This window comes from Chelonia mydas, chromosome 9 (genome assembly GCF_015237465.2).
Source record: "Chelonia mydas isolate rCheMyd1 chromosome 9, rCheMyd1.pri.v2, whole genome shotgun sequence".
NCBI classification, from domain to species: domain Eukaryota; kingdom Metazoa; phylum Chordata; order Testudines; family Cheloniidae; genus Chelonia; species Chelonia mydas.
In genome coordinates, this window is record NC_057855.1 from 98102611 (window position 1) to 98245912 (window position 143302).

At 45.6% G+C, this 143302-nt stretch overlaps 3 protein-coding genes and 3 long non-coding RNA genes across 7 annotated transcripts; 2 read left to right on the forward strand and 4 right to left on the reverse strand.

The window, feature by feature from the left end:
- Positions 1-2670: 2670 nt before the first annotated feature.
- On the reverse strand, positions 2671-8284 carry LOC122461821. Its single transcript, XR_006284019.1, has 2 exons — positions 8151-8284; positions 2671-3327 (listed from the first exon to the last, which is right to left on the reverse strand). It is a non-coding gene; the product is annotated as an uncharacterized LOC122461821 (long non-coding RNA).
- RAP2C (RAP2C, member of RAS oncogene family) lies at positions 7748-20688 on the forward strand. Its single transcript, XM_037908663.2, has 3 exons — positions 7748-8343; positions 10710-11030; positions 18249-20688. Exons 1-2 carry the CDS (start codon positions 8071-8073, stop codon positions 10986-10988), a joined length of 552 nt encoding a protein of 183 aa, XP_037764591.1. The 5' UTR covers positions 7748-8070; the 3' UTR covers positions 10989-11030; positions 18249-20688.
- LOC119567046 lies at positions 18446-32030 on the reverse strand. Its single transcript, XR_006284020.1, has 2 exons — positions 30303-32030; positions 18446-24847 (listed from the first exon to the last, which is right to left on the reverse strand). It is a non-coding gene; the product is annotated as an uncharacterized LOC119567046 (long non-coding RNA).
- On the forward strand, positions 24328-69510 carry FRMD7 (FERM domain containing 7). 2 transcript variants are annotated; one of them, XM_027818527.3, is made up of 14 exons: positions 24328-24552; positions 25890-26043; positions 38180-38427; positions 50742-50846; positions 53719-53761; positions 56882-56960; positions 59562-59659; positions 61135-61249; positions 61434-61581; positions 63244-63339; positions 64429-64592; positions 65260-65328; positions 65413-65488; positions 66595-69510. In XM_027818527.3, the coding sequence occupies exons 1-14, from the start codon at positions 24439-24441 to the stop codon at positions 67648-67650; spliced, it is 2565 nt and encodes an 854-aa protein (XP_027674328.2). In that variant the 5' UTR covers positions 24328-24438; the 3' UTR covers positions 67651-69510. The 2 variants fall into 2 exon arrangements, with proteins under 2 accessions (XP_027674328.2, XP_037764589.1); XM_037908661.2 differs by having other exon boundaries at positions 65260-65488.
- An 8237-nt stretch (positions 69511-77747) lies between these two features.
- Positions 77748-132706, reverse strand: STK26 (serine/threonine kinase 26). Its single transcript, XM_037908662.2, has 12 exons — positions 132481-132706; positions 132283-132394; positions 98016-98246; positions 89657-89713; positions 87740-87848; positions 87478-87635; positions 86219-86404; positions 82942-83090; positions 82100-82193; positions 81558-81620; positions 81334-81470; positions 77748-79672 (listed from the first exon to the last, which is right to left on the reverse strand). Exons 2-12 carry the CDS (start codon positions 132322-132324, stop codon positions 79648-79650), a joined length of 1251 nt encoding a protein of 416 aa, XP_037764590.1. The 5' UTR covers positions 132325-132394; positions 132481-132706; the 3' UTR covers positions 77748-79647.
- On the reverse strand, positions 129812-132180 carry LOC122461822. Its single transcript, XR_006284021.1, has 2 exons — positions 131017-132180; positions 129812-130915 (listed from the first exon to the last, which is right to left on the reverse strand). It is a non-coding gene; the product is annotated as an uncharacterized LOC122461822 (long non-coding RNA).
- Positions 132707-143302: the final 10596 nt, after the last annotated feature.

Genomic DNA, 143302 nt, shown 5'->3' on the forward strand with positions numbered 1-143302 from the left:
ACCACTGCCCTAGAGCTTCCAATCTAACAGATATGGCCCAAGTAGATTTAGCAAACAGCTGGAAGGAATGGAGGAGAGAGCAGAGAAACCGTTCTAAGACCACATGTTCACACAGGTCAGCTACATGCACTGCTAGATGGTTTTGAGTGGGTAAATTAAGATAAACCAGGATGTCCCTACTGGACATCTGCCCAACCATTATCATTCAGCAGGTTGCCGTACACATGGTGGTAGAAGTGGGTCTGTTTTATGTCTTATGCAGTGCTTAATTTGTAATGAAAGAGGTGCCAGGGCTTAAGCAATCTTTTTACGTTCACAACTGATGCAGCAGGCCCAGAGGTGCCGGGGCTCTGAACTGCCAAGCCTAGAGGTGCTGGGGCTCTGCACTGGCATGAAATAAGCCCTGGGCTTGTAGCATGTCGAGTGAAAATGAATCAGACCAATCAGCCAGCCAATGATTACAGGGTGGGCAGGCTAAGAGCAGCAGCAGGTAAAAGCGGGGCAGGAGAGTTCATATAATGAGCCAGGGTACGCTGGTTAGGAACAGGCTCACCCAGCCCCACTGCCCTAGGGAAGCTCCAGGAGCTCTTGTTATTACACCATCCTTTGGAGCATGCAATACGCTTTCTAGTACCCACCTGAGCAAGCCATCTCTGCAGGCTGGGGTGGAGGGGGAAGAGCACAGCTGTGCCACCCCTCTTTGGGGTACCTGGCACCCCAGTGGGGCTGTCCATTGCAGAGTGTAGGGACTGTAAATGTGCCAGGTCCCTGCTCAGGGGATGCATCTTCCTTGTGCCCTCTGCATTCCCTGAAAACCCCTCTGAGAGCCAAGCACCAGCTGGAGCAATGTCTTAGCTTAAGCTCATATGAACCTACCTTACTGCTGTCAGCATGGATGGCCGAGAGCAAATGAGTCCATCCACAGCACAGAGCAGCACTGGAGGGAATCAAGATGTTAACGTAGGAGGTTTGTTTTGTCTAAGGAATCAAAAATGTGCAGAATGCGGGAATAGGCTGCAGGCCAGCAAGCCAAGGAGCTGGGCCCAAAGCTCTGGAGTTATTCCAAACTCTCTCAGCTGGGGCTTGGGGGTGACACAGCTGCGGAAGTGAAAAGTGCCCTTTGACTTGTGATCTGCTGTGTGTGGCATTTACACAATTCCTGGAAGGGGACATAAAGGTTTTATCAGCGTTCGCGTGGGGCAACTTGCATAGCTCACTCATCTTTGCTAGTCATTAGTAATGTAGCCATTCCAAACCCCGGCTGGTAAGACTTTAATACACGCCATCATGTATTCCATAGGGACAGCATATTCAAAGTGATTCACAAGATTTGTAAAGCACAGCTGGAGGAAATGAACAATATGCATCGGAGACACGATTTGGAGGCAGACACAGCGTCATTCAGAAGTCAGTTGTAAAATGGTCTAAGTGGCACCTTGGGAAGTAGATCTGAGGGAGTCGACGCTGATGTAATTTACACACCAAGTACCTAGAGATGTAAAAGGTTAACTGATAAGCATTAGGCTTACCGTTAACTGACCTTAACCGTTAACCCCAGCGGCTCCGTGCCGGCCGGAGGGACCCTAGTCAGAGCCACGCCAGGCCAGCCGGAGCAGTCCTGGCCACATCAAGCCGGCCAGACAGAGGGACACCGGCCAGGCTGGTGGGACCCCAGCCCTGGTCATGCCAGAGCGACCCCAGCCCCGGCTGCCCCGCACCAGCTGCCCAGAGGGACGCCAGCCTCAGCCACCCTGCACCGGCCAGAGGGACCCCAGCGCTAGCCCCTGCCACACCAGGCCAGCCAGTGTGTCCTCAGTTAATGGTTAACCAGTTAAACAATATAATTGCAATAGTTTAACCAGTTAACTTTTTAAACCGATATTTACATCTCTACAAGTACCTCGAGGAAGGTGTCTGAGTGGCTGGAGCCCTGATCCTGCACTGCGAGCCATGCAGCATGCTCAGTCCAGGCTCTGGGCTGACTTTGTAAAGCCAGACTTACTTTTACTTCAGGCTTGATTTATTTTTTCCCTTTTGTTTTATCTTTGACACCCACCCATCAGCATGCTTTTTGCCCCAGTTTCTCTCCCTTACCAGCCCCTGCATCCATCAGAAACCCCGTAACGGAGCAGCAGTACCACAAAGACGTGTACATAATGAGCCTAAGTGACCGTGTAATCTTCTTATTGTAACCCTTGTCCTCCCTTTCACCTTTTCTCCTCCCTTTGTTGTGTTACTCTTATACGTTGCATCATGACTAAAATTACCCTGGAAGCTCCTCCATATGGGATTGTGCCTTTGATTTGCTATGTCAAAGTGCGTAAGACACTTTAGGTATTTTGTAAATTATCATTTATAATAAGGCTGAAGCAGGAAGTGGCCTGTTTTAACTAACACCTTCTTATATCTCCTAGCTGGCTACTTTTCCAGCTATTCAGTTTGTACGCACTCCAGCGATACACTCAGTGGAACAAATTCAGGGGTAGTATGTAAGTGGGTCTCAGATACCTGTAAGTAATAAATGGGGGTGACTCTACCTTGGTATAATTTACATGCTGAGCAGGACAGCAGATTGGTTCCACCAACTAGAAGTCCCCACTGAGTTTGGCCCATATAATGTCCTTATTTCCTTAGTGTAAGGAATAAAATGTACAGGTAAAATACAACTACTTACGCACTGTGACCATGGAGCATGGCCATCACCAGGACAGTTTAATTGCTGTTTTTTAATTGACAGGAGAACACTCTCCTGTTCTGCATAGGAACTGACCAAGAACAAGCCCCATTGTGTTAGGTGCTGTACAAACATAGAGTAATAGACAGTCTCTGCCCCAGAGAGCTCACAGTCAAATAGACAAGACAGACAAAGGGTAGAGGAAAGAGAGAGAACCTGCATGTTCCATAGGGTCGAAGGCTCACTCTTTAGCTATTGTCAAGCAGAGCTTTCTAGTGTCCAGAAACAAACAAAATCGTGTGTTGATGTAGTAAAAGGATTCTTCTCTGAATGCTAGAAACCTTTAGCCCAAGACAACATTTGAATGTGTGAAAAAGGGACAGAGTTTTGGTTAAACGTGGAAGTGGCAGTTATTTGTGATTTTCCAGTCAATTCCTCGGTGGGATGGAAGAGTACAATCGTACTTTCATAACAACATGTATAGGAGAAGTGCTTTGTCTGGGAAATCCCACTGATTGCCAAACAATGGCTAATACTGTAATTTGCAGTCTTGTGGAAGGTCATTTCTGCAGATTTTCAGCCTTCAGTTGCTTTTTTTTAAATCCTTTACTGACACCTAGCGTCTCTTGAGTTTATGTCTTCCAGGACAGCTCCTGTAAATCAGGAGAGAAAGAAAGGTAACAAAACTCAAGTCATCAAACAAATAATTTCCTAGAGCCATACAACACCAGTTTATTTTTAATGCTATTTTGAATCAATTCTGTCAGACTTTTCATACAGCAACAATAATAAAAGCAAAAAAGCTAAAGGGTCAAGTCTCAGCACTATGCTGAGAACCTATTCACCCTGCTAACTCGACTGTCAGCAAACACGTTCTAATCAATGCAAACTCAATATGTGGATTGTCGTGTAATGAATAGTGCCCTGACTGCATATGGCCTGTGCAGACAGGACAAAACCATTTTCCACCATGCTATCATCCCGAACTAGTTACCAAGGATTGCTTCCCTTCAGCCTTAGCGGTTTTCATAATGCGCTGAGTTAATGGCTCCTGACCTGAGGTCAAAGCCAATGCAGGTGTAGATTCATAGATCTGCCTACCTTAATGGGGGTATTAATGGTGCAGCTGGTTAACATAAATATAGGGTGTAAAAGTTTCCTAGTCCTGCTGCATAAAAATTGTTGTGAAAACCTGTGAGCGCGAGAGGGTGCAGCCATCTAGAAACGATCAGGTTTCCACAGAGATACAGGTATATAATCTTTCATATGCCAAAGAACGTTATACCTTCAGAGAAGGCCTGATCCAATTTCCACTGACGTCAATAGGAGTCTTTCCACTGGTTTTATCTGGGAGTTGAATTAGAACCAGAGAGCATCTAATCTCATCTCCTCAAGAAGTATTTGGAATTCCAGATTTTACCTGGCATCTTGTATAAATCCTGTAAACCACAGGAACGTCAGTTTTACAGTCCTATTCTAAAATGATAGCTTGTCTCTGCCGGCTCCTGAGTTCACTCTGATTTAGTATGTTAAACCAAAAGGTAACAAGGTTATAAACAGGAAAAAAGCAGTGCCTCATTTCTCATCCATACCTCTGTGGTAAATTTTGCCTGCGTGAGGACTGCAGCATAGAGCTGGTGAAAAAGTTTCTAGTGAAAATTTCTTTTAATTGGAAATCAGTGTTTCATTGAAAATGAAATTTTTCACAGAAAAACTTTCCAGTTGGAAACCAGTAAGAATGTGGAAGGAAAATTATTTTTTCACATCTTTTTACTATTTAAACAGTAAAAAGTGTAACTGAGTTAATAACACATTTTACTCTTTTAAAGAATAAAAAGGTTTGAAGAGTGTTTTTTCTCCACTTTCTTCCACTTTTTTACTTTGCTCCTTTTTTCAGTTAAAAATGGGGAAAGGACAAAAGGAGGAGGGGAAACATAATTAAGCAATAAGAAAATTTTCAGTTAAAAAAAGACCAAATAAAATGGCATTTGAGATTGAAACTAAATTAAAATTTTCATTTTATATAGAAAATGTCTGAGGGAAGTCAAACGATTTTTACCAAAATCTTTCAACTGGGTTTCTTTTACAGCAGAAAATTCGACAGGGGAAAAAAAAAATCTAGTTTTTCTGACCATGTCGCTGCAGCCCCTGGTCATTTGTTGTGTTCTGCAGAGGTGTGAAGGGTGTTGGCGAGTGGCGCAGCGCTGTGACATTGTACGCGCTCTGGTGTTTAGTCCGTGCTTGCCAACAACATGTGGCCCCTTGAAGGGATAGGAAGGTGTGTTCAGCCAGGGTCTATGGCAACCCCAGTAATGCTGGAGACTGTCAGGGGAGCTTTGCCAGTAACAAGTACTGAATGTGACTTCTGTTTGTGTTCTGCTTTTGCCCAAAGTCTGAGGAAAAATTGGGACGGGCCCAGTCCTATGTACAGCATAAGGGAGAAGGAGCCAGGAAGGATAAGCACTAGGAGGAGGGAGGCGTATATAATGCTGAGTGGAAGGGGTGAGGCAGGACATGAGGGCTCAGCCCTTCCCAGGCTTTGGCATTGTGCCCACAGTTTGCCAGGTAATCACACCTTCACTGAATGAGCGGATGGGAGGGTTTGGGCCCCACCCCTCTCCTGGCTGGGGGAGTTGTCTGTGTCACACTGTTTGGGGTCCCCATATGGGGTGGAGGGAGGTGTCAATGTTGCACCGTTGGGAGTTCCCCTCTGCAGGGGGAGGGAGGCGTTGGTAAAATTGCCAACCTCAAGCACTCAAAAATAGAGCTGGTGTGAAAATGAAACCTGAAATGTCTTGCGAAAGTGAGTCCAGCTCAACAAACTTTTGTTGAATCAGAGGCAGGTTTCCAACAGTTCTGTTCCCCTGGCAGGTTGCTGGGGACTCTGGCTTTCCAGGGTCCACAACTCCAAGTCAGCCAGGCCATGTGGACTGCCCCACAGACAGTGAGCCTGAGTTTGCAGGATCTGCAGCTCCAGGGCAGCACTGCCATGCCAAGGCTTCCAGCCAGTTTCCAGACTCCCTGCCATGCAGCCAGGCGCTGGAAAGCCCTGGGGGACCCGCTGGCTCTAGTCAGTGCTCAGCTCCCCCATCCACAGCTGGAAGCCCAGACAACGCCAGCTTCGCCCAGGGCTCTCAAATCTAGGCTCCCAGCTCTACAGCAGGGAGCCTTGAGAACCCTGATTTGAGCTGGGGCTCTCAGAGCTTCCAGACGGTCTGCTGCAAAGCTGGAAGGTTGGAGGTCCTGGGACTGGTTCTGCAGCTTCAGGGCAGTCCCACCACGACTCCTGCCAGCTCTCCAGACTCCTGGGCTGACCCGTGCCCAAGCAGGCAGCCCTGGGGGCCAGCTGGCCCAGGAATCTGGAAACCCTAGGATCCTCGGCCCCAGGGCTACTCCTGATCTACAGACCCTGGGAGTTCCAGGAGCAGACTGAATGGGATAGTTTTGTGGTTTCATGGCTACTCATGAAACTGACAATAACGCCAACTTCAGTCGGGGCGGTGAGTCCTGGGGAGTATATTCCGTTGTGGAACACCAACTTGGTACTTGCAAGATGAATTGTTTTCAGGATGCACCAACTTGGTACTTGCAAGATCAATTGTTTTCAGGATTTCTGCTTTGCAAGAAATGTTGCAATATGCATCTGAAGAAGCCGGTTTTTACCCACGAAAGCTTAAGCCCGAATAAATCTGCTCGTCCTTACGATGCCACCGGCCTCCTTGTTGTTTTTGTGGATACAGCCCAACACGGCTACCCCCTGATCCTTGTTGCAAAATCAGAATTTCTCATGCACTGGGAAATCTGAGTTTCGTCCAACAAGCCTGAGTCTCTCCTCCCTCCCCCCCGCAGTTTGGTTTAAATGGGATTTTAAAAGAAGAAATACAGCGCAGCCGCTTTTGATCTGACGTTTGGAGCTGGAGCGTTTCAGGCGCCGGCGGGCCCGCTCCCGAGACCCGGTTTGGAGGCAGGCCGGAGCCGCAGCCCGGGCTCGAGGGAAGCAGGAGCTACCCGCAGGCTGGGCTCGCTGCTCTCGCCGCCAGACACAGCGGCGGGGCCGGCCCGGGAGGAGGCCGCGGACACGGCTGGAGCCCCCGGGAGGGGAGCAGCGAGGACTAAACCGCACCCCGGGCGCTTCGCCCTGCTCCAGGCGCGTTTCCTAAGTGCCGGCAACGGAGCCCGGCTGCAGGCGCCGGCCGAGCCCCGGGTCCCGCCCAGCCTGGGGCAGCGGCCGGCGCCGGGCTCGCGAGGTCTCGTGTGGGGGCGGGGCGGTGTCACCGCGTTCAGGGTCCCCCCTCGGGCGGGGTGGGGGCGGGGCGGTGTCACCGCGTTCAAGGTCCCCCCCTCGGGCGGGGTGGGGGCGGGGCGGTGTCACCGCGTTCAGGGTCCCCCCCTCGGGCGGGGTGGGGGCGGGGCGGTGTCACCGCGTTCAGGGTCCCCCCTCGGGCGGGGTGGGGGCGGGGCGGTGTCACCGCGTTCAGGGTCCCCCCCTCGGGCGGGGTGGGGGCGGGGCGGTGTCACCGCGTTCAGGGTCCCCCCGCGGGCGGGGTGGGGGCGGGGCGGTGTCACCACATTCAAGGTCCCCCCCTCGGGCGGGGTGGGGGCGGGGCGGTGTCGCCGCGTTGAGGGTCCCCCCTCGGGCGGGGCGGTGTCGCCGCGTTCAGGGTCCCCCCTCGGGGGGGGTGGGGGCGGGGCGGTGTCACCGCGTTCAAGGTCCCCCCCTCGGGCGGGGTGGGGGCGGGGCGGTGTCGCCGCGTTCAGGGTCCCCCCTCGGGCGGGGTGGGGGCGGGGCGGTGTCGCGGCGTTCAGGGTCTCCCCTCGGGCGGGGTGGGGGCGGGGCGGTGTCGCCGCGTTCAGGGTCCCCCCCTCGGGCGGGGTGGGGGCGGGGCGGTGTCGCCGCGTTCAGGGTCACCCCTCGGGCGGGGTGGGGGCGGGGCGGTGTCACCGCGTTCAAGGTCCCCCCCTCGGGCGGGGTGGGGGCGGGGCGGTGTCGCCGCGTTCAGGGTCCCCCCCTCGGGCGGGGCGGGGGCGGGGCGGTGTCGCCGCGTTCAGGGTCCCCCCCCCCGGCCGGGTCTCTCAGCCCGGAACCGCGGCGCCGGGGCTCCCCTGTGCGGAAGTGCGCGGGGGCGGCCCTCGCTCGCGCAGCCCGCCGGTGCCGCGCTGAAACCCTTCCGGGCGGCCCCAGGCCGGGCCGTGGAGCGAGGCCGGGGGGCGCGGGCCGGGCCAGCCGCCAACGACTTTCTCCCCCCCTCGCCCCCCAGCGCCCCGCGCCGGGCCTAGCCGCGGCCTGAGGCCTCCGGGCCGGGGTAGCAGCCGCAGCCGCGGGGCGATGCGCTCCCCGGCCGCCCAGTGACCGCCCGCCCCGCCCCGCCCGCCGGGGCGCCCGGCCCGCCGGCCCCATGAGGGAGTACAAGGTGGTGGTGCTGGGCAGCGGCGGCGTGGGCAAGTCCGCCCTGACCGTGCAGTTCGTCACGGGCACCTTCATCGAGAAGTACGACCCCACCATCGAGGACTTCTACCGCAAGGAGATCGAGGTGGACTCGTCCCCCTCCGTGCTGGAGATCCTGGACACCGCCGGCACCGAGCAGTTCGCCTCCATGCGGGACCTCTACATCAAGAACGGCCAGGGCTTCATCCTGGTCTACAGCCTGGTCAACCAGCAGAGCTTCCAGGTAACCGGCCCCGGCCCCGGCCCCCGCCTCGGCCCTCGCTCGGGACTCGAGTCCAGCGCCGCCCCCGGCGGGGAAGCGGCCAGACCGGCTCAGGCCGAAGGTCCCCCGAGCCCAGCGTCCTGCCCGCCCGCCGGGGCCGGTGCCAGGGGCCCCAGACGGCGTGAACAGAACAAGGGGTCCGTCCCCTGTCGCCCATCCCCCGCCTTGGATTATTCCTGTCAAAAGCAGGTTAAGGGGGTGGGTGGGGGGGGGTGTTACCTTTCTGCTGTCGGTATAAACGAGGAAAACTACCGAGCACTAGCAGGAAGCTACCATACTCGGGTTGCAAAACTATTCCCCTTGGACTCTGGTAAATAAAGCACTTGTCTTCAGTCATCTTTAAAAATAAATGTCTGGAAATCCCGAATTTGGGGTTAGATTTGACCTGTTGCGTGCTTTTAAACACTGCTCTTTGAAAAGCAATATTTTGCCAGTTACTCTCGTAAGGGCGGGTGGGTGGCCTGTTTTCTGAACTGAACTTGCTACCTTATAACTTGTGAATCTTGCTAATAAACCCTGATACTTTTTTTCTCTCTATATAACAAGCTGCCATGGAGTGTAAGCTTGATGCTCGCACTGCGTGGGTGGTGTGTTCATGAGAACGACAGGTCACATGTGAAAATGAAATTCAACCCACAAACTTGCATTGCAAAAACTGACAAGAAGCAAAAAAAGTCCCTCAACCTGTAACTGGCCTAAACTGCCTCTGGTAATAAGCAGCTTGTATCTGTGGGAAATGACTGGACTTGGCAACAGGGATTTGGAACTTGCTTGTTGGCTTGAATTAGGTTGCTTGTGCTGGGTGTAGTCCAGCTGCTTGGCAAAACCTTTTACACCCCCACTAAGGCAGAATGTTTCTGTTGAAGGCTGAACATTATCTTAGATGAGGGTACCTACCTAGATAAATTGTATCCAAGTTAGAGATTTTTTTCCCTTGCAAAGGAACTACAATCCTCATGCTGGGGTGTTTCTCTCCTGCCTATGATCAGCTCTCATCTAGGAATTGGGAGGTTTTCCCTCAAGAATTGAGGCATGTAGTTAAGAAAAAAAAATCTAAGAGTGGATTAATATATTCCACTTCAGTTGCTTGGTTTTCATTCTTCTTTAGCACATTTAATCAGAACAGTGTGGATGTAAATCTCTCTGTGAAGTTTCATTACCAGTGGCAGCTTCAAGCACTTAATTGTGTCTCTCATAGAACCCTGCAAGAAATTGTAAACCTTTATTTATTGTAACAAATTAAAATCTTAAATCTGAGGTGGTGGAGGAAGTGGATCTAAACTTTCAAGAGTATGGTAAATAAATGTCTCTTCCTTTTTCACTTTTGGAAAGATTATAGGATTATTGGGTTTCACAGAATATTAAAACATGTCTTTATTGTATCTAAATTTGTCATTTAGGCATAACCAAGTGTGTTCACAGTGAACACTTTTAAGCATGCTGCTAGTATGCGGGAGAAGACAGTGAGTTAAAAATTTAATTAACTTTCATAGGCAGTAGGCTGGCCACAAGTTTCCCATCTGTGTAAGTGATCGCTTAACGTAGATGCGTAATGTAGACTTCAGTTTCGGTCATGAGTTTAAAGGCGAACTTCTCTTTTTGTAGAAAATCCTGCTGAGGACCAGAAAATTAGTTCAGTTCCAAACTTTAAGTTAATTTATACAAAATCTGCCTTTATTTTAACTAGAGCTGGGCAAGAAAAATGGTCACCCAGCCTATGAAAATGTTTGAGATTTCAGTTTTTCCGGTTCTTCGTCAGAATGTAACTGACACCTTTTGAAACTTTGCACAGAAAATTACCCCTATCCTAGGGAGTTCACCTGGGATGGTGATTGCCATAACCACCAGGCTATTCTCAGTGTGGCTGGAAATTCCTTCCTAGACCTAAGAAACCTTCCCAACAAGTTCTGGTTTTGACAAATCAGCATTTTCCAATGGAAAACTGTTTTGTCAATTCCTGACCAGCTCCAATCCTAACCAAAAGGTTTTCTGGGAAATGAGAGGTAATTTTACATTGCAGCAGTGCATTTTCTAAACACACAGGAAGTGCCATGTGCCCTGAAGAATGTGCATTACAGATGGAGGATAAATTTCTGAATTTTAGACACACCCTAGTCTAAATCCAAGGTATCCATTTAGGAATTTTTCATAAGCTGTTATGTTTGTTTTCAGTTAGACATAAGATCTGTGGGCTTGTTAAAACACTTGTTTTTACAGTGAGCTATTTCCTAGAACCAGTGTTAACTTTTACAGCAATCATTTGTGATTACTATTTTAAAATATGATTAGTACTAAAAGTGTATTAACCAGTTGGATTGTTTAATCAGGACATCAAGCCAATGAGAGACCAGATTGTCCGAGTGAAGAGATATGAAAAAGTTCCTCTAATCCTAGTGGGGAATAAAGTGGATCTGGAATCTGAGAGGGAGGTCTTATCTGCAGAAGGCAGAGCTTTGGCTCAGGAGTGGGGCTGTCCATTCATGGAAACGTCGGCCAAGAGTAAAACCATGGTGGATGAACTGTTTGCCGAGATCGTCAGGCAAATGAACTATGCGTCCCTGCCTGAAAAACAAGATCAGTGTTGTACAACTTGCATCGTCCAGTGAGAAAAAATAAAGAAAAACCTCAATCATGGCCATACAGAGCAGGTGGGTTGAACGCTCATATTTAATTGAGGTGGTTAACTGTTGTGTTTAAATGAGCAGATTAAGCTGTCACAAGCACTTTAAAATTAGTTGGTCTAACCTTGAAATGTCTTGCAGCCTCTACTGAGAGAAAGTGTGTGGCCCCAACAGCACATGAGTACTTAATGTATTAGAAATAGGCACCTTTATGTGAAATAACCTCTATATGTTACATCAGTATGCTTAACCAGGGGTTACTGCCTCTATCTGAAATATCCTGTGTATTAATACTAGTTAGGCACTTACAACATAAAAGGAGGCCTGAATTCCTGTGCACCAATTCACTGGATGAGGACTAGCAATACTGTATTGGTGACATCTTTATCTCTAGTGACCTATGGTGATAGTTGCAGTGCGATTCTGACTTCATTAGGTGCAAATGACCTCTCAAAAGTCACCTGCAAATATAATTATCCAAATGAATTGCCGCTAGTCAAATAGACTTTAACTATGTGCTGAGTCCCCCACTAACCAGACTTACGGGGCACTCAGTATATGAACTCTCACTCTCTTAACAAAGCTCCCACAATGTCCATCCCAGCTGCCCAACTCAGCTTTCCACTTTAATGGTATGTCTGTCACAGCTGCCAAGTCTTCCTGCTTAAGCATTGGCTTATGGGAGTGCTCGTAATTTCCATTTTATTGCTGACTTCTGTAAGCTGGCTTCACTGGTGATGGTTGCTGAGATGTCCTGTGAAAGTAGCCTCTGGCTGTCAATGTACGTTTCAGGACCTGAAAAAGAAATGGTGAGGTTAATTTAGTCTGGTCAGAGAAAACATTCAGAATTCATTAATTTGGTCAACTCCATGTACAGGCCACTCCAGCACACCTCTCTTTGTACAAATATTCTTTTCTAATAAAGAACGGGGAGATATAATAATGTTGGTTTCCAAATAAATGGCTCTGAAGTCAGGTGGTTGTAATGATTTGTAATTTTTATTTTCAAAAACAGTTGAATTGTAGTTGAAAGTAATGACAGTATTTTAAATTTAAGAATATATGTGGGAGTCTTGCATTCCAGCTGAACAAAACTGAAAAGATGGAATTGTGTGGAGGGGTTTCTCATTTGGGTTTCTCCTTGCTGGCTGGCTGCCTGCCACCTCAGAAGTGGCTGCATTTCAGCAGTCAGAACATCACACTTGATTTGTCGTCACTGGGATTGTGCATTCTTCAGTCTGTCAGTGCACTTCCTCAGAGCCCCAGGAGATTCCAGTCTGCAGGGCTGCCTATTTCAAATGGAGGCAGAGTTCTGTCCTCTTTCAGAGCTCTGCTTGTCTGTGGAAGCAGAAGTGCTTGAAACTCCTCCCTCCCCCCAGTGACTCTGTGCACAGGTGTGGTTGGAAGAGTGCAGTGAGTTCAATAGGGCCTTTACCTTTCCGCTTCTCCCCACCCCCTTCCTTCCATTTCCCCCTCTGCAGGGGTAAAAGCTCTCTTGCAAGACTATGGTTGGCCTTCAGTGACCACAGCTCACAGTCTCCCTCTCTAGCACTGCTGCCTGTATATACAGAGGCAGGTAACAGTATTATAAGGAGTACCTCTGCTTTCCTCATGGCAGCTGTAACTCGGCAACCTTGGAGGAAAGGGGTGAGGACATAATCCCTGTGAAAGTTGTCTTAGCCAAACACTCTCTTTTGTAGGAGAATGACAGGTGGGGAAGAATAGGATAATATTGTACTTGAAGTTGTGGGTTGTCTGACCACCTCCACATCAAGAGTATGGGCACAGGGAACTCTCCATTAATATCCGTTACATATATAAAGCACGTTGTGAGTGTGAAATGTCATGTCTGTCTTAAATACCTATATGGCCCCCACTACTTAGTATCACGATCTTTAATGTACTTCTATCCTCACAGCACTCCTGTGAGGTGGGGAAGCTTCACTGGCCCCGTTTCACAGATGAGCAACTGAGGCACAGAGAGACTTACTTGCTCACAGTTACATGGGAAGTGTGGTGGAGCAGAAAATTGAACCCAGGGGCCAGGTTAGTACCCTGAGCACTGGGCTGATAGAGCAGAACTGCTCTGAATAGAGAAACTACAGATTGCTGCCTTTGATTTTGACTCAAAATGCTGCTGGGTTAGTCTCACTTTGAGTAAAACAAAGCCAGATGGTTCAGCTAGTCTTGTGACTACTTCCCATGTGAGTTCCAGGCAATTAACTCTCAGATATAGTGGCCAGTATGACGTTATTGGCTTTACCTTGCATGTTGAAGCTACATGCATTTCTGACTTGCCACACCAGAACATGCCAATGGCCCATCTAGGCCAGCACAGATGCTTTAGGGGATTGTTCATGAAACTTCATAGTGGATGCTTAGAGAATCTTCCTGATCTCATCAATCAGTTGTTGGCTTGTGTCCTAAAACATCAGGATCTCTTGTTTAAAAAAAACCCACAAAACTATAGCTAATGAGAACATCCACAGTCTTTAGTATATAAATGTCTTCCTTTGAATCCTACTAAGTTCTTGGCCTTGATACCTAGAGGCAATGAATTCTGCTGGCTAATCTTGCTCCATTTCATATCTCTAAACATTCCGATGAAGTGAGCTGTAGCTCACGAAAGCTTATGCTCAAATAAATTTGTTAGTCTCTAAGGTGCCACAAGTCCTCCTTTTCTTTTTGCGAATACAGACTAACACGGCTGCTACTCTGAAACCCAATGTTCAGTCTCTCTCCTCATATGGAAGCCTTTCTGTGCCTCTTAATTCTTTGTATCCTCCATTTCCAGATCCCTTCTAAATTCTGGCATCTCTCTCTCCTGAGGTAGGGCGACCAGATCTAAACACCATATTGAAGGTGAATCTGTACCATTGACTTAAATAATGCCATTATAATATTTTCTATTGCAGGAGTTCCCATGCTTTTTTCAGTCTGAACCACCTCTCCTCTTGATTTTGCCTCAGTTTGCAATTACAACATTTCTCAAGAAGCTATTGGTATTCGTTGTAAGGGGGCAGGTGATAATTGTCCCACACAGCAATCTCTCCAGCTCTGGGAAAGCAAAGTTCTCTTCTTTCCCTATTCTCCCATTGTCTCTTTAATATCCATAGACTCTTCATGTCCCAGCCAATCCTCCCTTTGCTCTGGGGCCTTCTTCCCCCTCACCTCCCATCTCCATTCACGGGCTCTTCTTAGGCTCTGTGATCTCACCTGTTGCTCAAGCTCTTCCCTCCTTTCTGCATCCCTGGCTCCCACCACCTGGCCCTTGTCTCCTGGTTCCTGTGGTCCAGTATCTCCTTGGCCTAATGACAAGCTTGGATACCAAATTTCCATCCAGTATATTGTAATGGAGGATTGCAGCTCACAGCTTCCTCTGTCAGTTGTCTCTCATCCTAGGGATAATTGCTTTTGGATCTTAGGTGGGCAGAAGCAGGTGGTAGCTACTCTTATAAAACTGCAACCTTTAGTGGCAGCTTCTTTCTTCTGGCACAGGGGTGTGGATCACAGCTTGGGAACCACTGTTTTACTCTATTCTGTGTCCCAGCATCTTTTCTTTTTTTGTTGCTCTTTACTGCACACTGAGATGGTCAGTGACACCCACCTCTCTTTCCAGAACAACTAGTCAGTGTAGAATCCAGCAGTATGTATGATTCGTTCAGATGATTCCTTCCAGTATGCACTACCTTACATTAGTCGACACTGAATCTCATCTCTCCTGCTGTCTGCTCACCTATTCAGGCTTTTCTGGTGAGCGCATCACCATGGACCTCGCTGTGTTAGTTCCCTCTGAAGTTGAAAGTCTTTAGTCTTGACTAAACTAAAATGTCACTTGCAAATTGTTGTTCCTCTCCCTCTTCCTGGTGTGGATTCTCTGGGTACCCCTCTGTCGGTCTTTTATCATGATGAAAATTGATCACTTATCCATATTACTTGTTTTCTGCCTTAGTCAGTTTCTAATAAGCCATGACAGAATTTACTTCGCTCTGTGACTTCTTGGTTTTCTTAGTACCCTCTAGTGAGAAACGTTGTCTAAGTCCAAATTATGTGCTGTTCTTCAAACGTCAGCAAAGTAATAGATAATTCTAGTAAAAAGGAAAGCCAGGACTTTCCTTCACAGAAGCCATTCTGATTTGTCCTTTCAGATCATGTTCTTCCCAGATACTTTCTTGAATTATTGTTTCAACCAATGCCTATGGCACTGAAGGTGACATTTATTGGTCTCCAGTTTCCTAATATTCCATTGCACCCAGCCTTAGGAAGAAGTGGTCCTGTGTTTGCTATCTTTTGCACCCCTCCCTCTAATTTAGCAGCAGATTTTAATGAAATTCCTTTATGCGTTTTTTAGATGAATATCTAGTTTTGATGTGTTGCCACTTAATTTATCAGCTTGTAGCTCTTGCTCTTTTGATTCCTCAGTCTGACGGTCCATCTTTTCTCTGAAACGTCCTCCAAATATGTAACAAATTTATTCAACTACCAAAGTTACAGAATGTTATCTGCATAAACCTGCGTATATTCTGAATTTGCACAGTACTTTATGGTGAGTGATCTCAGCAGTATTCTTGATCAGTCATTTGCCCCTCCTCACGCCTGGATAACGTGACGCTAATAGGAGCTATGTGCGTACCTAGGTGTGAGGGGGAAAACATCTCATTGGAGTTTAAATTTGCAAGTTTACGCTTTTGTTCTACTCTAGAAAAGTAGCCCTCTGGCCTATGCAGCTTTGTAAAACTGTGAGACTCACCCAGTCTGCCTTTCCCATGCAGATCTTAGAAAATATTAACGGTTATACTTGCTCATTAAATTCCTGTCCAAGTCCCTGACTGGCATTTTATAAATACTGTCTCAGGGCTGCTTATTCACTCTGGAGCCCTGTCTGCGCTAGAGCCACTTTCTAAAAATGTGCCACTCGGGCCATCACCGGTTCACCAGCGTCAGGAGCCCTGTTGTAAACGGCGTGTTACTGGCATTCTTAATGTGTCCTGTACTCCTGCTCAGAGCAGGTCTAACAGACCCCCTACTAGCAGTCAGCTGGCTGCTGTCAGCCCTTTTATAAGTAGGGTTCTCAGCATTGCTAAAAGTGGTAGAGCAGCACCATTGTTAGCAACAGTAGGGAAACATCTTGAAAACTTCTCTAATGAAGATGGGGTCTGGGTGTACAGCACTTGTCTGATAAATCAAGCTTTCACTTTTTTTAGTCTCTGGGGCCAAAAGAGCTCTGTTCTGAATGTTGGTCGCTTATGTTTTCTCGCAACCTGAGCTGTGAAAGCTTTGAGCAGAGCTCCTAGTTGTCCAGTATCACTTACCCATTATAGAACTCAATCTGATGTGATCTCTGATGTGTTTTCTTTTTTTACAACTGTCAATTGAATTGATAAAGAGGAAACTTGAAAGGTCATGACACCCTATAGAGAAACATAATTCAAAACAGGAAACATTTTTCCATGTTGAAAATTTCCGGAAAACTTCAAATAGTGTTTTCCTGTTGTGTTTATATGATAAATTATGCTCCTACATGTTTCCTGGATCCTTTCAAAGGAAGGCTCAGTCTCTGTAACTGACTGTATTTTAAAGACTTTTTTTTGATACACAAAAATAGAATTCTTGAATCGTAGGACTGGAAGGGACTTCGAGAGGTCATCTAGTCCTGTCCCCTGCACTCACAGCAGGACTAAGTATTGTCTAGACCATCCCTGACAGGTGTTTGTCTAAACTACAAGTCATCAAGGGTGCAAAGACATAGCAGTTAGGTGTTGGGTATTATGGAATTGGTAGCTGCATCTCTTGCATTGACAGAATTATTAAACTTGTTTGTACACGTGACTCAGAATAGCTACACATGCAATCCTGCCTACCAAGAAACAGCCTAATCTTTGATGGTTTAAGAGGTTTTTTTTAGTATTGATCAGAGAGTCCTATTATTGAAAATCAGATTGGTTCAACTTCCTGATTTATGGAAAATCTAACATCACCATCCATGTTATGATACTGTAAGGCCCTTTCTACTGGGGAAATGAACAAGCTAGTGTTTTCTGTCTGGCAGTGTGTACTCCTGGGGGAATTCTGCGCCAAAAAATTAAAAATTCTGTGCACAGTATTTCAAAATTCTGCATATTCTATTTTGTCAAAATAACACAATGTAATCACGTCAGTTTCAATTGTTTTAGTAATTTATTTCAAAATAGCTGTCAGCAAGTGTATCTCTAAAAATACAGACCAAAAAAAATTATGGAATTTTTTTTTTTGACAAATAGATTCTTTACTAGGCATATTAATACAGAACTTTGAGTAATTCATTTAAACTACTATACAGAAACATATTTCCCGCACCCCTCAGAAGCAGTGCAAAGGCTTGCGGGGAGTCAGGAGTAACAGAGGAGCTGAGGGAGAGGGAAGGAGCCTTGGAGTGATCCTGGAGGATTGTTGGGTGTGGGTGGGAGAAGTATGGAACAGTTTCTTTTTCGGGGGAGGAGGGATTGTTAGGAAGGTGGGGAGCCTCTCCCATTTAGTCAGGCACCTGTGACCCTGGAGCCCCCCTCCCATTCAGCCCTTGGCTCAATGCTGTCACCCCAGTAGCTCCTGAGCCCATGCCCCACTCTGTCCTCCCACCACTACCTCTTCTGAACCCTGGTCTGTGACCACCACCACCCCCCAGCAGCCCCGTGTGCCCCACTCTGCCTCCCAACCTGGCTTCACATGCCGGCTGCTGTGATGAACACAGTTGGCTGGGCAAAAGGTGATACTGTAACGCTTCCTGGGCAAAATGTGTTTTCTACGGGGGCGAAAAAATTCTGCGCCGGACATGAATTTTGCGTGTGTGCCATGGCACAGAATTTCCCCAGGAGTAAGTGTTTACCTAGAACACAACTACTTCATATTTTCTTGGCATGTTTTGGGCTGAATCCAGTGTATGTCACCAATATAGAGAATAATTCAAATTCTTCAGTTATTCCTTTACCGCTTCATAAGGTGCTACAGAAGTGCACAGTATAGAAACCTAGGTAACGCCTGCTAGCCTGCCTTCCATTATCAACAGCGCTCATTTGAAAAAAAAAACAAAAAACCAGGAACTTTTTTCACCAAAGCTTCTGTGGAAAAATTGGTCCTTTTGGTCAAAATATTACAAAATTTCCACCAGCTTTTCATTAACATGTTTACTAAAGCTAACTTGATTTAAACGTGTAAATCTGAATATGGCCTTTATTCACTCTTTTTTTTTTTTTTTGGTCTAAATTGCAGATAAAACTCAGAGGAAACTTGCACAGATGCTGCTTTGGAGAACTCTTTCAGCCCAGGTTGCAGAGCTGAGCCTTGGTAAACCTGTCTCTATTACAGCACGTTGCCATACATCTAAGTGCATAAGGTCAGTGGCCTTCAAGATCCACAGACCTTAAACAGGAATGCTTAGCATGTTTACCATAAGTTAAAATCTGTTCTTTATCTTCCTTTTCTAGCTTTCTAAGTTCATATTAATGGCTAATATGCAAGAATTCATTTTTAATATTTTAATTGATTTCTTTAATCAATTTCTGAACTTGTATTTATTAAATACTTAAACTCAGTATTACCTACTCAATGCCTTTTTAAAAAGAGTTAATGGAGAATAAATTGAGCCTTAAACAAGTGGTTACTTCTGTATATTACCTCGCATCAGTGCTTAATTCTATTTGCAAAGTTTTCTCCTACAATGTAGTTGGTCAATACTTTGAGACTTTTATGTTTACGTGTGACAGTGTCATGAAAAGATACTGAAGACACCTCTTATGCTGTATGGATGTAATATCCCTTTTCTCAGTCATATGGAGTTTGTGATCGTGTATTTGTAATAGGGATTATTTGAAATGGGCTATCAAGCATCCAGCTAATGTGTTCTTACTTCACAATACTGTGGGTTTTCAGACTTTTTATTAATGGTAATTGCAGTGTTGAAATGAAGTAGTATGTTTTTCCATTCTGTTAAGTTTCTAAATTTGCTAGTTTCTGATCTGCTTCAGTATGCTTTTGAAAAGGGATAACGTATCCTCCAGACTGGGTTGTATGCCTACCCAGAATTAGCTCAAGTTTACCCAGCACATTAAGTGACATCTAGTGGACCTCTGCACTTGTAAATCTAATGCAAATAAAATGATCTTACATTTTATAATTCCTAATTGTCTTTCTGAATAATATTTTAAAGCAATATTTGTTAACGTTTTTCTTGCACTGTCACAAATAGCTTTTTAGTTGTTTTTTTTTCCCCCCGTAAACAAGTTAGCGTTAGAGACAAAGTTGGTGTAACAAGGGGAAAAGCACCAGGTGTCAGTGATACTAACTGCAAGCGTGCTTCAAACAGCCATTGCCTTCCATGTTGTTTACCTGATCAACATTTTGTCTGAATACTTGAAAATTTTAACAATAACACAGGTATTAAAGCAGAATGAAAATGTATAAAGAGCAGATGAAATCTTTGTTCAGTTTTATTAACAATTATTGCATACATGAGAGCTTTTTCTAGTGGTGGTTTAAAATGTGTAATTTGTTTTGCAGAAGTTTAATAACTGCAGCTCACCTACTGCACCAAAGTTCTAGGTTTTTAGGAGCCCAGCTTTAGTCATTTGAACACGCTTCTGATAAATATAACTATACATTTTCCCTGTAATAGCTAAATAACTTTGACAAGGAAAGCTCCAGTAAAAGCAGTGATGGATATGCGAGGTGAAGCGATTTAAAATTCACTAAATGATGATGGCATTCAAACAAAACTGCAAATGAAGTCACCAGTATAGTGTCTCCACTTTCATGCAGTTTATTGGGTTAATAGAACACAGGATCTTAAGATTTACAGTATTTAGCAGAAATTAAGATTTTATTGACTATGTTCTTAGTGTTGAATTTTAATTTCGATGAGAATAAATTCTCTAAGGTTTCTGCTTGGATATCAGAACACCTAACTTTGCTGTGTGGTTACTTAAAACACTTTTCCCTGTTTGTACAAACTTTTATAAACAGGCCGAGGCTAATATTTAGGTTTGCACTTTAATACCAGAATTAAACCAAACCCTGTATTCAAAGTAGATTTAAGTGGTGATTGTTGGTCTTTTAGTAGATATACCAAGTAATAGGAAATAAACATAAATAGTTACGATCTTAGTTTTCCATTGTCTAAGGGGAGAAAAGTTGGGTTGATATCAGTTGGTGGTTCTTTCCTATGGGTAGTTTATCAAACAAAAGTATTCATTTCATTGACCTCAGCAAAAAAAACTTGACTTGAACTAGCTTAGAGTGATAAGGATGAGAAAATGAGATAAAGATGGTTTCTTCAGCACACTTTGAAAAAAGGGACCAAAAGTTATTTTAGGCTTCCTCAATAGATTGCATGTGAAGTTGCTTATTAGAATAAGAAGCTAATAATAAATGCAATATATGTATTGTCTCTACTATGGCATCTGTTTAGGAGTTGTTCAAATCACTGCAGTAGGGCTCTACAAAGAAAATGTAACCTAACATCATATATCTAATGTACTGTATCTTTATCAGTGATAGGTGAAATCTGGAATAACAAGTGCAAAAATTGAACAATTACCTATACTGCTTTGTAAAAAGTTTTTCCGATAGATTTCATTCTTGTCATTTTGTAAGACAACCCTACGGTCCACCTGTTTGTAACTTTTTTAATAAAATAGATATCTGTATTACCAAACTGGGCTCACTGTTTGATTTTACAACTGGCTGTTCTGCAGGGCTGGATTAATGCAGAAGTGTTATTCTCATACTTGGGGTTCAAATTCTGTTCTTTTAGTGGTTTTAAAGTGTACTAATGATAGAGACTGCTCCAGCACCTTTGAATAGTCTGTCTATATTACTGACTGATGGGGTGGCCTAAGGCAAGTGGCTTTGTCTTCCTATCTGCAAAATGTGGGTACATTGGCACCTTACAGGGGCCCAAGTAGATTGCTTGTCTGTAAGTGACTGAAGATGTAAAGCACTATGTATTCCTAGCGAGGAAGACTATTTTGGCTGACATAGAACTGGGTGGCAGGAACTGTGGACTCTATTCCCTGTCTTTCACTGACTTACTATGATGGGGGGGGGGAAATATCACTTAAAGGGCCCCTGAAGGGCAGAAATCCTGAAAATGGGTATTACGCCATCCTCCCTCGCCCTTGGAAGAGATGGTGTGAGATTAAATGAATTGAAAGCAATTCAAGCTTCTCTGATTTAAAGCATTAAATTAAAGCAAACTTCTGGCGATGTACCATGTGTAGACCTTAAGCAGACCTCCCTTAGATAAGGAGCCTTACACAGTGTTAATCTTTCCTGATGCTTTGTTTAGTGGACCTGACCAGGTGTATGTCTTATCAGACTAAATCTAACTTGCTTTTTATGGCTCACACACCCTGTGGGCTGTGTAAATATCTCAATGACTGCAAGCGGATTTGTCAAGGTTTTCAATCCATAGGGCCAATGGATGGCCACTGCTGTAGCTGCTGATGGTTACAAACTCTGTAGTAGCATCACCTTAGCCATAGCATTACTGGATCTCGTCCTCAGGAGCCGAGGGCGTCTTTACAATGTAGCCTCTCCACTCAGAAGCTTGGGTGATTCTCAAGAGAAGGTGGAAGAAGCCCAGCCTCCCCCATTTCACCCCAAAATACTGAGCACGCATCCCTGGTGAATAGAAGTCTTCTGGCTACTGAGCATCGTAGGGCAACTGTTTGCAAGTAGCTAAAAGTTTTGTGATGGCATTGCCTCTGATAACGTTACATCTGTCGCTTTAAATCCAACACAGCTTTTCATCTGAATACATTAAAGCTTTAGGAACCCACAAACGCTTAGCATAGTGGTGGCTTCAACCTCAGTGACTTCTGTAGGCCATTCAAAATCACCTGGGATCCTGACCCTTATCTGCCCTAGGTAATATTGTCCAGTCACACTGTACTGCTAGAATTTTGTGTGGATAAGACTACAGTACTGTCTACCCTACATCTCCGGCTGCTCCCTGTTAGCGTCCCCTCCCCTCTCACTGCCCATTCCCTAGGGGGGAGCTGTAGTGAGAGAAATGGAGAGAATTCACTTGAACCGTTCAGAACAATAAAGTCCCTTTATTGCATGGAGACCTGGCATAAACTGCACTGGAGAGAGAGCAAGTAGAACCACTGGTACATTTATTTACAGTGGTGCTCTCAGATGTTTATCGGTGACTAGCTTTTAGAATTAAATTCACCTCCCCAGAGGTGCACATCTTGGCTAATCCAGGCACACATTGCGTACCTCAGCAGTACCTTCGTGGACAAGGGGAACAAAAATGGGCTATTCTGAAATGTAACAAATCAGTGTGTCTTATGCTACAGCTGCATTTGTTACAGGGAAGAAGTATGTCACTCTGTAGGCAGTGATGTTTCTAGTTTCTTGTAACACTTTCTGCAGTCTCTTCTGACTAACAAACAAGCAGCTTTTTTACTCTTGGTGGCTGCTTCCTGTCTTGTCTTATCAGATCGAAACTCAGCGTGAGTAAACTGGTGGATGACACCAAACAGGAGGGGTAGCAAATGGATTGAACCAAAGGGGCGAGGAGAGATGGGAGTAGGCAGGGCTGCAGGCCATCAGGGGAAGCTAGGTATTAGTAAGTATAAAGGCCAACACGCACCAAGGGTATTCACTCCAATCTGACTCTGACTCTTCCTTGGGTGCTGCCATGAATAGCCCCCTCCCTTCACATCGATGCACAAAACTGTCTCACTGGCATTTGGTGGGGCTTTAAACCCAGGCTAGCTTGCCGGCTAGGGGTATAGGCCAGAGCTGGTAACCCACTCAGCTTGCAGCGAGGATGCAGGCTGAGCGCTGAGAGTCCTCCCATGCCTTCCCACAATTCTACTCTGTGCACAGGAGGGCAGACAAGTTCTCTCACAATTCACTGGGAAAGCACCAGAGTGGCTCAGTTTACAGCAGTACAAAGAACCACAGGATATGTTCCCAGACGTCCTAGCGATGCGTGAGTGAGTGAGTGCAGCTCCCGCGAGCTGAGGGCACAGGAAGTTGGGCAGGGCTTTTCAGTGTGGCTGCGAACACCACAGTGACATAGCTCAGAAGGAAGTTGACAAGAGATCGTAAATGGGTGATGTGTAACTCACCAGCGACAGCTGTGTTTAAAGCAAGTGTGCTGTTACCTCTTCCCTACTAGTTTTTAAGGTAGCTAAACTTTAAAGCCCTAACTAAACAAAGTAGTGTACAGGGTCTCTCATACAGATTGGATAAAGTGATAGCTGTGGTTTAAAACCTTGAGGGCTCTTATTGATTTATTCATGGTCACATTACCACTGCTCAAAAGCCAAAATTGCCATTGTAGACTTTCTATTCAGCACTAGCAGAAGAGTGGCTCACACAAGCTTAACGGCAGGAGTCTCCTGTAGGAGGAGACTTGACTATTGCTGTCCCAAAGCCCCGATTGTGGAATTCACTCCCAGTGCTGAAGCAGAGCCTGACTGAAGTGAGGGGAGCTCTGTAGACAGATAGCTCCCCACGCAGGATTGGGCCTTTGTGGCGATCCCGAATGCAGCACCCCTCGGCAAATACAGAAGTAACTATTAAAAACCGCCCCTGAAGGAATATAACAGTTACATGAGACGTGGAGAGCGGTGTGCTGAGTGTGAAGGAATCGGGTATAGATGTGCACCTTGGAAAACTATTTGTTGGTTATACGAGGGGAATCTTTATGGCTTCCTTTGCTACTTTGATAAATACTGAAGGACTGGGACTTATTTCTGGTAAGGGAAGATTTAATGTCAGAAGACAAATGTATCCAATGTAAAGGGGAGTTGGGAGAGAATTGATAGGTCAGCAAGGACTATCTGTGCTGAGTTTTGGGGGATTACTGAAACAGGGCTTGTCAGAAGCGGTTTTTTTCATGTGTCTGTTATTGTGGAATTGTTGCTGATTCACGTCTTGGCTGCATCCCTTGTTCCTGTAGCTTTATATTTGCATTTGAGAGCCAAGTAGGCAATAAAGCAAGAAGTGGACTGCTGGGGCTGTTCTAGGAAGGAGAGCTAGCCCTTTATACTAACTGAGAGGAAACTCATTAGCAGCATCTTAAAAGGGTTGTGATCAGAAAAAAGCGTGTATTAAAAAAAATGGCACCTTACAGACAGGAGCCTGCTGTAGTGACAAAAGGGTGGGTGTCTCGTTCTTCACACCACACATATAATGTAAAGAAACTACCTGGACACAGCCAGGTTCATATAAATGCGTATACCAAGCACAGCCAAACAAGCCAGGCCTAGCTACATACACATTGCTGCTCTGGCTGATTTCTGGCAGCCTCTAACACAGAGAGTAAGTAGAATGAGTGCCCCTAGAGGGCTCACAATAGGCCTTCCTATCCTATTCCTATACACTGCACAAAAGTAAGTTCATACTGATTTATTTTTGAATTCCAGTTAGCACTGCCCTGCCCATGGAGCTGGGGGAGAGTTCCGACCCGCTCAGGATTGCCTACCAACTTCCATCTCAGAGGCAACATTCGGCCTGCAGTTCCAGCTTCAGCTCCATTGATGGCAGCACTGAGCTGGTAAAATCTTTACCGGAGGGGGGGGTTGAGGATGCAGTTGCCAGAACGCCTCCATCCTGAGTTTCTTATGCTAGGTGGTGGCTAAGAGGAAGGGGAGGGAAAAAAGGGTCTGTTTACATGAAAATGGAGTCAATTTGGCATGAAGCCAAGGAGAGAGCGCTTTCACCCCCTATGGTGTTCTCCTTCAGCGTTCCCTTTCAGAGCAGGACTTCACTTCAAATTCCGTCATGAAGACGAGAGCTAGCGATGGCACTGGGGTAACGGCGGAGAAGAAATGATAGCGTCTGACGATGTGCTGCAGAAACACAAAGCAATATTAATTTTCAGACTGTTGTTGCTATTTATTGTCGCCTCTTGGGGGCGGGGCAGAATCTAAGTTAATTAAAATACTTGTTAAGAGCAGTGACATCGAAAATGGCACATACATTTTTCTATATCTCCCGTCAGCGTAGTATCGAAGGACAAGAAGAGCTGCTTCATCCAAGAGCCCGAATTAAATTTTGGAGTGTATCCTCTCAAACCTCCCAATTATTCATGTCTTACTGCCCCCTCTGCCTGAAGAGGGGGAAAGTTCAGTGCTCCCTCTTTAAGCATGTGAGACTTTGATTACCTTGTACGAGGAGCAGTCTGAGGACTGCACTGGGTTTCCTACCCCACAGAGAGACCAGTTTTCCTATGGAACAGGATGTCGATCCGGGGTCTCTTTGCTCCAGCCCTTCACCCCAGAAGGAATGACTTTGCCCTGGCCTTAGGTTTCCTTTGAGCTCTACACTGGGACTTGACAGAGTGACGGATGGCCTGAAATATGACAGACTTTTTCTCTTTAGCAAAACACTGCGGCCAGAGGGGTCTGATCCGCCATATCACAGGTATACAAAGCAGCAGGATTTCCTTGCCTCGCTGCCACTGGGGCTCACTCAACCAGAGCTGTTCATCCTGAGCCAAGGGGGAAGCCACATCTGTCATGAAAATGTGCAAGGCAGCTCCTTAGGAAACCATCCTTTCCTTTGGGGTTCCCTCCATTCACCAAGCACGACAGACTCGATGTGGTGGCTTCCTCAGAATCAGCCTTTGGCCTTAGGATCCATAATGCGGATGTTCAGAAAAGGTTTTCCTATCACTTCCTTAATCCCCTTTCATTAAATGATCACTGCTGATTATAGTCCAGGCATCTCTGTTGCTGGCAGTGCATGGCTAGAAAAGGAGATATTGTTTTACCTGTAAATGGGATTTCTGAGATGCTGATAAAGAACGGTGGGCACCATCCCTGGTGTGCTTTGAAATCTGTATATGTTTCTAACAAGTGTCTGGCTTGTTTTTGCCTTGGGACAAAATAGTGGATGTTTCCATGCCTGATTCACAGTGGACCCTGGAGAGGAAATCAGTCCTACATCTTCGAGAAGTCAGTCTTCCTGCCAATTCCCATCAGGCTGGAAAGCCTTCGTGTCCATATCGTCTCTGAGCCGCATTGTGGAGTTATCCAGATTACAGGTAGGTTCACAACGTGTCCGCTTTTATTTCTAGTTTAGGGAGATGTGAGTTCAGGACTGTTACCAGGAACCGTAAATACTCAAAACAAAACAAAGGGCGCTCTTACAAGAAACGTATTACTTGAGTTGCAGAACAGACTGGTTGCAACCACACCTCCATGGCTCAAAGTGGCTGGGTGCCAGGAGAAACCCACATGTTTGGGGGCATCAAAGCTCCTTTGACCGGACATGGATGAGGAGCTATTTTCTTGTTTTGCTCAATATCTCAACTGGTCTGTTTGAGTGAAATATACACTAGCTTCAGTTCTTCCCTTTTCGCAGTTTTCCTTTGGTAGGTGCAGCACTACCAGGCACTCCATTGGTGGGAAATCACTTTGGATAATAGCAGGAGCCCATGCTATTATTTGGGACCTTGAAAGCAATTCCTATGACCTTCCTGTTTGTTCACAGCAAATGGCCTTTATTCTGTGCTCAGTTATATGGCGAATATTAATCCTGGCCTCTCTTCGTCAATGTGCCCAATCAGTTTCTGGTAAGTAGATAAAAGCAGACAATACTCAATGCATGCGAGATTGTATTATAACCGCACCTTGCAGTGTTCAGACCTACAAACTAAATCAGCCCCTCACTGATTGTTGAGCACAACTTCCACAAGATGGCGCCATTTTAAAGCAAAAGTCTCATTTCCTCCTAGTGGTTTTGCTGGATGTGTTTTCTCGGAATGTTTCTTGTGTTCTGTACCCGACCATCAGCGTTTTGGGCAGCAAAATTGCTTTACACTGGAAAAGCAAAAGCCTAATTCTAAGGCAGTTTAGAATAATTTTATGTTTTAGGATTGAGGTTGCATAGCGTGCTCTTCGGTATCCTATCCAGACCAGATCCACTGTGTGCCATTTATAATAGGAATTATCTCCATCCTCTTCAAAAAGGTTTGATCTTCTGGCTATCAGCTCCTTAAGAGCCATGTACTGTCCTCTCTGTGTCAGCAATTCCAGCTGCTATCACTAGGCATCGTGTGCAGGAGTCAAGGACGGTACGTGGCCCCAAAGGATTCCCTGACTTGTTACAACAGCCAAATTGTCATGAAAATTAAGCAGCCAACGCACAGAATCCACTTCCCCCATCAGGATGGTGAGAATGAGATTTTACTTGGGTCTCAGAAACAAGTGACCCTGCTGAATTGAATTTCACACGCTGTATTAGAGTCAAATGAGCGAGTGGAAAGGTCCATTCTGAATTGACTTGTCATTCGTCTCGTGCTTAAAACAAAGAAACACCTATTTTGCACAGTGCCATGGTCTGAAACTTAAATGGTGGCAGGCTTCTCTTCACGATATCAGATAGCTTATATATCTGTGTATGCGACTCCCAGTCAGGCTCACTCTGCCGGTTTTGTCTGGGAACCAATAGACGGGATCAGGCCCAGTGAAGTCAGTGGGGCTTGCGCAGAATTTGTTCCCGTGCTTACCTCGCACTGTAGATTGCTGCCTGCTGGTGCCTATGATCATTATCAAGCTGTAGCATCATAGCCATACATCAGCAGCAATGGCACCCCACTGCCAGATTGTCAGGCAGTTTTCATCCTGCTTTTTTTGATTTAACAACCAACATTTTAAAAAAATGTTTAAATGGGACTTTCTGCCAGCTTCCAGACAAACGCTAGCCCTCGTGTATCAAACAATCCCCTTAAACCTGCATTGATTTATGCAAGCGTGGCAATAAAGTAAGTTTCATGTGATGAAATAAATAAGTTACGGTGACCTCAGGCTGACCAGGTATGATTTCAAACAGGAAAGTTGGTGGCCGGATCAGACACCGAGGCCCAGATCTTCAAAGGCATTCAGGGGCCCAATTCCCATTGAAATACCTTTGAGGATGTGGGCCCGCATGTGTGACCTTCTCAGGTAGGAATGGCGCAGGCTTGGCACGGAAATACTCAGAGATAATCTCATCTAATCCCCAAACTAAGTACAGATTGGATGCACCTGAAAGTAATGCAGAGGAGAATGAATGGGAAACAAGGCCCTGACAGCACAGAGCCAAAACAATAACTAATTTCAGTGTCCCCAACAGGATAGCATGAATAATGTTGTTGTTAAGCTATGGCACAGGTATGTAGTGTAGCTTAGTTAATGTTTGTGAAGCCTGTGGAGAGCCTCGGATGCAAAATGTTGTAGAAGTGCGTAGCATTATTGATGATTATATTAAGTGAGCAGGTTCTGAGACAGGATTCTTTAAGGAATAACACCTGGTCAGTCCATAGCAACTGGAGAAAATATTACCAAATAAAGTACAACACCACCAGGTAATATTAATTGATGGAAGCATGAAAACAGGGTGGATTGGTTTAAATAAGCAAATTAAATAATGATTTAAATCACCAAGTGGAAAACCTCAATTGAAATAATTCATTTTAATTGGGGCTGTCGATTAATCGCAGTTAACTCATGTAATTAACTCAAAAAATTAGTCACGATTAAAAAAATGAATCCCATGATTAATCGCAGTTTTAATCGCAGTAGAATACCAATTGAAATTTATTAAATATTTTTGGATATTTTTCTACATTTTCAAATATATTGATTTCTATTACAACATAGAATACACAGTGTACAGTGCTCACTTTATATTATTATTTTTATTGCAAATATTTGCACTGTAAAAATTATAAAACAGTATTTTTCAGTTCACCTCATACAAGTACTGTAGTGCAATCTATTTATCGTGAAAATGCAACTTACAAATGTAAATTTTTTTTTACCCGCATTCTGCCATATATTTCATGTTATAGCAGTCTCGGGTGATTGACCCAGCCCATGTTGTTTGTTTTAAGACCATTTTTACTGCAGACTTGACAAAATGCAAATAAGGTACCAGTGTGAGATTTCTAAAGAAAGCTACAGCACTCGACCCAAGGTTTAAAAATCTGAAGTGCCTTCCAAAATCTGAGAGGGACGGGGTGTGGAGCATGCTTCTAGATGTCTTAAAAGAGCAACACTCCGATGCGGAAACTATAGACTCCGAACCACCAAAAAAGAATATCAGCCTTCTACTGGTGGTACCTGACTCAGATGATGAAAATGAACATGTCGATCTACACTGCTTTGGATCGTTATTGAGCAGAACCCGTCATCAGCATGGATGCATGTCCTCTGGAATGGTGGTTGAAGCATGAAGGGACATATGAATCTTTAGCACATCTGGCACATAAATATCTTGCAACGCCGGCTACAACAGTGCCATACAAATGCCTGTTCTCACTTTTCGGTGACACTGTAAACAAGAAGCAGGCAGCATTATCTCCTGCAAATGTAAACAAACTTGTTTGTCTGAGCGATTGGCTGAACAAGACGTAGGACTGAGTGGACTTGTAGGTTCTAAAGTTTTACATTGTTTTATTTTTGAATGCAGTTATTTTTGTACTTAATTCTATATTTGTAAATTCAACTTTCATGATAAAGAGCTTGCACTACAGTACTTGTATCAGGTGAATTGAAAAATACGATTTCTTTTCTTTTTTACTGTGCAAATATTTGTAATCAAAAATAAATATAAAGTGAGCTCTTTACACTTTGTATTCTGTGTTGTAATTGAAATCAATATATATTAAAATGTAGAAAACATCCAAAAATATTTAAATAAATGGCATTCTGTTATTGTTTAACAGCATGATTAATTGCGATTAATTTTTTTAATCGCTCGATAGCCCTAATTTTAATCAACTTTTCTATTTGTACTTCAGGTGTTTTCTTTAAAAAAGGTACATGCTCCTTGGCTGATATAAGCATGAAAATGTTGATTTGGAATGAAATAGAGCTTTTACACTACATTGGATACATGTTTTTGCTACCTAGGAAGGTTCACTGTAACTCTATATATTTCTTTAAGAAAATATATAACTTTATATATTCAGATCCTTATTAATTGTACATTTTAGGATGTTAGAAAATAGTGAATGATATATTGCTTATTTACTAGATAATTAACTTTTTGCTCATGATTTGTGTCAAGTTGCATTGGGATGGTAACTGGAATTTAACTGAGCACAAAACAGCAGATACAATTTATTTTTATTAAACAAAACAACCCTAACTGTTTTGGATACTTAAACTTCTCCTATCGTAACATTTCACATTTATAGCTAAACAGTTTAGTAAACAGAGGGATTTGCTGTAGTCCGTGAATTAAACTGAGTATTTCAGGTCAGCCTAGGAAAATTTTCAAATATGTCTAATTGTGAAATCTTAAATTCCTACTCACCTAAGTCTCTTGAAAAATGAAACAACAGTCTCCTCAGTTACTTAAGCTGCCCTTCAAACTTTTAAAAGTAGGAGATCTCGTCCCCTCTCTCCTCATTTTTATTCACAGACTGGAAGAGAGAGACAAGTTTTCCTCTTTTTCAACTCCCAATCGATCTCTCAACTTTGAATGAATTAGCCCAAATGAAGTAAATATTCCTTCTGTGCCTGCAGAACAGGCTCCTGCTGTCCAAAGCTGGGTTAGCACTTCAAGGGCCTGTGGTGCCGGGTGCTTAGCTAGCGACTTCCCCCAGGTTCAGTGGTGTGACTTGCTTTAAAACAGCGTCAGCAAACATGGACTGCTCCAAAGGCACCTCCCGCCCTGAAAGGCGTTATGGTTGGCACGAGTGGCTGGTGATTATTAGATGCCCAGGTCATAGCAGCATCTTCTCCAGCAGCTAGGCATCTACCCTGGTACTTTGCTTGATCCAGCCGCCTCTTTCCTGCCTGCCAGTTAACTGTGGTGTTGGGTACTTCTGGTGTCAAGGCCCCTTGAAGTTCTTTCCAAATGTCAGCAGCATCAGCAACACAGCAGCAATCTCCCCGCAGTTTGTCCAGGGCTCTGGAAGCAGGTTTCGGTGTATTCAGCGTGTCTGCCACATGGCTCTCGCCTCCAGTGTTGGCTTCTTTGGCTGTGGTAGTTCCATCTATTTGGTCCCAATTTTCGTCACAATGGGCCAGTTCTGAACTCACAGCTCAGAACAGTCGACCACTGCATTCAATTGTACATCCTGGGGTAGAATTAGTCTGTCTCCGCCTCCTCTCTTCGGCGAGGCTGAAGCAGTGGTTCTCCTGTAAGGATTTTGCAATTTCAGCACATAGTTTTTTATTCCTGGAGTTGTACTTGAGTCTTCGGCTAAAAGATGCATCAAATGAGCACTAGACCCATATGTTACAAGTTTTATGTTCCTTTCATTGTCATCTGGTAGATTTCATCTCATCTTTGCTACATTTGCGGCATTGTCTGTGACAAAATGACACATCTGACACTTGAATTTTTGCTCACAGTTTGCTACAGCTTTTGCTGCTACTTTTAAGAACTCTGCTGTATGGGCATTTCCTGGTGTATCAGTTGTTTCTGTATGACAAAACCCCCACCTTCTGTTGTCACACCAGCACTTATTGCTGGGTCATTGTGTACATTGCTCCACCCTTTAAGACTCAGACTAACGAATTTCCCAGCAATGTTTTTTGCACACTGCTCATTTTCCTTCTTATACCCTGCATCCATCAACTTTGCACTGCCGGGTGGACAGTAGCCTGGTCATAATGATTGAACTTGTCAATGAAATGTTGTTCTGAACAAGGTGAAAGGGAGAATTTGTTGCATACATGAACTGAAGAGCCTTTTCATCGATGGAATCTGCCTGGGATGGAACTCGACCTGGAATCTGCCTGGTTACAAACTCAGCCATGGTTTGATTGGATGATGATGAAAGTTTTATTTATTTATTCCTTTTTTTTGGATACAGGTAATTTACTGTCTGACATGTTTAGTGGCAGCACTGCTGATTGTTGCAGGTGATGAACATTCACAACCTCTTATGTCTAAACTGGGCACTGAAACAGAATCGTAAAAATAAGTCACTCTCACTCCCTGAGCATTACTCTGCGCTGCTTTAAAAAATGGGATTGTAAATGGAAGATTCCTCCCACTGCAGCTGTTTGTACCACTGTTTCAATGATGTAATTTATTCTAAACCCAGTTCTACAGGGAAAATAATTAACAAATCATAACGATGATCAAAATCTATTTAAACCCTTATTTCTAGCAATATACTAAAGAGCTTGAAAAATAAATTTTTAAATGTTAAAATTCGTAAATGCCTGATACAATTTTACTTTTAAACAGGATGTCTTCACCTAGGATGTTCGATTGTATTGAGCAATAAAAAATAATTCCAGAAGTAACAGTAAATATTCCCACAAAACTAATCAACAAACTAACATACCAGTAATATTTTGAACACTAACATTTTGAAATTCATAAGTAATCCACCAAAAACAAAAATTCTGACCATAATCTAAGTTATCACCTACTAGCATAGTAAGGACATGGTAGGCAGTCCATAAGATTAGTGCAAAAATAAGTTTACTAACCAGTTGATCCAGGTTGTTCAGACATGTTCACGTCATCATCTTCGAAGTCATTGCCATCTGAGGAGCATTTTCCATAATGCTGTTTCATTCTGACAACCAGGCCTTACACCTCCTAGTCGCACCGTTTACATTTGGCACCTATTCCTTTTTCACCCAGAAGTACAGGAATTTCTTGAAAATATTTCCAGAGAGGGTCTCTTTATGACCTGCAGACACGGCAGGTTTTTTCTCCAGTTGCCAGGTGTTGAAATCAACACTAGAAGCTGCACAGAGCTCAGGTAGAGAGAAGCTATAAAACAGGTGTATGAGACCACCCAGGTGGGCTCATGGGATGATCCTAATGAGAGACATGCTGGTGTCTTCTTGCGCCTAGTAGCACGTTCCCTGGGTTCCCCACAGGATCAAGCCCTTAATATGGTACATGATCTGTAGAGCCATATTTATAAAGGTTGACCTCCAAAGTTAGATGTGTTCCCCCTGATTCTTTCTCTATATGTAAAAGCAGCCTTTAACTCAGGTTTTGACAGAGGCTCATGGGTACAGCATACTTTTTTAAAAAAAAATTTGTAAGAGATTATAAGAAATTTAGGTCTTGGTGTATTTTGTATTAAATTCAGATATTTAAACAGTTTTATTTTTAAAAAGACAAACTTACTACAATTTAAAGAACAATTAAAAAAAAACCCTTTTTTCCCCAAAAAACAAAAAACATCGATTTTTGTCCACCTTGCATGAAAAATATGTTTGCCATCTGTACCCAAAGAAGCAGGTGCTGTCTCATTGAAAACAATACACGGCACTTCTGTACAGCCCTCTTCAGACAGAGATCTGAAAGTGCATTGTAAAGAAGGTGGGTAAGACTTTACAGGTGGAGAAACTGAGGCACAGAGAAGTTAAGTGACTTGCCCAAGCTCAAACAGTGAGTTAGAGGCAGACCCAGGAACACAACCATTGTCTCTGGTCCATTCCCCTGCCCGTGTGTCCTCTACAGTCAGGGATCCGTTGTAGAGCAGGGGCAGGGCGAGTGGCTAAAATCACTGGAGAACTTTTTCAGGAAGGAAACAGCGCATGGCTGGAAGGATGTGTCTTTGGCAGAGGTAGAGCAGTGTATAAATCAGACCCATAGATAATCTCATGAGTCTGCTGCCAAACAGACTGGGCTTTGCATCCAGCTGAACCTGGGAGCCTCCTCCCAACAACAAGCAAAACCCGCCCTTTGCTTCCAGTTTCAATTGTAGGGTTCTGGCCTTCAGGTCTCGGATGGAAAATGAAACTGAAAGTTCTGTGCTGCTTCCCCCCTGCAAAATGAGTTTTAAAATAGTTACAAAACATCTAACCCAGCTACACAGTAAACAGGCATACAAAGGGCAGACGTCCAGGCAGCGGTTAGTGACCGAGCTGGCATGAGGAGCAGGGGTGCGCGCTATTTACACTACCACCAAGAAGCGCCAGCAAAGTGCTTTTGTGCTGAACTTTGGCACTTGGATGTGCTGCGAAGGAGCTGAGGAGAACGGGATTATAACATTGCCTGGTCAAGCTCCCTTTTCCGGGACGACTCCTTTCGGATCTGGGAATGAGTGGGTCAGGAGATGGGTAGTTTTGCCAACCCAAAAGAAAGGCCCATTGATTGGCGTGTAGCGGAAACGGCTCTGGGGGAGGACAGCTGAACTGAGGAGTTCGTTTGCCAGCTATCTGGCAGGCGGATGTTCAGGAGACTCTCCAGTCACGTAACGTGGGTGACTCAGCTATTCGTCAGAGGCACTGGATGCCGGCCAGATGTCCTGTGCTGCTCCTGTCACTGCTTCTGGGAGGATATTGGGGGAAGAAAGAACTGTGCGAGTCCAAACCCCAAACGGAAATCCCCTTTGGAAATAACATGGGGGCAGAGCCAGAAGCGCCCCATGCTGCTGCTGCAGTGGAATTAGCAGCGGGGTGCAGGGGCACCAGGAGTGGGGACCCAGGCCTGCCTGCTGAGCTGGAAATTTGACCTGGCTGCTCCTCCATCATGGTGGAGGGGCAGCCGGGACAAATTTGAGTGGTACTGCGACCCGTGCGCCGACTTGGCCCCCTTCTTTGCAGCCCCAGCCCCTGGCAAGAAGCAGAGCAGGGCGCACTGGGAACCCCAGCCTTCGGGAGGGTGGGAGGACTGGATCTGGTTCTTGGTGCTTCCTGGGAAAGTGGGAGACAGGAGGAGGATGGGGTAATCTCCTCGCCCTGCGCCCAGATTCCCCCTGTTGCCAGCATCGCACTGTGTCGCTTATGGCTGCCATTGGTTTAATGGCTGCGCAGGGGACTCTGCTTCCCTTGCTGCTGAGGAGCCCAGCCCTCACTCGCCCACACTCCAGCCGTTACTCAGGCCCTCGACCCTGCGGCTTCCGGTGAGTAACCAGCAGACAGGGCTGGCCTACCCATGGTGAGTCAGGGGCAAGGTCAGACTCCAGGATTCCTGACTCTTCGCTCCAGCCGGCAGAAGAGAACTGAAAAGCAATTCACACTGAAAGCCAAGAGAGAGGTGGGACTGAAATCGGATTCTCCTCCACCTCCTCTGTGAGTGGTCCAAGCAAGGGGACTTCTCTGCGGTCACCCCCTTCTCCTCAGTGGCCAGCACTCAGCCTGTCTTAGGGCCCTCAGTAACTTCCATTCCCAGGCCAGACCTGGCTCTCTGGTGCTCCCGCTACAACCTGCTGCCACCCCGCTGGCCCCCTCCCCACCAGCGTCCCTGCTCCACCTGGGCTTTCGTTAGAAGTTCATCGGACTCTGAATCGTTCCCGGTCTGCCAGCATCAGCTTCAGCCTGCTCCGTCTTTCCACGCGCACTGCAAGCCCGAGGCAATGACAAGCTGACCTGGCTGCCACAGCTCCTGTGGATGTCTGCCCGGCTATAACCACAACAGGTCAGACTCCAGGGGGCCTGGCAGGGTCGGCTGCACCAACAGGAGCGTGTTTATGGCGGACACAGGCGCGCACACTGTTCTGACATCGCATGGCTGCCCCCCGCCCCGTTGTTCTCAGCACTGGAGGGCTGCTCCCGCCTGTGCGTATCAATACTTAATGGTTCGTGTGTTTAAAAATGCAGCTGCCCCACGGAGGAAAGCTGCAGTCCGAGTGGGCTAAGCCAAGTCTAACGACTTCTACACCTCACCCTCCGCTAGCGACCCGAACGTCCTGAATCATGAGCCAAGGCAACCGCCTTCATTTTGGCCATGGCAGCACATTTGTTCTACGTCAGTGGAGTTTTGCCTTGAACGTATTTGTACGTAAATCCCAGTGCAGACCACACCAGAGCGTGCAGCAGATCCTTCTTCCTTGTCTTGGCCAACAGATGAGTTTTGCTGTCTGGCTGGGAAGGGGAGTCATTCAGAAATCGGATTGCCTTGTACCTGCTCACACTCTGCTCCATTCAGCGGCTGGTTGAACTATGAGGTTTCTATCCCTCTTCATCTGACACTTTAACCCCTCACTCCCTGAGCTTATCTACCTGTCTCCTCTCACATAACTGACTGTCTGGAGTCATATAGTGGCCCAGATCCTGAAGTCAGCGGGAGCTGAGAGTACTTGGCACCATGCAGGGTCCCAAGAAGTGGGTTCTGTTCCCAGCTCCACCATGCCAGTCAGCATTCCTTTGGTAAGAATCAAAGGGCCCATGAGGCTGTACTGCTTTGGGTCAGGACTGGGGGCATTGCTGTGGGAGTGAGAAGCAGCTATGAAATATATAATGTACAATGTGTTAGTACAATCCCACTGTTAGTAGCTATGCAGCATCCTGACGAGTTTCCCTGAACTTAGCGCCTTCCTGCTATGGTGCAAGGAGAGATACAGCAGAACATTGTTAGCAGTGTTACAGAAATGTGACATGAAACCAGACAAAATCGTCTTCCATTGTGAACAGTGGGTTTTAAAGAGTAGCTTGTAAGGACTGGACACAGCAAGTTACCTTGTTACAACCTGAATAAAGCTAGTTAATTGTTATGAACCACTCGGCTGAATCCTAGAATACCCGATTCAGGACTCATCACATGGAACAGTACCAATGGCCCTGATACCTGGCAGTGGCTTATGCTGGATTCTACAGAGGAAGGTGAAAAACCCAGAAAGCATCTTGGTAGGGTTGTTATGATGAACTACTGTTGTTGTTATTTCCAGAGCAATGTATGGGTAGGAGGCACTTTGCAACGGGATCAAGAATAATACCAAGAATGTAACACCCAGTGCTTACCGATAGTCTCTTTCCCTTCGTCGGCGACACTTGCTTTATCTATTTATTTGTATGACAGTAGCTCTGTGATGTCCCAGCTGAGCCTGGGCGCTCCCTGCGCTGGATGATGCACACACATCATGAGAGAGAGGTCCGGCATTCAGAAGAGCTTTCAGACTAAATGGACAATAGGGGGGAGAGGACACAGGTCCAAAGAGGTGAAATGACTTGCCCAAGGTTACCTAGCAGGTCAGTGGCAGAGCCAGGTCTCCTCAGTCCCAGTCCAATGCTCTCTCCTCCCGTCATGCCTAGGAGTCCCTCCCATTGCTGACAGGACCATGAGGGTTTTCCCATGGTAACTCTCAGGGCCTCACGGCACGTATGCTGCATTTGGTGCTAGCAAGGTGACTGGAGGGAATGGTTTCCTTTGGGTGCCATCCCTCTCCCGTTTGGCTGATGCTCATTCCTCCACAAGTGGCAAGACAGTGAATTAGTCTAGCTGCCTTCACAACTGACCCCACACTCACGCCATCAGTGATTCAGCAAGGTGCAGTATGGGGAATATTAGTCATGGGACTTGTCCCAAATGGCCATGAAAGCCAGGACCCCCTGTAATCATGCCCATACCTCTCGGATCATGACGACTTACTTGTTCAGTAGCATCATCTAGTGGGATTGCGCCACTGTTGCTTTAAAGCCAAAGAAAGCTTATGGGTTGTAAAGATTTTTCTTCCTGCTGCAAGCAAGGGCAATGTTGCTCCCTGGTGCTTACAGCTATAAATGGGAAAAATGCCCTGGAGTGAGGGGACACGCTGGCAAGTGTCTGGGGGAGTCAGCTCTGAGGCCTGAAATGTTAATATTAACCGTTTCACAGCTGATCATTGTAGCCGAAGCAGCTGGCTGCTATTTGTGGGGGGGCGGCTCCTGAATCCTGGAGCCAGGTTATCTCACAGAACTGTGATCCTCAACTAATCTTTAAGCAAATATGGTGGAAGGCGCGAGTTAGAAACAAAACCCCAGAACAAGGATGTTTCATGGTTTTTTAATTCCACTGTGAGCATTTCTCAAGGCTCCAGTGAGAGATATTCTTCTGTCTGGCAGCTTCATACAAATCTGTTCAGAAGATATTGTCTTATCCCTCTGCTTTGTTCACAGAAACAGCAAGAATGAGTCTGATTCCATACAGGCTACAGGGCTAGTTTTTTAGGCTGGTATTTAAAAATTTAAGAATTGGGTTCGAATGAAGAATGAAGTCATTACCACCAACAACTAATATGAGCAGTATAGATCTTCTTCTGACTTTACTACATGAAATTTGGATGATTTTAGCCATTGCATTTCTCAAACAATTAATGAAAAATCTCTGCTTTTGCCAGACCCATTCTTGGTTGCATCAGTTTAAATTCTGAGTGGCTCCATTGAAACCGGTCCCTTGGATGTTTTCAATAATAATATAACGTTAATTTACAAAAAGTAATTACAGGTTGCTATTTAGAAGAGGCGGCTGTCAGGATCTCTGCTTACTGCATTTGTATTTCTTCCTAGGCATTACATTCCTTTGCTTCCAGACCTCCCTCCAAAGAGAAGTCTGCATCTGTGTAACAGTGGCTGCAGCCTTCTCCATCCAGCTGAGAGTGAAATTGTGTGTGAAAGAGGAGTCAGGGTACCCTGTCTGGCACACAGCGCAGATTACCAAGACTCCTGCACTGGCTGGCAGCTCAGCTGCGTGCTCAAGGATGCTGCATCTGAAAGTCCAGTTCTTGGATGACTCCCAGAAGATCTTTGTAGTAGATGTAAGTGGCTGTCATATTATTGTTTTGTTCTAACTACTGAAGTCATTGCTGCACCAAAGGATTGCATAACCCTCAGATGGTCTGTGATAGCTTCTGGTTTTCAGCTTTGGAAAAAGGAGCGTGTAGCCTTGTCCTCCTCGTATGTTTCAGCGCTAACGCGCGCAAGCTGCCCACTGTCATTTGCATCCCATTTTTAAAAAGTGGGGGAGATGGGTTGGACTCATCCGGTGTCATCAGTTTGAAATCAGCCGGGATGGGGTGTATTTTTGACAGTCTGTCTTCGTTTGTCTGGATGCCAACATTAAGCCTCAACCAGGAAGAAAAGTCTGGGTCCAGGACAAACATAACATATTTTACCAAATTGCCCCTGGGGGGAAAGCTCTGTATGCTTGTCTTCATGGAGACAAGGCTGATGAGAAAAAAGAATGGAGATCAGAAGCAAAGAAAATCATTGACTCTTATTTACTGTATAACAGTACCTGGAAAAAACTAGAGTTATTAACTATTCACAATTAATAAATATTAACCTTGAATATTAACCTGTTAAATCTGCACTACAATATTAGCCTTTAATTTCTACATCGTTACAGCTTTGTATGTAGCTAAATGCAAAGTGATATTACTGTTTACATCTCTTTTTAGGAGTGATTGAGAATATACTGTAGATTAACATGCTAAGGTCACATTCAAATAACATTTAACCAGATCTATTTCAGTACATAGTTCTCTCTCTCCAGGGACCATGTTATTTTATATAAAGTTATTCAAATGATAATGCATTTCCTAGGAAATATTTTATAACATAGCCTGTAGGTTAGTTTCTTTGCAATTGCATTTCTGAATACAGTAATTCCGGACTCTGAATAAGTAGGAAGATTTTTTTTTTTTTAACTTTTATTGAGTTACATGAATGGAGCAGAGGTATGGAGTCAGCTTGCAAATGAGGTGTTTCTAAACCTGCTGAGTTTTACCCTGACGAGATCGGTGTGTGTAGGGTGAGGGTTCAGTGAATGCTGCTAATACCATAGTGCTGCAGTTTGTCCATCTCTGTGTTCTTCTTTGCACAAGACATTTATGGCACGATCGCCTGGCATGACACGTTATTGCAGCAGATAGCCTCCATTAGAGCAACTGCTAGTCATTTCCTGTTTTTTTCCTACATGGAGCTGTATTGGAAACCCCTTTTAGGCATTTGCTGCATTTGCTGCTCTGTGGTTACGATAAATGAGGAGCTGAATTAGTGACTTCTCCAGAATAAAAAGACCGCTCTAGGCTAAGCTTTGAACAGATATTTCAAGCAACTCAAACGTGACTCTTCCTTAACCCTTACTGACTTTGGAAAGCTTTCTCAAATGTAGAGTGCTTTAGTGTAATAGGAGGAAGAAATACAAAAGAGACCAAATGCAAGGGCCTGTTTTCCCACTGTCTGGTACCTTGGGTAATCATTTGCACCTGTCCCACATGGACATAAATACCACTGGTGGGACTGGACAGGTCGGATCTGACGTTCCATACACCCACTTTGCAGCAGAGTAAATAGCTACACAAGGGTGCCAGCTGGTGGAGAATTGTCTCTCTTTTTGGAAAATTGAGACCTTAAACAGCTAGGGGCAAATGTTTCTGCTGCTAGCAAACCCCTCCGCCCCCGCGCAGCTAGCATTTACTTCAAGCTCAGGAGAAACTTTCAAAATGCTGCGTTGTCTCATTTCAGAGGAGCACATGCAACAGAATCAGGGTTAGCAGCCAGGTTTGACACCCAGGTTTGTCCTTTATCAGAGGTGAAGGAAGCAGTGTCTGAATCTGCAAACCAGGGGATACCACGTTTTACCTCCTACCAGCATTCTTGTAGGGCTCGTTGGTTTCCTTCTAGCAGCAAAATCCCCTGGGGGTGAAGAGATCCTGTGGATGTGGAGTGGCTCCTCCCTCCCCCCCCGCCCCAAACCCAGAAGCAGCAAGGCGGGCGGCGGGGGGGGGGGGGGGGGGGGGTTTCTGTGACACTCCCATCCAGAACATCAGAGCAGGTGTCCCTTTGCAGACCCTCCAGCAAGCCTTTTCCCTTCTATCTCCAGGGAAGCTGTGAGGCCATTGGCTTCCCCCCAGGGCTATGCAACGTGAGCCCCACCAGTTACTGCTGCAATGGGGGAGCCCCCACCAGCATTAGCCTCCACTGCTTTCTGCTGCGGCGTTTTGCCGCTTGTGTAAGGGAAGAGTCTGCATCTGCTGGCTGTGCCCTTGGTCCAGTCCCTGCTTGCTCTGAGGGCCTCCCTCTGACCCTAGGTGATGAGGGAAGCCGCAGGGCTCCTCTGAATGCTCTCTTCCATGCGTGCTCTTCTTCCCATCTAACAGCAGAGCAGAGCACAGAGCCCATAGAAACTGGCAATGAAGGAGGCCTGACCCTATTCATTTCCCCAGGGGCGGGCACAGGGCCGAGCCCAGTGCTTTCCCCAGAGATGAGGTGCCCACCATTCCCTGAAGGACGACTTCACGTTCTAACGGATCGCACCGTTCCGAAACGTCTAGCCAGATTCCACTTCATTTCATCCCACTGCGCATAGTTCTCCCCCGGATGCGTCGCCCGAAGTTCCCGTTTTCCCAACCTGGAGTCCGTATTCTTCACGTGCTTGCAAAGAGCTCGACCCCTCCTCCACTGTTCTGAATATTAATTCTTCCCTCTCCTCACCGGTCGGTCCCGCCGGCTCCTTAGACATTTGTGTTGCTCTCCTGTGAACCCCTCCTTGTCCAGGTGCCCAGAACGGAGCGCTGCCGTCCCCGGGGAAGTTTCCCCAGTGCCATGCAAAGAAGGGGCTGTCACCTTTCTGCGCCAGTGCTGAATATGGTTCTGTTTTGTTGTGTGCTGTCAGAGTCAGCCAGTCCCTTTGTGTGTTGGTTGGCTGGTTTGGCTGTCACAGACTGTCAGTCTGTCCTGGCAGCGCTGCTTTCCAAGTATCATCCTTCGCTTGTTGCTCCCTAGACACATGACTTTCCGTTTGGTTAGATTAGGCTGGCGTTCTCTGTCCTGGTTTCTAATCTCTCTCTGCCCCTCTCTACCAGTTTTCTGCCTTGCCTGCGGTTCACAATACCTCCCAGGCTGGGAACCTCTGAGACCGTAATGAACGTGCCACCTATTCTATCGTCCAGGCCATCCCTAATTTTGTTAGGCTCCTTAATGGTGATCAGTGTCGCCGCACGGGTAAAATCTTCCTTAGGGAAGATTGCTAAGGCAGTGAACACTGCACTTCCATTCGAATCCGTTCTGAGAGCCTAGTTCCGGCCCTGAGACCCAGTGGGGAGCTGAGACACGTGGCTCCCAAGTGGCGGGGGAGAGAGATGAGCTTGCAGGGTGCCAGCAGAGGAGCGTGCTCAGCTTTGTTGCTTTCTGCTCCGCACAAAGGCTGAACGTTTGCAGAACTTGCTTCTTTGCAAGTATAATTTGCTACAGGGCAAGATTTGTCTGAAAACCAGCAAACCTAATTGCCAGGCAGAGCCAGCAAAGGGCACAAATTTGATTACATCCTCCTGTCCTTTATCATGAGGCAAGGCAGGAATGCACTGCAAAGGATTTAATAGAGCTGACTGCGCTCCATTTGTGAGTAGATTCACATGCATGTGGACAAGGGGGATCCAGTGTATTTGGATTTGCAGAAAGTCTTTGACAAGGTCCCTCACCAAAGCCTCTTAAGCAAAGTAAGCAGTCATGGGATAAAAGGGAAAGTCCTCTCATGGACTGGTAACTGGTTAAAAGATAGGAAACAAAGAGTAGGAATAAATGGTCAGTTTTCAGAATGGAGAGAGGTAAAAAGTGGTGTCCCCCAGGAGTCTGTACTGGGACAAGTGCTGTTCAACCTATTCATAAATGATCTGGAAAAGGGGGTAAACAGTGAAGTGGCAAAATTTGCAGATGGTACAAAATTACTCAAAATAATTAAGTCCTAAGGAGACTGTGAAGAGCTACAAAGGGATCGCACAAAACTGGGTAGCTGGGCAACAAAATGGCAGATGAAATTCAGTGTTGATAAATGCAAAATAATGGACATTGGAAAACATAATCCTAGTTATACATACAAAAAGATGGGGTCTAAATTAGCTGTTACCACTCAAGAAAGAGATCTTGGAGTCATTGTAGATAGGTCTCTGAAAACATTCACTCAATGTGCAGTAGCAGCCAAAAAAGGGAACAGAATGTTAGGAACCATTAGGAAAGGGACAGATGGTAATATAAAGCCACTATATAAATCCATGATATGCCCACACCTTGAATACTGCATGCAGTTCTTGTCACCTCATCTCAAAAAGATACATTAGAAACAGAAAAGGTACAGAGAAAGGCAACAAAATTATTAGGGGTATGGAACAGCTTCCGTATGAGGAGAGATTAAAAAAACTGGAACTGTTCTGCTTGGAAAAGAGACGACTAAGGGATGATATGATAGGGGTCTGTAAAATAATGACTGGCATGGAGAAAGTGAATGGAGGAGGCAACCTAGTGACAGAGGATGTAGAAAAAGCTAATGTACTCAATGCTTTTTTTGCCTCTGTCTTCACGAACGAGGTCAGTTCCCAGACTACTGCACTGGGCAGCACAGCATGGGGAGGAGGCGGCCAGCCCTCTGTGGAGAAAGAAGTGCTTCGGGACGATTTAGAAAAGCTGGAGGAGCACAAGTCCATGGGGCCGGATGCGCTGCATCCAAGAGTGCTAAAGGAGTTGGCGAATGTGATTGCAGAGCCATTGGCCATTATCTTCAAAAACTCATGGCGATCGGGGGAGGTCCCGGACGACTGGAAAAAGGCTAATGGAGTGCCCATCTTTAAAAAAGGGAAGAAGGAGGATCCTGGGAAGTACAGGCCAGTCAGCCTCACCTCAGTTCCTGGAAAAATCATGGAGCAGGTCCTCAAGGAATCAATCCTGAAGCACTTACATGAGAGGAAAGTGATCAGGAACAGTCAGCATGGATTCACCAAGGGAAGGTCATGCCTGACTAATCTAATTGCCTTCTATGATGAGATTACTGGTTCTGTGGATGAAGGGAAAGCAGTGGATGTATTGTATTGACTTTAGCAAAGCTTTTGACACTGTCTCCTACAGTATTCTTGCCAGCAAGTTAAAGAAGTATGGGCTGGATGAATGGACTATAAGGTGGATAGAAAGCTGGTTAGATTGTCGGGTTCAACAGGTAGTGATCAATGGCTCCATGTCTAGTTGGCAGCCGGTATCAAGTGGAGTGCCCCAAGGGTCAGTCCTGGGGCTGGTTTTGTTCAATATCTTCATAAATGATCTGGAGGATGGTGTGGATTGCACCCTCAGCAAGTTTGCAGATGACACTAAACTGGGAGGAGAGGTAGATACGCTGGAGGGTAGGGATAGGATACAGAGGGACCTAGACAAATTAGAGGATTGGGCCAAAAGAAATCTGATGAGGTTCAACAAGGACAAGTGCAGAGTCCTGCACTTAGGATGGAAGAATCCAATGCACCGCTACAGACTAGGGACCGAATAGCTAGGCAGCAGTTCTGCAGAAAAGGACCGAGGGGTTACAGTGGACGAGAAGCTGAATATGAGTCAACAGTGTGCCCTTGTTGCCAAGAAGGCCAATGGCATTTTGGGATGTATAAGTAGGGGCATTGCCAGCAGATCGAGGGACGTGATCATTCCCCTCTATTCGACATTGGTGAGGCCTCATCTGGAGTACTGTGTCCAGTTTTGGACCCCACACTACAAGAAGGATGTGGAAAAATTGGAAAGCGTCCAGCGGAGGGCAATAAAAATGATTAGGGGACTGGAACACACGAGTTATGAGGAGAGGCTGAGGAAACTGGGGATGTTTAGTCTACGAAAGAGAAGAATGAGGGGGGATTTGATAGCTGCTTTCAACTACGTGAAAGGGGGTTCCAAAGAGGATGGCTCTAGACTGTTCTCAGTGGTAGCAGATGACAGAACAAGGAGTAATGGTCTCAAGTTGCAGTGGGGGAGATTTAGGTTGGATATTAGGAAAAACTTTTTCACTAGGAGGGTGGTGAAACACTGGAATGCGTTACCTAGGGAGGTGGTGGAATCTCCTTCCTTAGAAGTTTTTAAGGTCAGGCTTGACAAAGCCCTGGCTGGGATGATTTAATTGGGGATCGGTCCTGCTTTGAGCAGGGGGTTGGACTAGATGACCTCCTGAGGTCCCTCCCAACCCTGATATTCTGTGATTCTAAGTGTTATTTACCCCTTCCCATAACACAAGAATCACAGGTCACCCAATGAAGTTAATAGGCATCAGGTTTAAAACAAACAGAAGGAGGTACTTCTTCTCACAACGCACAGTCAACCTGTGGAACTCATTGCCAGGGGATGTTTTCAAGACCAAAAGTATAACTGGGTTAAAAAAAGAATTAGATAAGTTCATGGAGGATAGGCCCATCAATGGCTATTATCCAAGATGGTCAGGGATGCAACCCCATGCTCTGGGTGTCCCTAAGCTTCTGACTGCCAGAACCTGGGAGTGGACGACAGGGGATGGATCACTCAGTAATTACTCTGTTCTGTTCATTCCCTGTGAAGCATCTGGCATCAGCCACTGTCAGAAGACAGGATACTGGGCTAGGTGGACCATTGGTCTGACTCAAAATGGCCATTCTTAAGGTCTTCTGATGTTCTTATGTAAGATTCTGCAGAAACAACAAAGCTGGTAGTCTCAGTCCAGTAGCATTGGGCAAGGGTCTGAATCACCACTCATTCCCAGCCCATAGTGGAAACACTCCCATTGACCTGAATGGACATTGGATCACATCCTACAGCCTAGGCCGGACTGTGGGAGAAACCACTGCATTTTAACATGGCTGTTGCTAGCACAGTTCTAGCATGGTGGAGGAGTCCTTCTGAGAACTGAAACAGCTAACACCCCGAAGATCAGGACTCTCTTTCAGCAAGCTCATAGGTATATCTGGATTGGGATGTGCCAAATTGTTTTATCGGCCTGCTTATTGTTGCATCTGCATAAGCACATTGCAGCAGCATGCAGGCTGCTTGCAATACTGCTATTCTTTGTTGTGATGGTGGTGGACCCAGTCAAATGGGGAACCTTTTTATGCCTACATGCAGGGAGCTGGATGCTGGCAGGCTCCATGCCTGGCTGAGTGGGGTTGTCTTTATTCTGGAGTGAGTTTCTTTTGGAAGATGGCAACTCCAGTCCTCTTCTGGAGGTATTCACCGTTCTCCAGAAATAACTGGGCATCCTTTTGGGTGGTTCCTCCAGCCCAAACAGCCCCAGGCCTGGCTGAACGCAAGGAAAGAAAACTTAGCCTGCCACTTCCTCTCGCCACTGAGCATTCATAGCTGGGGCTACACTGGCCCCCGGAACAGGCTTACGCTGGTTCCTTTGCACGAGCAGTGCTTCCGGCCACCGGGCGGACAGAGACAGCTGCAGCCCGGAACATCCAATTCGCCTCTTCCTGTGGTTACGAGCATGGGGCATGTCGCCTCTGAGATGGGGCTGAGTTTGCGACTCAGAGTCTCACAGCCCAGTCCCCCTGTCGGGTACCGCTTTCATGGGATGTGTAGCACAGATGCAGCTGAATACCTCCAGAACGCAACGGTGGTCTGGGCACTTTGGGTAGACACAGCCCTGATGGAAAAGTCCTATGAAAATCATGCTGAATACCTCCAGAATTAAATCGGCATATCCTTTCCATAGGTGACATATTTTCAAGCAACCTTAAAGCATTTTGGAGCAGGGGTAGAATTCTCAATTATACTCCAAAAGATTATGCTAAAAAACCTATAGAAAGATGAACAAACTTGATAAAAGGTTTAGAAACCCTGACCCGGGAAGGAAGGTTAAAAAAAACTGGATATATTTTATCTTGAGAAAATAAGATGGAGGAGAACCTGATAACAATAATCAAATATGTTAAGGGCTGTAATCAGTTGTTGTGCTATCCAGTTCTCCTTCTCTTCTTTCAAGATCCTCCTTCAAACACGCTGCTCTCTGTGTGCCCATGAGCCCGAGGCCCCGCCTCTCACAACAAAGGCGTCACTTCCGCTGACAGCGTTACGCTAAGCAGACTGGAAAGTGTCACAAAACTCAAGGGAAATGTTCTGTATTGCTGACCCCAAGTATTAAAAACTCATGAGTCAGGACCCCCCACAATCATGGATACGTGTTGTTCCTTGACTTTAGCAGCTAACGAGGCTGCCCCGTGATGTGAGCATTTCCTGACCTCACAGGACGCTCGCTGGGAATGAACATTTTTTGAAGTAATTAATACAGATGCCGCCGCTCGCAGCCTCCAGCTGCTTAGCAAAGTCGGAATGAGGATGTCCCAAATGTCAGATAGCAAGAGGAGAGTCTTCTCTTTTGATTTTAAAATAGCATCTGAGTCAGCTCGCTGGATCCTGTGCGAGAGAGAAGCTGAGCCAAGGAGCTCAAGGTGTTGACAAGTGTGGTATCTGGACAGCCTTACATTCCTTTCACTTGTAACCTAAGTCCAATATTTGGCTCAGTCTCCAAATGCAAAATGCTGGTCGCCCTCTGCCCCGCCTTCCTCTCACACTTCCTCCTTTCCTGACTCATCCCTGGGGAAAATGGACCTGTCAGGCTCGACCTTCTTTGGTTACCTCAGAACCTGGAGGTCACGCTGCCTGGGGAGGACAGGGTGGCTAGCGGCTGAGTGTCGGTGTGCTATTTCTCCAGCCTTGCCTTGGGGCACTGTCGCCCCACAGCAGTGTTTCTGGGAGCACTCGCTGGGCAAACTCCTAGTATTAGTTGTTTGTATTACAGCAGAGAGGCTGAATGAGGTAAGACTCCCTGACACTAGGCGCTGCACAAACACAGGGTAAGAGGCAGTGGTTGCCTGGGAGAGCGTACAATCCAAGCTAGACCAAGGGTGGGAGGGACTCAGAGGTGCAGAGAGGGGAAGTGACTCGCCCCAAAATCACGCCATAGGTCAGGGTCAAAGCAGAGCCTGGCACCTAGGTCTCCTGCCTTCTCCACTAGACACCCTCCCTCTCGTGATACTGCAGAAGTGCTGGCTGCAGGGACAGCAGGTATGCGGGGAGGTTCTGGGCAGTGACTGTTTGCCGAGTTTCCCACAGTTTGGGAGAGTGTCTAGGATTAATTCTAACTATTTACTAGTCACTTATTTACAGTGTCACTGGAACACTTTCAGTGCTTTGGAAATATTGGGATTTTGTCCACAGCTAGTGTCTACTGACATAGCTCCATCAGTGGCAAGGGAGTTGCTGTACGTCACGCCAGCTGGGGCCGCGGCCCATTGTCCATGGACCCTGCCTCAAGGTGTCTGAGCCCAGCCAGCAGTCAGGCCGCACTCACTTCTTTTTGTTCAGTTTAGGGCTTGGTTACCAGTCAGGCTCGTCATAATGTGCACTGAAAAGTACATTCCCGAGAGAGGGCAGAGGCTGATAAAGAGGAAAGGCGTGACGTGACGGGAGGAGTGGGAAAAGAGAAAGGACAAAGGGTGAACAAGCTAGTACAGCAGAGGCAGGAGATCGGGAGATAAAAGTTCCTCTCTCCTCCAAGAAAGCCGTGACGCGCACTCTTCTGGCGTAAGTGATGTCGTGTGTGGTGTGAACCGAAGCCTGAAAGTGAGTAATACCCTTGTGAGAAAACCGCGAGTGCTTCTCTCTTCCGGCTGCCCATCACAGGCTATAATGCTTGACAATTCTAGCATGGAAATAAACAATTATAATTGTTTTAATTATCCTTGTGATCTAGTAATTTTGAGGCAAATGAGGCATGCTGGAGCAAGAACACTATTATTATGCTGTCACTTTGCAGCAGGCTTAGCACACGGGGCTAGCAATTCCACTCCCCCGGGAGCCACAAAGGGTTGCTATTAGCGTGCAGCATGGACATATTGCTCTGAACAAGTTGCAGTTTTCAAGTCACCTCCCCTTCCCCCTGGGCAGGAACTCTGCAATCCCTTGGCCTGCCAGTGCTATTTCCTGCCTAAGTGTTTTATCTCAGAATAGTCACTTTGAAGTTAAGGCTCATTATTGTCCTGCTTTAAACTTGCTTTCCTACCAAACCCTCTTCATTTCTGAATGTTTACTATTTTGTAAGAGACAAGGAGAGTGAGGTAATATCCTTTACTGGACCAACTTCTGCTGGTGAAAGAGACAAGCTTGTGAGCTACACAGAGCTCTTCTTCAGATCCTGAAGCACTTTGAAAAATGAGGGAAAATGTGATCTGCTAGTGTCTGGGGCTGGGCACTAGGACACCTGGGTTCTATTCCCACCTGTGCCAATCGATCATTGGGAAAACTCAGGTAACCCACTTAAGCGTGCTGGGTTTAAGTTTACCAGATACAAATGGTAGTTGGCCTCGAACGTCAAAGAGTTATGCAGATTGATGAAAATGTCTGAAGTGCACTGACGTCCTTGGGTGCACGGCAGTCTGTACCTGCACTGCATTAGTAAAATTACTCACAGTTCTGCAATAGACACCTGTATTTCCTACACTGCAGCCGCTGTGCACTGAGCTCCCCCAAAGCTTTGGATTTCAGCCCCTTTCGTTACAGAGAGACTATTGAGGCATCCCCTTACCTTTTCCCAAAGGGTGAAAGATTCTTTCATTTGCATCTGGCCAGCCCCTAGAACTGGCCAGAAAGGACATCGGTGTAATAACGCTTGCCCTGATTGACAACTGGCTGACCCAGGTGGGGAGAGCCCTGCCTGCTTCAACAGCCTGTGACAAATGCAGCCAGTTCAGAGCCAGGCGGACTCCTTGGCCAGGGACAGGGCTCCAGAAAAAGTGGATGGGATGGTTTGGATGCCTGAATTCCATTAATTTCAATAGCCAAATCCTGCAGGCAGCTTGCAAATCTCAGGTCAGATGGACGGTCCCTTACACAGCTCTGGTGTTAGAGGAGTGAGCACCACTGGGTGCTCATATTTTGGCCAGTCCATTTTTCAGCTTCCTTTTCTCACTGCAGGCAGAATTTTTCTTTCTTCTTTCCCATCCTTCCCAAGACGTTAAAGGTCCTTTTCAGCAGGGCACCTTATTAATTTACCAGCTCTCCGGCAGCAGATCCGTGTGCACCAACAAGTTACACAGGTTTGATGTTCACTTCCAGCTCGCGGGTGAATTAAATGCTTTTGCCATGGCAACCCTGATTTCACATGAGATTTCCATATGGTGGGTTCTGAGCATAGCGCATTTGTCTTCAGGAAACATCACTGCATTGTCTGAACCGCTCTATCTCCTGCAATAGCTTCTGTTAAAAGACAGCAAAATCAACTAAGATTTTGTCCAGATTTTTTTTCATGCATCTGATTCCTGGGAGTTGTGAAAAACTTTTCTTATTTTATTCTCCATGAAGAGTTTTAATTCAAGGGACTAAGAGAATGACACATGCTGCATTTAGCAGTTCACGTCCCGCTCAAATGCAGCGGCAACTCGCCTTTCTTGCATAAGGTTTGTCTCTGGATCATGCTGCTGGCTTAGATGAAAAAGAAACATTTCCAAGTTTTCAAAAATAGCCCAATGACACTTTAAAAACTCTCTGAAATAAAATATTTCTTCTGTTTAATACGTGTCGTATGTCAGCTGCGTGATGAGCTGGGGTGGAATTAAGGTTTTACGGCTCTTTTTTGGGCTGGCCAGAATAACCTGTGTCGTGCACTGCGCCAGTGTGTGGTGGAATATCATCATTAGAAAAGCTTGATACACTTTAAGACGGTGGCCCACGTTTTCAAAAGTGACACGTGAGCCTTTGCATGTGCCCATTTGTAGGTGCCCATCTTAAAGGGTCTGACTTTCAAAGAGTGGGTGCTCAGTGTGAAAATCAGACTCTGTGTGTGTGTGTGTGTGTGTGTGTGTGTAACATCTTTCACTGGCCCAGCTGTGTGTACTCATGCACTCTAGAGGCAACTCTTTATACCAGTGAAACTCTCCTGACTTCAGTGGAGTCTCACCAGCATGAGCTCTGATTCAGGCCCATGGCCGTAGCAGGACTCGGACTCCGGTTCTCTGCTGTGCGTGTTACATACGGACAGCACCTGACGAGGGGAAGGAGACAGCAGAGGCGTGTGGGGGCAGTGTAAGGCATGCAGAAGAATATAATAATTACGAGACATCTGTATATAGGATGTGTATGTTTGCTTTATTGTATTTGTTATTTTTATTGAATTATTATTTGTCTCATCCCAAAATTGTACTGGCTGCTTTGCAGGCAAGACATCTTAGCCCAGGGGCCCGTAAATAGCTTCAAAGATTCATGACTGGAGTTTCTTATTGACATCAGTGACACCAGTTAACCTCTTGCTCCGGACATTGCCCACTGCGCTGCTTCTAATGAGCTTTTTGTTTGCTAGCAAAAGTCGTCTGGCAAAGGGTTGTTCAGCCTGAGCTGCAGCCATCTGCACCTCGCGGAGAAGGAATACTTTGGACTGGAATTCCAAAGCCAGGCTGGAAACAACGTAAGTAACATTCTTCGATAAGGCCAAGTTCCCGCTGAATGAAACACAGCAATAGCCAAGGGCAGCATGCAGCAGTCCCGACCTTCCATTGTTAGATCGCTTTTACCTTTCAAAAATATGTTCCGACAGACATGAACGTTGCAAAGCAAAGGACTTAAAGGTGGGAAATGCCCGAAGCAAGGCTGCCATGCAGGGGGACTGCTGCCACCGTGTGCATAGGCAGCGTGATACAGTCTTTAGTGACACGATAACACACATCACACTGCTGGTCCCGCTTCCTTTTCCTGACGTCTGCCCCTGACCCCAGCGCCTTCCCATCCGCCCACCTGCTCTGCGCCTCTCTGTCCCCACAACCTGCCCTTCCCCTCCCCACTCTGCTCCTGTCCTGCCCCTCTTCTACCCGCCCTGCCTGTCTCTTGTTTGACAGCCACATAGAGTTGCCAGGTGTCCGGTTTTTGACCAGGAGACCAAGTCGAAAAGGGACCCTGGCGGCTCTGGTCAGCACTGCCGACCGGGCCATTAAAAGTCCGATTGGCGGTGCTGCAGTGCTAAGGCAGGCTAGTCCCTACCTGTCCTGGCACCACGATGCGCCCTGGAAGCGGCCAGCAGGTCCAGGGCCTAAGCAGGGGGGCCACGGGGCTCTGCACGCTGTCACCACCCCCAGCACAGGCTCTGCACTCTATTGGCTGGGAACCGCGGCCAATGGGAGCTGGGGGGGGCATGCCTATGGGCGAAAGCAGGGCATGGAGCCTCCTGGCCCCTCCGCCTAGGAGCCGGACCTGCTGGCCGCTTCCGGGGCACAGCACAGAGCCAGGACAGGTAGGGAGCCTGCCTTCGACCTGCTGCGCCACTGAGTGGGAGCCACCCAAGGGAAGCCTGCACCCCAACCCCGTGCCCCAGCCCTGAGCCCCCCCTCCTCATCCCCGGGCCCACCCTAGAGCATGCATCCCCAGCCGGAGCCCTCACCGCCCCCTGCACCCCAACCCCTGGCCTCAACCTGCGGCCCCCTCCAAATCCCTCAGCCCCACTCCACAGCCTGGAGCCACCCCCTGCACCCCAAACCCCTCATCCCTGGCCCCAGCCCAGAGCCTGTACGCTCTCCCAGACCCCAGACCCCTGCCTCACCCCAGAACCCCCTCCCACATTCCGAATCCCTTGGCCTCACCCCCCAGCCTGGAGCCCTGAACCCCTCATCCCCCAGCTCGCACCCCCAGTTAGAGCCCTCACCCCCTCCCGCACCCCAACTCCCTGCCCCAGCTCGGTGAAAGTGAGTGAGGGTGGGGGAGAGCAAGCCACCGAGGGAGGGGGAATATAGTGAGCAGGGGGTGGGGCTAGGATGTTCGGTTTTGTGCGATTAGAAAGTTGGCAACCCTACAGCAGCACCTGGAGGCCCAGGCCAGAGTGGAGCTGGCTGGACGGGGCTCTGAACATGCACAGTGAGAGATCGTTACTGCACCCAATTGCCCAGGCCCAGATCCTCAAAAGGACGTAAGGCGCTGCACCCCCACTGGTTTCGGTAGGCGCGAGGCACCTGTGAAGACCTGGGCCTTCCAGCCTGACCACTGACACCACAAAAGGGGGAGCGGGGAGTCGGGACACAGGGAGGGGAGGTGACTTGCCAGGGGGCACACAGCAGATCAGTGCACGCAGAGCCAGGAATGGAGACTGGGTCTCCTTGTTCCCCGTCCACTAGACCACACGGCCTCTCTGTGAAGAGGGCGGAATAGGGATGTTCAGTTGTAACTGAGAAGAGTGGAAACTTCTGCCTATCACAGGGACGCTAAGTGGTGGGGGGGTCACACCAGCTTGAGAGCTGCCCCTTGTTGGCAGGCTGCAGGGGCCCTGCGGCGTGACAATGTGAAGGGGCAGGTGCCGCGATGCAGCACTCCATTGTGGTCAGGGTGGGGGGCTGCTGCGGGACAGAGCCGCATGCTGACCCTCACAGACCTTCCGGGCTCTGTCTCGGGCCCAAAGGTGGAAGAGGCTGCAGTGGGGAACGCGTGGCTCATGGACGGCACTTTCGCCACCGTGGTTTCTTAGAATAACTTTCTAGTAACCTTCAGAAAGCTCTGCCGGGCAGAGTGGGTGCTGGGGACACAGGCTGTGCCATGACCCTTGCAGGCATAGGGGCTTCCAGAGTGCTTTCTGGCCCACTCATTTATCAGCGGACCTGTTCAGAGCCTACACGTGCTTTTTAAAAGGGATTTTAGTCTCGATCAGGATTCTTCCCCCCCGCCCCTCCATTTCTTCTTGTTGCACAATGAGATTCCTGCAGAACAGCACCCCCCCGGGCATTGCACAAAAGCAGAAGTAAAGGTGGAAACTATCAAAATTCTTGAGTGTCCTGGTCCTAATTCTTCCCCTAAGGATAAGAGCGATGGTCTCAAGTTGCAGGGGGGGAGGTCTAGGTTGGATATTAGGAAACACTATTTCACTAGGAGAGTGGTGAAATACTGGAATGCGTTACCTAGGGAGGTGGTGGAATCTTCTTCCTTAGAAGTTTTTAAGGTCAGGCTTGAGAAAGCCCTGGCTGGGATGATTTAGTTGGGGTTGGTCCTGCTTTGAGCAGGGGGTTGGACTAGATGACCTCCTGAGGTCCCTTCCAACCCTGATATTCTATGATTCTAAGTTCCATTGACTTCAGTGTGCTCGAGTGACTTCCTCCCGTCTTGCAGTGGGAGAACACGGCCCCATCTGGGTTTATTATTCTTCCTTCCCCCGTTACTGGCAGGTCACTCTTTAGTTTTTTCTTAGCATCAGCAGGCCTGTATCTTTTCTACTTTCTCTCCTGACACGTTGTGTTGTTTTTATTAATACAAACCCAGCACTTCATGCTGTGTCTTCACCAACTTCTTCATTGCTGTTATTGCAGGTTTGGCTGGAGCTTCTAAAACCCATAACAAAGCAGATGAAAAGTAAGTGTCTAAGGAATAACCGTGTGCTAGCTGCTGCAGACAAATATCAGCTAATACCAGAAGTCTCACCGGCACATTCGTGAGCTGGCTGAGGCTTGGGGACATGGGCTTTCAGGTTCTGGCATTTGCTTGGGTTCACCTTGTGCTGCGGGGTTGGGTGAGGCTGTTGGCCAAGCTTCACGTTCCATTCTACATCCTGATCACTGTCTGTCAGCAGAGCAAGGGTAATGCTGTCCTGTCTGTAACAAAAGTCAGGCTGCGAGATCCTGGCCGCTCACATGCCTGATCAGTGTTGGGCCAAAAGCTACTCTTCTGTCTGGAGTGTAGCTACATGTGCATAGAGCAGTGATATTCAGACCTCAGTGATTCAGAAGCCAAATTAGTGAGTGACATTACCCCAAGGGCCCCAGTGATGTGAATTCATTGTTTCATTTACTATAGTACTGTTCATATATAAACAGCATGGCGGGGAAATATGCAGTGTACATATAGATTATTCTCACAGCAAACAGGTTAATAAGTTTGTGCAAGTTGATAACTTAATTGGTTAATAACATAGGAAAAGCCTCCTGACTGGTTAGTAACAGGCTGGTTAATAAGGAAATCAGCCAGGGTTTTAGTACCAGGTGCTGCAAAGGGCCGCAGGAGACGCAGTAAAGCCCCAGTTGGGGCTCGCAAGCCGCAGGCGGAGTGTCGCTGGCTCACAATATAGCTCTAAGTTGGTCTCTGCAACCCTTACACAAGCAAAGGGGCTATAACTGGTGACATTCACTCCGCTGCACAGGCTAGCTCTGGGTGGAGGCCAGTGTGTAATTTGTGCCAGGGCTGAGCCCTGGCCCCTCTGGGCCTGCTGCATCAGTTATGAATGTAAACAAATTGCTTGAGCCTGGCACCTCTGTCGTTACAATTAAGCACTGGCCTATGCACGGTGTTGGCGGCAGCTAGGCCTGGTGCTGGGCTTCTGCAGGGAGAAGCATCCCATCCCAGCTGGGATCAGCCCGAGGTGACCTGCAGACTGCCAGCCACAGAACCAATCATCTAAACCATTTCCCCATCAGCTTAGATTATGATTTTCAAAAATGAATTTGCAAGCAAGATCAAGCTCAGGTATCTGCTGCACTGAGCCCAGTGTGAAATCGTGGTTCCTGTTTGCAGGAGGTGAGGCTGCAGAACAAAGCGTCGGGGCTGGATTGCAGCATTGCCCTCCATGCATTTTAACGTGAGCGAAAGGCCTGGCACAAGCACCTGCTTCGTGGCTGTGACATGTCGGCTCTGGGCTGGCCTGGGTGATTTGCCACAGCTCAGAAGCAGGCGTGCCACATGCTCTCAGGCTGGCCTGACCTGCAGGCTAGAAAATGCAGCAGCCCCTTTGCAGGTTTTGCATACGCACATTCTGTTGCGTGCTGTCCTGCATGCCGGTCAGAATGGACTGAAACACAGCTGTCCCCATGGTGGAGGTGCCCCCACCCCCGCCATGACCCCTCCCCCCTCAGCGCTGCCATTTCAGAGGCTGCTGCCATATCACTGTGCCTGTGAATTTCTCAGCTTTTCCCTGCTTCAAGGTGACTACTATCTTCTGTTCAAATGTCACCCCCCGGGCTCTGAGAGGAACAGGTGATTCTACCCTTAATCCAGTTCCAGGGAAGCCAATACGTTTGTATGTAGCTCCCGGAGTCCCCTCGACCCACACAGCGCAAGGCAGGGCTAAGGTGTGCACTGGGACATTTCCAGGGGCAAGGCTGCAGACCCAGCCATCGGCCTTCTGGCTCCACATGGAAGGCTGTGTACACACTACAGCTGAGGTTGGTCTAAATTACGTGGCTTGGGGGGGTGAATATATCACCCCCCTGAGCAATGTGAGTTACACCCACCTAAGGGCTGGTGTGGACAGTGCTGTGTCTCCGGGAGAGCGTCTCCGGCTGCCATAGCTACTGCTGCCTCGGGCGCTGGCGTCATGAAGTCGATGGGAGAACTCTCTCCTCTCCGATCGGCTTAGAGCATCTGCACTCGCGGTGCCGCTGTCAGCTCCGTGGTGTAGCCACCGCCTTAGTCTCGACAGCTTTGTGTCCATTATTCCACAGAAAGGCAGCTGGGGCCCCGGAATCAACTCCTCTGCAGTCTGGCCATTTACCGGTGCCCTTTCGTAGGCCACGTCGTTCCGTTTGGGTTTCCCTTCTAGCCCACCTGTGGCCAAGACACAAAGTGCTTTAAAACTCTGTCAAGCCCACAAGTCTGCCCTTCTTTAAACCCACCCAGATGCCTGCAGGATTTATCTGGGTGGAGCTGTGGGCAGATGTGGGTGCTGGGAATATGGTGCCCCATAGGATTTTCCCAGTGACATGCCTGCGAACAGCCCCTCCCTGCCCAAAACAACCCTGCAATTACACTGACCTGAGTTGACCCTACAGTTCCAATAGCAGAATTTGCCCCTCAGTGCACAAACTAGCCTTTGGAAGGATGGTTTCTTCCTTACACCTCCTCTGGGCCCTGCAGAATGAGCTGGTTTCATTTTCTGTTTGTATGGGATTTCATTGCACACCAGTATCTTCGGTGTAGGGGCCGTTGTCACTGTTCGGTATTGTCTCGATGGGAAGGGCTGATTCAGAATAGATGGCAGACCAGAGCCCCACTGAGATAGGCGCATTAAGAAATGCTAAACACGATTGTTTGAACGTGGGGCACTGCGGTCCTCTTGAATTCCGTGGGCAAAGGAGCGGCACGATGGGCCCAATCCTGTGAGGTGATTGGAATCCAATGGGAATTGCACTTGCTCTGCGGTGGCTCAATCCAGCCAGGCACTGAGCGCCCTGTCCCCAGTCCAGGGCAGCGCTCAAGCATGTGTTTAATTTGAATTGTTTACGGGAGTGGGGCTATTCTTCCACTGAGTTCCACTCATGTGGCTCAAGTTGAGCCTCTGCTTAAGTACGTGGCTGGATTGAAGCCCCGGCTCAGCACCCCGCAGGATCACGTCCCCGATGCTCAGCACCCGTCAGGGCCGAATTTGTAAGGAATCAAAGTGATTTACTCCCCGGTGTGCGTGGGTGCAGGGTGTGTGAAGAGATTTGTAAATGTTCTCAACAGACTTTTGAAATAAAACTTATGAAGATGTTGTGTTTTAAGATCCTAAGGAGGTTCTTTTCAAATTTATGGTGAAATTTTTCCCAGTGGACCCTGGACATCTGAGAGAAGAGTTGACAAGGTAGGGCACCGTTTCTTTTCATGGTCTACATTTTTATTCACTACTAGAGGCTTTGTAACGCAGTCTTCGTTGTCTAAATCATTCCGTGTCCATAGCCAAAACAAGCCCCCTAGTAATAGTCATGTTGGCTGTCGGTGCAAATTTATGTGTTGCAAATATTTCTTTCTCTGACCCTCTGTTTAGAAACACAAACAATTCTGCCTAATCCATCATCTTTATTTGTCCATTAGCCGTAGCCATATACTGCAGATTTTTATTTGCTAGGCATTGATTGGGGTTCCCCGTGATCTATAAATCTGCTGCAGAATCCTACCTTTTAGTGCAATCTATAAATCTGCTGCAGAATCCTACCTTTTAGTGCAATTGTGTTCCCCGTGATCTATAAATCTGCTGCAGAATCCTACCTTTTAATGCAATTATGCTTTGGAGAAAACATTACAGACATGAACTAAGTATAAAACCAACGCAGCAGCTTCATGCAGATTCTTTAGCCAACCTAAGACAATAGCTCTGAGAGGTGTGACCTACCCCATAGTTCGAAGTGTTGTATTCACTCTGAAACCTACAGATTGCCATTCAAATGCCAGTGTTATTTCTCTGATAAACACCCAAGTGACACACCTCATTTCACAATCCCAAACTGCTTCCCACACAGTGGGTGTCGAAAGCTTCAGTTGTTCCTGACCCTGCTGCTAAAACCACCAGTGTCTACAATGCTTCTTTACAATGTGTAAAATGATCTGAGTTTAAAATCAAAATCACACCAGGATCCTGGTTGATTGTCTTGGTCTACGATGGACCTTGATAAGTTTATGAATGGGGTTACATGTTAGGGTTTTTTGCGATAGAAGGGGACTGGACTCTTGGGTGGTCAGTTGTCCGGTTTTCAACCAGAAAGTCCAGTTTCAAATCTACTGGCCAGGCGCCCAATGTCTAGTTACTGTGGGCGGGGGAGGTGCCAGGTTATCACCCGCGCCAGCCCCTACTCAGCCAGGGCTGCTTCCTATCTGCATCGGACGGCTGCAGCTCCCAGCCCGCTCTGAAGGCGAGTCCCTACCGCCCCCTTTTCCATCATCCCCTTTAACTTCTTCTCTTCCCTCTGGGGAAACTATCAGCTCATGTCGTTACTTCTGGCACAGCCTGCGAGGCAAGTGACTCCCTCCACAGGCCCTACCTGGGTTGGTTTCGCAGCCATGCCAGCAACAGAGTTCTCTGATTTGAAGAAATCCCTGTCCACAGTGGTAATGAAAGAACTGTTGGGGGTAAAACGAGATCCACTTCAACTGAGACTTGAACAGTTCCTTTTAGCCTTTATTCTGGGCATTTTAAGACAACGCTGTGATCACCTTGCCATCGCATATACATGCAAAACCCGATATGGCAGGAACAACAAGTGACATCCTGGGGACAGGGTGACCTTTTCAAATCTCTGGTCTCTGCTGTGTTCTTCCCATGTGTCCTCTCCAGTCGCTTGGGGTCAGTCATTTAGCTTTCTCCTTGGTTCTGTAACTTTGAACAGACTCAGTTTGCCCATCTGTACCTTTCTAATATAACTTCCTCCGTAAAACATTCTCATGCATAAATCCCCTAAACTAATACCCTTTTGCTTAGCTGTCCACTTCTGTCCTTCTCCTCTTTGCTGTCAACCCCACTGGCTCCAGCCAGTGGTTTTTATCTTACAGCCGGTGTTTATTCTTCTGTCTGGTCTGTGTTTTGTGGGCTTGGGTTTTACTTATTAGCTTGCTTTGTTGGGAGGGCCCTGCTGTTTGCACAGACCAAGGATTTTACAGCTAAGACACACAAGCCAGTTTCATTGTTACGTAACCCTGAAGCTGTTACGGCTAAGTTCTGAACTCAGTAGAGAGACATACAAAGAGTGAAAATCCCTTTCTCTTTTCTTATCTCTAATAATCATTTCTTGAGCATTCTCAAGTCCGCTCTCTGCCAAACACACCCCATGACCCTGTTCTCTAGTAGAGCACTGCGTTCAGACATGGTGGTGAACCAGCATGGTCTGGAGCCCCGTGTGTACCAGCCCGTCCCATCTCCTTGATCCAGGAGCGAAAAGAGGGCCACCAGCCATGCACTTGCCCCTCTCCTGGGCCACTGAGCGCTCATGGGGTCTGAGCCAGAGCCCATCAGTCTCAGTGGAAACACTCCCATTGACGTCCCTGAGCTCTGGGTCAGGCAGACAAGAGGCAGGGGAAATGGGGACAGTTGGACCCGGGCCTCAAAAATGTCTGTAACTGACATGAAATGGGCGGGGGAGGGGCCCCAGTGAACATGATGTATCAGGATCCAAACGGTCTCTTGCCGGGCCCGCATGTACTGTCTTCCATCTGAGTATTGCCCAGAGATTTATAAACATCCACACTGATCCCGGCACTGCCACTCCGAGCAGAGCTGGCAGGTGAAGGATCTTGGCTCCTTGCAGGGTTGGGCCTTTCACTGGTGCAAAGCCTAACTGATTCCTGGAGGGTCCCCTGTCTAGCAAAGTCCCCGCTGCAGGAGGTGAGCTGGCTGTGTTTCTTAATAACTTGTCTGAGCTGGGAGCGGGAACATTTGCTCTCTGTCAGGAAACTCTTCTCTCTTCCTTTGCAGGTATCTCTTTAGCCTTCAAATCAAGAGGGACCTGGCAGGCGGGAGGCTCCCCTGCAGTGAGAACAGTGCCGCTTTGCTGGTGTCGCATCTCTTGCAGTGTAAGGACCGGCGAGCATGCTCTAGATCCGCTCTTGTTCAGCCACAAGGGAAGCCCAGGGTGACGTTCTCTGGCCTGTGTTATGCAGGAGGTCAGCCTAGGTGATCACCATTGGCCCTCTTAGCCTGAAAAACGGTGTACTGTTGTATTGTTCCAAAAGCCCGCTTCTAACTATTCACTACCAAACCATGGTAGTGAATACAAACCAACCAACCCCTCTGCTCTGCTCTGGATGTCAGGGCAAAACAGTGGATGGCTGACAAATGCTGTCTGTTTGCCCGGTCCTTGTCTGTAGCTGGGTGCAGCAGCAGACCCTGACTGCAGTAGACTCACTATTATATCCCATCATCTGGCTTTTGCAGCCAGAGTTTTGAGTGAAATCAGCCCAGCATGCTTCAGCGCCGGCCTGGCCACAGGAGAGCAAGCCTAGGAGCAGCCTTGGGAGACTGCTTTCAGGAGAGAGGGGTGCAGCTCAGGGGTGAGACAGCTTCTCCTGAAGTCCCTAGGACTCTTTCCCTGGCTGTGACGGGAGCAGGAGCAAGCCCAAAGGCGCCAGCTCAGCAGAGCACTGGAGCAAGGGGGCTTGAACACGTGCGTAAAGGGAGCCCATGCCCGAGGGCTTGCGGAGGAGGCCGGAGTTGCTGAACTGGAGTGCAGTGAGTCGAGTTAATGTGTGTTTGCAAAGACGGTTCAATGCTCAGTGTGCCGCCGTTGCCCAGCTGTGTTCCCTGAGCTTTTGAATCGGAAGCGTCTGTACATCTCAGAAGAGCAGGGAGGGCGTTACCAGAGTGGAAACGGCCTTTGGCTAGCAAGATGGCCCAGGCTGTTCAGTGTCCCTGGGGCGACCAACTCTCAGAGTCTCCCACACCATGGTCCAGCCAGGGATGGCTTGTTCCCTTGGCCTTCAGCCCTCCCCAAGAGTCACTGCATGGAGCCTGCATGGCCTCCCACAGGTCAAAGGGCCACCACTCATGGTCCAAAATGGAAAGGTTGAGTGAAGGCATCTGGATCTCCACTTAGAGCCTGACCTTTTGACCCTTAGTCACGTGAGCAATCCTTACAGTCACAAGTGAGGTTGGAAGGATGAGGCCCTTAGTCCGGCTTAGCTAGGCCCCCATCCGCTGAGGGGCTGGGCCCCTTCCATGCCCATCAAAGCCCTTGAGGCAGGAAGAGCCCTGTTGTCAGAACAGTGTGTCTCTGGTTCTTCAGGCCTGCTCCCGTCGAAGCTAACAGCAACTCTCATTGACGCAGTGAGACAGGACCAGGTCCTCAGTGAGGGCACATCAGAAACATCACATTTAGGAAGAGCTGGTAGCTGGTGTTCTCTGTCTAGGCTGTTTCCGTCCCGCACGCACCATGTCTATGTCCTGGCAGGGATCAGCGAAGTCACTGGTCTCTGAATACTTGCTCAGTTTGCCTGGTGTGGTCTCCTCAGTGGACATTGCTAAATGCCGCTCTTCGTTTCTTTCCATACAGCTGAGCTGGGGGACTTTCATGAAGAAACAGATAAGAAGCACCTGGAGAGCCACCAGTATTTACCCAACCAGGAATATTTAGATGATAAGATCATGCATTATCACCAGAAGCACGTGTGAGCATTTCATCCACACTTGTGCCCTACTCAGCTCCTCATGTACCTGCTCCTTTCACAGCACAGATATTAAATACCTGTAGCAGAGACTGTTGTATACAGTATGTGGGGGTGCTGTCAGAGGACTTTAGAGGGGGCTCTTTATTCTAATGTCATTAGACTTATAACCCTCTTCCTTCCCTAGTGGGAAGACACCAGCTGAGTCGGATGTTCACCTGTTGGACATAGCCAGGAAGTTAGACATGTACGGGATTAGACCCCACCCTGCAAGCGATGGGGAAGGGACGCAGATCAATCTGGCTGTTACGCACATGGGAGTGCTGGTTTTACGGGTAACATTTCCCTTTTAAATTCCTACTGTACAATGCAATGGGACCCTTCTGGAAGAGCTTTTCCTTCCATTCTCATCAAAGGTCTTTTAGCTGTACCAGAGCCTATGTGCCGTCCTCCTGCATCAAGAAATCACTTTAGGGATGGGACAGGCTCTGTAGATAGGAGCTGTAGTGAGTAGATAAGGGAAGTAAACATTTTTTGTCGTAGGCCCCTGTCTGAAATCCAAGGACTTCCCTATCTTCACCACTAACCAGCCTGCTAAGCACTGGGGGGAGATGGTTTTCCTGTCCTAGGACCCAGAGTTGGAAATTATTTCCTATCCTGAAAAGTAAAAAAATCTCAAAATAGTCACAAACAAACCAAAATCTATTTTTTTTAGTTTCCGGTCAATTGAAACGTTTTGTTTCAATTTTAATCTTTTTTTAATTTAACCCTTTCCAGCCAAATTAGCTTAAATTTCTAGACAAAAAGTTGTTATGAACCAAAAATCTGGAATTTTTCAATTTGAAAATGTCAAAACAAAGCATTCTGAAACTTTTCCCTCCACATTTGTTCAAGCTGGGCAAGTCTCTGAACTCTAGCCAGTGCTAACGAGTGACAAATCACACCCTACATCTCCATACATGGCTTCCCACTGATGTGGGAGGTGTCCTCTTTGAGAATTAGTGTTGTTTGCCCCTTGTAAACTAACGTGTTTGAGAAGTAAGACGTTCACGTTCTATGGCAACGCCACACGTTTCCCATATAATCTTGAAGCAAAAATAGCCATCTAATGGCTATGCAATTCCCGAGTGCTATAATCATGACATCTGCGCAGCGTAAATACATACCTCTGTGTTTCCTGCATACAGTGGTGCAGCCACGCCTAGGCTAATTCCAACCTGCGAAGCCACTTGCGGTGGAAGAAAATCATAACGAGTGGCCCATTGTTAATAGCTAGCAGCATGTGGAGCACATTCTAAGGCGAGTGATGCGATGCCTGGCTCTTTATTCAGCGAGGTAGACACACGCACACATGATATAACAGGAGCATAAGTGACTCCTCTAAAGCTCACTATTTTTCAATGTGAGAACACGGCGCTTGGTGTCATAAATGTGGCAATAACCCAGTTGTGGTGAGGAGTTCCTTTTAAAGCTTGCTGCCCAGAGAGAACGCATGCTAGAGCAGAACAGGTACATTATAGTTAGGTTAATGTGGGAATAATGTACATAACAACTGCACTTTGCCCAACGGACAGAGGACAGAGCACCCCCGCCTCATTAAGGGCCTGATCCTGCATCACTGAAATCGACCGGGGGCGGGGGTTCTAAGCCAGAGCCCATTGAAATTAATGCTAGTCTTTCCAGTGATGCCAGGGGGCTTTGGACAGGCCCTTGGAGCTTTGCAATTAATGTCAATTAACACAGGATCAGACCCTGTAGTCTTATCCTTCCTGGTTGGGTCCAAATCCGCTTGTCTGACGCCATCCCCTTGGAGTCAGGGTAAACTGATGTTGGTAAATTTGTGGGATTGTAAAGTGAGCAGGATTTGAGGCCAAATCCTTGGAGCATCACCTACACCCATTGGAGTCAATAGAAGCTGAGCGCATTTCGCCAGCTCAAGGCCCTGGCTGGTAAAGATTGACCATGACCAATCATGCTCCAATGCGTTGTCATTGCAGGGGAACACAAAGATCAACACATTCAACTGGGCCAAAATTCGGAAACTGAGTTTTAAGAGGAAACATTTTCTAATCAAACTACATGCAAATATCTCTGTAAGTACCACGTTACCGCCAGCTGCCAGGGTTGAAGATTACGTGTTTGTATCAAGCTAGGAATAGTTAGAAGGACTTTGCCAAGGTTGGAGGGCCCCCAAAGCAGGGCAGTGAAAGCCTCTTAACAGTAAAAAGAAAAGGAGTACTTGTGGCACCTTAGAGACTAACCAGTTTATTTGAGCATGAGCTTTCGTGAGCTACAGCTCACTTCATCGGATCCACACTGTGGCAGTTTCCGCAGTATGCATCCGATGAAGTGAGCTGTAGCTCACGAAAGCTCATGCTCAAATAAATTGGTTAGTCTCTAAGGTGCCACAAGTACTCCTTTTCTTTTTGCAAATACAGACTAACACGGCTGTTACTCTGAAACCTCTTAACAGTGTGTGTGTCGGGGAGTGTCACTGGCATCCGAACCATGGCCCTGCCCCCATGCCGCCCCATCTCCCCGAGGCCCCGCCTCCACGCCGCCCCTTCTCCCTTTTAAAAGTGGTGGGGCCATGGCCCCCCATCCCTCCCTGTTCCAGCGCCCCGCCCCAAAGTTCACTTACTTCAAATAAAATCTGTTCCCTTGGGCTGTGTCAGTGTTGGTGTGTGGTCTCTCGCTTCACCTCTGCACCGCTCTCTTACTTGTCCTGAGACGTTTCTTCTCATGCTGGTGAAATGTGTGAGAACCCCCAGGGGCACAGAGTGGTTAGGCCTCCACAATGTGAAGATGGCTAACACTTTTGGGGTCCCAGTGTATTTCCAGCCGACAGCCTGGTTATACGTTCAGCTGCCCCCCAGGCACTGCTAGGGGGCAGATAGCTGCATGTGTAACACAGGCTAGCGGCCCGTATTCATCAGAACAGGGGCCCTCACCCGGTCCCCAATGAGACCCACACTCAGTTTCAGCTCTAAGTCCATTGAGAGGCCTGGGTCACAGGGTTCACAGGCCAGTCCTGCATCACTCGCTGCACAAAGGTGCATGTCTCCTTATGTGAAAAAGTGCTCGTGTTTTCACAACTGTTGGACACTGACTTTGCAGCACGGTGGGGAGTGGGGGTGGGTTAACCCTTTGGGTTGTGTTTCAAATGTCCGGTTCTCATCCAGGCTTTGTGCAAGGACACCTTAGAGTTTACCATGGCAAGCAGAGACGCGTGCAAAGCGTTTTGGAAGACGTGTGTGGAGTACCATGCTTTTTTTAGACTCTCCGAAGAACCAAAATCCAAGCCCAAAGCCCTCCTGTGCAGCAAAGGTTCAAGTTTCCGCTATAGGTAAATCACTCGCACTAGCTCCGTTAATACCGTAAGTCTCTTTGGTAGTGTTAGCTGTGTGGGGCAAAGAAACCTGGTGCTCGCATGTGCCTTTAGGCACAGCCTGATGAGCAACTAGCCCTGGGAGGGTGGCAGTGGGACAAAGGCTGTGTCTACACAGGGATTAAAACCCCCGTGGCTGGCCCGCGTCAGCTGACGTGGCACGTAGGGCTTGGGCTCTGGGGCGGAACGATTGCTTTGTAGATACTCAGTCTGAAGCTCAAGGGAAGGGTCCCCGAGCTCTGGCTCCAGCCTGAGCCAAACGTCTACACAGTGATTTGTAGCCCCGGAGTCAGAGTCAGCTGGACTGAGCCAGGCCCCAGGGCTTTTATCCCCGAGAGTCTCCTCTGAGTTGCAGTTTTTGTCTGGCTTCCTCCTTGCCTGGGCGAGGCAGCCTAGGCCCATTACCCCTCTACCCACACCCTCTGCATCTCACCCAGCCCACCTCTTGTGGAAGCAGCAGGGCCAGGCCTGCCTGCCTGCACCCCTAGCTCCTTTGTCCAGGCCTGTGGTGCAAGGCGTGAGCCAGCCCTTGCCGCTGTGTTGGCTACAGCAGAGGTTCCAGTCCCGCTGTATGGGCAGCACTGTTAGAACTGGTCTTTCACGAGCGTTTTTCTGTCCTTGCCAGCGGCAGAACCCAGCGGCAGCTGCTGGAGCATGGGCGCAAGGGGAAGGGGAAGAGCACGCCGTTTGAGAGGTATCTGAGGGGGCGGAGGCGGCTTTGTGGCATTTCACGGGTTATTTGCGAGGGGAAACTGACGCGTGCGTCTTGGATTTGCAGGAAACACTACCCGGCTCAGTACCACGAAAGGCAGTGCCGCTCGTCCCCAGACCTCCTCACAGACGTGTCCAAACAGGTACTGGTCTCTCCTCAGAGAAATACAGTGTCTGTCGCTGATAGAGAAAGCCACTGGCCCCCATGCCTGGTTAATCATTCCACCGCAGCCTTTGCTGTACTGGAGGGAAAGCAGTTGCGCGGGACCCCAGGCTGGGCCATTCCCCGGGTATTTTGGGAGCATGGCACAGCAGCGACCAGGGGAGCGCGTGGCCAGTGTCCTGTGAGCTGGTATGTGAATGGCGAAGGAGTGAACCCCAGGGTGGGGCCAGCACTTGTGTACAACACTGTACAGTGTGTGTGGGAAGCGCTGGGTACTTTATCTCCTCCTTGCACAGTGGATCGTGCTGCATTGTAATGGGGCGTGTGTGTGTGTGTGTGTGTGTAGGACACACTCGGGAGACTTGGTTCCCTCCGTGCTGGGACTCACATTCCTCTCTGTTTCCCACCCGACCAGGGGATAACAGCACGTGTTCGTCCCCCCACCCCACCCCAGCTAAGGGCTCCCCTAGTGGCCCAGAGGGGCTAGAACAGAGGTGGCTCCTGGCAGCAGGGGAAGGGAAGTGATACCACCAAGGTAGCCTAGCCGGTGGGACTTTGCCTCATGGCCACACCCTGCGAAGTTCTGACGGTAACCGCATGGCTCAGGCTGGGCTTTCACTGCGCCCTGCCCAGCCCCGTGCTGAGAGCAGAATCCGGCCGCGTTCCCACCCTTGCAAGGTGGGTGCGTGTGTGTGAAAGCCGCACCCACTGCTGACAAGTGCCCTCAGGGCACCTCAAGTGGGGGGGTGTGGAAAATAAAACACCTGGCCTTTGCTGTTTGTAACCTGGCCTTGGCTCACCTCTGAATCCTCCCTGGAGAGCTAGGGGGGTGAGGCAGACACAGCTTCTGGTTCACTGCCTGGCTTTCAGCTTTGGTTGGTTTGGGTGCTAGTGGGAAGGGGGCGCAGGGCTGTGTTCGACCCCAGGGGCTATGGAGCAGCATTTATTAATTTGGTTGCTCTTGGGGCTGTAATGATTAGAAAGCAATAAAACCAAATAAAAGAAAAGAGAGAGAGAAAGACACCCTCCCCGCCCCCCGTTTCCAGTCCTGTCCCCCTACCCTAACGGGCCCTGCTGTCTCCCTAGGTTGAAGACCTGCGCCTGGCATATGGTGGCAGAGCCTGTTACTGGAACACAAATGGGGTCCACGCGTCGGATCCCATGCTGGACAGCAGGAGGCGGAATTCCTCCGTGGAGGTGACGTTCGCGGCGGAGCTGGAGCGCTCCAAGCCCGAGGCTGACCCCAGGCTCCTGCCCCATTCCAAAAGCAGCTCGGCCTTCCCGTTGGCCTACGCCGAGCTGGAGCTGGAGTGGGAGCCGGCCGACGGCTTCGGGCAGCGCAGCCCGCTGACCTCCTTCCAGCCCAGCCACAAGCTTGCTGGAAACAGTAAAAGCACCTCGGTTGGCAACATGAGGGAGGTCGCCTCCAGACAGCTGAGCTACACAGATGTACCGTACGTCCCCTCCGCCAGCCAGCCGGTGGAGACGACGTCTCCGCAAGTGTTCTTTTACGTGGACAGGCCTCCCCCGGTACCACGCCACACGCCAGCTGCTGCTGAGGAAGCAGGGAGAGGGCTGAGTGGCCCTGGCCCCGTGTCAATGAAACCTTCCAAGAGATGTCCGGCCCCGGCCCAGAGGAAGGGGCTGCAGCCCGAGGCCCTGCCCAGGGCTTGCTGTGTTAGCAGGCACCTGGAAGAGGAGAGCAGAACCCTGGCTGGGGCTTTTGACTACAGCATTCAAGAGCAACTGCCCAAAAGATCTTGGAGCCAGTCCGATATGAAGACCATCTATTTCCCATATGGGTCAGAGTTCAGGCCACTGGGCCCTTGCCCTGCTCTGAGCAATAGAAAAGCAAGTATCTTGCGGTCCCTACTCGCCCAACAAGGGCTTTCCAACCCCGCCGCAGTGCCGCGCCAGGCCGAACGCGGTGTGGGCAGCGGGACCGAGTCCAGTGACTCCGACTCGGATCTCCTGAACGCGGATTACTACTCTCTGTATGGCCAGGTAGGAAAGTCACCCCTGGCCCGGGTGCGTCTGTCCTCGGGCAGCCTCCAGCTGGAGGAGGAGGATGAAGAGGTGTCCTTCGCGACAAGCAGTGGAGAAGTAAGGACTTCAGTGGGCATGTCCAATTATTTCACGTAACCGTCTCCAATCGGCTTGAGAGCGCAGAGATTTCCAAAGCCAGCTGGAAGGAACAGAAAGGTCATTTTTGTGTGATGCTGCTCCCTCCTTGCTAAGCATTGTGACGGGTTAGTGTTGTGTGAGTACAATTAGCTGTAGAGACTGTGTTAATGGGTGACAGGGGAGCTCTAGGACATAAAGATCTAGGCAACAGGCAAGAAAAAAGTAGCCAACAGTGGGCACCCCAGCAAAATCTTCTACATTGAGGTTCTCAACGAACGGGGGGTCAGCTAGTCACGTCCACTGGGCTCACCCCAAATTGCTAAATGGCAGGCAAGCACCAATCAGCTCATGGCCACTTGGAAACAAGGGTCCAGATGCATGAAAGGTGGAGACCCACTGTCCGACAGCAGGGCCACAGAAGTGTCACGTCAATGCTCCTTTGCGAGGGGAATAGAAACGCCATTAAACGAAAGCTGCTAAAATGTCTGTTTCTAATGGAGAGCGCGCGAGACCCTCAGTTGGGCTGATGGCCATTGGGAGCCTGTTTGGGAAGATGCAGTGTGTTAGCAGAATGTTTGTTATGGCAGCTCCATATGCCCCAGCTCCTGATCACAAAGGCGCCCACTCTGTGACACCAACCGCTTGTATTTTGATGCTGCCACATCACTAATGATGGCGAGGAGCACCTCTCTTCTAACCAAGGGCGATGCAGCAGAGAGCCTCGCCCAAGCCACTAGACAGGTTGGCTTGAGTACGTCGGAGTTGCATCCCAGTGTGTTGGCCACTGGCTTTCAGATTTGTGTAGGGAGCGAACGCCACCTCTTCCCCAGCCACAGCAAAGATGCTGCCGAGAAACATATTTTGCTGGTCAGTTTGTAAATCGTTTTTAGCGGCTGTCTTGCAGGCTCCCCCCGCCTACAGTGAGGTGGGACGGTACCTCCCATTACAACTGACAGTGAAAACATGTCTTTGCCACTCACATCCACCTCTCTCCTTCCTTCCGCTAAGAGACCGCACATGGCCACACAAGCAGTACCTGGTGTGGGGGCCCAAACCTGAGCTCCCAGAGACGCAGGCTTCTCGACCCCTAAATTCAAGTGAGCAGCCAAGAGACCTGGGTGGAATCACTGGGGAATGCGCGAATACTTCAGCCTGGCTGAATGGGCCCCTCCTTCCTTCAGTAGTGAACGGACCAGCCAATGCACAAACAAGGCGCTCACTTGGAATAAGCTGTAAGGGAGAGTGCTATGCAGGTGGACAGGCTCCCAAAGGCACTCCCAAGTCATCTGTCTCACTGCAAAGTAAGACACTGTGGTTATTAGAGATGGCCAAAAAAGAAAGGAACATATTTTTGCAAAAAATGTTGCCCTTTTTTGGTGTTGAAAAATTTCAAATATTGATGTTTTCTGCCCAGCTCTTGTATTTACCAACCACAGGGCCAGGAAAGTGGAAATATCTATTTTTAACCTTGTATTTTAGTTCTTAAAACATCTAATTTCCCCTCAAACGCTTTGTAAGGAAAAAAAGGTCCAAGCGACCCAACCCGAGCCCGACCTGGCTGCTGTGAGATTCTGGCGTGGTCTCTGTCCAGTCCTGTAGGCCGCGGCTGTAAGGGAAGGCTGGAGCATGCCTGTGGGGGTGCTCTGGGGTCACACACTTGCCTGGCAGGGAGCCAGCAAACCAGGCTGTCGGGCACCGTGCTAGAGTGGCTTTGTTGGCCACACTCCTGGTGGGGAAAGACGCAAACATCAAGTGAACGGTCAAGACAACTGGGGTTAGCAGGATGCTGCCCACCCTGTATTTTTCAAGCTCTCGTCTTCGTTCTATCGTTTTAGAAGCTGGACAATAAAACAAACGAACCCCTCCCCCACTGCTTTAGGTGTGGTGTCATTTTCCTTTTTCGGGCACAGCAGAAGCACCTGGGGGCCAGTGGCGCCTACGCACCCGTCGAATGCCCAGGTGTTTAGCTTCCTCCTTGCTCCACCGAGGGTCACCCACCGGACGCACAGCAGGTGCGGGGTAAACCTGGAGGTCGCAGGACACTCATCACAATCCTGCACCCCCTCCACAGAGCGGCCCTGCCGGGCCCCTGCCAGCTGCCATTTGCTGACCCCCTCCCGCACCATCCCTGGGGCGGCTGCCTCACTGCTTGAAGAAGCAAAACTCTTGGTTGGATTTGCTAAGGGACCCCACCCCAAGGGAACTTGCCAGAGACGGGCCCTGAGGTTGACCCCCTCACGCAGCACGTCAAGGCCTCAGGTGCTGAGTATTTTGACTCCTGGGCAGAGGCGGATTAAGATTTATTTACACACAGAACTTTTGGGCCCTCCACATCCCTGCCATGGGGCCCTGCCCTCTGCTCCTCCCCTTCCATGTCCCCTGACTGGCCAAAAGCTGGGCCATGGTAAGAGCTGCCCAGGGGGCCTGGCTGCTGTGGGGAGCCCTGGGCCCTCCACCTGCCCTGGGTGGTGCACCTTGGGGTGCAAGGACGTGGGCCAGGGGCTGCTCTCGGGGCCCCCCCCTCCCAGGGCAGATGGAAGGCCTGGGGCTCCCTACAGCTGCCCGGGCTCCCTGGGTGGCGCTTACTGCAGCCTAGGGCAGTGGTCCCCAAACGGTGGAGCTCATGGAGGGGACAGGGCGGGGCCTGGGTCAGCCCCCACAAGGGGATGGGCAGGGAGTGCCACCCACCCTACTCTGCTCCCAGCTGCACCTTTGGCCGACGGGGCCCACTGCTCCTGGCGGGGGGTGCTGACTGGGTGTGTGTGTGGGGAGGGGGGTGACTGAAAAAGTTTGGAGATCCCGGACTTGCAATTCCATATGGCCAGTTTTGGCCCTGGACAGCCCAACTTTTTTGACAAACCTGGGCATTTGCCCTGTTAGCGCTTGCCGTCTGATCGGCAGGGGCGTGCGCGGTAGGGCCCCACGCTGCTCAGAGCGCCAGGCCTTGGGCACGTTTGTAGGGGCCTGGCAGAAAGGGAGGTGCGAGGGGCCTGCTTTACCGGCAGACGGGCAAGCCCGCGGCAGGGCACCTGTGCAGCTCGCTCTCAGGGCCAGCGAGTCTTTGCATGAAAACCTGGGGGGGGGGGGGGGGGGGGCGGGGGGGAGATTAGTCAAAATTGCCTCCCACCCCGCCCAATACATGTATTTGTGACACTTTGGCAACACTGCTGACGTCTGTCACAAAAAATGTAGTGGAAGCAATGGTTCATTTAGCTTAAAACCCAACAGCCGCACCCTCGCCCCCCCCCCCCCCCCCCCGGGCCCTGGTTTCAGGCAAACACAGTGCATGGCACAGACACTGTAAGCGCATTACATATGTCGTTCCTCCCCCCACCTCCCCAAATAGGGCACAGCTGTGGGCTGCCTCAGGCAGGTGAGCTGAGCTCCTGCCTCCCCCGTCAGGTTCAGGCACTGTGGGAACAAACATCCCCCCCCACCTGCTCCGTGGTGGTTGCACACCTGACGGGTAATGGGGGGGGGGGGGGAGTGTCTGTCTACACTGCAGTTAGACACCTAGGGCTGGCCAGTTAGGGGGTGCCAACTTTCTTATTGCAGAAAAACCGGACATGAGTGTGCCACTCCCTGCCCCACCCCTTCCCTGAGCCTGCCCCCCCCGCCCCCACTTCTTCCATTTCCCCCTCCCCCCAATTGCTCAGTCTTCCCCACCCTCACTCACTTTCACTTGTCTGGGGCAGAGAGGTGTGGGCTCTGGGGTGGAGCTGGGGATGAGGGGATTTGGGGTGCAGGAGAGGGAGCCGGGGGGGGGGGGGGGAGGTTTTTTGTGTATGTGTGTGTGGGGGGGGGGATTCCGGGCTGGGGTGTGGGAAGGGTTTGGCTGGGGGGGTGGGGGGGGCGGGTGGCACTCACCTCAGGCAGCTCCTGTGTAGTGCCGACTGAGGTTCCTGGCCAATGGGATCCGTGGAGCTGGGGCTCAGGATGCGGGGGGGGGGGGGGGGGGAGGGGGGCACAAGTAGCCCCAGTGGCCACCCCTTCGCTTCGGAGCTTGTGGGCCACGCTGGCTGCTGCCCAGGGAGCCTGCCAGCCCCGCGGTGCCACCCACTGGCCTTTTAACGGGCTGGACGGTGGTGCTGACCAGGGCCTTTTTCCACCGGCGGGCCCCCTCCCACCGCGTAGGGGCCTGGGCTCCAGCCCAAATGGCTGCATCACAATTAACCAGCCCCTGAGCCTGAGTCAGCTGGCATGGGCCAGCCGCGTGTGTCTAAGCGCACGTCCGCTATGGCCATGGAGGCCCAGGCTTTTGCCCTCGCTCCCTGCCAGCAGTTGCTGTAGCCCTCCGGTACTAGCTGCCCTCTCCGCACGGCTGTGCCAACCCTCACCGGGCAGCCAGGCTAAGGGGTGCTGACAGGCAGAAACGCAGGCCTCGCGCGCACACGCTTGCAAGGCCCAAGGGCAATTCACCAACAAACGTGTCTGTGCCAAGGGCTTTAAGGGTGCTGGGCCCTGCCTGTGATTCCCCCACAACACAGGCGCTGCCAACAGGACACTGCCCCGTTGGACCTACACGCACGCAAACAGACCAGGATGTTTAGCCACCCGCCTGCTGGAGCTCATGCGCCCTGGGAAAATGGTGCTTCACAGCCACTTGGGTCGTCACGATTAGGAACGGGGTAGCTAAGAAGTAAATACCATGGTACTATAGTAATCCGTGGGATGCCCACACCTTGACTGCTGCGTACGGTCCTGGTCGCCCCCATCGGATCTGTTGGAAATGGAAACGGCCCCAGAGGTGATTGGGGTGTGGACCAGCTTCATGAGGCAAAACTAAACTGCCGGGGACTGTTGAGTGGGATGATCGAGGTCTAGACCGTCATGCCTGGTGTGGCTAAGGAAGGGTTATTTTACCCCTTCACATAACACACGAGTTGGGGGGTGTGTGTGTGTGTGGGCCGGGGGGTACACACTGACATGGCTAGGCAGCTGGTTTAAAACAAGGAAGTATTTCTTCGCCCAGTCAGCCCGTGGCACTTTTTGCCACAGGATGTTATGAAGGCAAGAACTGGAAATGGGTTTAAAAAAGAATTTCATGGCGGATGAGTCCATCACTGGCTCTTAGCCAAGGATGGAACCCCACGGTCCGGGTGTCCCTAAACCTTTCACTGCCAGAAGCTGGGCCTGGGTCACTCGCTAATTGCCCTGTTCTGTTAATTGACTTTGAAGCAGCTGGCCCTCTCCCCTGTCAGAAGACAGACTAGCGGGCAAGACGGACCTTTGGCCGACCCACGGTGGCCAGTTTGGTAGGCTGGACGAGGTGACAACCCTTCTACTCCCGTTGTCACTGACACCACCCCCTGGGGCCCATGAGGCAGAACGGTGAGCCTGGAGAGGGGCCTGCCTGATGTCTGGCAACCAGCCGCAAGGGTGGCTCCCACCCAGAGCCCAGGGAGGGGCCGAGCACACATGCACAGGAACCATGATGCGGCGCTGGGCTGGGCCCACAGCAAGCTGCAGCTGTGTTCGGGGTGGGACGCTGGTTCCATTTCTACTGCCATCCCCAAGCGGCAAAGTTCAAGGTGGAGGCTGGAAGCCCGTCTCCTGACGCTGCATTTCCTGGTGCGGGTTTGGTTTGAGCCTCTTTTGGGGGTTGCACAAGTTTGCGTGTGGGAAGGGCAAGGCACGGCTCCACGGGCTCCACGCCCCTTTTAGTTCAAGCAGCTGGGCTTCCTTTGAAACGGACACTTTGTCCCACGTTCCTGGGAAATTCCAGGTTCTTTCCTGGCTGTCACGGCAGAACCAGGGAGAGCAGCAAGGTGAGCGCAGGGCCGAACACATGGTTTAGCATGTCAAGCTGGGGGTGCTCGAGGTGGTCCGCTCTGTGACTGGTTTTAGAAGATGGACTGGGTGGGGTGCTCCAGAAGGGAGGCCCATCTTGAGCTCAGTGCAGGCAGGCCCTGCTCCATTGACAGCAGTGTTTATGGTGTTTGTAGGCCAGGTCTGATTGTAACATGCCTGCTCCAGCCTCTAGCCCTTCATTAGATACGAGGGATGCTAACACAGATAAAATCCAACAGGTTACAGCAAACCACCTATATTGCAACAGACTCAGAGCCCAGCCCCCACAATTGCATCAGGCCTGGACGAGGAATTGGTAGGGGATGGATAACTGCTTTTCCAGTTCTAGGGCCTGTGGTTAGGTGTTTGATTGTGTGTGTGTTTTCCCTATGGGCTGCCCCAGCTCTGCGCAGACAGCTGGCACAGCAGAACTTGAGCGAACTGCCCAATGACCACGAGATCCGTGAAGGTACGAAGGTGCCAGGCCAGGCTTATTGTCAATGAAGCACAGTAATAGCACCTGGCAGACTCTACAAGGATGCTAAGACACGTATACCCATGACAATGGAAAGTCCCGCCATTCACTGAGCTGTGTCCATTTCCCCCTCAGCTGGACGAAGATACTCCCTCAGAGATACATCTTTCTACCCTGATACGAACAAATCAATACTGCCTCTAACCCTCCCCTTGTACATGTTGGTTTGAGTAAAACATTTTTATTACGTAGTTACCCTGACCTTATCAGTGTGTTCCTGTTATCCTTGGGGAATGTTTTTGTACCGTCCTTGATAGTGGGATGTGTTTGCATGAGCACTCTGTACCTAGCACTTCTTAGGAATGTGTATTTCTACAATATCAGCTCTGTTCTTGCCAGATTCTGTGTTCAGGTCCTGCCTCATATCAGGCCTCTGACACAAGGGCTTATGTCTCATGCTCTCTTCCTACTACAGGGCCAAGTTCTCAGGTGCATAGGTTATATTTGCCACTCCCCCCCCCAACCCTAACCTCATGAACACAAATTTAGATCAGACGCAGGGCTGCTCCAACTTGTGCTGGCAGTAACAGGCCTCTAGAGCTGCTCAGCCAGTCCAGGATCACTGGAGCATATCAACTCCAGACGCCTGTCCTCCTTCCCACAGCCTGCTCCCACAATGCACCATTCTTGCATGAGAGAAAGCACTACCTGATGCTCTAAGATGGGGATAAGGATCTAGGCACTTGTCTTTTGCATCCAGTTTCAGCACAGGACAGATTACGTAACTTGACAGATTAACACAATGTACACACAGCACTGTACAGACTTCCTCCCCTCGCTGACATAGGTCTTATCCACATATCCTTCTTCTATTTTAAAAATAGGATTTGTGGTCAAACAGAATGCACGACAACCCTGCACTTCTGTACATAATTGAAAAGGTTCCAGCCACATGGGCTTGGAGGGAGAAGTAGCATTTAAAAAAAACAACATGCCAGGTGACCTCAGAGAGGTGGTGTCTTAAGGGCCAAACTGGAAGCATCTGAACATGGATAGGCAAACCTGAAATCTCTTCTAGCCCCGGTGTGTGGGAAATATTGGCAGAGGTTCAGAGGGAGGAACAGAAGGGCTGCCCTAGGCCAGTTTTATCCATAGAATAGTTTAGACAGAAGACCTGGGCCAAGTGTGCACACTGCAGCCATATCCCATCCACCTCCAAGGAGGGGAATAGGGGTGGACAGGAACGGCAGGAACAACTGACAAGACAAAGACAAGACAATCCTGAAAAAAAAAAAAAAAAAAAAAAAAAGAGGGAAAAGAGAGGGGTCTCTGAATTAATTGCACCGACATCAGGCAATTCTAAGCGTCTAATTTGACATTTTCCCTTCACTGCACCGGGGTATGGCGTTCACAGTGTGACTCATGCACTCTGCACAGGACCAAGCAGAAGGTTCCGACTGGAAACAAGTCACTCCTGGCAAATGAGAGAAAACAGGGATATTGCTGCCAAATCAGGTTAGTTTTTTTAATCATACCTGGCCCTCTGCCTAAATTACCTTTCCCTGCACTCATTACATATGGGGGCAAGTAACCCATCGCTCACTGGCATTACCCCATGGAACGACTGAAAGGGGCACTAGAAAAAACTTTCTGCTACCTGCAGACATTGGGGCCGTCATATCCTTGCTAACCAAAAGGAGATTCTGGAAACTCCAGGCAAATCAAAGGGATGCACCACCCTCAGCACGACATTAACATACTCAAAAACCTTAAAGATAGCTGGCGTTATTAATGTGGGTGTCAGAGAGCAGCGTTTGCTTCAGACGGGGACACCCTGACTACCCCAGGAAATGGAGTGATCTTGTCACTATCCTTGACAGACCCGACAGAGAGAAAGAATGTTGGCTTGGTTCTGTTCCTCACCCCCTCCATGCTTACTGGCCAGTATTTGCATGCTTTTGGTCGGCTCTCTGCCCTGCAGATGACTTGCCCCACCAAACCATGTCAAAGCGAGGACTCCTCAAGGCTGGTGACTTCTACAGCTCTTCTAAATGTAACTCAATTAAAAGAAGTGGAGAAGGGACATACTAAACTGAGCACATCATTAACATAGAATTGTAGGACTAGACAGGAGCTCAAAAGGTTGTCCAGTCCAGTCCCCTGCACTCAAGGCAGGACTAAGCAAAACATGATTAACCAAAATATTTTTTTTGGTGCTACCGAGGGCAAGGGAACAAAATGTAATAGGTAGAGATGCACTGTCTCGCAGAGAGAAAATGGGGTTTAATTTGTGACATATCTGAAAGGCAGGCAGTATTTTTAGTCTAATCTCCAAGATTAACAGCTGAGACACAGCAGCCCCTTCGTTTACAGACCCACCTAATGGCCAACAAAGGTGCAAAATACAATTTTAAACATTTAAGAGATTTTTGGTTTTGGTGATCATCACAAATGGTTTAGAATGCAAGTAACTTCTTGTATTTGAAGCTTAATTTCATGTATCAGAAAAGCATGAAATTAGCAAACCAACATACAGATCACTAAGGCTTTGCAAAAAGGAAAAAAAAAAAAATTCTAATGTTAAGTCATAAAACAGTGATAAAGCCAGACCTTTAGCAGCTGCTAAACTTTGTGCAAACACATTAAGAATTTATGTTTTCTATTCACTAAGCAGTCACCTGATTCTAAGAACAGATTTTTACGATTACTACCTGTACATGGTACAAAATCTTGGTGGAATCTGAGAGAAGCTGAGTTAAGGGGTTTTAGGGAGGATTACATTGACAAAGGACTCTGATATGCAAGTATGACAAATAGAATACATTTCTTTTTTTAATGAGATTCTATTTCCACAAGTGACTAAAATGTCAATTCTCAACGCAAGGTGGAAAATACACTAGTCAGAGGATGGTTCCCTAATGAACCCTCTATACTAAAAGTATAATTTACTCTCCTCATGGAGGCACAGGACTTCAGCAGAGCAAATCCCATTTGAAACACAATATTTGCAGTTCCTCCAATGTACAGCACTACCGAAGACCAAGGCTCTTCACGGCCATCAATGAACTTAGCTTCACAACATCCCCCTGAGGTAGGTAAGTGTTGTACCATTTGACAAGGAAAGAAACAGACAGTAGTTCAGTGACTTGGCTGAGGTCACACAGCAAGCATGGAGTGGGCAGCTACTTCCTTGATACTGAGCCCACTGCTCTAGCCACTCAGGACAGGCTTCATTTAGAGTTACGTAGAATAAAGCCCCAGGCATCAAGATGAGGATGTAGCCTTCAATTACTAAATTCAGAAAGGATCACCTCTCAGTAACAACCCTCCAGCCCAAATAAAACAATAAATCTTGAGGGAAAGTGACAATGGAATTAAAAATACCAGGTTTTGAATTCCGAGAAATGAGTATGTAGCAGTTTAGCGAGATTCTTGGTGAGGAGATAGACAAGTACAAAATCAAGTTAACCGTGGCACCATGCTTTCTGTACCTTGAATCTGAAATATGAGTTCACAGTGAAGTTTTGACGTTCTGAAACGTCTACAACTCTGTCAATGGTACCATATATATATCTGCAATGCACACATATTGATAGATTATGCTTCAAGAATGAGATCAAACTGAATACTGCAGTTGTTCCACATGTCTAGCATTCCACGCTGTCTAAATTCCAATAGGTGTTCTTTGGACAAGGTCAGCATGGGAAAAAACACCATTTTCTAAAGTAACATGCAACTCTTTGCAAGGAGCACTTTTGTTTAAATAGAAACATTTAAAACTTGAAAACCATAAAACAATTTGCAAATTTAACTAAATCCAAAATAAAATGCACAACAAAGCAGGGTCATGAAAGTTTACAGAACTTAAATATTTATTTTTAAACCATTTTAAACCCCAAAACATTGAAATAAGCTACATCTATAAACAGATTTACAGGACTAACAACTACATAAGCTATAGGAGCACTACAATTTGTATCTGTGATGCAGTTATTTTGTAAAGCCTCAGATCAACTGTATATACAACTTTTGCTGCTTTTACACTTATAAAAATATTTATTTAATCCATAACATTATTGTTTTCAAAACTATTTCCAGACTTTTTTCTCAGATATAAATTCTAATTGAGTTTCAGTTATATAGCAGATGAAAAGTTTTAAACAGAAACATTTCTTTAAAATTAAAACAAGGAGTTAAAAGTAATTTTTACAGTGTAGGCACCATTGAAAATAATTGTCCTTGGCATGTCTAACCACCATCTCTCACGAGTGTCCTTTATATAAAAACGATGTAATGGCAACTTTTGACTAAAAATGCAGTATTTGTTTGCACACCGTTACTTTTTCCAATATTTGGCAGATAGATTTCAGATTTCTTTAAAATGACTTTTGTGCAAAAACAAAATGTGCAGGAACCATAAAATAAACACATCCAGCCTTTATCAAAAATAAATTTACACCAACAGTTCCACAGCTAAGTACTGACATACAATCCCAGTTCAAAACTTCAGCATAATATACATACTGGGTTGAAAAGAAAAAAGGATATTACCCATCTAGCAGTACCATAAATATATAACTGAAAGCAATTTTATAGTCTTACCTACTTCAGGGGAAAAAATCATTCTGTACTGCACAGTACGACCTTTTTGTGAAAGAATATCTATAACTCAGTTATTTGCATATTAACTGGTAAATACATATTTAAAATACACTTTCAGAAAATTATAAACAAATGATGTTGATGTACTGCATTTAATGTACTTTAAGAACAGAAGTGTATAAATATTTTACAGGAAAACACCACCACCACCACCCAAAACGCTGGTGTTATATGGATACCTGCTTGTGAGGTATTTATCACATGACACCCGACTTCTCTCTGGCTACCTCCCACCCAAGCATACAATGCGCTGTTTTTATACGCAAAAGAAAGAAATTTAAATTAAACTGGACTTCAATTTCTGTCCATTATTGCCAAAGCCCTCCCCCCCGCCCCTCGCATCTGTATTGCTTTAAATTTCCTACCATGATGAATAAGATTTAATTACTACTTCTAAATCTGTTCTAAAAGGTAATACATCTACTGTACATCAGGATATACCTGCTGCTACATATCACCTGCAAACTACTGACATATTGCTCTCAAATGTGTATAATCATAGAGCTGCCTAAAATACGGTACCAATTTAGAAGTGTAATAGATATTGTTGCAGGTTTAGTTTTAGGGTATGATAAAACTATGGTGATCAAAGCAGGTGCTACAGCAATATCCTACCCACTAAGTTACATGTTTGGAATCGGCTTGTGAAAAAAGCTATTTATGAAGCTTGTTAGTGATTTACAAAAGTTTAACTTATGAATACAAAAGACCTGCACGTTCCCATCAATGTACAGTAACAAAAAGCATCAAAACATACTGTACTTGCACTTCCTATTAACTAAAGTAACGGCCACATCTAAAAGCAAAACTGCACCTCAACATTGATCTGATTAAACAGATGAAACTACAATATTAAAAGTTGTTCTTTACAAAATAATTTCCTGAAAATATAAAACCATGTACACCATCACAAAATAGTTAAGTAGGGTCTTCCAAATCCTTGATCATCATCGTCCTCCTCCTCATCAATATGTTGCAAAGATCCAAAAGGCACAAGGAGCTCATGAGCTAAGCACTGCCAAGCTTGAAGTAGTTTTGGTGGGTTTCACTGGGTCCATATGAAACAGCAGTCATTTATGGGAAGTTTCTTAGGATGAGTCATTAACAGAAATCCTATACACAAAAATACACAAATAAGAACTGTATTCACTTTATTCCAACTTGGTACACAGCACCTGAATGAACCACACTTCAGTGTATAAAGCTATTAACAAGTAAGTGCATTAATCTTATCTCAGAAACATTAGCTTTTAACCTGATTGCCTACACAGATATGAAAAAAACCCAAGGGGCAATGTTTCTCATAGAAGACCCTTGAAATAATATGCAGTGAATTTTTTTTTTTTTTAAAAGATGAGTCAAGGGTTTATCTGCTCCCCTGTTAAAGTTTATAAATGTCTCTTCAACAAGGAAGTGTCTACATTAAAACTGCAGTGTAAATAAAGAACAAAGAGAATAATTGTTTTTACCATTAATTTTTCATTTATAGTAACTGGAAGTGTTATTTGTAACTACAATAGCTAAAACGTTTTCTAGAAAGAAATGAAGTTCTCAAATAGATTCTCCCTTTATTTTGCCACTGTTGTTCACGCTGAGAAGACTCTCTCCGTTGATCTCAATGAGAGTATTTGCATAGAGAGGTGCTCAGCATGTAAAGATGGCAGACAAAGGGAATAAACAGTACATTTTTACTGCAGTCTAGGGATTATATATAATGCAATATGTCTAACAAATTATATGAAACTGGATAAGAAAACACAATTGACCCAAATTCTATTATTCCACCTTAAACAATGTATTATAAGCGATCATAAATGTGTTTGATTACTCTCAGTCTGTTAAAATAGCAATAACGTTTCAACATATAAATGCTACTGTCTTATACTGTATTGGTTTCAGAGTAGCAGCCGTGTTAGTCTGTATCCGCAAAAAGAAAAGGAGGACTTGTGGCACCTTAGAGACTGACAAATTTATTTGAGCATAAGCTTTCGTGAGCTACAGCATCCGATGAAGTGAGCTGTAGCTCACGAAAGCTTATGCTCAAATAAATTTGTCAGTCTCTAAGGTGCCACAAGTACTCCTTTTCTTTATACTGTATTGGGTTACACAGAAATCAATGGGGACATATAGCACCTTCACAAAGCCCTCAAGCTACAGACGTGTCTTTTCTTGAAATTCTGTACATGTTTTGCTAAGATAAAAACTGCTGAAAATCACCAGTTCTTGTCGGTCACTTGCATCCTCCTCGAAGAGTTTATGTAGCTTGACCAAACAACAACTGATCACAAACATTCTAAAGATAAAGATAGACACTGTTGCCTCTGAATTGCAACCAGCTTTAACAGGGTGATTAGGGGAATGAGCCAAACTGGCTGGGGTCTCCCCAACTAGCCTCCACACCCAGCAAACAGCATCAATGGCCAATTCCTCCCTCAGGGGCCACCACATGCAGTAGAAGTTTCTCCAGCTCATGGGGCAGAGAGCTTGGGGGAGGTGGAAGGCAAACCGAGTCAGGTCCCCTCTTACACGCATGCACATGATAAAGTCTAACTACAGGATGGCATAAGATTATTTTCACAGCACACTAGTCTCATTGAGTACATAGGATGGATGCACAATGGGGCAGAATTAAGATTGCCTGTGTAATTGTAACACTGGCATTTCCTAATCTGAGACCAGAACTTTGCAACCTAAGTAACATTTTTAACGTAGTTTACATACAATATATTTTTTTAAATGACCCCCCACGTGCCTCCAAAAAAACCCCAACTTACTTCTGAAATTTCTCCATAAGTTTCTTCACCATCTTATCTGTGATCCCTGGACATGTAGATTCTGCCATAGTGATGCTCTTCTCAAGTTCTTCAATTGCTTTCTTCCTGCTAGTATTATTTATGTCCTGCTGTTTAAGCTGAGTGAAAGACCAACACAGATGTACCTTAAAGATTTATAAAATGCTTGTGCAAATTTCAAAGAGATCTTTGAATTAACGACTTACCTCAGCAAACACAGGTGTGATTATCATAGTTAAACAACTCACGGTTTTCACAAGGTCTTGATCCTAAAAGTTAGCAAACATATATATTTAATATAATATATATATTCTATATGTATTTATAAAAGCAATCATATTTATGCTTGCATCATCATTTTAAAAGACTTGATATTTAACAGAACCTTTGCAACACATCACAAAAGACATACTTTACCTCAACAAATCTAGTGTGGTTTGGAAATAAATGCTTGATGATATTTCTGAACCAATGCCACTTTATATTATGGTTCATTTCTCTGTCAGATTAATTCTATGTAATTCTTTAAAATTAAGATATCTCTAGACAGACATTGTGCCATGAACTCTCAGTATTATCTCTACAGCTAAGCTGCCATGGACACTGGACTTCACCATTAATTAATTTTGGGGTTTTACTAGCAGATACTTTTGTGCTATTTTATGAAAAATAAAAATAAGGACTGAAGCCAAAAGTCAACAGCTTCCAATCAGCTCTAAGAATAAAAAACTCTTCAGATTGTACATACTGTTCCATTCTGCAGTTTCTTTGCATCTGGCTTCTTTCGAACTGTAGTAAAACTCCACTCAGGATGAGAATTATTCTCCTTGTTGCTGGACTCCCTAAAGAGAATCACAAGGATACCTTCTACAACGATAGTGGTCAAAAACACAAACTTAACTAGCCCAGGTAACGAGCATGCAAATGAAACTGCATGGTTAATTTCATCTGCCTTAAAAGTTCATGTCTATTGAACCTTTATTGTTAAATAAATTAAGTGAACTTTACAAGATCTTATAGTTCTAACTCATCTCCCCCTACCACGTTTTCCCCTCTCGTGTCACAACTCAAACTGCAAGCTCTATGGGACAAGGACATTGTCTTATGTGGCCCAATAAATGTGGTTACAGTTACATGAGACAATGATTTGATGTCCAGGAAATGGAACACTTACAGACATTGGACAGGTGAGGGCTGGGCAGGTTTCCAGACACACGGCAATCCTGGCCCGCAACATCTAATTCAACCCTGGGGGGCTCTCCTGAGCAGAAACGGATGGTTGTACCAAACTGTTTGGTACTTTGGTAGCAAGGGCAAAGTGTACGCTAGGGGCAAGACTAAGACATGACATGCTTGTCACAGCAGCAGAACTGGAATTTAAGTCCACAGAGATCGGAAGGCTAGTACACAAGCAAATCACATTATAGGCTCTAGTTTGAGAGCAGAGTTCCATGCAAGGCTGCTGCTAACGCACAAGCTCGAGAACGATTGTAGCATAGCACAACAAGAGCAGTGAGTTATAACTCAACATACAAATGAAACACTACTGCATTAGTAATGTTCAGAAAAGCCATACTAAAACACACGTACGAATCAGAACCATCTGAATCCGATTCATCACTACTGTGCCCTTCTGCCTTCCATCTCTTAAACCGGTCAATAAGTTCTGTCAGATAAGAAGTCTTCTTGGCATTTTTCAGAATGAATTTGTGTTTCAGGAGTTCCTTTGCAGTCGGGCGCTATAAAAAAAAAAACAAACCACAAAGATATTTACACTTATCCTACATAAAGTTGTTGTGATTTTAAATGTTATTTAAAAACATCTCCTCCTTGGTCCAGCCCAGAACCAAACATCCATATAGTAACAGGAGCTTTTAAGAAGCCAACACAACCTACATTTATAATCCTCTAAGACTATGATCACCCCATACAACAGCTACAGAATTGATCAATTAGTGATTTCTGTATTAGATAACAGACACCTAGACAAAGCTGACTGATGATACTTCTCCAATTCAATGAGGTTTGTAACCAGAATAAATATATTTTAGTGTAAGTCTTGCTGGGGTATCATTCAAGGTTGGCCCATGCTTCCTCCTCTCCAGAGATACTGCATTATACTAGCATAAGCTTTCGTGAGCTAGAGCTCACTTCATCGGATGCATTCAGTGGAAAATAGAGTGGGGAGATTTTATATACACAGAGAAATTGAAACAATGAGCGTTACCATACACACTGTAACAAGAGTGATCAGGTAAGGTGAGCTATTAACAGCGGGGGGTGAGGGGGGGAACCAAAACCTTTTGTAGTGATAATCAAGGTGGGCCATTTCCAGCAGTTGACAAGAACATGTGAGCAACCGTGGGGGCGGGGGAAGGAAATAAACATGGGGAAATAGTTTTATTTTGTGTAATGACACATTCACTCCCAGTCTTTATTTCAAGCCTAAGTTAATGGTGTCCAGTTTGCAAATTAATTCCAATTCAGCAGTCTCTCGTTGGAGTCTGCTTCTGAAGTTTTTCTGTCGAAGAATTGTCACTTTTACGTTTGTAATCGAGTGACCCAAGAGACTGAATTGTTCTCCGACTGGTTTTTGAATGTTATAATTCTTGACGTCTGATTTGTATCCATTCATTCTTTTACGTAGAGACTGTCCAGTTTGGCCAATGTACATGGCAGAGGGGCATTGCTGGCACACGATGGCATCTATCACATTGGTGGATGTGCAGGTGAAAGAGCTTCTGATAGTGTGGCTGATGTGAGTAGGCCCTATGATGGTGTCCCCCGAATAGATATGTGGACACAGTTGGCAACGGGCTTTGTTGCAAGGATAGGTTCCTGGGTTAGTGGTTCTGTTATGTGGTTGCTGGTGAGTATTTGCTTCAGGTTGGGGGGCCGTCTGTAAGCAAGGACTGGCCTGTCTCCCAAGATCTGTGAGAGCGATGGGTCGTCCTTCAGGATAGGTTGTAGAGGTTTTAGTTGGGGGCTGAAGGTGATGGCTAGTGGCGTTCTGTTATTTTCTTTGTTGGGCCTGTCCTGTAGTAGGTAACTTCTGGGAACTCTTCTGGCTCTGTCAATCTGTTTCTTCACTTCAGCAGGTGGGTACTGTAGTTGTAAGAACGCTTGATAGAGCTCTTGTAGGTGTTTGTCTCTGTCTGAGGGGTTGGAGCAAATGCGGTTGTATCGTAGAGCTTGGCTGTAGACAATGGATCTTGTGGTATGGTCTGGATGAAAGCTGGAGGCATGTAGGTAAGCATAGCAGTCCTTAGGTTTCCGGTATAGGGTGGTGTTTATGTGACCATCGTTTATTAGCACTGTAGTGTCCAGGAAGTGGATCTCTTGTGTGGACTGGACCAGGCTGAGGTTGATGGTGGGATGGAAATTGTTGAATTCATGGTGGAATTCCTCAAGGGCTTCTTTTCCATGGGTCCAGATGATGAAGATGTCATCAATGTAGTGCAAGCAGAGTAGGGGCATTAGGGGACGAGAGCTGAGGAAGCGTTGTTCTAAGTCAGCCATAAAAATGTTGGCATACTGTGGGGCCATGCGGGTACCCATAGCAGTGCCGCTGATTTGAAGGTATACATTGTCCCCAAATGTGAAATAGTTATGGTTGAGGAAAAAGTCACAAAATTCAGCCACCAGGTTTGCCGTGACATTAATCGGGGATACTGTTCCTGACGGCTTGTAGTCCATCTTTGTGTGGAATGTTGGTGTAGAGGGCTTCTACATCCACAGTGGCCAGGATGGTGTTTTCAGGAAGATCACCGATGGACTGTAGTTTCCTCAAGTGAGTGGTGTCTTGAAGATAGCTGGGAGTGCTGGTAGTATAGGGCCTGAGGAGGGAGTCTACATAGCAAGACAATCCTGCTGTCAGGGTGCCAATGCCTGAGATGATGGGATGTCCAGGATTTCCAGGTTTATGGATCTTGGGTAGTAGATAGAATACCCCTGGTCGGGGTTCTAGGGGTGTGTCTGTGCAGATTTGTTCTTGTGCTTTTTCAGGGAGTTTCTTGAGCAGATGGCGTAGTTTCTTTTGGTAACCCTCAGTGGGACCAGAGGCCAATGGCTTGCAGAAAGTGGTGTTGGAGAGCTGCCTAGCAGCCTCTTGTTCATATTCTGACCTATTCATGATGACGACAGCAACAGACTCCAACGAGAGACTGCTGAACTGGAATTAATTTGCAAACTGGACACCATTAACTTAGGCTTGAAGAAAGACTGGGAGTGGATGTGTCATTACACAAAGTAAAACTATTTCCCCATGTTTATTTTCCTCCCCTACTGTTCCTTACATGTTCTTATCAACTGCTGGAAATGGCCCACCCTGATTATCACTACAAAAGGTTTCCCCCGCCCCCCCCCCCCCCTCCTGCTGGTAATAGCTCACCTTACCTGATCTCTCTTGTTACAGTGTGTACGGTAACAGCCATTGTTTCATGTTCTCTGTGTATATAAAATCTCCCCACTGTATTTTCCACTGCATGCATCCGATGAAGTGAGCTGTAGCTCACAAAAGCTTATGCTCAAATAAATTTGTTAGTCTCTAAGGTGCCACAAGTACTCCTTTTCTTTTTGCGGATACAGACTAACACGGCTGCCACTCTGAAACCTGCATTATACTACTTCTTTCTGTGCTTTAGGAAGCTGTCTCTGGAGCCGATCATCAATTCCCTTTAGTCATCTCAACACCTCCATGGGGAGGAGGAGTAAGGTCTAAGTAGCAACAAGGTACTCCACTCCCTCTTGCAATAGAGAAGCATACAAAGTCACAGGCTCTCACGTTACACCCATCACCTATGTAGTATATTTCACAGCCAAAGAGCTTTGCAAGCATTAAGACGACACAGATGAGAGATATACTCACAAATGTTGGGTCCTTATTCAGACATGCATCAATAAATTCTTTAAAAGGTTTGCTGAATTCTCCTAATAGAGTTGGAGGATTGTTTTTTGGAATAAGAAACAGAACTCTCATCGGATGCATGTCAGAGTTGGGTGGCTCTCCTTTGGCTAGTTCAATAGCAGTAATTCCCAAAGACCAAATGTCAGCCTGGGGGAATGAAATAAAGAGTTTTATTCTCACTGAATACAAAGCTGAAGACTGAGGTGTCACAGATTATTGTTTGAATTCTATACTAGAGCCAATAAAAAAAGAAGAGTTCTGTAAGAGCTCCTGACAGCGCAATAATTACATATATCTCTTTAAACATGCTTACTGTACACATATGTTATACACTGTTAACATAGCATAAAGGTGATGAATATAAAAAACACAAGGGTCAGGAAATTTATGCTGAAAGTGGTAAAGTTTCCCAGAATGTCCCAGGCATAGCGATATAGGACACAGAACCAGAGACAATAGAGACAGAAGAGCTCTATTAGGTCATCTAGTCATGGATGTACACATGGATATACACTTGCACTCTGGAAACTCCTGCAAAGACTGCAATGCCTTTAGAAGCTAATGGAGCAGTAAATTCTCAGTCACCGTTTTTCACTCTGCTCCTTTTGAAAAGCAGGTTCTCACTGGTCATTTTTAAATCTTTGAAAGTTTCCCTTTAGATTGCAACAGCAATAATAGAGCACGGAATGGAAACAAAAACATCTCGCACCTTGACAGTATCCTGGGGGGATTTGCGCCAAAGAAATTAATCTAAAATACAATTTCCAACTCACTTGGTGGCTTTTCATGAGCCCTACTAGAGCTCTCACACTTTTGCAGAGGTAGGACTGTGCCGTCTTTATTTATGCAGTATACAGAGTTTACCTGGAGGTTTCCACGTGCTTTCTTTGACCATTTTATATAAGTTAGTCACTGGCAAACTTTCCATAATCTCATAGGTCTATCACTCAAGCTATGAAAAGATGTGAAGTAAGTGCTTACACAAACACCTACTTGTCATTACGGTGTGTGGAAATAAAATGAAGAAGTCAGTCACATGACTATTATAGTTCTATAGTAAAATATAATATGACTAAATGATTTGTAATTTACACACAATTCAAAACTCTCTGTAGCTTAAAGGGTACTTTACCAAGACTGATCTAGCCAAAAAGCAGAAGTCAAGCTAATTTCTTCTGAAGCTGCCTTTATAAGAGAACAATTTCTATAGTAATACTTACTTTTGAGTCATAAGCCGACTGCTGTATAACTTCAGGGGCCATCCAAAATGGTGTGCCTACAAAGGTATTCCTCTTAATTTGTGTATCCGTCAGCTGCCCAGCAACTCCAAAATCAGCAAGTTTAACATCTCCTTGCTCTGACAACAAGACATTGGCAGCTGGAGGGTGGAGGGAACGGAAAAGAGGTGAAGTCAAATGTAGTTTATCACACTGCTCCTATTACTTTAAAAGACATTAAGTTAATATTTAAAGTTTTATGCACCTTTTATATCCCTGTGAATTTTCTTCTCCGAGTGTAGGTAGTCTAGACCTTTCAAGATTTCCTTTAACATAGTAGCAATCTGGAATTCATCAAACGGACCAGCCCGTAGCTTTAGAGGGAAACATTAAAATTAAAACAATACTCATGATCTTATCCTTAATCCCTGCCTTGTCATTTATTAAAATGCAGTTACAGTACGTTTGAAACTTCAACTTTTTTGCTATAGGAAGTGTCTTTAACAGAGTGCACAAGATGAAAAGATTCATTATATATGTAGATTAAACATACTGGGACACAGGTACTGCAGGAATGGATACTAGCAGGTTGGTAACGCTCACAGTAATACTGCTACATAACTTAAAGAATGTTTAAATGGTAAAAGGGTCTATACAGTAGACAAGACTCCCCACACCCAGCCACGGACTACTTTGAAAACTGGTGTTAACTGCAAAAGTTCCTGGTTTCTGCAGCACTTACAAACTAGAAATTCTGTACCCCATCAAAGAACCTGAGGTTTTACCTTTTACAATCCACTTAAACATGAAAAACTACTACAAATAGTACAGGCTTTGCATTATTTATTTTGATATTCAATTCCATTAATTTCATTGTCCCAATGTTTTTAATTTGTTGCAGATTTTTTTACATCACCATATTGTAGAAAAGGTTGTAGAGGGTAAGTGGAGATTTTGCCAATGGGGAAAGTGAGGGCTGTTTCATGATTTCTGCAGATTCCACAAACAATGCATCCATTTACACCTGGCTCACACTTTTGAAAAATTTCTCAAACCACCACAATGGCTAAAAGTGTCTTTTTTTTTTGGTTAACAAACAGCTTAGTTCCAGAGCTCTGGGCAATTGTTCACTGAGACTTTCACTACGTTTTTTTGTTCTAGTTGTTGAGCTATTACCTCAGAATTCCATAAACAAGTTTAAATAAAAAGTCACAGGGACCACTTGTAAAAAAGTTAAGCACACGCCCGCTTTGTAATGAACATCTGGAAAAAAAATGATCTACGGTACTACAGAATTGGTCCTCGAATTCCAGAGCCTAAGAAGCAGAAGCACTGTGGCTCTATTATCTTACAAGAAAGGGCAGGTCTTCTCAAGTTTGCAGCTGAGGTACAGCTCTACTGGGGAAACCACACATTGCCACACAGAGGATTGTGCTCCTCTCCCACCTCCTAAGCTGCTTCTTTCATGACTGCTACATCTATCTTAAGAAAAAGGCACTTTGTATGTTTAAATTTAAACTGTTGAAAACAGAAAACCCAACTCAGTTTTACCATTTAATATTAACTACACTCTGTGTGCACACAACATTCCTGAGACCCACTCCAAAAGAAACATTTTATGTACTGAAGTGTAATAAATATTCTGCTTTGAAAAAAGGAAGCAAGGATAAAAATTTTCCTAATAAAACCAATTTAAAAAAAAATGATATGGTAAGTTACGAAACTTTACACCGTTTCTCAGCATTTAGAGACAGTGAAATAACAAACCTTAATGCAAACTCATTGAGTAGGAAAAGTCATTTAGCATAACCAGTGCACATATTCACACTTTTAGGAATGTCATACAGCAGGACTAAAACAACGTTAACTACCTCCAGAGTCCAAACTTCGTAAGAAGATATACAAATGCACAACTGAATAAACATAAACGCTGACTGCTGGCATAAAGAACGAGAGTGGATATGAACCCAAAGATGAGCACAAACAGCCAACATCTAAATAATCTTTAGTTAAAGACACATTTTTCTTCACTAGACCACCACTTTGGAATTGAGATGACAGATTACTTTTTCCAACAGGGACCACACTCTTCAAGTATTATTAGGTTCCTCTGCTTAATAAGAAAAATAGTTTAAGTACTACTTTAAGAAGCCAACAAGCTGCACTTAATTATAATACTTACAAGATCTAAAGCTGATCCTCCACCCAAGTATTCCATTATTATCCATAACTTTGTGCCCTATAAATAAAGAAATATGGTGAGAGACTAGACATATAAAATGGTTTGAACGTTGTAAAGAATTATTTTTACTGCACTGGAAAACACTATCACTTATTTCAAGGTACTATTAACACAGTGTACCTAAACAACAGACCCCTCCCCAAATGCAACAGTCCAGTAACTATAAAGTTATTCTTCATTATCTTTGGCAAGAGACCCTAACAGGCAGTAGCATTTCCTACAAGAATGCTCAGGCTACCAAAGAAAATTAATTTTATTTCTATTTCTAGAGCACAATAGTAACTTTTCATATTTGATATCTACGGTCCTATTAGCTGAAGCAATGTGGTTTAACAAACAGGAAAACATTTTTAAAAATCTTTTTCAGCACCACCAGAATTAAGCTAAAATATCCACTTCTTTTCAGTTCTAGGCTTTTGCACTAAAAATTAGTAACATGACAATAAAAGGATCACACACATTTGCAGCACACACTTGAATGAAATTTATTGAAATATATCACTTGAGTCAAAAACCACATATTGAATTGCAAGGAATTACAAAGGTTGAGTATTTTTGTGACTCTGACATGGTTACTGTCATTCAAATTAGATTCAAACAGTGTGTTTTTGTATACATTCAGTCAGTACACAAAAGTAAAAATCCCATTTGAGTGCTATATTCTGCATGACTCTCAAAAACCCCTTCCACAGAAGTTGAGAGATTGAGCATGCCCTTGTAAACAGCAACAAGTGGATGTCGCTGCCAGATGCAGGTACACCAGTAAGCCACGGACTAAAAACTGTTGCTTCAGATGGATCCAGTCATCTGTAAAGCAAATCAGACAACTAAGTCTTCTGTGCTCCAACGTAGTGGTCAGGTTTGGCAACAAATGAGATATCTTAGTTCTCAGCAGCTAAGAACTATTGGTGCCATCTGAAATAGGCTCACCAGAAACAATTTTCTTGTGCATTGCTTGGCTATTGCTGTACGGCTCATGTGCACTCTGATGTAGAAAAGAGCCTTCAACCAGAGAGAACACCAGTAGCTAAATAATGTACCTAAACGCTTTGAAGATGAGCTCGTCTCTTCCTACATCTTTATACAGTGCCTAGCATATCTGAGACATTCCCACAGGAAAGTCATTCTGGCACTGCGTAAGTGGCTCTCCTACTGTAATGCAGAGCAGTTCTACATAATGTGATCCAGGAGAAAACTAATCCTGGACCTTAGACCAAGGCAAATAATTGTTTACATACAGTTCAAGATAAAGAGTCCATTCAGAGGTCAAATATAATAATATTAAGGTACACCTTTCATTTGTGCATTCTTGAGAACTTGCTTCTCAGCAACCGAGCAGACCCCACTAGCACCAGCTGAAGGCCCATTTCATCCTCAACTCCCAGTTCATAAATTTTGGTGATAGCCTAGAAATTCTTGGCTTTTAATGGGTTAAGATGTCCATGTATTACAGTACCAGATTCTTCAATATTGAGTAATCACTCTGAAGTTCCATGTACAGGAAGTCAGAAGTTCTTAAGACAATCATTTGTGGATGCTGAGGTAGCCCTTAGTCTGTAGTTTCAGAAGATGGTTGGTTCATATAAAGAGCAAGAATCTGATGTCAGATCTACTAACATACAATTTCAAACACATTTAATTCAATTTTTTCCTACACTTCCCTGAAAAAAAGACTCAAGTGTTAAGATATGAGCAAATTCTATGGGCTGCAGTTCTTGTAAATATTGGGGTGGTGAAGAAGATACCCACTACATTCGGATTAAAAAACCACACCATTAGTAAGAAAACAACAAAAATAAGTCAATTTACAATATTACAGTATGCTGTGTAGATCTCAAGGAATTCATTTACTAGCACTAGCCCAGCTTATGATATCATTACTTTCAAAAGCCTTTCTATGCTCTCTGTTGGCTTTTCCCTTGCTCCATTTCCTGAATATTGATAAATATCTAAAGGAAACCCAACAAGCAAATAAAGGTGCAGTTTTTGAATGCACCATGTCCAGTTACTGAACAGGGTACATTTTGTTAAGACATACTGAATTAAAAAAAAAACAACCAGCATTTATGTTATGAGTCTATTCCAATATTATGAGATCAGCAGGGAAGGGCTCGCTAATTTTAGCACTATTCATAAAGCCCAACTTTATGTAAGTTGGGAAAAACTTGTAATGAACTCAAATTTCAGGCAAACACTGTGGTCTCACAGGTATGTTTGGATGGATTTTACTGCTATTTGAAAACACCGAACAGCAAAAATGAATAAGTGCTCTGTTTTTAAAATAATGTCTCAAAGAAATCGCTACTATACAGTATAACTGAGCATGTCTAATTTTCACCCAGGCATGCGAGAATCCTTCTTTCCAGCTATTTTAGGCCAAGAAAATATAGAAATATAGAAAGAGCATGCATATGCACATGCTGTGGGGCAAGAGGTGTGTCTTTGTATGTTCTTATACTGCACCTAGTACAATGAGGTCTCAATTGTGACTGGAGTCTCTGGGTGCTAACAAGTGTAAATAAGAATACTACAAATTAAACCAGTATTAACTGCAGATAACATAAAGCTGGTCTTAGTCTCGAATAAAAATGAGTAAGTGTTGGCCATGATAGGAACTACAGAATCAAACATTTGATTTCTAGCTTCCAGCATGAGGGTTGGTGAGGAGGAGAAACACCATCAAGTAAATATTTTATAATCATCTAGCTCCAGAGAAGATTTATATCTACAGGGTCAGACTGAAAATAAGTGGAGCTACTCTCCCAAGCTTCATCTGCTTGTATTGCTAAGATGATGCTACATGCAGACTTGCAGCTCTTATAGGACTATTATCCCTTTCTTGCAGGCTTTGATTGGAAGTGATAGTTTATAATTTTGACATTTGAATGATCAGGCTTCAGAAAAAGCCTCACTGAGATGACAGACATCTCTCAGCTGTCTATTTTTCAGTTGTCTTCCTATCAGGCAGCTTTCACTGCACTGTTTTACACTGTCCACTTTGGAAGGTTCTCTCTACAATTGTAAGTGCTTGAATCTCTCTTTTTTATAATGCAATGAAAGTACTGGTTACCAGACAAATCCAACCCCTGTAATCTACTCTACACTATCATATAAAGGGATAAAATTATACTACAAATTTAAAAAACTTATTACATGTAAAAACTTTGTTAATACAGCAGGGAGGCTGCACAATTAAGCATTCATGGATCAGAAAGTGAGAAAGTCGTTATGAAAGTGCACAACTTTTATTCTGCGTCTTCATTACAATGCAGTAGTTGCGTAAATGATATTAAGTCATCCTAGATACATTAGGGACAGACTAATGACCTCGCTCATCATTGTTAGAGATTAGTTCAAACTTTCAAAGGACAATGCGGGCACCACTGAAAGTTTAATAAAAACAGCTAGGATTTCAAATAGTTACGGTTAACTCAATAGCAACTAGAAGTTTTTCTCCATGTTTCAAGGAAAATTAGTAAGTAACCCCACAGATGAAGACAACTGTTTCTACTTCAAAAATTTTGGGTTGTTTAAGGGTCTGCTCCTTTGTCACAATGTCTGGAAACTGGATTCAATTTCAGCTCAAGAGTCACTAAGGAAGCAGAGCTTATCTTGTACTCATAGTTTTAAAGACTAAAATGTCTAACAGTTAGACAAGTTTAAAAACAAGACATGTAGTACTCCTGGTGGTCATCTGTCCGTACTTACAGTCAGATATGCAAGCTGTAGACCGTGTGCAGCCAGTTAACTCAGTATAAGAGGAGCTTATAGAAAGAGTCTACATAGCCCAGCAAAAGTTTAAAATACAGTAAGTCGGACAGTATGAATAAAGACACCCATTTTTGTTTCAGTTTCTGCTCTGCAGCAGGAAGAATCTGGAAAAACCTAATTGCAGCTAACAAGATAAAACCAGCAGCGCAGGCAGAGGCTGGGCCACTCCCTTCCTGTCAGTCACAGGTCTGGTTCGGCCTCCCGAGCTACAAAAACACACACTGTAAAGGATCCAGTGCAGAAGAGAAGATGCCTGTTTTGAAAAGCTTAAAATCTAAGTACACGGAGGATGAGACGTGAGAAGGATTAAAAATAAATCCCCCACAGTTAGCACACATCTTGTTAATTTCAAAATTTTTTCGTGTTATGTTTTTCTTCATATGCTAAACTCAATTGACAGTTCCAATATGCTGTGTTTCAAGGAATAATTGATACTGTATTTGTCAACATGCCAAACTGATCTATATGATATAAATTGCTTATAATAAACCTGCTTTTTAAAAAAGCTATCACACAAAGTTGCAGGACAAAGGCAAAATTCTGTGTTCTCTGAAAAAAGGGAACTCATCTGCAGTTACTTCTCTCACCCTTAATCCCAGTTGCCCAGACTCAATTCCCCTTTTTCTATACGAATGGAAGTGACAGCGAGCCCATGAAGTGTTAGGACCCTTGTGTATGTCATTTGCAACATTTTTCAAATAGCATCTAGGGACCAAGACCTGGTCTGTATTACTGAACTAAGCTGAACCAGTTGAAGTGTGAATTAGGCCAGTTTAAATATATCTACATTAGGAGTGTTCACAGCAGTTTTTAAAACACTTCAGTTTAATTGGTGCAAGCTTTTTAATAGAGACAAACCCCAACATACAAGGGACTTCTAATGTCAGCAGTTTTCACGTTTAGGAAGGAAAAAAATCACATTTAAAAACAGAAACCAGTTTAGATTACCATCTAGTTCGTAGGCATGACTTGAAGGAAGGTGGATTGGCTAGAAAGACCCTACCCTCTATGGTTCTACTGGACACCCACGTATTCAGAACCTTCACCAGTCAGAGACTGGATACACGATGGCATTATTCTCTTTATTAGGGAACTCGAATAATGGTCAATTTAGTCTTTTTTTCTGGATTTAGAAGAAAACAGCAAGCTTGGGGGTAAGGGGAATTCAATATTTTCGTTTAGTAAGAACACAAATATAGCGCTAAAGCTTAAGATCCAAAATAAAACTTCTGTTTCCAGGATTATTTCTGCTGATCTCTAAATACAAAATGAATACATTTTTCATCAATACAGATTCTTGTGATAATGTTATTTCAGCGCTTTGGGTGAAATCCTTGCCTCACTGGCTTCCATGGAGCCAGTATATCACCCTTGTTGCAACAAGAGGTGTTAAAACATATTTACATTGCTTTAAGGTTTGTTTATATCTTTATATAAAAAATCCTTTTTAGTTTAAAACCACAAGCATTTTACTATGTCTCAGTTTCCCGGCACAGCTATCTAAAGCACCAGAAAAGCACCATCTCACTAAGGTTTTTCTGGCGCAATAACCATTGTTGGAATAAGACAATGATCTGTGGCAGATACCAAGTCATTAAAAAAGATATCAGTATCCCATTTCCTTCTAAAAACGCCTGTAATTACTAAAACGTAGCAAAAAATGTTTACTCCATTTGGCAACACTGTGCCCACTCTATGCCACTACTTCCTTGGGTAGTCAGTAACTTTCTGTCTCCTGCTGAAAAGATCCCTGTAATTAGTAGTTGGGGAGTAACAAAACCCTTAATTTTTTTTTCTAAACCAAGACATCATTTAAAGGGATCCTATCAGAGTTTTTCTTCTGAAATGTGTTAATTTTAAAAACAAACTGTATTGACAGAGTCCCTTTGAGGTAACAGTCTCTCTCTCTCTCACATATGTGGATGTATTTACTCATCTAACTGCAGGAAGCAGTCAGCCCGTGAAGCGACTGAACATGCTAGTCAAGCTGGAGGAGAAAAATCTTTGTTGACCCCATTCTTAAAGGAATTTCTCAAGAAGAAGCTAGACAGTAACCAAACTACAAAAAACCCTCCAGACAATATAGAGAAGTTTATTTTTTCCTGAAGAGAATTTGGGAAGTCTGAAAAGCAGCTATAAGGCTAGGATTAAGCTTTAAAAGACTTCAGAATTTACTGAGTCATTATAGTAATGGAAAACTGAAGGCACCTCATGCTGGAGTGGAAAATATTGCCACAATGGTACTTCTGTATTTGCCAGGAATTTTTTGAATAAAAATATTAAGCTAGTTCCAGCCAAAAGTTTACAACTGCTAGAGCATTGAGGGAAGATTCCCCCCTGACCTTCATACTACTGTGTGAAAAGAGGAAGATACTAAAGTGTGAAAGATTTGAGTAACAATGCCTAGGACAAGTTTGAGTTAGACCCTTCAAGGCTACTGATGGGTGTGCCTACATTTAATAAAAAAAAAAAAAAAAAAAAGAAGCAGCAGCAGCTCATGAATACAGAAGGTATAAATCACATTTAGCTTTCCCAGATCTGGGGTCTGTTTTTTTCCTAATACCTACTTTTTTAAAAACCAGCATGAGTACAAAAAGAGACAGCTCTCCACACTCTTTCAAATCCACGGCTTACAAAACTAACTTTTTTTTTTTTTTTTTAAGTAAATTATTTCTGTGTTTAGAGTTTGTGAAAACTATGCACCATGGAGATATCTGACAACTCAAAAGTAGAGGATTTTCACCAACACACTTATCTTTATCTGTTTGCTCCTCAGGGCAAATATCCGGCCTTCTGGGTGCCTAAAACTCAGAAGGCTAAGTCTGACAGATTCATGGCTGGATGACACTCCGGACATAGGTATGCATAGGGAAATAAGGAATCGGGGGCAGATTGCTATAGCAGTACCCATAAAATTGCTCTAATGGGGGTTTCCCAGCCCGATTCACAGCCAGTTGGGGAAGAACCTGCTGCTGCTAAGACAACAGAACATGAGTGGGCAAGCTCAGCTCCTCCTCGGAGCCTTATTGCCATACACCAGTAATTACACCCTTTAAGAACAAGGTAGAACAAGGCAGCTGAAGAAAACCATCACTGACGTTGTATCTCCACTTCTGATGGGGGAAGCAAGGCCATGGAATAGGGAGCAGCCAAGGAAACAACAAAGCTTCCATGGCTTTATATGTGGGTCAAACCGAGCACCAGACCCTTGGAGTACACAATTTTTAAAAGCCGTAGGCATTTAGTAGATAAGTTAGATTAGGATGTTTTGGCAACTTAAACCAAAAGAGAAAAGCTGAATACTACATTAGAACTAGTTCTCCAAATAACCTACTTCTATATCAATGCTCTTAAAGAGACAGAGCTCATGCAATAGTGCAACATCTTGAAGAAACCAGTTACTGTCTTTGGAACAATCTGAATTTCAAGAATGCCCTAAACAGAGCCTGAGCTAACCTGCTGGCTTTACTAAAAAGAGCACTCCTTTAGAATGCTGCCAATGGCTTCAGTCTTAAAAAGGATCTTGGTAACATAAAAACAATCAATCACATTTCTGTCTAAAAATTTTGTACCTGATAGGTCACTAAGTAACATTTAGTAAAACTGAAAAGTAAGCAGAAGAGAGATTTCCCTAACTTTCCCTTAGTTTGCTTATTTTGTGCATTTGACAGCACTGGGTGTATAGGCAGTTCTACTGTTTTGCTAATGGTCACTTCCTGTCTCATGCACTAGCTGAAAACAGCACCCACACACTACTCATGTACACACTCGTCCTAACACACTCGACCTAAAACCTTGATGAGTATTTACCTGTAATAGCAGAGCTTCTGTAGCATCAAAATTTTGCCTATGAGGGCATCTTTTCTTCCCGAGCACCAGACCAAATGAGCAAACGGCTTGGGGAGAGAAGGAACACATCTGAGAGAGCCCCTACAGGGCCATGGAATGAGAGACCTCTATATGGGGCAAATAATACCAGAGGCCAAGTGCAAAGGAGCAGGAGAGATCCTCTGCCCAGCTCCCTTCACAGGAGCCGGGATCCTGGCCTGGGTGAGGCAGTAGAGATCTTCTGTCTCAAAGCCAACTCCTGTAGCAGGAGCAGCCATGCAGAGAGACAAGTATACGGGGCTGGGGGGACAGGCGTCAATGCTGTGGTGCTGCCTGCCCAGGGCAATGGAAGGGAAGACACCGGTAGGCAACTCAGAGTCGTTGGGAGGGGGCAAGCCCCAGCACTTTTTAATTTTTTTTACTGTGGCTCTGGGACATTCCAAAAGACCCTTAAAAAAAACCACTGGCAGCAGAATCAGAAAACCTGAATGAAAGCACTGAAAAAGACCCACAGCACAATACTGATCAGGTGCTCTGCCCACTGCCAGAAAACGACTTTTTCAGTCTTTTTTCCAAAAAAATTCAAGTTGACAGGACAGTACTCCTTTAAGTTTGAATTTTCTTAAATTTGCTGCTTTCAAAACAATTAGAAGACAGGATAAGACTTTCCCAGGGAGCTTGGAGCAACGGTATACGTTACCTTTAAATATGATCCGTAGTATTTTGTTACATAAGGACTATCACACTGACTTAAGACAGTAATCTCTTGCTGTATGTCCTCTATTTCATCTTCCGCTTCCTCCAGGTCTATGATTTTTATAGCAACCACTTGCTGCGTTCGATTATCAATTCCTTTAAAGACTTCACCAAATGAGCCTTTTCCAATGCGTTCTAATTTTGTGAACAGTTCTTCTGGATCTGCTCTATAGTTCTATAAAAGAAGAAAGGAAAGGAAAGATTGTAAACAAGTTATTTTACTTACTTATTGTCAAAGACGAACCCTCCTCATTCCCCAAAAAGCAGATCATCCACATTCCCCCCTGCTGGCACTGGTAAAGTTATGTGGTAATGCTATGCATTAGTACATTGTTATCAGAAAGTTAAGCTGAACTTCTGTTCACCTACTAGTTACAGTACATCTTGTGTAGTAAAGGCAAGGGCCTGACCCTCTGCTCCTATAAGCAACAGAGAGGAAGGAGCCAGGCAGGCAGGAAAATTAACCTCTGAGTTTCCCCACAAAACATCCCCTAAGGCGAAAGGAAATGTTGGCACTATGTAAATTTCCAACTGTATAGTCATGCAACAGGCTGGGGACAGTCTAGAAGTCCAGGGCAAGTAGAAGTGCTATCATCAATATCTGGGAAAATAAAAAGGGCACTGCCTACAGGACAGTCTACCACTGCAATGAACTTAAACAAGATCATGCCAATATATGAAGCAAAGCACATCTGATGCAGGTAGGATGTATGGCCCAAATGTACATGTTTCTAGCCTAATCAGGCTATTCTCTACTAGCTTCAAAGGGAACCAGGAACCAAAATCATCATCTCCAGTCTCAGACGGCAGGCAGCAGCAGACTAAACTAGTGCTACTTTGAATGATCACATCTAGATTTCACACGAGGTAGATTACAGCATTACAATGTATACTTGTATTTGAGATAGTTATTTAGTCTTAGTTCTCCGTCTTTAAACTGGGTGCAAGAGTGACATTTTATATTGCACTTGAGAACAAAACTAAACATACAACCAAGTCACAGACAAACTAACCTCTCCCCCCCCCCCCCGCCCCCCCGTAGAAAGCCAGTACATGAAGTCAGAATAAGACCACAGTCCAAATACTGGGACAGCCATGTTTTCTTGTCAGTCAACCAAATCTAAAGCATTGGGTGCTTGTGGAAAAGTGACTGGAGACTTTTCTCCTAGCCAGCCATGCAAAACTACAGCAGGGCTTCAAGAGACAGTGGTGACCAACAACTGCACTGTCTGTTGCCTCCCACCTGCGGCAGGCCATTTGGGTGCTCCCATGCGTAGGTGTGACAGTCTGACAGAAAGCATTTAGATGTGGTCATGAGGCAACGAGCCTCTCTTTGGTGAGCATAGAAATTGCCATAGTGGATCACACCCAAGACCTGTCTAGTATTATTTATTACCAGAAAGCCTAGTAGCCCTAGTCATGGACCAGGTCCCCACTGTGCTCAGAGCTGTACAAACACAGAAAAAGACAGACTATAAACTCTTTGGAGCAGGGATTATAACATCTAGTCCAGCATCCTGTCTCTGATAGTGGCCAGCAACAGCTGCTTCAGAGGAAGGTGCAAAATCTGCAGTAGTCAGATGTTGTATAATCTGCCCCCCACAAGAGGTCTCATCCTGGTCTCTAAGGGTATGTCTACACTGCAGCTGGAAGCAAGATTCCCAGACTGGATAGACAGACTCATGCTCGCAAGGCTCAAGTTAGCATGCTAAGAATAGCTGTGCAGATTCTGTGGCACCAGTGGAGGCTCAGGAGAGCCACACAAGCTCAAGCCTACCCCAACCCCTCGGTCCCAGCCTGCGCGGCTAGCCAAAGCCTCTGTCAGCGCCACAACGTCCACACAGTTATTTTCAGCTTGCTAGCGCAAGCCCCACTAACACAAGTCTGTCTACCTGGGTTGGGAGGCTCACCCCCCGCGGCGGTGTGGACAGAAGCAATCTAACTACTAGGGTAAGCCTGAAAGCATGAGGTTTAATGACAACATTTTTGGAAGGGATACTAATAATGACAACTCTGGAGATTCTTGATATCCCTATAAATGTTCAAACCTTTTTTGAACCTTGCTACATTCTTGGTACACTTCCTATGGCAGTCCAATTTTTCACCCAATGCATATTTCTTTTTTATCAGTTATCAGATTACTATACTATGGAGACTAAGGAATCCATGAAAAGGAGAAAGGAGGCCCCATTCACTTCCATTCTAAACCTCTCTGGGTGTTAATAAGGTCATTCTCTGTTGCAGAAGAAACACTAAACCAGACACCAAGGACTAAGGTGTCTATGGGTAAAATGCTTTGAACAAGCTTCCCATTGAGCTGCTGCCTTGCACCCGATGAAGTGAGCTGTAGCTCACGAAAGCTTATGCTCAAGTAAACTGGTTAGTCTCTAAGGTGCCACTAGTACTCCTTTTCTTTTTAGTTTTCTTCCACACTCATCACTTTTATCCCTTTTACTTGCTAGTCTCCCTCCATTTCTGCATCAAATCACCATCCTCCTCTGATTCACATCCCACCTGAAAAACTCATTTCTTCAAAGCCTGTCAACACTAATCCATAACTAAAAATACAGGTGAATCTAAAATTTAAAGAGAAAACTGGAGCACGTAAAAATGCATTTCCGTTTAGATATAAATCCTGATAGTATCAAAAAGGAGCTTAGTTCTATATTAGATTTAAAAAAAAATTTGAAAGCAGCAGATTTTACCTCCACTTTGACAAGCTGCAGCCACATTTTTTATACCAGTATCTTTCCCACCCTCTTATTATTCTGTGGTTTTCTGTCCTTTGTGTCCAAGTTTAGGTTGCAAGTTCCACAGGGCCAGGACACCATCACTGTAGCAGCCTGTAAAATCCCATGTACTCATCTGTTGCTACATGGAATATGAAGTCCTGTAGTCTGCCTCTTAAAACAGGTTGGGGGGGCGGGGGTGGTTTGTCTACATGTGCATTTCTGTTAGAAACATGGGCTCTCATGCAGGTTTCACAAAGATTTCAGCTCCTTTAAGGTGTCTAAGAAATGCCACATTTCTAAAACGCTGTACAGGACCTGTTACTAGGTTGCCACAAAGTATAAGTCAGTACTATCAGCGTAGCCAAGGTAGGGAAAGGCTTTAAGAGGCATCTCAGGAATGTTATTTCAAGGACTGCCTTCAGGGCTTCCCAGAAGACACACTGAAAGTTGTTTGAACATTATTTTTCTTATAATCTTAACCTAAGTGAAATATTATGATGGAGGAGGAAATCCAGGCTTTTGAGTAAAGGAATGTTTGGTGGATGAAAATGGGTTCAGCGCTTATTCTGAGATGTCAGGGAAGTCATGTGCCTCATCATTGCTGCTGAAGAGGCACATAACCTGGTTTCCCTATTCTGATGGGAATTGTTCTGTCTCCCCGTGCTGGACTTAATTATTTTGTTCTTGTCATGATGGTAAAACACTGAGGTCAACGGTTCTCAAACTTTTTTTTACTGGCGATCCCTTTCACATAGCGACACCCTTATAAATTAAAAGAACCTTTTAATATATTTAAAACCATTATAAATGCTGGAGGAAAAGTCGGATTTGGGGTGGATGGAGGCTGATAGCTCATAACCTGACCATGTACTAACCTTGCGACCCCCTGAGAGGTCCCGACCCCCAGTTTGAGAACCCCTGACTTAGGTGAACCATAGTAACTGGGTCTATATTACTTTTTAAAAGTACTTGATTAAAATTTCTCTTTTTGGTACTTTCAAATAAATATAGGTTTCAGAGTAACAGCCGTGTTAGTCTGTATTCGTAAAAAGAAAAGGAGTACTTGTGGCACCTTAGAGACTAACCAGTTTATTTGAGCATGAGCTTTCGTGAGCTCATGCATATGCATGAAGTGAGCTGTAGCTCACGAAAGCTCATGCTCAAATAAACTGGTTAGTCGCTAAGGTGCCACAAGTACCCCTTTTCTTTTTTCAAATAAATATAGTGACAGTCAGGAACAACTGATGGCATTCTAGTTGACGGACAGATTTAATCCAGTGATTACCAAGTGTTTTTTTTTTTTTGTAGAGACCCACTTTGAGCTCACCAGTGTAGCGTACTTGTCTGCCCAATTTCCTACAAACTGAGTCTGGTGACATGAGAAATGAATACATTTTGTTTTTAACGAAGAAACTGGAACAAGAACACATTAGCTTCCCAGGTGTTTTGTTTTGGTTTTGGTTTTTTGCTACAGCTTCCCACCCAATCAATCAAAAATTTTTCTCCTTCCCTTAAAAAGAAAAGAAGGACTTGTGGCACCTTAGAGACTAACAAATTTATTTGAGCATAAGCTTTCGTGAGCTACAGCTCACTTCATAGTCTCTAAGGTGCCACAAGTCCTCCTTTTGACGGGACGACGACGACATTGGGAAATAGTTTTACTTTGTGTAATGACCCATCCACTCCCAATCTTTATTCAAGCCTAAGTTAATTGTATCCAGTTTGCAAATTAATTACAACTCAGCAGTCTCTCATTGGAGTCTGTTTCTGAAGTTTTTTTGTTGAAGAATTGCCACTTTTAGGTCTGTAATCGAGTGACCAAAGAGATTGAAGTGTTCTCCAACTTGTTTTTGAATGTTATAATTCTTGACGTCTGATTTGTGTCCATTTATTCTTTTACGTAGAGACTGTCCAGTTTGGCCAACGTACATGGCAGAGGGGCATTGCTGGCACATGATGGCATCTATCACATTGGTAGATGTGTAGGTGAACGAGCCTCTGATAGTGTGGCTGATGCGATTAGGCCCTATGATGGTGTCCCCTGAATAGATATGTGGACACAGTTGACAATGGGCTTTGTCGCAAGGATAGGTTCCTGGGTTAGTGGTTCTGTTGTGTGGTATGTGGTTGCTCGTGAGTATTTGCTTCAGGTTGGGGGGCTGTCTGCAAGCAAGGACTGGCCTGTCTCCCAAGATCTGTGAGAGCGATGGGTCGTCCTTCAGGATAGGTTGTAGATCCTTGATGATGCGTTGGAGAGGTTTTAGTTGGGGGCTGAAGCTGATGGCTAGTGGTTGTTAGTCTCTAGTGGTGTTCTGTTATTTTCTTTGTTGAAACCTCTCCTTCCCTTAACTCTCTCCACCTGTTTTTCAGATTGCTGCAGCAGCACCAAAAAGGGAGAAGGAGAGCCTCAGAAAGAAGTGTGCCAACAGCAGGAGCTGGGAGCGTCCTTCACCTGCTCAGCAGGAGGCAGGAACAGTAGTGGGAAGAACCTCCAAGCCACCTTCCACCCAGCCAGAAGGCACATGGCTCCTGGTGAAGGTATTTCACTGTATGGAAAGCACTTCTATGTGGCACAGTCCCTACCATCAGGGGTTTAGCTGTGTACACATGCAGCTTTGAGTCTAATGGATCGGATACCTTACATGAAACGAGCCGGGGTGTCCGCCCAGTACCCAGCGAGCAGGTGTCAATGAATAAAAGCTGCCTCAGATTCCAAGGATTAGATGGTCATGAAGAACGAATGGCCTACTCATGCCTGGAAGTGGACACTCAAGGTCAAGGATAAGACACAGTCGCAAGACAGAATAGGAAAACTTGTATTATATTTAGTCTGTGGATAAAAAATCAATTTTAACCTTGGACTTCTGCATCCAAGGCAAGCAGGCAGTCTTATTTCACCTGACTATCACAATGCAAATGTTCTCTATTTTATAATTAAGGTTCCATTCGTACTTCTATTTCCAGTGGCTTATGTCTAAAATACAAAAGATGTGTGTTTTGCACAGGAATATCTGAAGTCTTTAGATTTCTATGAAAGTCTCATTTGGTCACAAAATAGTGTCATTTACTTGTTTTGTACTCTTGTAACTCAAAGAGTCTCTGGCAAGGAATCTGTCTATAATGTAAATACTTTAGATATTTTGGAAGAAGAGAGTTCACAGCAAGTTTTAGAATCTGAAAGAGAAAGGAAATAGCCTAGGCCTCAGAGCAGTTAGCAGAAGTTTTATAGCAAATCCTTTACAGCAGCAAAAGCCATTTTTCTAACTCCACCAGCTGGAAGGACACATCAACCAGTCTGGGCTGCCATATGAGAACACAGAATTCAAATACAACTCTGGTACACAATATAATTATATATACACATTTTAAAAAGTCCTCTGATGCCCATTGGCCCAAGAACTAGAGCTGGGTTCATACTAGGGAAGTTGATGAGAGATTCCCACCAGTGCAACTTCAGGTTCATCCAAACAGACAGCAGACAAACTTCTTCTATAATGAGGCAATTTTCACAAGTCACTTCACCTCTGTGCCTCCATTTCCCATCTGTAAAACAACGCTGACCCTCTTTTGTGATTCAGGGATGAAAAACTCTGTGTAAAAATATTACCAACTCCTTACGTCATATCTGAGTCTTGTCTGGGCTGAGTCTGTCAGATAACCTCTGCCATCCGAACCGGAGTTGCAATCACACTAAGACCCCAGTCTTGCATTATGATCCACCAGGTGAAGCAACGAGGTGCATGGAACTCTGTGGAGGTGCAGCAGTGCACCCCCACAGACCACAATGCAGGATCAGGGCCTCCCCTTAAGGCATTCAACTGCAGAATCTGATATAATGGAGACAGAGCTGGGTGTCACTTGGACATTGGAGGAAATGCAGTAGAATCTGTCTACTATCTCAGTGACCTGACAAACATAGAGCACGAGAGAATCAACACAGAAGCTGGATCACCAAATACCAAGAAGCTCTGTATCACAGGCAAGCTTAACACCAGACTGTATGGGTCACAAACCCGAGACCTGATGAACAACTAAAGCTGCCTCATTACAAACCCTTGATAACCTTCCCTCCAAAAAGGAGATTGAAGAGACAAGAGATGGTTTCCTGAGTAGAGGATGATCATCACCCTCTTAAGCAATATTTACTCATTGCCCTCAGAGAGGGATAACAAAAATCCCCTTCAGTATCAGGCTCAGTGCCAGCCAAAAAAGATAAGGGTCCAGCTTTCTGAAGCTCCCCAGGCACTTTCCGGGATCACTGTGAGCATCAGCTGCTGTTTTCCCCCTCCCTCAACAGGGTTCTGCTACCACAAAGACATTCACTCTGAATCAAAGTACTCCTATGCGTGAAGCAACTTAAATACTTCCGCTAATGTCAAATACTTGGCTGTTACCAAGCGGAGACAACCTGGATTAACAAGGCTGGCGGCCATCTGGAACAGATTAGCTGATCCACACTTTTGCATTTGCTACAGCTAAAGTGAAGAAGTCCTTCTTCCCCTCCGGTACAGTCATGGCATAGAACTTCAAAATTTCCCTATCAGAACCAGTCAGACTCAGCATGAGATTTATTTCCACTGGCACTCCAGCTACCTTCCCATGCATTTTAGGGTCAGATCACTTGCATATTAGGGTGACCCATGAGGATGAAACAGGGGAAGAGACTGCTTACGAGAGAGGATTATAATATTGTTCTACCAGACCATTAATAGTGTGTGGCTGATCTGCAAAACACTGTTCTTCCTCAGAGCCATCTGAAACCCAGACTTGTACAAGTAGCCAAGACTTCTACTTTCTGTTTCACAAAAGAAACCTGCCTAGCACCAATCATGCTAGAAAATCTGTTTGGCATCAGAGATTGTGATCTACTGAATTACCAACACCATTTTCTGAAGTACCTTGGTTTTGCTTCCTTTTGTGGGTGGAGGAGGGGGAAACTCCCATCAGTCTAGAACTGGCCAGGCTGGACCCTGCTTTGCTCATGAGCTCAGACAAGGCAACGGCTGAAGACAGCATAGCTCCAGGCCTCAATGCTTGAAAACACAGTACTCTGCTTCATTCAGTTATTGCAATTCCAGTATACTGCACTTCAGAGAACAGTTGCTTAATAAGAAAAGGAGGACTTGTGGCACCTTAGAGACTAACAAATTTATTTAAGCATAAGCTTTCATGAGCTACAGCTCACTTCATCGGATGCTTAAATAAATTTGTTAGTCTCTAAGGTGCCACAAGTCCTCCTTTTCTTTTTGCGAATACAGACTAACACGGCTGCTACTCTGAAACCTGTCAGTTGCTCAATAAGTTTCCCTTCACTGACAATACATAGAAGTGTGGTGTGGAAGACAACCCATTGCAACAAATCTCTAAAAGGAAGCAGTCCAAATGAATTAAAATAGACTATCTTCACCAGGTGCACAAGAGTTCAAGAAGGGAGGTGTCTCCACCTACTGACAAGGCTACTTGAAATGGACCTGTGAACCATACCATGGCTATATGAAGCTAGCAACCTTTCCCTATCAACTTGTTAAAAGAAAGAAAAAACTCACAATAGACTAGAAAAAGCAGCTTCTAGCTTTGAGGTACATTTCTGGAAAAAGTCAAGTGCCTCATGATGTAAAGTAAATGTGCCTCTATGTTGTAATCTTTTCTATTTACTTCTCCAAACCTTCTTTCTACACCTAACAACTCCTGCTATTACACAATGTTCCAGATGTATGGCCATGCACACTGTCACCTTTCTTGACAAGCTCCAGAGGAATTCAAGCTCTTAAGCCTCTCTAAGCAACATAAACAGTTGTCAGTAAACAACTAGCTGCTCTCCCTGTCAAAAGTCAATTGACACTAATATATTTATCAAGAAATGCAAATGCAAAGGATCTGGGCAGTAGTTTTCCACAGTGTTAACCTCATTAATCCTAGATATTAAAGCAGTTCTTAAACTGATACTTTCAAAAACATTCTAAAATTCAGATCATTACACGTTCTTTAAAACTCCGACAGCTACTGAAATATAAGATTTAATGTATACTCATAGCATTTGAGATATTCCTTCTAAATTTCAGTCTAGAATTGAATGTATTAATGCTAGATTATAAATTTAATATATTTGGAATACAGTTCTATAATCAAAAAATTACTCTTTTACAAGATATTTCTAAACACCAAAAGTCAATTACCCCAATGCTGCTAACCAGGAATGTATTTTGCATAAGCAATGTGGTCAGAAAATCAGCTCCTAGTACTACTGGGACCAATGAATAATGCACAGGACATTTACCACAGTTTCAGTCCATGCCAATATAAATAGAACATGTAGGTGCTATTGCTGAAGACAGAAGAGGAAGTAAAATGTCTAAGAAACTAATTTTTTTTTTTTTTTTTTTTTTTTTTAATTCTCTGGTTTCTACTTCCCTAAAACCCTGGAGATACAGGTCACAGGTTCTGGTTTTCTTTTTAAAAAGCAGCATTCCTCCTATTATGAAAAAAATCCAACAGTTTATTAAAATGCATAGTCTAACTTGCAAAGAAATATGATTGTGCGATAATCCCAGCTTGCCAAATTGTTCCCCCTTAGGAAGCAAGCTGATAATCATGAAGCTCTGTTTCTTCTGGTTCTAGAAGGCTAAAAATTCTGATGGAATTTTCCAACTCTCAATCTTGCTTTTAAATCTTCCCCAGGATTGGGACGCTATGGAATCTGGCAGAGTCACAGGTACAAAATGAAAGCCTGCTCTTATTACATGCCTTGTACTATTTTTCGTCACACTGGGAGTAAGATGAGCATGAATGTGAATCTTTCATACAGAGAGAATACCATAAGAACCTAACCCATTGGAAGGGTCAGAAACTGCCAATTTATGTGATCTGTGTGCTTAGGTCCATGTTGGTCATTGTGTTCCTTGCCACTGATCAGGGCAGAAGTAAATAAAATCCATAGGGACTCTTTCCACTGAGACCAGTCTATGCTTGAAAGGCTTTGCCAGTTTAGATATACCAAAATAATATGCCAGCAAAGTGCTTCTTGTGTGGACAGGCTATACTAGCAAAATGATGCTTGCAAAAACACAGTTTATTTCAGCCCTCCTCACCCTCACCCCCAAAGTAAGTTTGTAAAAGTGTAGTTTTGCCAGTATAACCACGTGTGAACTAGAGTTTTTGCCAGTACAGTTGTGTCTCAAAATCAGACCTCATTACACCCTGACCAACATAGGTGACCTCATTACACCCTGACCAACACTGGCAAAATAGTTTGAAATGTACAACTGGCCCAAGGATGAGACTGAAGAGATCTTCAGCAGAGCTTGGGAGCTCTTTTCTTCATGAGAAGCTTCTCTTTAAGCTCCTTGCACTATGTTCGTATTGGTCACAGAAACTAGGTAGCTGATGCATATTTTTTTCTGAGATTTACTTTTCAGTCCATCTGTTCTTTGGGAAAGAATACCCCTCAGCTAGAATAAATGCTTCTCTCTCTTCCATTGGTATTACTCAAATTTAGGCATACGTACCACTGGGATTAGTTCTTTGGATTTTGTAAACTTTTATGACTTTCCAGCGGAACCACCTACCCTTCCCCTTCCAAGATTGTTCATGTGAAGACTTGATAATGTTGCTATAAGCAAAGTAGGGATGAAACCCAAGTCGCTGTGTGCTGTGGCAGTGAAGTACGGGCTTGCTGGTGCTTGTTTGATATCTTCCAGCTCCTGTTCCATGTTAAGTCCCAAGATCACCCTTCCCACTCACTCCCACAGTACACAGGTGGGAAAGACGGTCTCAGGAGCCCACCTTGGAAGGGAAAGCAACTTGCTTTCAATTCTGCTTCCCTGAAGGTATCATTTGAGGCAGAACACCCTCTATTAATCCCATTCAAATTAATAGGAGTTGAAGGTGCCTAGCTACTTGCAGGATCTGACAGAATAGAAGCTAAATGCCTGCGGCCAGTGGCCCAGATCTTTGTATGTGACTGAGAAATCCAAAGAGCAACTCTAGGCGGGGAAGGGTAGACAAAGTTCACTTAAACCACCACTGCACTTCCCCAATCCTTCATCAATAAAACGCAGGTCTAGTTCCCTAATGTGAGCTATAACAGTCCAAGAGACTGTTCTAACTTCCCCCAGGCGCCAAAGCCAGCACCAGGTGGATACAGTAGTTGGGAATGGCCAAGGTACAAGGAAGCTCCAGTCATGTCTGGTTTCTTCCAGTCATTCCCTCTTACACCAGAGTGTGCATGGGCGTACACAGTTTATGCGGCATGACTAGGAGACAATCCAAAGGATTTCCCTATGTTGGGGCAGCTGGCCATAAGAGGATCTCCCCAGCTTTACCGCTCCCTTGTGCTCACAGTGTGGAAAAAGCATCTGCAGCACAGCCCAGGATCAGGCCCAATATTCCAGTTCAGCTATGGCCAAGTACTGAGATACAAGGTGGTAAGCCTTTACATATTAAATTAATTACCAAGCATGCTTGTATCATTTGAGATACAGTCTTAGATCACTGGTTGTATGAAGTTCAGAAACATGCAGCTACAGCCTTGTTTTTGCCTTTCCCAGTTCTCAATTTCCCTATCTTTCAGGCTACTTCTTTTCAGCCATGTTTTGTTGTTGTCTATGGAGGGAGAGTATTTTAACTACGGTGACCAGATGTCCCGATTTTATAGGGACAGTCCCGATTTTAGGGACTTTTTCTTATACAGTCATTTATTACCCACCACCCCCATCCTGATTTTTCACACTTGCCCTCTGGGCACCCTAATTTTAACCAAGAGAAGTTCATAAAAACTTAGATGCACAACGCATTCCAATGCAATGCTACAAAGCTTTATTTGCACAGAGAAATACTGACTGAAGGATCATACCTGTTAAGACAGTGAATAGAATGAGCGTATGGTAGTTGGAGTTCATGCACTCCATCACTTTCCATGAAAAGAACATCTGTGAGATTGAGGTTGTGAATAAGAGCAGGAAAGAGTTTGCCAACAGCATTATGCCGGCAAAGACTCCTAGTGTAGATGCAGCTCATACCAGTTCCCTCAATGAAATAAACTACTCTGGCTAAATGACTTTTTTCCAATACAACTTCAGCTACACTTGGGCTTTTGCCAGAATAGCTATGATAGTCAGGGCTGTGAATTTTTTTCATATTCCGAACAGACATAGCTATGCCGGCAAAACTTAAGTGTAGACCAGGTCCTAATAGTCTCCAAAACCTTGACTGGCTAATCTTCCAACCTCTCTGCTTCCCTTCTTCCAGCAACTTCCCAATATACAGTAAAAGCTGTTTTTTTTTTGGCACTTCACCACCCGGAAAGCTCTATAAATCGGCTTTTCAGATCTTCATTGAAATTCCAGATTATAGACCGGTTAGCGCAAGGCTGGCAGCGTGGGTGAGGGTGTGGGGTGCTGGATCCAGGGGATACTCACCTTGGGTGGCTCCCCTTCTCGGCTGCTCCTAGGTGGAGGTGCAGCAGGCGGCTCTGTGCGCTGCCTCTGCCCACAGGCGCTGCCCCCACAGCTCCCATTGGCTGCGGTTCCCAGCCAATGGGAGCTGCGGAACTAGCACGCGAGGCGGGGCAGGGTGGGGGCAGCGCGCAGAGCCGCCTAGCTACGCCTTTGCCTAGGAGTAATCAGCACAGGTTGCCGCCTGAGATGAGCGCCCTCCTGGATCTGGCACCCCCTCCCATGCCCCAACCTGCTGCTCCTTCCCACACCCAAACTCCCTCCCTCTTAGTTAACTGGCATTTTTCACTTACTGGCACTCCCCCATTCCCCCAACATGCCGGATAAAACAGCTTTTACTCTATTGTGTTCCTGCTCTTAAAAAGAAGCTGGGTGTGGGATATCAGCTGCCCTTTTTAAAGATATATATATTTAAGAAAAGGGGAAGGATATCAATTTTATAGAACACGGGTTGACTACTCATAAACAACCCCGTCCACACACAGGAAATAGGGAGAAAGCTAGACTTCTGCTCAGAACAATGTCTAATTAAGTACGCAATACACTCTGTATGGCTGCCTTGCAGATCTTCCAAAGCAGAACAATCTTGAAACTAGCTGCTGTCACTTCACAAAACGGCCTTTTCCCCCCAAGATGGCTTTCAAGTCAATATCACCGAAGACTAGCAAACAAAAATGCAAGAAAACAACCATTCAAAAATGTCTCAGATACAGGCTGATCTAATGAAACCAAAAGCTGGATGCATCTTCTCAGCCTTATAAAAACCGGGTATCATGGAACTCTGACAAGATTCCTTTGGAGAGTGGTGTCCAAACACCATCTTGTTCACTCTGTTGACTTGACAATACTTCCCACACCCCGCCCAGAAAAGCTATTACATTTTCCAGATTTTTAGATGTCTCCTGGGTTTTATTTGAAACAGAAATCCCCTTCTAATGTAGGTGTGGTCAGTTACCAGAGCTTATAGTTCACCTACACTGAGACATTACTCAAAAACAAGGTTTAAAAGATTTTATAAAATGCTTCCAGAAGTGCAAAAAGTTTTGCCAATTTGATTAGAGTACTAAATTGCCCATTTGCCTATGTTTGTGACATGCCTAGTACTATAGAGCTCCAATACAAATGAGGAACTTTGGCTGCTGCTATAAGAAGTCACTATTATATTTCTCTGTGGCTGCCTAATAGATAGTTCCAGATACAACAATCCACTGATAACACCAATAACTAGAAACAAAAAGCAGTCTGATCTCTCTCATTATTGACAGTCAAAGCTGAATATTTAGTGACGTGGTAGTAATCTATTATCTGTATCTTATAGCAAGCATCGGAAGGAAGGTCTGTGGCTAAAGTACAACACCATGAGATTCATAGCAGCATCAGGGTTAGAACCCAGACTTCTTAGGTGACCATAGTGGGTATATCTACATGGAGATAATAGCCCCTCAGCATGGCCACAGCCAGCCCGGGTCAACTGACTTGGGCTCAGGGTGCAGGGCTAAAAATTGCTGTGTAGACATTTTATCTTTAGGTTTTTTATCCCCGTGTAGACATGCCCAGTGTTTTGTGCCTCCATTACTTGTCTAAAGTGGAGAGAATGCCCATGTTATAGGGTCACTGGTAGGTTTAGTTTATTAATGTTTAAAATATCCTGTGCACTTCATATCTAGAGCACTTTTTAAGTATTGTAAAACAGAAATTAAACTATGTCTCAGAGAGTAACTACCTGCATTGAAGTTATGCCAGCTGGCATGAACTGAAGATAGATTTAAGATTCACCAAATCACTACAGTCCATTTTAATTACCTACGTGACCCTGACCCTAACCCTGAGCCCCAATTGAGCATATCCACACCTTTGAATAAAGGTAAAGAACGATGAGACCAGTATCAAAACAAACAACAGTCATGTAAAGGATTTCCCCCACTCTAAATGAAAGCAAACAGCAATTTTCAGGTCTAAAAGAGATTCAGGTTGAGTAGAGAGAGAGAGAGAGATAGAAAAAAACTGATCGCGCAATTCAACTGTGAAGAATGGTTCTAAATCTTACTCAGAAGATCTGTTCCTTGCATATATATTTAGTCAGACTTTTTAAAGATATGCTAAGGTGTTTTTACTACTTTTTTACTTCTTTGCACAACAAAGCTAACATACCTAAGAGACATGGATTCTATTCCTTTCAAAAAAATGTTTACTGAGTTACAATTAATTACAGCTGTGCAAACACATTGTACGATGGGATTGCACAGATGTCACTGAATGCATAATTTGAAGGCAATGGATTATACAGGTATAAATCTAAGATTCCTCTCCTGCATCACGACCAGTAAAGAACCCAGCCTGACTCTTAGAACCAGGGTGAAAACTGCAGATTTTTCTTGTGACAATACACATCTGATATTAAAGTCACATTTAAGGCTATAACTGCCATAACAAGGATGGGTAGATATTTTGGTTGTAAGTAACTAACATCCTTCTGTTATAAATTAAACTGGCCCTTCACAAAATTAAGTTGTTCTACTCAGGAACAACAGAAAAGGTAAGGACAAAGCCACTCTGAAGAAAACACAAGAGCTTTATTGTTGTCTATCTGAAGTGCTCCAGAGAAAGTATTCAAATTGACAACATGTAAGCACAAGGAAAGAACCATCCGTCACATACACAGTACTTAGAACACTGGTCTAAAGACAGCAAGCTGGAGGCAGCGAAAGAGCAGGAAGGAGAGTCAAGCTGCCCTTCCTCCCACCATTCCCCAATTAGCTTCCAGACCCACCAGCCACCCTCCTCACTAAGGAGACCACACAGGTCAGGAGCTCCCCCAATTCCCTTTGATTCTGTATGCATTATGCTATACTCTTTAAGTACATGTTTCCACAGGACCATTGCTTTAATGCTTTCCAAGAGCCGCACAACCTTGTTTAATGTACAACATTGATGCACTAGGGAGCAGAACTAAGGTTGCATGAACCACAGTAACTCTGGCATGTCCACCTTGCAACTGCTTGACTTTGCAACCTAATGACACTCATTTAATGTGGTTTTTTTTTAATATGTAATTTCCTATCTTTTTTAAAAGATAGTGTTAAACATTGTACCCATCTTAGGGCAAACATAACCTCTGGTCTTCTAGGCTCACGTCATCTTCTTCCAAAGGGGATGATTTTTAAATAAATTATACACTTTCCACAGCAAGTGTGGCCTAGCCATGTTTTCTAGCTTCACGCCACGTTTCCGCTTCAGAGAGACACAGATGGCTGTTAGGCAACCAGATCTGAGTTCCAACATATTCAGAGCTATGTGCTCTGGCCTTTAGATCCCTCTGAAGACACAGTGGGGCTCCTGCGAAATCAAGCCCTGCTTTACTGTCACTTCTGGCCATAAAGGGGCTCTGCATACTGGAGAACTCTGTTTTCACTGAGACAACTGTAGTCACAGAAGAACTCCACTGTTTCAAAACTCTACAGAGGATACCTTACCACTGCTTTCTTAAAATGAGCAGCGCACTAAAGGCTGCTCTGGGAACTTCAAGGGAAGATAAAACTTTTCCGACCTTTCTAGAGTAGATACATGCTATTATTGGCTGCAAACTGGGTTCATGAAAGGAGTGTTTCTGTTTCCAGCCCCAAATCACTCTCTAGCCCCAAATTATTTTTCCATCTTGGCAGCAGAGGAAGGAGAGGTTTGGGGAGCAGCAGAAAGTGACCAAAAACAAAAGGCAGAAGGATCAGCCTACCTCAAAAAACAAAAACACATTTCTTTAGAGATGAGCAAGAACCCCACCCCACCCCCCCAACATTCACACACGTCTCTTGATTAACTGCTTTTACTTGTACAGTGTGCACTAGGTAGAAAGAAGGGAGTGGAAAGGAGAGGCGTTTTGATACAAGGGGCATATTCTTAGTAATGATTTGACTTTGAATTTTAACAGAAATATAATTTGACACCAACGTAAAAAAAAGGAAGATATCTATTCATTATATTTTTTATTAATCTAGACCTATGACATCTCCTCCACTGCTCAGATGCTGCTGACCTCAGATCATGGACTTTTGAACATTCATATCATAAGGAAAGTACTGCCTGGTAGTTGAACCGGTGGAATGAAAAATATGCAGACGATACCATTGGATCTTTATCATGATTTGGAATGGATTCATTCAGTAACAACACTGTACAGCTAAAAAAGTTAACTGCCCTTTGTTATTTCAGACCTCAGCCTGGTCTAAATCCAATGACAGATTCCACCACACCAGCATTTAAAACTGGTTCTCAGTTTCTTACAGCATTCAGCAAATTGTTCTCTTCCAAAACAAAATTCATCTCATTTGTTGAATGTTGTAGAACAAAAGGATGTTTAAACAGTTAGGTAACCTAACTCGATGAACTATTTGAACACTTTATAACCAATCAGAAGTCTGAAGATGAGAGAACTGTTGTCTGTAAATGCTCTCATTATTGGAGGGCATTTGCATTATTCTCTCCATTTTATGCACTACTTTCAAAAGCCCACTGTACTGAGAGATTACAGAAGCCACTTCTACGAGCAAAGGCAGATAAAAGGAAAAAATGATGCATGGAACAGTAAGTCTGCCTTTTACTTTTAACAGCAACATATTTCCTTTCAGTTGGCAGGCAGTGCTTATCGGTTCACAAGACGGCTTCTTTTACTTTTGCCACACCCTTCCAATCCAAGAGACAGCAGCACTGAAGCCTTGCCAATAAGAAAAAACTACAGAGTCATGATATTTATGCAATATTTTCTGAATACTGAAAAGGTTTTAGTTTCAGCAGTAAAATGGCTATTGCTAAATGAACAAAAGTGTCTCCACAGGAAGACATTATTTTAGAAGACATTTTATCATTTTTATAATATGAAAAGACTTAGCACATTATTATATACAGATTTTCTTCCTTACATAAAATTTAGTGCATGCCATAGAATCCAATTTGAACAAAATCAGCTTTGTAGTTTAACAGTTCACAACCTGGACTGTGACCATGAGAATATAGGAGTATAAGCACAACTATCTTTACTGATCCTCAGTGTCGAAAAGCCAATCTTCTTAGCGTATGTGCAACGTGCCTCAGGTGACACGTGACCAGGATTCATCACCGAATTTGGTCAGCTGGTTGGATCATTAACTTCTCCGGCACAGGCCAGGTACTGATGGGGAGTGCGATGTGAATGCTGATCCATTCCCCCTGAAAAAATGGTTACCTACCTTCTGTAACTGTTCTTTGAGATGTGTTGCTCATGTCCATTCCATTCTAGGTGCATGCACGCCCTTAGCGGTATCTGCAGGGTCGGCTGCGGCGCCTCCTTGAGTGCCACGCTCATGCGTTGGTATATCAGGCACCACCGACCCTATGTCCTCTCAGTTCCTTCCAACGGTCCGAGGTCAGCTGCGACCAGACAGTTGAGGAAAAAGCAGGGAGGTGAACCCTGGGCAGTGGCTGGGGCGTCATCCTCAGGTGCATCCTCAAAATGCCCATTTCTGGCTGCCCTGGTCTCTGGAGGAGCCAGGCTGGGAAGAGGAGCGGGAAGACGAAGGGTGCCATCACTTAAACCCCTTGTCTTTCTCCTTCTTTCTGTAGAAGCTGGATCGGGGGATACCCCATGACTTTGACAGAGGCGGCGGCAGCTAAAATGGCTTTCGAGCCTGTTGAGGGGTGTGCAGGCCCAAGGACCAGAGGGTGGCACGGGAGTCTTTAAGGCTGTGGAGCCATGCATTGCTAAGATCAGAGAAGAGCCCTGTTCCCTTAAACGGGAGGTCCTGAAAGGTAGCCTGCATCTCCTGGGACAGCCCGGAGGACTGTAACCAGGATCTGCACCTCATGACAACTGCAAAAGGAGACCACCCTGGCCACCAACTCTGTAGCAACCCAGGCCATCTGGAGGGCACCTCTCGCCACCGTTTTCCCCTCATCCACCAAGGTAGCAAACTCCTGGGCTTGGTCCTATGGAAAACCCTCCTTGAATTTGCTGATGGAGTCTCACAAGTTGAAGCTGTACCTGTCTAGCGGGGCCTGATGGTGAGATACCCGACATTGCATGCTGGCCATTGAATAAATTTTCCTGCCAAACAAGTCCAGTCTCTTAGCGTTTTTATTTTTGGGTTGCCACTGGCTTGACCCTGCCTGGGCCTTTTGTTGACAGCAGACACTAACAGGGACCCTGCTGGAGGGTGGGTGTACAGATATTCAAATCCCCTTGCTGGGACATAATATTTCTTTCCACTTTCTTGGAGGTAGGTGGAATGGAAGGGGGAGTCTGCCACACAGACTTGGCAAGTTTCAGGACCCCGGGTAGACGAGCAATACGACCTGGGCCAGGGTGGATGAGAGTATGACATTTAAGAGGTCCCCGCTAGCTCTTCAGCCTCCAAGTTCAAGTTAGCAGCCACTCTTTAGAGCAGGTCCTGGTGCTCTTTGAAGTCATCGGGGAGGGCCGGGGGGTACGCCCCATGGGATCCAGTACTGCCACTGAACGGCCTGCTGCCATGCCACCGCACCGGCCATTGGCAATTTGCCTCTCCTAGGTGAGGGACTGAACTTTCCCTCTGACTTGGACCACTGCCCTTCTGGTGACCAGGGCGGAGCCTTAGATGTCCAAGTCTGTCAGCTGACCCTCATCTGAGACCGGTAAGGAAAGGGCGAGGAACAGTGCCAGCATGAACAGTGGTACCGGGAAGTTGGAGACCGGTGCCACGACTGGGAATGATCCCACACCAAGAGGAATCGACACTCGGGGGACGGCCTAGCTGATGGGGGTCTGTGCTGCGGCGATCTCTGGCAGGAGGCCTGGTGGTACCATGGGTACGGGGATCAGCATCATGACTTGGATGCCCTGTGCCTCATAGGTGGCGACCTTGGTGTTAGGGACCTGGGTCTTCTAACAGGAGACCAAGGCTGCGGTGCCAGGGATCGATGCCTGTGGTCCAGGGACCCTCCATTGCTTTAGAGGGAGCTTGCCCATAGAGGTCTGGGCCTTAACTGGGTCCATCGCCTGGCTTGGTATCTGTGGTGCCGGCTGGCCTCCATGGTCCTTGGCCGCCGGGGCCACCTCGGGCACAGGTGGCCCTATGAGGGACTGGGATCCCCTGCCGCTCCCGGGAGTCGGATCCTTGGCTGGGCTACGGGGTCCAACCACAGCAGTATCCCCATGTAGCTCCAGGCGGGCACGTGGCCCAACACAGGTCCTTTGCCGGAAGCCCCCTTGTCTTGAGGCACCAACGGGCCCTTGGGCTTCAGCCGCTTCTTAGGCACTGGCGAGGGGGAATGGTGCCAGGCAGGTTCCAGCGCCAGCAGTTCACTACGCACTGACGCCGAAGTACTAGGTGTGGAGTCCACTTGGGAGGGCTCCAAGGCAGGACCAAGTGCAGCCTCCATGAAGAGGGCCCTCAAGTGGAGATCCCGCTCCTTTTGAGTTCAAGGGCAAAAGTTTTTGCAGATCCTGGACTTGTTTTTTCTGTGTGATTCCCCGGGACACTTCAAACAGATCTCATGGGGGTCACTGATGGGTATCAGCCAGGTACACATTGAACATGGCTTAAAGCCATGTGCTCCCCATTGCCATATTGGAGCCTCCACATTTATTTATTGACAAATAAAATTTGCAGAATTTTTATTTTTTTTTGGCACAGAATTTTTACTGTTTGGCACAGATTTTCCTCAGGAGTGTATATTTATATTCCTATAAAATGACTGACATTGGCTGTTTTTTGAACTTATGGCAAATGTGTCTAACTCTGTTCTGTTTTACTGATTATAGTGAGCAATTATTTTCTATATTGTTTTGTTTTTGCTTTAAAGGGAGGGAACGTGCCCTGTAATAAGTGTAGTTCAATAATACATTGGAAAAGTCTCATTCAGTTCATCAGTTGAACATTAAACAAGCAATACTGTGACACACCTATTAGTGTGGTTCTTTTGGGATGAATCCAAGTAATTCTGTTGCTCTTACACTTAATTACATAACTTTTGTCATCTCCTTAAAAAGGGTAGTTCAGTATTCACTTAGACATGAATGTTTCCTGGTTCTCTTAACTGCTGACATTTTTCAATATGCCAAAAGCAGGAGTTCAGAGAACAGCAGTAGCTACTCCATGCCAGTATCTCAATTCTCCCTGAAGTTGAACGTGGCAGGTGGTCTAGTGATATCTTTCCTTGCACCAGATGTTGCAGGAGTAAAAATCTTTACAGATGTCCTTTTTGGGTAACTTCTTTGTATGAGGAAAAAACTAAAATTATTGCTAACTAGTAACATTTTCTGAACTAGCAAATAAGTTTGCGTACATCTTTAATTTTACTGGATAATTCGGTCATTGGTTGTCTTATTTTAAGCCACTGAAATCTGTTTCTGGATGTCTAATTTTGGTAACCATCTATGGAAAGTAGTGAGCTAAATTTCTGTGGTGTCTGTAAAAAAAACAATATTTTAGCCCCACTTTACACAGGGCTTTTCTGACTGGATTTTTGCCATGTTTCATCTTCTGCACTTGAACTTTATTTGAATAATACATGTGCATTATCTGCAGTATTGTGTACATTTAAAAAAATAACTTTGCTTCCATCTCTTAATGATTTCTAACCTATCTTTGTAGTTGGTAGCTTGTGGCACACAGTGCAATGTTTATTACTGGATAGGTCTTTAGCTGCTCAAACACTTGTTAACTTGGCTGGGCTTGGGGGTTGGGGGGAAAAGAGAAACAGGAACTGGGTTGTTGTATGGATTTCTTTAACTCTCCACTCCTGGGGGAATTTTTGTGAATATCTGTATTGTTACAGACATACTTGCTGACAGGTGTTTTGAAATAAATTACCAAAATAATTGAAACTGGCATGATTATATAGTGTTATTTTGACAAATAAAATTGGTACAATTTTAAAATATTGTGTGCAAAATTTTTCATTTTTTGGCGCAGAATTCCCCCAAGAGTATATATGTAAGGCTATACCATATCTACTAAATAGGACCCCAATTCAAGAAAGCATTTAACCATATTCTTGAGTAGCCTTCCAAAATAGTAATGTTTTCCTAAATCAGGTCTATATGACCTGAAAGCCTGTACTGGCTTTACCAGTCAGAATGAGACATAAAAGGTGTAAAAATCCATGAGTGCCAAAGTATATATTAAGTACCGACCAATATAACCCTTCCGTAGAGTTGACGCGCACACAGATCTAACAAAATAAAGAGCAGATCTACATAAATACCCTAGTTTTTCACTTAGAAAACTTCCTTTTTTCACTACAATGCCATGAATAGAAAACATTTTTATATAGATTCTTTGATTTACCATGCACATGCCAAGTCAAACGTTCTTTTGATTCACACAGCTTATTTCTCTAGAGCTTGTTCTGGATGGAAATTTGATAAGTGCCCAGACAGACTCACAAGAACTAGTGTTCTAGACAGGAAGAGACTGACACCTAGGTTTAAAATCTTCTCTTTACTGGACTAACTTAGATTGCCTTACTCTTACAAATCCACAAGAGAAATCTTTATATTTCATTAAAGACAGCCTAGAGAGTCCAAGATTAGATATGTGGTTACCTCCATTATTATATAAGGAGACACTGAAATAATTTACTTATAAATCCTAATTTAGTTTCTACTATTTATGCTGCAAAATTTTTGCATCTCTCTCATTTGGTGAAGAAGATGAATAACTATTCGGTTTCACTTCCAAGTTCTCATGTAGTGTAGATGCAATGTTTTGGGAATGCTTTGTTAAAAAGGCCTTTAACCTTATATTTTTAACAGCAATGAAAACATTTCTATCAGTTTACATTTTTCAAAATGTATATTTTGAGCCAACTCAACCAAGAGCCATTAGTGCAGCTGGCATTCTGAAAAATGACTATATAAACACCACCATCTTACTCAACAGACCTGATCCCCCACCTGAATTCAGAGGCAGATCTGCTGCCAAAAGGGAGTTTTCACAGCTTTTTACTCCTCTTAAATCTGAAGAAAACCACAGGTGAGAGTGCTTTGGATTCTGTCCCACCTCTCATGCATCATAAACAGCACTGTCTATGAAGTTCCAATCAGCTACACTTGTACAACTCCAGAGTAGGCAAATACTTTGCACGCGGAGTCACTGACAGCATAATTTGAAGACAACAAGACATCACAGGTGTTACTGAAGCCTAATTTGTCGCAGAGAACTTTTATTATTGGTGATGCATAAGATGGAAGGAACCCAGCGTCGCTATTAGAACTCAAATTGAGTTTGTAGGGCTAGCAATTAGAAAAAAAATGTACTTGCACACCAAGCACATCTGATACATAAACTGCTGAAAGACTGAACATGGAATCCCACAAATTGCTTTTCAGAGCAGAACCACTTTAAATTAAGAGCCAAATACTCCACAGCCCTTTATAATTTCCTAATGTCTAGCTATGCATTTTTTCTATGGCCCAAAAATCACAGTGCCAGAAAACAAGGAAGCCACAAAAGTCACTGTTTAGAAACTTCGTATCCTAAAGGGTTAGGTTTATCAGTTTTCACTAGACAAATTTCTGGTTTCTACAGCACCCAGTATATGCTGAAGCAGTAACAATTTAAAGTTGCTTCAAGATACTGTGGAACCAACTGAATGCTATTAATTTCTGAGCGCAAGAACAAATTAACAGATATCTGACTGGATCCTTCCCCAGAGTTTTGTTTGTACAACGCCTTCCTTTAAACATTTAAGTACTTTATATCCAACACTGCTCACACTCAGTAGTAAGTCATATGCACAGTGATAATATTCCCATAACTGCAATGTATAAGGACACTACAAGATGCTTTAGAGGTACTGAGAGTTTGACACATTTCCAAACATACAGTACCTAAGCCTAATAAGTAAGCTAATTTTGCAGGTGCATGAACTCAAGGTGTCAAAGCAGTATTCCCCATTTACTCCTTACTAAACTTAAAGTCTTATTTCATCCATTCTTTATGCCATGGACTGGCTTCTCATCTGCTTCTGGGTTCAATGTGTTATAGGTTAAAATTAACACGCTGTTATAGTTTGCAAAACATAGGCACCATCCATCTCCTCCTCCTCCTGTACCCATTCCGAGACCAACTGAACCTCTTCTGAGTAGTCCCTTGCCAGGCACTCAAGGTTTGGAAGAAGAATGTTCCCAGTTAAGGATCCCCAGTGCCCAGCCACAGGATACTTTGACCTGGTAGTCCAGCTGAGCCAGTTTGTTAAACTTTCAAAGTAGAGAGCAAAGCTCATCTTTTCAGCCAAGCTTTTGATTAATCCAGTAGTCCTCAAATTGTGGACCACAGTGTAGTATCTGACAGGTCACATGGAGCTGGCTGCTCCTCTCCGCTTCTGCAGAAAGTTAGGCTCTTCATTGCAAGAAAACATGTATGCCAGTAAAAGAAGATGGATGGAAACAAGGGGAAGCCTGCCTTGCTGCCTTCACCAGAGGTTGCTACTACACAAGATGAAGAGAACTACCAGAAGATGCCAAAGGAGCCACTAGAAAGAAGAATGTTTACAGCATAAGGAAACCAGGCATGTGGCGGGTGGCAACACCAGACAACAGGGATATGCAAGGAAAGAAAGACTGGAACCAGGTGGTAGAAAGAACGAAGGAGACTACTTTCCCAATATTGGTTTTGCACACAGGCAACTGCTGTACTTGCCAAACAAGGATGTATGATCACCGACATTGTCTGCATGATTGAGATTAGAAGGAGAAGTGGCCCCCAACACAGTCTATTAAGGTGTGATTCTACAATATGTAAATGTTTGTGAGCCCCTGGTCTACTCTAAGGCATCTCTGTTCTTACTTCCAATTTTTTGTGTTATTGGTGTTTACTTTTATATGTAACACACCCATATGCCAAGTAGTGGTAAATTACTAAAATTAAAGAAGATATACCTTTAATGTGTTTTCCACCAAAGGTTAAATTGGGAGGTAGATAATTAAGCATTATCTAATACTACATGGGATAAAAAGAAAAGGCGTACTTGTGGCACCTTAAAGGCTAACAAATTTATTAGTTATTTAGAGGCTAACAAATTTATTAGTTATTTATTTTGAATGTTATAATTCTTGACATCGGATTTGTGTCCATTTATTCTTTTATGTAGAGACTATCCAGTTTGGCCAATGTACACGGCAGAGGGGCATTGCTGGCACATGATGGCATATATCATGAGGGGGAAAGGAGTCCAGGAGAGCTGGCTGTATGTTAAAGAATCTTTATTGAGGTTACAGGGACAAACCATCCCGATGTGTACAAAGAATAGTAAATATGGCAGGCGAACAGCTTGGCTTAACAGTGAAATCCTTGCTGATCTTAAATACAAAAAAGAAGCTTACAAGAAGTGGAAGATTCGACAAATGACCAGGGATGAGTATAAAAATATTGCTCAGGCATGCAGGAGTGAAATCAGGAAGGCCAAATCACACCTGGAGTTGCAGCTAGCAAGAGATGTTAAGAGTAACAAGAAGAGTTTCTTCAGGTATGTTAGCAACAAGAAGAAAGTCAAGGAAAGTGTGGGCCCCTTACTGAATGAGGGAGGCAATCTAGTGACAGAGGATGTGGAAAAAGCTAATGTACTCAATGCTTTTTTTGCCTCTGTCTTCACGAACAAGGTCAGCTCCCAGACTGCTGCACTGGGCAGTACAGCATGGGGAGGAGGCGACCAGCCCTCTGTGGAGAAAGAAGTGGTTCGGGACTATTTCGAAAAGCTGGACGAGCACAAGTCCATGGGGCCGAATGCATTGCAGCCGAGAGTGCTAAAGGAGTTGGTGGATGTGATTGCAGAGCCATTGGCCATTATCTTTGAAAACTCACGGTGATCCGGGGAAGTCCCGGACGACTGGAAAAAGGCTAATGTAGTGCCCATCTTTAAAAAAGGGAAGGAGGAGGATCCTGGGAACTACAGGCCGGTCAGCCTCACCTCAGTCCCTGGAAAAATCATGGAGCAGGTCCTCAAGGAATCAATTCTGAAGCACTTAGAGGAGAGGAAAGTGATCAGGAACAGTCAGCATGGACTCACCAAGGGCAAGTCATGCCTGACTAATCTAATTGCCTTCTATGATGAGATAACTGGCTCCGTGGATGAAAGGAAAGCAGTGGACGTGTTGTTCCTTGACTTTAGCAAAGCTTTTGACACTGTCTCCCACAGTATTCTTGCCAGCAAGTTAAGGTAGTATGGGCTGGATGGACTATAAGGTGGATAGAAAGCTGGCTAGATTGTCGGGTTCAACGGGTAGTGATCAATGGCTCCATGTCTAGCTGGCAGCCGGTATCAAGTGGAGTGCCCCAAGGGTCGGTCCTGGGGCCGGTTTTGTTCAATATCTTCATTAATGATCTGGAGGATGGTGTGGATTGCACCCTCAGCAAGTTTGCAGATAACACTAAACTGGGAAGAGAGGTAGGTATGCTGGAGGGTAGGGATAGGATACAGAGGGACCTAGACAAATTGGAGGATTGGGCCAAAAGAAATCTGATGAGGTTAAACACGAACAAGTGCAGAGCCCTGCACTTAGGACGGAAGAATCCCATGCACTGCTACAGACTAGGGACCGAATGGCTAGGCAGCAGTTCTGTAGAAAAGGACCGAGGGGTTACAGTGGAAGAGAAGCTGGATATGAGTCAACAGTGTGCCCTTGTTGCCAAGAAGGCCAATGGCATTTGGGGATGTATAAGTAGGGGCATTGCCAGCTGATCGAGGGACGTGATCGTTCCCCTCTATTCGACACTGGTGAGGCCTCATCTGGAGTACTGTGTCCAGTTTTGGGCCCCACACTACAAGAAGGATGTGGAAAAACTGGAAAGAGTCCAGCAGAGGGCAACAAAAATGATTAGGAGACTGGAACACATGAGTTATGAGGAGAGGCTGAGGGAACTGGGGATGTTTAGTCTACGAAAGAGAAGAATGAGAGGGGATTTGATAGCTGCTTTCAACTACCTGAAAGGGGGTTCCAAAGAGGATGGCTCTAGACTGTTCTCAGTGGTAGCAGATGACAGAACAAGGAGTAATGGTCTCAAGTTGCAGGGGGGGAGATTTAGGTTGGATATTAGGAAAAACTTTTTCAATAGGAGGGTGGTGAAACACCAGAATGCGTTACCTAGAGAGGTGGCGGAATCTCCTTCCTTAGAAGTTTTTACGGTCAGGCTTGACAAAGCCCTGGCTGGGATGATTTAATTGGGGATTGGTCCTGCTTTGAGCAGGGGGTTGGACTAGATGACCTCCTGAGGTCCCTTCCAACCCTGATATTCTATGATTCTATATCACATTGGTAGATGCGCAGGGTGAACGAGCCTCTGATAGTGTGGCTGATCTGATTCTTACAACTACAGTACCCACCTGCTGAAGTGAAGAAACAGATTGACAGAGCCAGAAGAGTACCCAGAAGTTACCGACTACAGGACCTGCCTAACAAAGAAAATAACAGAACGCCACTAGCCGTCAGCTTCAGCCCCCAACTAAAACCTCTCCAATGCATCATCAAGGATCTACAACCTATCCTGAAGGACGACTCATCACTCTCACAGATCTTGGGAGACAGGCCAGTCTTTGCTTACAGACAGCCCCCCAACCTGAAGCAAATACTCACGAGCAACCACATACCACACAACAGAACCACTAACCCAGGAACCTATCCTTGCAACAAAGCCCGTTGCCAACTGTCCCCACATATCTATTCGGGGGACACCATCATAGAGCCTAATCACATCAGCACACTATCAGAGGCTCGTTCACCTGCACATCTACCAATGTGATAGATGCCATCATGTGCCAGCAATGCCCCTCAGCCATGTACATTGGCCAAACTGGACAGTCTCTAGGTAAAAGAATGGACACATATCAGACGTCAAGAATTATAACATTCAAAAACGAGTTGGAGAATACTTCAATCTCTTTGTTCACTCAATTACAGACCTAAAAGTGGCAATTCTTCAACAAAAAAACTTCAGAAACAGACTCCAACGAGAGACTGCTGAATTGGAATTAATTTGCAAACTGGATACAATTAACTTAGGCTTGAATAAAAACTGGGAGTGGATATGTTATTACATAAAGTAAAACTATTTCCCCTTGTTTATTTCCCCTCCTACTGTTCTTGTCAACTGCTGGAAATGGCCCACCTTGATTATCACTACAAAAGGTCCCACCCCCAACCCCTGCTCTCCTGCTGGTAATAGCTCACCTTTCCTGATCACTCTTGTTACAGTCTGTATGGTAACACCCATAGAATCATAGAATATCAGGGTTGGAAGGGACCTCAGGAGGTCATCTAGTCCCACCCCCTGCTCAAAGCAGGACCAATCCCCAATTTTTGCCCCAGATCCCTAAATGGCCCCCTCAATGATTGAACTCACAATCCTGGCTTTAGCATGCCAATGCTCAAACTACTGAGCTATCCCTCTCCCCATTGTTTCAGGCTCTCTGTGTATATAAAATTTCCCCACTATATATTCCACAGTACGGATCCGATGAAGTGAGCTGTAGCTCATGAAAGCTTATGCTCTAATAAATTTCTTATTCTCTAAGGTGCCACAAGTACTCCTTTTCTTTTTTACGGATACAGACTAACACGGCTGCTACTCTGAAACCCACATGGGATAAGTGTCAATCAGCCAAATATTCTCCAGTAAACTTCTCCTACCTGAGACAGAGAAGACCTCAAATTCAGTCATAAATAATTCACAAAATATCCTCACCTCCACATAATCCCCCTACTCCTTGTACCCAATAGACAGAATATCCCAAGACATTTCCACCAGTGCTGAATATTAGATGAATTCTGATAACACACAAATTAGAAGCAGGAAAGGAAAAGCTCACCAACCACTCCTCCAACTAGAAGATGTTATTTCTCCAGTGATTTTCCATTGGTGGAGAAAGCACACAAAGACCAGCAAAAATTGTATTTTCCACACAGGGTTTAAGGACTGCCTTTGGAAAGCACAAATGATTCATCAGGAACTTTAAAGGCAATTTTCCTGTTAATTCTTAAGTGTTTAACTGTCCACTCTCGAGCTATTTGGTTATCCATCTATACACTTAGAAAATAATCAAAGCTGGAAAGACCAACTTCAAATGATTTTCATAGTAAAATATTAAGGGCTGTCCAGTAGCGAAGACTCATCTCAGCCTGCACCCATCTGAAATGAAAGGTATAGCAGGGATATTAAAGCCTTGCTCATCTGTATTTGATGTGGCCCTTCCAAATACACGCCTGGCCAGCTAAGTCAAAGAAATGCAGTGGGAGATGAGCCCTCCTACTAAGCAGCCCACCACATCCCTCTTCCAACTTCAGGAATACCTATCCTTCACCCCCAAAACTGTTAGTGCAAGACAGCTCTCACAATTTATACCTAGAAGCACTTTTCTTCAGGGGGCCTCTGTGGAATAGGATTTCAGAGAGAGACACTAAATTATTCTAGCAGTAGGAAGCTATTTTAAACTCTTCCTTCCACTTTAAATTTTCATGCTCTGTTTTTTTTTTTTAAGTTAGTGTTACGTTACAAAACAAATTCCAAACACACATTGGAGGCCATGGAAAACCATGGTTCAGATCAATGGCAACCTTAACAGTGCTCCTTTAGCTCCATTCATCTCTCACTTTCTGTTCTAATCTTAAATTTGTAGAACATACTATTTATATAATCTGCAGGTAGAATGTTAAAAATCTGAACCTCCGAGCATTAGTGTTATATACGCGTTTCCAACACTAAGCATGATGCTTCATCACCATGCTAGCCTTTACTCTTCTAATCTATGTGCTGTAATTTTATGAGTTTGGCTTAGAAGTGTGAATACATAGACACACAGAGCTTTGTTAGGTTCTGTGCATATGGAACCTACAGAAGAAAATGTACTTAGCAGGCTATTTGTACTTAGCAATTCCTGATTACAGTAACTCCTCACTTAAAGTCGTCCCAGTTAACATTGTTTCATTGTTACGTTGCTGATCAATTAGGGAACATGCTCTTTTAAAGTTCTGCAATGCTCCCTTATAAGTCGTTTGGCAGCCACCTGCTTTGTCCACTGCTTGCAGGAAGAGCAGCCCATTGGAGCTGGCTGGAGGGGGCTTGGAACCAGGGTGGACCGGCAGCCCCCCATCAATTCCCCAAAGTTCCCTGTGCGGCAGCCGCCCAGCACAGTATCAGCAGCCAGAAGTTCAGCTGTCCCTCCCCCCACTACCATGTGCTGCTCCTGTCCTCTGCCTTGGAGCTGCTCTCTGGAGCCTCCTGCTTGCTGCGGGGGTGGGGGCTAATGTCAGGGTGCCTCCCGCTCCTGCACCCAGCTTACCCCATCTTCCATAGAGCCGGGGGGGAGGGTGGACACGTCAGGGCTCAGGACGGACGGAGCTTCCAGGCAGCAGCTGCTGTCTCAGCTTGCTGATTAACGTAAAAAGGCACTGTACTTAGAGTGGGATCAGTGTACTTAAAGGAGCAATGCGCATCTCTCTCTCACACACAGGGTGTGTGTTTCTGTCTGCCATGCTGTCTCCCCTCCCTCCATTCGTGCTGCCTTGTAGAGCGTGAGGCTACAATAACAACAATCGGTTAACCCTTGAGGGCTCAGCTGAGTGCTAGTTCATCATTTAGCAGTAAGGCATTCCCTGGGAAATATCCCACCCTCTGATTTCACCACCACAACCAAGCTTCAGAATCATCATCGCTCTGTGTGTGTGTATGTCTTTTGTCTGGTGAAAAAAAATTCCCTGGAACCTAACCTCCCCTATTTACATTAATTCTTATGGGGAAATTGGATTCACTTAACACTGTTTCGCTTAAAGTCGCATTTTTCAGGAACATAACTACAACATTAAGTGAGGAGTTACCGTGCACATGTTATTTCATGAACTGAGTATAAGCTGTACAAAATATTTTGGAGTCTATGCACCCACTCTAAGTGTTTTCATAGCTATTCATGAGATAAACCTGTGTAATTAATAAGATTGTCCGAGTCTCCTATTGCTGTCAGGGCGGTAATGTAAGGGCAAAGTTAGGATTGCTTTAGCGACCTTTGTGTGGACTTTCCATAGTTTCCAACATTTGGATTTTTGTTTTTCTATTAAACAAACATTTTAAGGGCTTTTTCTAATAAGAGCAGAAGAAATCTCTGTGCAACCTCAAAACTATGTTAACAAAATTTCTGTCTGGAAATTAGCCTACAAGCAATATAATAGATTATCACATTGTTTTTGTTCATGGAATGTTATTTTGCTTTTATGCATAATTAAATAATGGACAGAAAGGGGAAAGTATTATCATAATACAGCTGAAAACGTTATAGCTACAGCACATTCCCTTCCATAAATTCTGTTTCCAACTCCTACACTACAACAAAAACAAAAAAATCCTTCCAACATTACATGGTAGATGATGGTTTGAGATTACAGACACACTTTCCCACAGTGCTAATTTTAACATAACTTTTGGATCTTATTCCACCATACTCGGATCTGTTTACGCTTTCTTAAATCAAACTTCATGCATTTAATTTTAACACCGACCAGAAGCAGGTAATGCTTTAATAATTACTCAGGTGACCTTCAATAAATAATACTAATTCAAATTAAAAAAAAAAAAGAAAAAAGAAAAAAAGAAAACCATTTCTATCTCCTAATCATTTAATGCAGGGATGGGCAAACTTTTCGGCCCAAGGGCCATATCTGGGTATGGAAATTGTATGGTGGGCCATGAATGCTCATGTAACTGAGGCTGGCGTGCAGGAGGGCTCCGGCTGGCGATGCGGGCTCTGGGGTGGGGCTGGGGACGAGGGGTTGGGGGTGCAGGACGGTCTCTGGGCTGGGACTGAGGGGTTTGGAGGATGGGGGGGGGATCAGGGCTGGGGCAGGGATGTTGGAGGTGGTCGGGGGGAAGGCTCTGAGGGGCGCTTACCTCAAGCAGCTCCCAGAAACAGCAGCATATCCCCCCTCTGGCTCCTATGCGGAGTTGCGGCCAGGCGGCTCTGTGCGCTGCCCCATCCGCAGGCGCCACCCCTGCAGCTCCCATTGGTTGCGGTTCCTGGCCAATGGGAGCAGCGGGGGCGGCACTTAGGGCAGGGGCAGCGTACAGAGCCCCCTGGCAGCCCCTATGCGTTGGAGCCAGAGGGGACATGCTGCTGCTTCTGGGAGCCATGCGGAGTGGGGCAATACCCTGACTCCGTCCCCGGCTGGAGCACCGGAGCAGAGAAAGCCCCGGACACCACTTCCCGGTGGGACCTCGAGGGCCTGATTAAAATATCGAGAGGGCCGGATGTGGCCCCCGGGCCGTAGTTTGCCCATCCCTGATTTAATGACTTCTTTCATAGTTTCTTTAACCAGTCACAGAACAGTAAAATGTGCAAAGGGGAATACCATGCAGAATAATTTTACACTAAACTCAAAATCTTTTATATTCTAGAAAAGCTTTTAATGTTTCTTATACTTGTCTTCATAAAAAAATAGTCTCAAGGAGAAAACATCAATTCTACTCAGATGTACTTATGAGCACTTAAGGAAAATGTGCTTTAAGTCTACATGTGTACATCAAAGGGTTTGGGTTAAACTAAAAACACAGTAGTGAAAGGAAATGTACTATTATATAAAGTTTAATATCGGAAAACAGTGCTTTAAATAATGTCAGGGTCCTTGCTGAACTATACTACAGCCCAAAAAAGTAGAATATCAATATATTAAAGATCTTTTAAGATAAAGAAATGGGCAACCAGATTACAGAATTTTTAGATAGAAAACGTGTCCAAAATGCTTATCAAAGCAATATAAGAAAATTCTCTGAAGCGAAGTCACACCATGGGACACAACAAAAAGAAAAGGCTCAAACTAAGACTTCTCCCTTGCTTCTAATTTTTAAAAATGTATCATCAATAATATTGATATAGTATGGAGATTAAGGAGTACTTGTGGCACCTTAGAGACTAACAAATTTATTTGAGCATCCGATGAAGTGAGCTGTAGCTCACGAAAGCTTATGCTCAAATAAATTAGTTAGTCTCTAAGGTGCCACAAGTACTCCTTTTCTTTTTGCGAATACAGACTAACACGGCTGCTACTCTGAAACCTGTCATTATGGAGATTAAGCGTATTGGCAGGTTAAATTGGTATGGCAAAAGTATGGTTTCACATCTCTCTGCACCGTCAAAAAGTTGGTGAAGCAATTTCTTTGAAAGGAGAAATTCAAAAGATTTTAGAAAAGTACAAAAATTGCGCAGATCTTCAGAAATAATGGTATTAACTTTATCCTTACAAATGTTATCACTGGCCTGGCCTACTTTGCTGAAAGTTCATTTTTGGAAAGCGTACAATTATAGTGTTTGGGTAAACATTCCACAAATACTTACAAGCTGCATCTAATCACACTCAAAATATTGTTACTAGCAGCTTTAAAACTTCTTTTACTCTACATAGAATTATCCAACATACATCCTAAAAGCTATTGTATTAATGTCTTCCTTGATTTTACAGGCATGACTGCAAAACGAAGGGAAAACTTGAAAATAGTAATTGCATTTTCCATCTTGTATGGTTCGGTGTTTTCTGTTGTAGCTGTCCCGTCCATGATCCTGGCACAAAGCCTTCCAGAGTTTATGAATATACACCATCTCAGAAGAATTCTCTTACTTTTCACACACCACTCACCCAATTAAAAAAAGTATGAAAGAAACAAGTGACATTTAAACTAGATAGAGGAAAAAAGAGAAAGATGTTACTAGAAACATTAGACACAACTATTAAGAGACAAATATTTTATATATTTATTTTACAAAAACTAAGACATACCAATAATAGGACATCTCAGTGGGGGGGGGGGGGGGGGGGCTGAAATGGCTTGCAATCTTGAAAACACTGTAGCATCAATATTATGGATCATCACATTCATTTGGGAAAGTTACAGGGCTCGGATTTTCAAAGGAAAATAAGGATATGTCTACACATAAACCAGTGCGCAGCTGTGCCGTGCTACTGCTGCAGAGAAGATGCTACCTACACCTACAGGAGGGGTTCGCGAGGCAGGGAGGGTAGTCCACCTCCCGGACAGACAGTAGCTAGGTCGACAGAGCCCCCAAGAGATGCAGTTATAACAAGCTAATTTCCTAGCATAGACCAGGCTTAAGGAGTTTGATGCGCAAATCCCATAGAAACGGGCATTTGGTGCCTAACTCCTTTAGGGTCATTTGAAAACCCCACCCTAAATCTGTTTTAGGACGTTGGAAAGAGGGGAAAGGACAGGCGGGGACACCGCTGCTACAGTTGCGAAAACAAAGAGAACGAACTGTCAAGGGCCCCAGCAACAAATACACAGAAGCCCCGTTTTCCAGGGAGGTTCCCGGCCCGGCCCAGCCTGGGAACTGCCAACAGACCGACACCTCCTAGGAGCAGCCGAGCTGCCAGCCTGGATGAAGGCAGGGCTCCACTTCCCCCATCTCTTCCCATTCACCAGAAGGTCTCCCGGGAACCTGCGATCCAGGCCCAGCGCCAGGAGCCGGGGAAGGCCTGTCTGGCGTGCCCTGGCCGGCGGGGCTGCGATGCCATTTCACCCGCGCCCCCGCACCCGGAGACTTCGTGCTGTTTGCAATCGGTTTAACAGCACTCGGGTGCTGCGGGGGGGCGGCCTCTGAACAAAGCCGGGCCCCCCCCAGCGCTGAGGGGGCAGCCCCCCCCACTCGCCCCCACCAAGGCGTCGGGGTCCGAGACCCCACCTACCCCCAAGCCCGGTCAGGGGACCCCCCCCCGGCGGGCGCAGCGCCCGAGGGGCTCCGGGAGCCAGGAGCGGGGTGGGGGGCGGCGGCACCCCCAGCTCCCGCCCGCCGCCCCGGCCCAAGGTCCTGCCCAAGGACTCGCCGGGCCGGGCCCCGTCGCCCCCCGCGGCCTGGTCACGCCGGGCCGGGCGGGCCAGACACGCGCAGGCCGCAGCCGACGCCCGGCCCGAGCCGCCAGCGGCCCCCCCCCGCCCGCCCGCCGGCACCGGCCCGGCCGCGCCGCTTCCGGGCAAGGCCCCGCTCCCCGGCCTCCATTTCCCGCCCGGGCCGGGCCCGCCCCGCTCACCTGCATGCCGGGCACCTGCACGGCCACCGGCGAGTGGGCCATGGCGGCCGGGCGCCGCCCGCGGCTGGCTCTGGCTGCGGCTCCGGCCGGGAGGGGCTGCCTGCGGCGGGGCCTGCAAGGACAAAGCCGGAGGGAGGCTGGTTAGGCCGGGCCGGGCTCCGCTCCCCGCCCCGGCCCCGGCCCCGGCCCGGGGCTCACCTGAGGGGGGTCGCTGCGGGGCGCCTAGCGCCGCTCTCCCATGCCCGGCGGCGGGGCTCTAGGCGCGGCCTGGCCGGCGGCTGCCGCCCGCTCTGCCCATGGCCCCGGCGGGGTGGGGCGGGAAGGTCCGGCGGCGGCGGGCGCGGGGCGGCGGGGCGGCGAGGCCGGGGCTGGGCTCAGGGCGCCGCGGCGGCCAGCGCCATGTTGGGCTCGGGGAAGCGGTGGTGCGGCCGCGGCTCCGTCCTTCCGTCTCCTCGGCTCCGGCCGCGCGGGGTGGAGCCGCCGGGACACGGCCCCGCGTCACCCGCCCCCCGCCTTCGGGGCCGCCCACGGGGCGGGGAGCCGGGGCCAGGGCGGCCCTGGCGAGAGGAGGCCGCCGCGCCCGCCCCCCCAGCGCGGGCCTGGGCCTCGCCCCTGCGGGAGCCAGAGCCGTGGGACCCCCCGGGAGCAGAGCAAGCCGGCCAGTCCCTTCGCCTGGCCCCGGGCTCGGCTGCCCCTGCGCCCTGCCCGCGGAGGAGGGGGCCGCGGCCCACCGCTTGGTCCCGAGGGATGGTGTTTGTCAACCACCGGGGGGGCCTTGTCCGCGGCTCCGAAGACCTGCCCTGGTCCGCGGCTCCGGGGCCTTTGGTCTCCTCATGAGGGTGGAGGCGGTGCCGTAGATTGGAGATCATGGAATCCTAGACTCTCAGGGTGGAAGGGATACTCAGGAGGTCACCGAGTCCCATCCCATCTGCTCAAAGCAGGACCAATCCCCAGTTTTTGCCCCAGATCCCTAAATGGCTCCCTCAAGGATTGAACTCACAACTCGGGGTTTAGCAGGCCAATGCTCAAACCACTGAGCTATCCTTTCCCCCCCCCCCCCTTTTTTTGCCCCAGATGCTTTGAGGCCCCCTCTCAAGATGGGAAATTGCCGAGTAATTGTGGCCTTTTGTACAGGCTTCACTGTATTTAACCCAACTCGGTCGATATTTAACTTGACATCCCGCTAACATTTAGGAATGCAAGCCTGACGTTTTGATTTGTTCATCAGGCAGTCCACAGTTCTTCCATAGCCTCCCTTCAGGAGGATGCGGAGTTGGCAAAGTCCTCTCTTCTCATTGGCTTCCCCCCGCCAGCCGCTGCTGGTGTGCTGAACCCAGTGCTCACCTTGTTGTGACTCAGTTTCTCTGCTTGACCGGCTGCCTCCAACATAACTGTTAAACCCCAACTTTCATTCTTCTTTTAGAACTTAACACTTGACTGAACTTCACTATGTCCCCTCTGGCAAACACCCAGACATAGCAACCTTTTTCTTTTTATAGTTATCCCATCCCCTAAGATGTGAACCAGCTCCTGAGTTTCTTGTTCCTTATCAATAATTTCCCCCTCTTGAGGCTGATTTTTCAATTGTCCAGCTCCAGTTATTTGTCTCAGCTGCCCCAGAACCTTCTGACCCTACACTTTACCTCCCTCCTATGATGGGCCATTCTTCTTTGTGTCGGAAGGGAAGGACAAATAGTACTTCAGGTGACATTTCTCTGTACTTAGCACCCTGTGGTCATGTATAGTTGTAGGTGAAACCTACTGTAGTGCCTCCACAATAGGTCTAAAATGCCTTTTAGCCAAAACAGTCCTGTCTCCTGCAATGTATCAGTTGCACTGAAAATTGACTCCATTGTCTGATGTCTCCATAATCCAAATGTGCTCAGTGCCTTCTGTGATATAGAGGAATTGAGATTGTTTTGAATTAGGCAGTACTTTTCCTTTTTAGCTGTGGATCAAATGTTCTGTTTTTATATTTATGGGATAAAAGCATTTGGAGTATCTAGTTGCTTCTTTGCAAAAGTAACTGTATCCAGCACACTGGGCCCTTGCCCCTGGATAGCACTCTCTCTCCTCCCCAAATATTAAAATTGGGCCCATCATCCTTATAGAAAGCCCCCCTGCAACTATAGAGACAGAGGGTTAAATGCTGGCTCCACTGAAATCAATAGGAGTATAGCCATTGACTTAATTGGGGTCAGGATTATACCCATACGGAAATACCTGCATCAAGATGACAGCCTTTTCACCCATGTAGGCCATCCTGCCTACATTAGGGCAGGGCCATCCCACTCATATGGAAAATCCTTTCCAAAGGCAGTAGAGCTCCTCCATTCACCTGTGAAAACTACATGCACTAAAAGCCCTGCTTGCAAGGGAGGTCCCTGAAAATTGATAGGGGTTCCATGAGTTCACAGGGTTGGTTCATTCCCAAGGCCAGGAAATAGTTTACTTCATCCAATCCAAGGGTGTAGGAACTAGTTTGGACAGTTACACACATCATACCTACCCCCAAATAGTTATTTAAAGGATGTTTACTTATGCAGGATTCATTTGAAGGCAGTTTTTAAAGTAGCTCCCCCTTTTTCAACATGAAGCACTGCCAATATGGCACTGAATACAAAACATCTTTGTTTAAGTTAAGGTTGGGCTAAAACTACCTAAAGCCAAGAAATTCAACATTAAGGCAGAAGTTCCATCCGTAACTAACTGTGGTTTAAAATCAAACAAAACCCCACAATGATGTTAGTTAAGGATAAGACTTGTGGCTTAAATTGGAACTTTCTGACTTACTGGTTTGTTAACATGTTAATGTTAAAATATTTAATTCCCTACCCACCAGTTTAAAAATACGTATTTTTAAAAGCCCTCTTAGTGAAAGTTATAAAATGCATGTTAGTTACCTGGGAGCTGTAATGAGTCCAATCTCATGGGTAGATTACTTAAAGTGGGTAATTTCTGGGAGCTTGTACTGTATGCCAAGATTCAGGAATTGTTTTGGCTGAATAATTAAACCTTTGAAAAGTGGGAGATTTTGTTAATAAAGGACCTGACCCAACCTTAACTGCAGTATACAGCATTTCAATAAAATTTAAAGATGTCCATTTATCAGATTTCTGAATAGTGCAGATTCATTCTGCTCATTAATACTTAACATTGTCTCTATTTTTATATTTCAGTGCTCCAGTCATAACTCATCATGACTTTGGAAAAATCCCAATATTTGTGGTAGAGGCTGAAATTTTTTCAGTCTGCTAATTCATTACTGCATATGCACAGCCTCCCTTCTGTTCCTCTTCTAAGTCTGATGTTCACTGCTGATTTTTCTGCACTAGTTGTCCTCCGTGTTGTTCCTTGGAGCCCTAGATGTTAGTAGTCCCAGCATGCTTTGGTTTTACTCTTTTCTCTCACACATTCCCTTCTGAAAGCCACCCCTACATCCCATGCACCCCTTTGATTCTATGATAATACCAAAATAGCCCTTTTACTTAAAAAAATCCACATCTGTTTAGTGCCCATCTCCCTCCACACGTAACGAAAAATCTTGGAGAAAACCTAGCAAAGTAAATATCACTACAGTGTTTGATGCAGGAAGAGAGGAGCTCATTGTAGCACTAAAACGTGCTCTTTGCTACATGACATTGTACCTGCAACTGTGCAGATGATAAAAAACAAGGGGAAAGGTAAAAAGAAAAGGAGGACTTGTGGCACCTTAGAGACTAACAAATTTATTTGAGCATAAGCTTTCGTGAGCTACAGCTCACTTCATCGGATGCAAAGGGGAAGGGTGTTCCTTTTCATTTGGCACAAAATGGGGGAAAAGTGAAGCTCTCATGTCATTTTGAACTTGCTGCCCTCCCTCCGCCATCTCCACCCCATTTATCTTTCACATGAGAGTAGCACTGCATTAGCTATGTCATGCTCAGGACCAAGAACATTGCAGCTGTGCAACCTTTCACTCGGAGCTGAGGAATATTGACAAGGAGAGTTGAATACTGAAAGAAATAAAGTAGGACAAGTCTTTATACGAAGTGTACGTCTGCATAGAAATCTGAAACAAAGAGACAGACTCCATTATAGGAGCTGACTGGTTTTCTATTAAGGGAAAACTCAAGTAGCAAAGTATGTTCATAATGATGCACCATCTGGAGATTTTGCCACTTACAATGCCCTGAAAGCTGCAGCCTTCACATCTCCTGTTGCCAGTAAGTCATTGCAGTCGATGAGTCGTACAGGGGTGCATTCTTCACATGTCAAGTTGAAAATCCGTTAAGGTTCACAAAAATAAGTTACTAGGGCAGAAACTCACTAAATACTGCTAGCTGGTATGTGCTACCCTGAGTCTAAAAACAGATATTCAGCCTGTGTTAAAACTTCCAGACAATGTGGATTTCAGATTCTGCAGACGTCAACCCAAAATCTCATAAACAAGGATTTCCAACTTCTTCCCATATCTATTCCTGAATATAATATGACATCTTTTGTAACCAACTTCTCGAATGGAATGCAAGGAGGAGAAGGGTAAGTTGGTACGAATGATTAGTATATTTTCCACAGTAATTCTATTCTGGTCACATACATGACAGTTTTGTGAATCGTTGTTGCAGTGACAGGGATGTCAGGTTCTAGGTTAAAATGTAGAAGTAGAAGGTTCTAGTAGAATGTGGCAGTCAGTCAGCGACATCACATTCAGTTAGAAGACTCCTGGACATGGTGGCTGGAGACTGAACGAAAAACCTGAGAGGGAATTAGGACAAAACAGCCGGTTGTGTAATGACTGAACTATCAAGCCAGGCTGTGAAGTGGAGGAATCTTACCGAAAGAACCAAGAAAATTGTTAGATAATTATTTACCACCCTGTAATTAACTTGTACTAATGCTTTTACTAATTAAGAAGGCTCAGGTGGCCTATTGCTCGTGCCACCATATGAAAAGCCTGGTAAATCCCTGTTGCTGTTGTTTCTCCATATGAGCTCACAAACAGGCACCTCACATACAGGACACAATATAAAAAGACCAAGGAAACCCGTTAGGAGGGAGCAGATGAATTTCTGTAAGAGAAAAGCTGTTGCTATGTCCTTGGGCTTAATGAACTTGGCTTTAATTCTCTCTCTTTTTCCCCTAAGAGTTTTTCTTTGACACACACTATAATCTTTTTTAGTAGGAACAAAAAGCTGTGACTTGACTTTATTCAGGTGTTCTATATTAGATATAAGGAGGGTGGATAGGGAAAAACAGTGGTGAGTCAGTACAGTGACTAAGAGTTCGGAACAAACTGAACTACTTGATCAGAAGTTCAAGGTATACTGTTCACCTTCACTGCAGTGAGTTATGTATTTTAATACAGAATCTGGTTTAAACAAGTCAATCTTCTATAGATTAAATTCATTCTGAAAAGGTCAGAAACTAGATAATCTTGCTGCTGAAAGCACAGTATTAATATCTAGGTCTCATTTTCTTCACTGCCTTGGTATGGCGAGAGTGCTCTAACTGTGTGTGATTTGAACAATGAACTACTCACACCCACTCTGAGTAGAACAGATTGACAAAAGTTTAATCAATGCTGGCTGGTTTCAAAAGGCTGGTTATAGATGTGAACTAACTTCTTTCTTCAAATAATTATTCCTGTTAAACTAAACAAATTGCACAGAATGCCCAGGATCCAACTTTAACCTACAGAAGCGAGTACACAACTCGGATTACTCCACACTAACTGGAGTTCTCCAAAATGTTTCATTAATATAGCTGCTCGCACTTGTACTGTGCATATTGTGTACCAGATAATCTGTGCTACCCTGCACTAAAGATATATCCGATCCAAACATTTGAGTGAAGTACAATAGAATAAAAATGTTTACACAATTCCCAAGGCCCTTTTTAATTGTGCCAGAAAAGTCGTCTTTTTGGGGGGGGAAGGGGGGGGCCTATGGTTTCCCTCTGCAGTGGTTATACACAAGCTATTTTGCACTGTACTGGAAGGCAAGACTCCATATTTCTATTCTTGGCTCTACCCCTGACTAGCCATATGGCCTTTGGAAATCACTTAACTTCTCTTGGCACCATATCCTCATCTGTAAAATGAAGAGGATGTTTACCTACCTCGCAGGGGTATTGGAAGTCTTAGTTAATTTAGGCCCAATCCTGTATCGTCTGCACCACTGGAAGGTTAGTTTGTTAGAGAGCTTTCTCCAATGAAAGTTTTCATGGATTCACATCTCTGTTAGCACAGTTACTTATGCTTTTAAGAGCCCCTTCCCCTCGTCTAATTTCTCTTCTAGAAGGAAACTGAAATTTCACCAAAGCTCTCCCTTGGGTTACAAAAATAGTGTGAACACAACCATAGAAGGGCTGAAGGAAGTCAGTGAGAGGCTCTATTCCTGTTCTATCATTCCTCCAGCCCAGTCAGTGATTTTTTAAAATAAAACATACTGTATTTATAGAATTAAAAACATTTCTCTATATAGGAGCAACAACAGGAAGCTGGCGCTAAAGAGAATTCCTATACTAAAAAAGCATCCACTCCAGGAGTATGTCACAGTAGTACCCAAGTGAATTTCCAAGTGGGATTTGTCCAACATGCCATCCCAAGCATACCTCTGGGAGGAGAGCAGTGATGTAATGGTGCTCTGGTACTTTTTGTGAGCAGATCATCTTTGGCCCACAGAGTGGGAATGCTGATCCACACCTGCAAAAAAGAAATCAAGAAGCCAGAGAGGAACAACTTGGGAAAGAAAGGGGGTAATGAGAGACAACAGGTGTTAAAGGCGAGATGAAGTATGGAAGAAGAGAAACAAGCAGAGAGGAAAAAATGGGAAGAAAATTAGGAGAGGTAAAAGAAAGGAAGGAAGGAGAAAACTCATCCAGCTATGAGCGACACCTCTTGTCAGTCCCAGACGGGAGACACTACCTCAAGAAGGGGAGGAGAAAGGGGAGCATGTACCTCCAAACACTAATGCATTTCTGGTCCACCCTTGCTTCAGTTTATCTGGTTGCAATCGCAGCAGTTGAGGTATAGGTGAGTCCAGGGAAGGGCCAGGTACATGAGCTAAAGGAGGAAAAGTAGGTTGTGAGGGGATGAAAAGGAAGGCAAAACAAAGAGCTAGGGAAGAGGGAGGGTGTTACTTTTCATTAGTCATGAAAATGCTGTTAGTCTTGGGAGTCCCCAGACTCTCACCACCCCTACCAAATGTTTGGGCTAAAGAACTCCCAGCACAGTCAGGTTTCTCTCTTTGCATTTCCCCAGTCTCTCCCACCCCCACTTTCTTCTGAATCAGCTGCAGTGACAGTGCCTGCCTCTTGGGCCCTGGCTGTACTTGGCTCCTAGAAAGCAGCATTCACACATGATGGCAGCCTGAGAAAAACGTTGAAAAGGAATTAGAGACATCTCTGTTGAAATAAACATCTGCTCTACGTTTGGTATCATGGCAACAGTGCTCACAAAAAGTACGGGCAGAACTCCAAGGGCTGCCTGGCAAATCACAGCTATCAGTACCTGTTGAAAACAGGCTGACAAAGTAGTCACTAAACAGGGGTGGGCGGTGGGAGTATGCATAAGGATGCTCAGAAACTAAAACTTTGCCCAAACCACAGAAATAAAATTATACTCCACTTGGACGAAGATTGCTGTCCCTTAAACAATGCACACAGACCACAGAGAGATGGCCAGACTCCCATAAATAGAATTCTTTCACACTGTCAATGGGAAAGACAAAAGTGTACTCTTCACGCTGAATTGGTGATGGCTATCACCCACTTAAGATGAGAGAAGGAAACATTGGTTCGAATGTGCTTCTCCTCTGAAAAAGATGACGAATTAAAAATGGGCATCTTCTTACTCCACTGGTCTGGTCTTTTTGTGCATTCAGTCACCTATTAATAAATCTCTCTCTCTAGTTTGATGACAAGAGCATTTCTTGCTTTTTATTCCTGTTTCACTATACAGCCAACACAGCTAAGAGACAGGGAGCTGGATTCTATTCCATATTGCTCAACAGCAAAATTTGTTTATTGAGTTCTGATCAGTTACACCCATTGGAACCACTCAGGTATCACTGAGAGCTTACTTTGTCTTGTACGACTTTTCTTACTCATGTTGGTGTTCCAGGTGGGAAGAATGCAGCTTGGCTTTTAAAGCCCTGCCTAAATTCACAGGTGATGTCAAGAAGGAAATTGATACATTCTTGGCATAGGGAAAAGAGGTGATAAGAGCAAAGTATTCATTCTTCAGAGGTTCCAAAGGAAGCTGCTTTTTTACCAAAGAACAAATTAAGTTTCCTTGGTGTTAACATGGAACTTGAGCAAAAGAGAAACAGAGCAAATCTCACAGAAAAATGACCCAAAACCTCTGGTTTGTGAGAGTCCTGTGTTTAATTTCTATCTCTCAATCCCTAGGCTGGCAGGTGGAGAGGAGAGCAGCAGATGTACAGATGCTAGCCATGACACAGGGCCTCAAAAGGTGGTGGATGTAGAGCAGGAGACCCTCAAGACTTCATGAGGGACAGAAAGGAGATGGAGAGGAATGGGGAGGACTTAAGTGAACCACAAGAGGATGAGAAGAGAGGAGTTGACTTAGACATATTTGCAAATTTGACAGCAAGACAGAGGAAACGGCAATCCAGAAGTAGTCAGAGTATTTAAAAATAGGAGATGACAGGGCTAGTACCCCATGAAACACTGCTAGGATATTAGTCTCCACTTGAGCATGTAAGTATTACAACTAGAGGACTTCCTATACTCCACAAGGACCCAGAGAACACAAACCTATTCAGACTGTTAGCAAGGAAGCAACTAATAAGATAGAAGTGGGGTGCGAAGGGAGGAACCGCTGTCATGGGCCCCTATTCTGCAATCGAACCCATGTGGGCAGTCCCTTGCATGTGCCTGGTTGATCCATTGGCTTCAAGAGGACTCCACATACAAGCAAGTATCCACCCTGCTTGGATCAGGATCGTTGATGAGCCAGAAGTAAAAAAAGAAGCATCAAACCTGTTGGGTTCAAACGGAAGGCATGTGGTCTCGCTTGTGAATGCAAAAGATTTCCTAAATTGACCAGTGACTCAGAGGAAAATACAAAAGGACAGGGCTAGACCAGATGAATCTTGCGGTCCCTTCTAAGCCAAGTCTGATAACATTTATTTAATGTTATTTCAGATTTACAAAGTAATTGATATGGAAAACAGAATAAGTCTATGTGGGCACAATAGAAGGGCCGGGAATCTTTCTGGATGTCAGTACAGCACTGCATGCAAGGGGTATTTTCTGTGAATGAAGCGCTACACTAAAGAGCAGACGATTGCCCCATTAGCATGTTTCTCTTCTGACTTTGCTTTGGGAGCTCTCCTCTAGCGGGTCCAGCTGCTCCACACATTCATTTGATTTCCTAGCTCTGATGAGGAAGTGAGACAAGGAGCAAGGCCAGAAAGCTGATAATGGAGACTATAAATGCCAGGAAGAAGACTATATGGCCGACTATCAATAAAATATGCAAAGCTTGATGTAACCTCTGTTTGGATTGGTGCTTCAATGTCTTCGTTTCCAGGAAAGGATGACAGCGTTGTAATTAAAATGTATGTAACAATGAGGATGAAATCTAGACAAGCAGTCTCCTATGCAGGCAAGTGCTGAGCTCTGAACACTCAGTCCAGGCACCTGTCATTGCAGAGATTAAGCTACATGGCAAATATGAGTGCTGGGGGCAGAGGAAGAGGAGGTATAGGAGACCCCTAGCACAGTTCACTGATAATGAGCTGCTGAATATATGGGCCATTGGTTCCCTCTCTCTCTCTCTCAGTGTGTGAATGAGGAATAGCAGCAAAATAACTTACTGAAGAGCAAGAAAGAACACCCAAGAAATGTGTCAAGAGCACACTCCAGAGGCAGGTCTTCCTGCTAGGTTACAAGAGGCGGCCACAGGGCAACATTGTCACTAGGCTGACTCAGCTATTGATGGGAGTCAGGGGGGAGGTGGGGCCAGAGACAAAGAAGAAGCCGGATCAGTGGACCAGAGTGAAACTTTCACAAAAGGGAAGTGGGGAAAGCTTGTTGATGAGTTCTTCTGCCAGGAAGTCCGGTGGCTGTTTCACACTTCGCAGTTGTGCAGCAGGATTATATTTTTTGTTCCTAAGAGAATACGCACACAAATCTCTGAAGAGATGGGCTTTCATCTCTATGAGTTACATTTGATTTTTTTAAACTCTTGCCGGCTCCAGACCTGATGTCAGAATCATGAGGAGTGCACAGGTCCCTCCCTGCAGCTGAACCGCCAGCTGGGGCTCTAGGAGCCTGTTTCATAACACTGATGATGAAATTAACATCGCCGATCTGGGTGTTCTTGCAAAAATATATATTCTAGGGTAAAGAAAGAAATTGAATATACTGTGGTTGCTTCAGATAGTGCAAGGCTGAACCATGCTATGTAATACAGGACAGCATGCATGACTTTGATTCCCATCCACCCTTCACATAATTTTATTTAAACTCGGTCTTTTGATTTTGAATTGTGCGCCGGGGGATGATATGCTTTTTATGGCATCAGACAGGCATTTCTACTGGTTTAAGAAGGAAAGTGGCTCAATTTGGAAAAATGCACATTTTTATAAGTGCAGTAGTTATTTCGCCCTGAGCCTGCATAACTTTTCTCAATCCATCTAGGGAATCTTTCAGCTAAAAAAACCAGGAGAAGTTTGGGGATTCCAGGTGTCTCAGTTCCCAAGGGAAATGCACTGCTCACTGCGTCATGGCCTCCTTGGGGGCAGGGCCCCCCCCCCATCTCAGGCCTCTAGCCATCACTTTTCTCAGGTTGGGATCCCACCATCCCGTCCTCTCCAGGGTTTTAGGCTGCAGATTCCTGCAGATTTGCAGTGATCTCCTTGACAAGGCTGACACACTTGCAGTCCTGTTTTCTCAGGGGCAATAACAGGGTTAAGCAGTGAGTAGTCGGCTTTCACAAAGCAAAGTACTCTTTATTCTGGACAGAAGCAATACAGGGAAAACACAGCTTGAAAACAATAAACAGCTTTTA

Coding starts and splice junctions, on each gene's coding strand:
- RAP2C (XM_037908663.2), top strand. CDS start 8,071: ATGAGGGAGTACAAGGTGGTGGTGCTGGGCAGCGGCGGCGTGGGCAAG. Junction 8,344..10,709: donor TCAACCAGCAGAGCTTCCAG/GTAACCGGCCCC, acceptor TTGTTTAATCAG/GACATCAAGCCAATGAGAGA.
- STK26 (XM_037908662.2), bottom strand. CDS start 132,324: ATGGCCCACTCGCCGGTGGCCGTGCAGGTGCCCGGCATGCAG. Junction 87,636..87,739: donor AATTCACAGGGATATAAAAG/GTGCATAAAACT, acceptor TCCACCCTCCAG/CTGCCAATGTCTTGTTGTCA. Junction 79,673..81,333: donor CTTATGGAGAAATTTCAGAA/GTAAGTTGGGGT, acceptor TTTTGTGTATAG/GATTTCTGTTAATGACTCAT.
- FRMD7 (XM_037908661.2), top strand. CDS start 24,439: ATGGAGCTGGGGGAGAGTTCCGACCCGCTCAGGATTGCCTACCAACTT. Junction 61,582..63,243: donor TGGGAGTGCTGGTTTTACGG/GTAACATTTCCC, acceptor TTGTCATTGCAG/GGGAACACAAAGATCAACAC. Junction 65,489..66,594: donor TCACAGACGTGTCCAAACAG/GTACTGGTCTCT, acceptor CTGTCTCCCTAG/GTTGAAGACCTGCGCCTGGC.